The sequence below is a fragment of the Thalassophryne amazonica genome, chromosome 6, assembly GCF_902500255.1.
Source record: "Thalassophryne amazonica chromosome 6, fThaAma1.1, whole genome shotgun sequence".
NCBI classification, from domain to species: Eukaryota; Metazoa; Chordata; class Actinopteri; order Batrachoidiformes; family Batrachoididae; genus Thalassophryne; species Thalassophryne amazonica.
Window position 1 is genome coordinate 86,400,226 of NC_047108.1, and position 144,179 is coordinate 86,544,404.

The 144,179-nt window shown below is 41.1% G+C and overlaps 2 protein-coding genes across 2 annotated transcripts; both read right to left on the reverse strand.

Annotated features, from left to right (window-relative positions):
• Nucleotides 1-4,835: 4,835 nt before the first annotated feature.
• On the reverse strand, nucleotides 4,836-6,260 carry rh50 (Rh50-like protein). Its single transcript, XM_034171504.1, has one exon. The coding sequence runs from the start codon at nucleotides 6,258-6,260 to the stop codon at nucleotides 4,836-4,838; it is 1,425 nt and encodes a 474-aa protein (XP_034027395.1).
• A 15,918-nt stretch (nucleotides 6,261-22,178) lies between these two features.
• On the reverse strand, nucleotides 22,179-115,937 carry slc12a5b (solute carrier family 12 member 5b). The gene is made up of 27 exons (XM_034172700.1): nucleotides 115,898-115,937; nucleotides 115,659-115,782; nucleotides 63,004-63,101; nucleotides 62,759-62,899; nucleotides 57,730-57,876; nucleotides 51,905-51,959; nucleotides 51,697-51,827; nucleotides 50,491-50,738; nucleotides 50,185-50,396; nucleotides 43,546-43,713; nucleotides 42,105-42,203; nucleotides 41,930-41,987; nucleotides 41,559-41,733; nucleotides 39,073-39,191; nucleotides 38,765-38,863; nucleotides 38,443-38,562; nucleotides 36,733-36,837; nucleotides 36,409-36,577; nucleotides 36,100-36,295; nucleotides 28,957-29,126; nucleotides 28,741-28,872; nucleotides 28,461-28,568; nucleotides 24,999-25,115; nucleotides 24,547-24,743; nucleotides 24,228-24,242; nucleotides 24,000-24,133; nucleotides 22,179-22,424 (listed from the first exon to the last, which is right to left on the reverse strand). The coding sequence occupies exons 2-27, from the start codon at nucleotides 115,711-115,713 to the stop codon at nucleotides 22,333-22,335; spliced, it is 3,360 nt and encodes a 1,119-aa protein (XP_034028591.1). The 5' UTR covers nucleotides 115,714-115,782; nucleotides 115,898-115,937; the 3' UTR covers nucleotides 22,179-22,332.
• Between the last annotated feature and the right edge of the window lie 28,242 nt (nucleotides 115,938-144,179).

The window sequence follows — 144,179 nt, forward strand, 5'->3', positions numbered from 1 at the left end:
TAAAACAGGTACGGGGAACCGTCAGCAGGTTCAGGTTGGAGGAGCTCAGGCCCCGGGTGCACACATACTGTTGGATCAGGTCCTTGATGTATTCCGGAGCCTGCCTGTGCAGAGCTCTAAATGTAAGCACCAGGATATTATAATTTATCCTAAACGAGACAGGGAGCCAATGCAGGGACTTGAGTATTGGGCTAATATGGGCTCTCCTGTGGGTGCAGGTCAGAAGCCGTGCAGCGGAGTTTTGCACAACCTGCAAACGAGCCAGTTCTTTCTTATTAAGACACGTGAACAGGCTGTTACAATAATCCAATTGCGAAGATATAAAAGCATGTACAATCATCTCTACCTCTTCAAAAGACACCATTTTTCGAAGTTTAGAGATATTCTGTATCTGGAAAAAACAATTCTTAACTATTGTATGATGTTCCAGAGACATCCCTTCATCCAAGATAATGCCAAGATTGCGCAGGCTGCCCTTAACTGAACTATTCAGTTCACCAAGGTGCAGCCTGATAGCAGGCATGGCACTCTCCGGAGTAACAATCAATGTTTCAGTCTTATCAGAGTTCAGCTGCAAGCTGTTTTCACTGAGCCATTCCTTAACTTTGGTGAGACAATTGGTTAAAGAATTGAGTTTCTGGGTCTCAGTTGTTTTAAAGGAGCAATACAGCTGCAGGTCACCATCATAGAGATGATAGGATACGTCACAAAACTGCTGGATCAACTTACCGAGAGGGATGATGTACAAAAGAAATAAAATAGGTCCCAGAACCGAGCCCTGGGGCACACCCCACAAAAGGTCAGCAGACTCAGACATCACATTATCAACAGACACACTAAAAGTTCTACCAACCAGGTAAGAGCTAAACCACTCTAATACAGGACCCGACATCCCCACCAGATCCTATAGTCTTTTGATCAGGATGCCATGGTCAACTGTGTCAAATGCAGATGACAGATCTAACAAAACCAGGACAGTGCATTTGCCAGTGTCAGCGCCATCATAATGTCACTCGACACTTTCAACAGAGCTGTTTCAGTGGAGTGAAACACACGGTACCCAGATTGAAAAGTGTCATAAATGTTGTTAGGCTGCAAAAAGAAAGTTAGTTGGGCACAGACCAATTTTTGCAAGACTTTAGCCAGGAAAGGGGCTTTTGATATTGGCCTAAAGTGCTTCAGATCTGTAGGGTCCAGTCCAGCTTTCTTAAGCTGTGGCTCCACAACAGCATGCTTGAAAGAACTGGGGAACATACCAGTCAACAGGGACATATTAAACATTTTGGCAACATATGGCCCAATAGAGTCAAATACATTCATGAAAAGTCTAAAAGGAAGAACATCTAGTGTACTAGAGGATGGTTTTGTTTTGCTGATAATGGATAAAATGTCCTCTTTTGTAACAGGAGCAAATAATGCCCAGCATTGAGGGGGTGGTCCCATATGCTGGGGGCCTTGACAAGGTGGCACTGACTGTGGCAATCTGTCTTTTATAGCTCTGACCTTATCAATAAAGAAAGTCAGAAACTCATCACTAGTAGTTTTAGAGTGAACAGGAGTGACATAAGTAGCAGGTGCCACAATAGAGCTAATAGTTTCAAAGAGCGCCTTGGGATTTCCTCTATTAGAGGAAGTCAGCTGACTGAACTACACTCAACAAAAATATAAACGCAACACTTTTGGTTTTGCTCCCATTTTGTATGAGATGAACTCAAAGATCTAAAACTTTTTCCACATACACAATATCACCATTTCCCTCAAATATAGTTCACAAACCAGTCTAAATCTGTGATAGTGAGCACTTCTCCTTTGCTGAGATAGTCCATCCCACCTCACAGGTGTGCCATATCAAGATGCTGATTAGACACCATGATTAGTGCACAGGTGTGCCTTAGACTGTTCACAATAAAAGGCCACTCTGAAAGGTGCAGTTTTGTTTTATTGGGGGGATACCAGTCAGTATCTGGTGTGACCACCATTGGCCTCATGCAGTGCAACACATCTCCTTCGCATAGAGTTGATCAGGTTGTCAATTGTGGCCTGTGGAATGTTGGTCCACTCCTTTTCAATGGCTGTGCGAAATTGCTGGATATTGGCAGGAACTGGTACATGCTGTCGTATACGCCGGTCCAGAGCATCCCAAACATGCTCAATGGGTGACATGTCCGGTGAGTATAGCGGCCATGCAAGAACTGGGACATTTTCAGCTTCCAAGAATTGTGTACAGATCCTTGCAACATGGGGCCGTGCATTATCCTGCTGCAACATGAGGTGATGTTCTTGGATGTTGGCACAACAATGGGCCTCAGGATCTCGTCACGGTATCTCTGTGCATTCAAAATGCCATCAATAAAATGCACCTGTGTTCTTCGTCCATAACAGACGCCTGCCCATACCATAACCCCACCGCCACCATGGGCCACTCGATCCACAACATTGACATCAGAAAACCGCTCACCCACACGACGCCACACACGCTGTCTGCCATCTGCCCTGAACAGTGTGAACCGGGATTCATCCGTGAAGAGAACACCTCTCCAACGTGCCAAACGCCAGCAAATGTGAGCATTTGCCTACTCAAGTCGGTTACGACGACGAACTGGAGTCAGGTCGAGACCCCGATGAGGACGACAAGCATGCAGATGAGCTTCCCTGAGATGGTTTCTGACAGTTTGTGCAGAAATTCTTTGGTTATGCAAACCGACTGTTTCAGCAGCTGTCCGAGTGGCTGGTCTCAGACGATCTTGGAGGTGAACATGCTGGATGTGGAGGTCCTGGGCTGGTGTGGTTACACGTGGTCTGCGGTTGTGAGGCTGGTTGGATGTACTGCCAAATTCTCTGAAACGCCTTTGGAGACGGCTTATGGTAGAGAAATGAACATTCAATACACGAGTCAGCATGCCAAGTGCATGCTCCCTCAAATCTTGCGGCATCTGTGGCATTGTGCTGTGTGATAAAACTGCACCTTTCAGAGTGGCCTTTTATTGTGGGCAGTCTAAGGCACACCTGTGCACTAATCATGATGTCTAATCAGCATCTTGATATGGCACACCTGTGAGGTGGGATGGATTATCTCAGCAAAGGAGAAGTGCTCACTATCACAGATTTAGACTGGTTTGTGAACAATATTTGAGGGAAATGGTGATATTGTGTATGTGGAAAAAGTTTTAGATCTTTGAGTTCATCTCATACAAAATGGGCGCAAAACCAAAAGTGTTGCGTTTATATTTTTGTTGAGTGTAATTTGCCCTGGCCTCTTCTAACATCTTATTTAGGGAGGCTATTAGGTCTCTCAAATGCAGCCTGTGGACCTCCAGTTTTGTAGATTTCCACAAGCGTTCAATTTGACGACAAGATCTCCTTAGATTCATGATCGCATCATTAATCCAGGGGCAGAACCTTTCACGAGATGCATTCTTAGATTTAAGTGGTGCAACTTGATCCAAGATAGTTGCACAGTGACTGTTAAAGCTGTCCACAAGGCCATCAATTTCAGTGCATTCACTAAAAAGAAGAGGATCAAACTTATCACAAAAATGTGTAGATGTTGCCTCTGTGATAATCCTCCTCGCTACCTTGGAGAGCACAGGCCTTGGCTGAGACGGCACCCTCAAGTCAAAGAGAACACAGGAGTGGTCGCTCAACAGAACATCCTCTACGCACACATCAGCAACATGCAGACCCAATGTGAACACCAGATCCAAAGTATGGCCTTTACTATGGGTGGGGCCTGACACATGCTGTTTAAATTTAAATGCCTCAGTCACTGATAAAAGTTCTACAGCATGACTTGATGTGTCATTGTCAATGTGCAAATTAAAATCCCCCATAATTAAAACCCTTTCCAATCGAATTATGGATGTTAAAAGGTCTGTGAAATCCTTTAAAAAGGTCCCAGCAGGGCCTGGGGGGCAATAAATCAAAATACAATAAAAAGTATCTGAGGAACCAACTTCCATCATAAGTACCTCAAAAGAGGGGGCGTGATCTGTGTTCGTATGTCTGCATGTGAACCTGTCCTGGTACACAGCAGCCAGGCCCCCACTGCGGCGAGAGGGGCGGGGCTTTCCCACAACTAAACAGCCAGCTGGACAGAGCTCATTTAAATGTATGAACTCATTCTCCCTCTGCCACGTTTCAGTAAGGAAAAGGAAATCCAAGTTCTTCCTGACAAAAAGTTAATTAATAGAGAATGCTTTATTTGCAATGGAGCATGCATTCAATAATCCGATCCGACTCAGCGATGACGCCTCGGTCATTATAGTATTTGCTTCAAATGAACTTCTTATCTGTTTCAAATATTATGTTATTATATTTGCTTCAAATGAACTTCTTATCTGTTTCAAATATTTATATTATAGTATTTGCTTCAAATGAACTTCTGATCTGTTTCAAATATTATGTTATTATATTTGCTTCAAATGAACTTCTTATCCGTTTTGGCCCTGCCTTGCTGGCAGCTTTGCAATCACTTATCTCTTGTTGCTGTTAAAATGCAAACACTGATTGAAAATGAATGGCCCCTGATTGCTTTGCTTCTATTTCTTGTAGCATGTCCAAGAGGTGATGGTGGTACCAGCCATGCTCGTCTGCTGGACAAACTATGTAATGACACCAGTTCCAGCAACCAAAGTGATTTTCAGCATTGTTTATTCAGTAAAATATAAGTTGTCATATCAGAAAAGTAATGGCAATACCAATGTGTTGGCAGAAGGCTCATATTGACCAATACTATCTGCCAAATGATATATCGGTTGGACTGAACCTGACAGAAGTATTTCATGGGGTTTTTACAGGTATGATTATGACAAATGCTTTGCTTGCCTGCGTGCACCTCAGGCAGCGGATTCTTCTATGGCAACTATGTTATTGAGTTTAAGTGGTGAATCATAGTCTCTAGGAACATTAAAAAACAGCTCATCATCAAAACAGGAACCATCGGCTGGAGAAGCAAGGTACGGCAGTTTTAAGACAAATCCTGTCAGAACGCCTCCAAACGCGGACACTCCTATTGTGGAGAACAATGCTGCTACTTGGAAGAGAGCCTGTTCCTGGGCAGTCCTTCCTAAGCCTGGTTGTAAACCAGGGATCTGCATCTGGAGTTCAAGCAGCTTTGGGTTGCCAGCCACTGGCGCTCTGTGCGTGAAAATCTCATACATACTGGGGCCGTACACTTCTTCGCTAGCCATCAGTATGGCGCATATCCCTGCAACACATGATATAAGCCCCGTTAGCCCATGCAAGTTATGTATTCCACACTGATCCTGGATCTTGAAGCGTTGAGCCAGTAAGGGGCTTAAGTACTTGTAGCCCAGCATGCATGCAGTGGCACCCATCATACCCAGAATGTATGCAGCTGCAGGAGATATCATCATGTCCACGGATGCCCCAACTGTTACACCTCCAGCCAGGGTCACATTCTGAATATCAGCCATGGTGAGCTTCCCATTTTTGTTCAGCATCGCAGAGAGAGCAAAGGCCGTGAGTGTGGAGGAAGTGAGTCCGATGACGGTGTGGAGGATGGCCCTGTGTTGGTCGTCTCCTTTCAGTGTTAATGCTGAATTGAAGGAGGGCCAAAACACCCACAGGAACAAGGTCCCCATCACGGACAAGATATCTGATTGGTAACTGGTGTTCTCCTTTAAGTGGCCTTCATTTAGACACGGCCTGTAAAGTGCAAAGGTGACACCCAAGCCAAAATAACAGGCAAAAATGTGGATGAGAATGGAGCCACCCGCGTCATTTATCCTCAGATATTTTAACACAGCCCACTCTGTGATAGCAAACACTGGGACTTCCAGCAGAGCCATTACCAGCAGCTGCAATGGACTAGTCTTCCCCAGCACGGCCCCAAAAGATATCAGCACCACCGCACAGACGAACTCGGCATTTATGAGGTTAATCACACCAAGGTGGATCTTACCACCGTGGTTGAACTGGAAGAAACCCTGCACTAGGATGGCCCACTGGATGGCAAAAGTAGCTGTGAGAAAGTTAAAGGCTATCCCACTGAAACCATAGAGTCTGAAAAATGCCAGAAGGCACCCAAAGCCGAGGAATATCATCACGTGAATGTCCATAAAAAACGGGTAGTCCCTGTAGACTGCGTTGTCCATAGGGCTGGTCTTGTTGGTTTGCAATTTAGCATCAGCGCTGTCATTGTAGGTGACAAAAGCAGTGTACAGGCCAACGATAATCACCTCTGTGACAAACACGAATACAGGTAACCTCACTCGAAGGCTGGCTGACTGTTTCTTCATTGTGAGAGCTGTTTTGAGCAAATGACAGTCATTTCTTTTGCAGCCTGGATTATCTATGTTTAGATAAGAGACTTTCAAGGCATTGGTTCCTTTTAAATAAACAAATACAGGCCATATCACCCTCACACAAAAATACTGCCCTTTGGTCCTTGCAATAACACCGTGCAGTATCATATTTCTGTGTAACTTAAAGTACAAAGTTTGATGATGTTGCAATGAAAACATTTCAAAAGTAGCAGTGTTTGATGACGTGGATTTCTCTAACAGCTTATATTATGTAAATGTGGATCCAGTTAAACAGGTATACAGGAAAACCCTCTTCTGTAGTGTTAAAATGAAGACTGTAGTGTTGATTTATTACATATAAAAGTGTGTAAGAATCAGTGTTGTATAGTATACAGGAAAATCACACTTAAGTAAAAGTACAGATACCCATTAAAAAAATGACTTTAATAGAAGTTCAAGTAACCGATTGAAATGAAATGCTACTCAAGTAAAAGTTAAAGTATCTAGTATTTATTGTACTTAAGTATGACAAGTAATGTATAACTAAATGTACTCAAGTATTGAAAGTAAAAGTACAAGTAAATGTTAATCAAAAACGGACTGTTTTTTTTTTTTTTTTAAATAAAAGTTTATCTAGGCTTGTAAATGACTGGTAGTATTAGTCAAAATACTGAAAATTGTGCACATCACACAAACACTTCAGAAACAAGGTTTCAAAACCTAAACAAGAATAGGCTACTCACTAGGTGTTCACAGAAAAGTTATTTATTTCTATATGTATTTATTTTCATTGTTACATGATTTTATCTTTTCTGTTGTTTTGTTTCATTAGGTTCTTTTTGTCTCTTTCTCTAAAATTGTATTGTAACATTATTAGGCTATTATTATTGACTATTACTGTCTATTATGTAGACTATTATTGTTGTTGCTATATGAATAAAAATAAATTTAAAAAATTACAATTTGACTCTTTACGACAACGAACACAAATCAACACAAACGTGCTGATGCGAACAGCTTAATGCTAACTTTACACTGAAAACGCCATAGACATGCTAATGCGTTAGCATCGGTCCCGTTTTTAAGTTATAAAATACATCTGTCAACTGTTTCAGAAGACCATAACAGGTCGGTTTAACATAAAAATATTAAATATTACTCACAGACATATGCTCTTCAGGGTTTTAGCGGGAAAAAAATTAGGATAAAGCGAAATAAAATCCACAAATCTTAGATCGAAGCATTGCTTCGACCTGCGAATCACTGCTTCGATTGGTTCAAGGTTCAAAGCAAAACCGCGCTGTAGAAAAGTTGATTACAGACCCGCTGCAGGTCTGTAATTAATGTAGAGAAATGATCATTTTCCTGACAAACGCACCCCAAGTGCGCAATTGCAAAAACGCCTACCGGACATGCCTCATGACAAATCGGCCTGACTTCTTTGCAGTCACTAGTAATCAGTGGTGTCTCTGGGTGGAAACACAACTTTTTTTGTGTGTGTGTGTGTGTGTGTGTGTGCGTGTGTTTTTTTTTGTTTTTTGTTTTTTGTAACGAGTAACGGCATGGCGCATAGAGAATGTATCAGAGTGGAAGTATGCAATTAAGGTCGGAAATGTAGTGAAGTAAAAGTGAAAGTAGGCTGAATTTAAAAAAACTCAAGTAAAGTACAAAGTTTCCCAAAACATACTTAAGTACAGTAGTGAAGTATTTTTACTTCGACAACACTGGTAAGAATGTACTTTACACTGTTCATATTTAAAAGTGGAATTGTTTGGGCATTATGTAGAATACATGAGGCTAAGGCCTCAGCTTTGGTTTGAACCAACAACCTTCTGTGTCCCAAGAATTTATTTTTCTATTTGTCATTCAGTTCAAAGGCAGCATCAAAATTACTCCTTCAGAGAGTTAAACTGCACAAGTTGAAAGTCGGGTTCACACTGATATGATCAACTTCAAGAAACATCTCCAAAACTGTGCAAAGTTTAACACTGAGAGTGTTAAAATAACACTTTAAGAAATTAAATTAACTTTTAAATATTTGACCCTAAGATTATAACACTTCAATTTTTGGTTGCGTAAACTGCTGACCTACAGAATTTGGGTTTTCAATTCCAGGCATGACCTGTGCTATTAATGCTGTTTGTGAAAATTAAAGGGACTTCACCTCCATTGTCTCTGTTCAAGCACCTACAAAAGACACACTGTTTATTTAGCAGTGTTAAATTAACACTGCATCAAGTGCATGCATATGGTTCCATTCAAGAGTATTAATTCTACTGTAGTGTTGAATTAACTGTATCACGAGTACAGCAGGTCTAGGAACTGCTAGACTCCATGGCTGTCTGTCTGTATTCACTATATGGCCTCTATTGATCGCGTAAACTTCCAAAAGATTGAAAAACCCTCTGCACACCGTCATCAACAACCAGAGGAGCCTCTTCAGCCACAGACTGCTCCTTCCCAAGTGCAGCGCCAACAGACTGAAAAACTCCTTTGTCCCTCAGGCCATCAGACTGTACAACTCCTCACTCAGGGGGAGGAGGAGTAACAGGAAGACAGAGGATGGGAAGGAGAGGAACAGTAGTAGCCAGTAAATCAGTATTGATCAGTATGTCTGGTAATTATATTATGCATTTATATTTATATTTGCAAATTGTTTTTCTTTTTTACTTTTACTTTTGATACTCTGTGTGCTTCTTACCCTGTGTGCTGCGATACAATGCTGCTGGAACCTCAATTTCCCCGAGGGAATCTTCCCAAGGGTGTTATGTGTCGATGCGGGTTGAGGAGCGGACCTGCGTCAGACAGAGCCCAGCGCTAAAAATAACCAGAAGGCGGTTCCAATAACAAAAACAATTGATTTATTTCACCCGCTGGTGCACAACAAAGTGTAAAAAACCAAAATAGCGTCCTTCTGGTGGAGTGAAGGCTGGCACGCTCTCCAGCGCCCGAAAGGATCGAAGCCCGGCGCTCCTGGACCCACTACCACCGCCAAACACCCCCCATGTGGACACGACAAACCGACTCTCTGCGAAGCATAGAAGAGGTGAGGTAAGTCAGCAGTTACAACTAATATCCTTCAAAAGACACACACTATCAGCAACACATTCAGGTCTGTATTTTTAACTTTATGCAAATGAGCAGCTTCTCACAACAGGTGGAGGATCACTCGTCCGCACGCCACAGCAGTGAGAAGCGAGCTGCACAATTCTCATCTCAAATTCAAGTATACTGCGTAACAAAATACCAAGTTACTATCAACAATTAGTCAAACACTTAATCACCTTTGATGTGTGCTGACAGCATGTGTCCCTCACCCTTCCTTGCTTCACGGGCTCAATGTGTCAAACCCAGGCGCGGTCCTCAGCATCTCACAAACTAACATCACAAGGTCGAGTTCCCGGCAGTTCTGCTTGAATCACACATGGCTTAAATGCAGAACGCCATCCAATTATCTGCTTCAGCTGAAAGTCTTTAAGGTTGCATGTGAGCACCAGTCACAGGTGCTGCACATGATGTTGATGAGGGTGAAGGATTCTTCAGCCAGCACCTTCTCCACAGACAAATCAGTTCTCATGCCACCTGGAGAGCAAAGAAAAGAAAAGAACACCAAAATATCCAGCCACACCCCCCCAACACACAACAAAGGGATCAGTAAAGTTCTATCTAATCTAATCTGATCTGATCTAATCTAAAAAAAATAATACAGAAATATGAAAGAACTAGTAAACTGTGCACATGATGGAGTGGAAGTATATTGTTCTTGAAATATCCTATGATAAACTCAACTGTTATGAAAATGTGTTGTTACACCCCTAATACATATGGTATAAATAAGCAATGAAACTGTAAAATGCCCTATGACTGCTGGGATAGGTTCCATTCCCTCTTGACCCTTGACTCAAATTATTTTAAATTATTGCATTTTATGCAAGTTGGTTTAGTTCCACCATTACCTGCTTTTGTACGAGACAAAGAATTGAAGACTTGCAGTGAAGACTCATTTACGGAGCATCAGTGTTTAATTTTAGAGCACAATACACACTGCATATATCTCTAAAATCTGTAGTGAAACACACATTACATGATTTAGTACAAACATTATAATTCAAAGATGTACAGAATGTACACATTATTTTGCCATTGCATTCTGATAATGGCCTCAAGTTGAGTCCACACTGCCAGGTCCAGTCATGTGCAGTCACATACACAAGGTTTAAGGGTTTAAAGGTCGTGACAATGAACTTCGACACACCGGCAGCCACCAGGATTTTGACGTGCAGAAAGACGACATGTTCTAACACTGAATGAATTAAAAACCACACAAGCAAAACCCCAGAAGTGTTGGTAATGATTAAGAATACTCAATGTTTTATATTCTTGCTACAATTATGCACATACAGACTTAGAGAGAGACTGAGGGCTGTACAGATATTCACGAAAAACAGGGCATACTGATATATGTATGTTTAGGTCTTTAGGATGAGGTGATGGTATATGCTGGAGCAATTAAACTGTACATGACACACTGAATGTTTGTGTGTTTTAAAAAGTCTTGCAACACCCTGGCAATGCTAACACTGATGGCAAAAAAACAAAACAAAAAAAAACCCAAGGAAAGAACATATACAATATGCATGATAATTTGTTAAAACTAAAATTTGTGTATACACAGATATATTGTATTATACAGGTTCTTGTAAAGTGGTAATATACTACATTTGTGCATGTTGCTACAACAAATAATTTCTATTCATTAATTTTTTGGCAAATATGAAAGTCTATGACTAAGCAGCAGGATTACATGATCATAAGTGTAAAGTGTTGGGTATTTTCTCCTCCAAACATTCTTAAAACCTTTAACAAGACAAACAGAGTCAAAAAACACCAGTGAGACAGAAAGTCAAATTTAGCTCGCGAGGAGTGCAAACACTTATCATCTGTTCTGCAAAAGCTTGGAGTGTCCTGTTTAAAACAGTAAGCATTTGTACAGCATAAGGTCAAAATAACCTCCATCTCTTCACTCCCAGTCGTTAGTGGCTACAGAAACAAAGGTTGTGCTGTCAGTGTAATAATAACAAGTACATTCTCAGGATTACGTTAAGACAGGTGCAAAACAGCTCAATAACATTTCATCAGAACAAAGACAAAGGAACAAATGTTTAACAGTGATAAAATATATATATATAAAATCTTTAACATAAAGAAAGCTGTTTAAATAACTTATAAAATATTTAACAGACATGAACACAATAGCAAAAAATAAAAAAAATAAAAAAATTGCCATCTATGACAATCAGGGATGATAACACCCAGCTGACACACGAGCGCACACACACACACACACACACACACACACACACACACACACACACACACACACACACACACACACACACACACACACACACACACACACATATAAACATTTTGATATTCAAATAAAATATTTAACTATTATGTGTGTAGTCCATAATCTGTTTAAATGTTGTATTTAAAATGTACTTAATGTTTAATAAATATTAAGTACATTTTATGTTTAATAAAGCCATTTAATAAATAAAATAACTTTTCAGTATACAATTGTGGCAAAATGGCTGCTATCACAACCAATTTCACATTATTATTGGCACATTTTAATTGTATTCAAACAGCATATATGGACAGTATTGTCCTGCCAAAAACGTCACCATATGTTTATAATGGAATTATATTTTTTGCTTTCCAGCACTGCATGGAGTATATAGGTCCCCACAGGTCTGATGGGGTTGATCACAGGGATATTTTGTGATACAAAAACAGTTTGTTTGTCATGGTCTACCTCTGTCTGCCTGTCTCCTTTCCTTTGTTTAACCTTGTGTGTAGTTTGCTAGTTTTTCCCCCAGATGGTGCTCTGCAGAGCCGAGGATCGCCTGCTGCTCATCACCGCCACACACCTGACGTGCATGAGCGGCTCATCAGCAATGGGTTACTTAAACCCAGGCTTTCAGTTTATTCACTGCTGGATTCTTGGTTTTCCATGCCATGAAGCCAGATTCTTTCATGATCCATGATCCAAGAGCCAAGCCAGATTCTTGCCAAAACTCCCATGACCTTGACCTTGTCTTTCCTGCCGCTTCCATGTGCTCTGATGTTGGAGTTTTCCACAGCTTGTTTCAAGGTAACCTGGCCAACTCTAATTCCCATATTAGAGCTTGTTGATTTCTCTGGTGCTTCCAGACACTCTCCTGCATGGCTTCCATGTCACATATGCTCCTGGCTCACGACTGTCTGCACCATGTCACTGTGGAACACTCTGACTCTCTGCTACAGAGCGCGTAGCTCTGCCACGCTTCAGTTAAGTTCCTTCATGTTCTGTGAGATCCTGCTCTCACTCTGTTTCTGTCAGTGATTGTGCTTGACTAAGAACTGGCTCCAAGAATTGTTCCAAGAACTAGTACCAAGAACTACAACCCCAATTCCAATGAAATTGGGATGTTGTGTAAAATGCAGATAAAAACAGAATACAATGATCTGCAAATCCTCTCCAACCTATATTCAATTGAAGACACCACAAAGACAACATATTTAATATTCAAACTGATAAACGTTGTTGTTTTTGTGTAAATATTTGCTCATTTTGAAATGGATACCTGCAACACATTTCAAAAAAGTTAGGACGGGGCAACAAAAGACTGGGAAAGTTGATGAATGCTCAAAGAAAACCTAATTGGAAACAGGGGAGTGTCATGATTGGGTATAAAAGGAGCATCCTCAAAAGGCTCAGCCATTCACAAGCAAAGATGGCGCGATGATCACCACTCTGGAGACTCTGGAGAACTTTCTACACATAAGCGGCAAGGCCGAAAACCAACATTAAATCCCCGTGACCTTCGATCCCTCAGGCAGCACTGCATTAAAAACCAACATCATTGTGTAAAGGATCTTACCATGTGGGCTCAGGAACACTTCAGAAAACCATTGTCAGTTAACACAGTTCGTTGCTACATCTACAAGTGCAAATTAAAACTCTACCATGCAAAGCGAAAGCCATACTTCAACAACATCCAGAAACACCGCCGCCTTCTCTGGGCCTGAGCTCATTTGAAATGGACAGACACAAAGTGGAAAAGTGTGCTGTGGTCTGATGAGTCCACGTTTCAAATTGTCTTTGGAAATCATGGACGTCGTGTCCTCCAGACAAAAGAGGAAAAAGACCATCCAGAATGTTACCAGCGCAAAGTTCCAAAGCCAGTATCTGTGATGGTATGGGGGTGTGTTAGTGCCCATGGCATGGGCAACTTACACATCTGTGATGGCACCATCAATGCCGAAAGGTACATCCAGGTTTTGGAGCAACACATGCTGCCATCCAAGCAACGTCTTTTTCAGGGACGTCCCTGCTTATTTCAGCAAGACAATGCCAAGACACATTCTGCACATGTTACAACAGCGTGGCTTCATAGTAAAAGAGTGTGGGTACTAGACTGGTCTGCCTGCAGTCCAGACCTGTCGCCCACAATGTGTGGAACATTATGAAGCGTAAAATACGACAACGGAGACCCCGGACTGTTGAACAACTGAAGTCTTACATCAAGCAAGAATGGGAAAGAATTCCACCTACAAAGTGTCCTCAGTTCCCAAATGTGGCAGCACGATGACTTAGTGGTTAGCACTGTTGCCTCACAGCGAGAAGGTCATGGGTTCGATTCCCGCCTGTGACCTTTCTGTGTGGAGTTTGCACGTTCTCCCCGTGTTTGCGTGGGTTTTCTCCGGGTGCTCCGGTTTCCTCCCACATCCAAAGATATGCGGGTTAAGTGGATTGGAATCTTTAAATTGTTCATAGGTGTGCGAGTGGGTGTGAATGTGTTTGTTTGTCTGTTTGTGGCCCTGCGACAGATTGGCGTCCTGTCCTGGGTGTACCCTGCGTCACGCTCTATGACTGCTGGGATAGCCTCCAGCCCCCCATGACCCTTGATTGGACTAAGCAGTTGAAGATGAGTGAGTGAGTGAATGAGTTCCCAAACGCTTATTCACCCGATTGACGTATCCCATAATCCCTTGCACGCCAGAGAGTCGCTGCAGTCAAACAACATAGAGAATCCACAATGACAATTGTAAATGAATATTATACTACAAAAATGTAATTTTTTATGCTTTTCATCACGTTAATAAGAGACTGCTGCATGATACCCTGAAAACTTGCTAAAACCATTATAACAAATAATCTGTGTCTGGTACGTTTAATCTGCGTGGAATTTAATAAACGCAAACCAAATTTCAGACATATTATATATATTACTCTGGAACAAAGAGGACAAACAGTGTTGTAAAGAACAATAATCAAGACGTTAAAGAGCAAACTTCACTTTCCCACAGAACGACATGATCAGGAAGCGAGCGTAGCTCACAGCAGCTCCCATTGAAAATAACGGAGAGACAGTCTGTGATTCTCATGTTTACATAAAATAAACTCAATAACAATGTCTATAATCCCAGAGAATATATTCACGAGAGTTTTAGGCACAGTATAAAAATAGTTTTATGTTGCGATGTTAATGGTGTTGTCTGTGTGCAGCGGTTAAAGCGCAGCCCTGATCAGAGCGTCTCAATGCAGTTCTCAGTGTTACTGAGATCTTGCAGAGCGGCGACCTCTTCGAAGTTTTGCGGGATTTGAAATGTCAATAGGGTGAATTGAGTGTTGTTAGAAGGAAAGGTGATGTAACAGTGGTAAACATACCACTGTCCCAGCTTTTTTGAAACGTGTTGCAGGCATCCATTTCAAAATGAGTAAATATTTGCACAAAAACAATAAAGTTTATCAGTTTGAACATTAAATATCTTTTATTTGAGGTGTATTCAATTGAATATACGTTGAAGAGGATTTGCAAATCATTGTATTCTGTTTTATTTACATTTTACACAACGTCCCAACTTCACTGGAATTGGGATTGTATTTCCAAGAACTGTTTTCCTAGAACTGTATGAACTCTGATATTGGACCACTAAGAACTTTCCAAGTCGTTTCTAAAGTCAAGTCCTGCTTAATTGGAACTGCGTCCAGAAGCGCAGCACTTGACCTCTGAAGACACTCATGTACTGTGAACGATTCCTGAACAGCAAACCTTATTTCCTAGGCTGTGGACATTATTTCCAGAACAGTGAACACTCCTGTTTTAAGCCTACAGTGAACTGCTTGTTGTTGCTTCAGTGTTACGAGTGCAAGCCCTCACCTCTGTTCTCCTAGTTCCCATACTCGGCTCTGTGCGCCCATCTGGCTCCAGATGTTGTGTGGGCCGCTGAAGAGGAGGTACTGCTGGCCCACCACCACCAGAGGGCGCCCTGCCTGGAGTGCGGGCTCCAGGCACCAGAGGGCGCCGCCGCCTCACGGGAGCAGCCTCGGTGACAGCTGTCACCCATCACCTGAGACAGCTGACGGCAATCATCAGTGAGGTATATCAGCAGGACGGCATCTCCACCTCATTGCCGAGATATCGTTCTACCTGGAAGGTAATATTCTCAGCTGACTGCTTGACAGTAACCTTTTGTGACTTTTGTGAGTGATAACAGACCTTTTTTCCAACGAGAGGTGGAGGTAGCTTTCCTGCCGTGTGGATTACTGGGTGCAAACGCGCCCACCTTTAATTGTGTTTTTGTTCCTCGCCAGCAGTACCAGGTCCGACACGCGGAGGCAGTGGCCACCTGGGAGTTCGGGACTTGGCGGCTCCAGTATACCCGGGGTCCTGTGGCGGAGGAGGCCGTGTGGTACCGGTCTTACCTTGGAGAGGCGTCTCCTATCTTCGAGCCTGCCCACACGACACTTTTGTAAATTGACTGTTGTCCATTTCTGTGATTGGTTGTATTCGTTGTGCACATTCACAACAGTAAAGCGTTGTTATTTGACTTACTCCATTGTCCGTTCATTTGCGCCCCCTGTTGTGGGTCCGTGTTCCTACACTTTCCCAACACCAGATCCAGTTTTAATTCATTTAAAATGTGATTTTTTTTTTTTTTTTTTTACCAATATACTCACAGCCCACAAGTGGTCTGCAGACCATTGTTGTATAAAGGATGCCCTACAGTATTTCTACCAGATCTAGATTCAGTCAAAACTGTAAACAATTTGCCACATAATATGACAGTATTAGTATGACAAAGGTAATGGACAGGTACTTGTATAGTGGTGGATGAACAGATGAATACCAAAGGATTCAATAGTAGGACCTTTTAGGGTCGTGACAAATCACATTTATATACAAGTTGAATTTGTACAGTGAAAACATGTTTAGTCTTATATTTCCATGATGTATTATTTCACCCCCAAAACCCAGTGTGCCCTGATCAGCCAGCACAACTTACACATGTAGAACTGTAGAGAAAAACAAATCAACCTAGAGAGGATCAATACCTCCAGCAAGGTCCAAAGGTCCTTTGTTTATTTCTACAGTACACCCTGATCTGTAGGTGAGGCAGGTATTTAACTATCACCCTATAGACAGATGTTTAATTCCAGGTGTGTGTTACACGCAAAGAGGTTATATACACTCAACAAAAATATAAATGCAACACTTTTGGTTTTGCTCCCATTTTGTATGAGATGAACTCAAAGATCTAAAACTTTTTCCACATACACAATATCACCATTTCCCTGAAATATTGTTCACAAACGAGTCTAAATCTGTGATAGTGAGCACTTCTCCTTTGCTGAGATAATCCATCCCACCTCACAGGTGTGCCATATCAAGATGCTGATTAGACACCGTGATTAATGCACAGGTGTGCCTTAGACTGCCCACAATAAAAGGCCACTCTGAAAGGTGCAGTTTTATCACGCAGCACAATGCCACAGATGTCGCAAGATTTGAGGGAGCGTGCAATTGGCATGCTGACAGCAGGAATGTCAACCAGAGCTGTTGCTCATGTATTGAATGTTCATTTCTCTACCATAAGCCGTCTCCAAAGGCATTTCAGAGAATTTGGCAGTACATCCAACCAGCCTCACAACCGCAGACCACGTGTAAGCACACCAGCCCAGGACCTCCACATCCAGCATGTTCACCTCCAAGATCGTCTGAGACCAGCCACTCGGACAGCTGCTGAAACAATCGGTTTGCATAACCAAAGAATTTCTGCACAAACTGTCAGAATCCGTCTTAGGGAAGCTCATCTGCATGCTCGTCGTCCTCATCGGGGTCTCGACCTGACTCCAGTTCATCGCCGTAACCAACTTGAGTGGGCAAATGCTCACATTCGCTGGCGTTTGGCACGTTGGAGAGGTGTTCTCTTCACGGATGAATCCCGGTTCACACTGTCCAGGGCAGATGGCAGACAGCGTGTGTGGCGTCGTGTGGGTGAGCGGTTTTCTGATGTCAATGTTGTGGATTGAGTGGCCCATGGTGGCGGTGGGGTTATGGTATGGACAAGCGTCTGTTATGGACGAAGAACACAGGTGCATTTTATTGATGGCATTTTGAATGCACAGAGATGCCGTGACGAGATCCTGAGGCCCATTGTTGCACCAACATCCAAGAACATCACCTCATGTTGCAGCAGGATAATGCACGGCCCCATGTTGCAAGGATCTGTACACAATTCTTGGAAGCTGAAAATGTCCCAGTTCTTGCATGGCCGGCATACTCACCGGACATGTCACCCATTGAGGAGTGGACCAACATTCCACAGGCCACAACTGACAACCTGATCAACTCTATGCGAAGGAGATGTGTTGCACTGCATGAGGCAAATGGTGGTCACACCAGATACTGACTGGTATCCCCCCCAATAAAACAAAACTGCACCTTTCAGAGTGGCCTTTTATTGTGGGCAGTCTAAGGCACACCTGTGCACTAATCATGGTGTCTAATCAGCATCTTGATATGGCACACCTGTGAGGTGGGATGGATTATCTCAGCAAAGGAGAAGTGCTCACTATCACAGATTTAGACTGGTTTGTGAACAATATTTGAGGGAAATGGTGATATTGTGTATGTGGAAAAAGTTTTAGATCTTTGAGTTCATCTCGTACAAAATGGGAGCAAAACCAAAAGTGTTGCTTTTATATTTTTGTTGAGTGTATGAGAACTAGAGGCCGCAGTCGCACTGAGTCATGTCCCAGCAAGGAGGCGTGGTCGTCATTTTAATTCCAGGCAACTTAGTGAGAAGCGCCCATAGACGCTCAATTAGTCTCGTCAAGAAACAGGTGAAATATGCCGGAAAGCTGCGCATGTTGGCAGAGCCACAAACGGAGTAAGAAGGGAGACAACATTTCCTTCCATAAGTAAGTGGTTTTGGTTATAAACAGGTGTGTGTCGATAAACAGGTGTGTGTTTCCTTAGTCCGAGGACATGGATCATTATCTCTTCACTTATGTCTAGTTGATATTTTCCACTGCTAGACCGATGTCTAATTAAAATACTTGTCGTTAGTGACTAAAATTGTTCGGTAAGACGGACGAATTTTTTAATTTTGCACCTTAGAATAACCGAGCCACTGCTCTGAGATTATAATGACCCGCGCTGTGCCACTCACAGTCACAGCCTCACAGAGATGTGCACACACACACCACTGACTTCATGAAAGCAACTTGGCCAATAAAGGATAATTGTGTAAAAATATAATATGTATATAAATGTACTGTAATGGGTTTAGGAGCAGCGCTGTGCTGAACACAGCAGCAGCTCAGTTCAGCAGTGCAGCTGGAACAGATCAGATCCGTGTAACTTTCAACACCAATATTTGGGAATGTGTGTGTGTCAGAGTAAGTTTAATACTTTCCTGACATAATTTAATGTAAATTCATTTTACTGGCTCGATATCCAGGTCAGAACGACACTTTAACATGTATTTTGCGAGCGTTTTTCTGAGTGTGGTCAGTCGCAAATCCGCATTGAAAAATTCATTAACATCCGGGCACTTTGTCAATATTTTTCACGGTTAGGAGACGTCATGTCGCAGTCCATGAAGGGACATTCGCATTTAGTGGGCAGCATTGGGAGTGCAGACTATAAAACCTCTTTGGTTACAGGCTACCCGTTTGCATTCTTGTACAAAACATTTCAGTGTTAGCCCAGTCTACCCAGCTGCAAATGGATACTGTGGGGAGTAAGCTACGATGGACTGGTGTCCAATGCAGGGGAGGTGTACGCTCTCATCCGATTCACATTATGGTACCTGGAGCTAACCTCAATGGGCCTCGAGGGTCTGGGTAGGACTTACCTCTACTTCATCTTTTCTGACAACCAACCTTTGATCCCAATCACAAGTTTTGTTCCTGACTTTTGACCTTCAATCCCAAGCGCTCATCTTTGAACATCACCAAGAAGGTTACGTTTTCATTGTCTGTCTGTCTTGGTCCTATGATTGGCATCAAAGAATTCAGGATCAAGCAGCAGATCTGATCATTGATCGTCATCACTGAAATAATCACTAATCCTGATTACAGGTTCAAAGTAATCAGGATCAAAGGTCAAACTTCAAGGGAGGATTCAGGATCAAAGGAACTAAGATCAAGGCTCACACCTCAATGGCAAGATCTATCCTTTGATTTGTAATCAGACCAAAATTGAATTAATTCTTACATGAACCGAGGCAGTTCTGTGGCGTGGTGATGAGGCACTGGCGAACGCTCCCTGGCCTTGACCCAAGGCCTACCTCACCACCAAAATTCATCAGAATCCTTACATGTTTTTTTTTACATATTGTTTGTAGCCTGTTGGCGAAGCGACAGACCAACAAAAACACATCCTCCATGAGACAGATAATCTTTTATCCAACCTGCAGTATTTTATGTGCTCAAAATCCACATGATGTTATTCAGCCCCTTCAGTCTGTATGATCCCTGTCCAACTCCGATCTGGGATTGTGATAATCTTCATCAGAATCCGTATCAAATCCTTTTCTTTTCATTTTAATTTCCGTTAAACTCACTGCTGAGAGCGTGATAGGACACAGACAGATAAACAGAAAAATCCTCCCATCACGAGGACGAGCCAGTGACGACAATGTTCCTCTCATCATGTGTGACGACTGGGACACATCCTGCTTATCACGTGTGACATACTACCTGTATGACACAAAAGCAGGATAACAGTTGATTTAGGGTATCATCACGAGTGCATACTAGTTCTGTAAATCCCTTTGATCCAGTCACACATTTGTTCCAGAAATTTACATACACATTGACATCTGGCTGCAGCTGACACCATAAACTCATGTAAATAAGCTTTTTTCTCATTTAAAATAAGAGCATAAATATTGCTGTTGCAGATTTGTGAATTCTTATCCCATGTGCCTCCAAGCCTACTAAGGACAGATCACTATGGAAACAAATGGAAGTAAATACAAAAAATAATAAAAAATCAGTAATGTTTACTGGAAAATCAGAAAAAAGTGCACAGGCGATCACAGACATAAAGTCATTTAAACGCATCATGAAGGTGAATCTTCCAGTTGCTGAGATAACTGAAGATTTTCCAGATTTCCAGCCACTTGTGGGAATTGGTGCACACCCGCGGTAAACCACAAACTCGTCTGCTGCTGTCTGATGACATGCTCGTGACAAAAAGGTATATCTACGAGGGCTGTCAATAAAGTTACGGTCCTTTTTATTTTTTTCAAAAACTATATGGATTTTATTCATCTATTTTTACGTCAGACATGCTTGAACCCTCGTGCGCATGCGTGAGTTTTTCCACGCCTGTCGGTGACGTCATTCGCCTGTGAGCACTCCTTGTGGGAGGAGTCGTCCAGCCCCTCGTCGGAATTCCTTTGTCTGAGAAGTTGCTGAGAGACTGGCGCTTTGTTTGATCAACATTTTTTCTAAACCTGTGAGACACATCGAAGTGGACACGGTTCGAAAAATTAAGCTGGTTTTCGGTGAAAATTTTAACAGCTGAGAGATTTTGAGGTGATACTGTCGCTTTAAGGACTTCCCACGGAGCGAGACGTCGTGCAGCGGTCCCAGGCACCGTCATCAACCTGTTTCAAGCTGAAAACCTCCACATTTCAGGCTGTATTGATCCAGGACGTCGTGAGAGAACAGAGAAGTTTCAGAAGAAGTCGGTTTCAGCATTTTATCCGGATATTCCACTGTTAAAGGAGATTTTTTTAATGAAAGATGTGCGGACGGGTCCGCGTGTCGGGACGCAGCCGGCGCCGTGTGGCGGCACAGGAAAAACACCTCCGTGTTGATAACCATTTGTAAAATCCAGGCGGCTTTTGATGGCTTTCAGTGGAGTGAGTATATGAGAAATTGTTTAACAGCTGGACATGTTCCAACTTGTCATTAAGGCTTCCAACAGAGGTGTTTTTCCTGTGGCGGAGCATCGCGGCGGCTGCGAGCCGACGCTGCAATCCGCCCGCACGTCTTTCATTAAAAAAATCTCCTTTAACAGTGGAATATCCGGATACAATGCTGAAACCGACTTCTTCTGAAACTTCTCTGTTCTCTCGCGACGTCCTGGATCAATAGAGCCTGAAATGTGGAGGTTTTCAGCTTGAAACAGGCTGACGACGGCGCCTGGGAGCGCTGCGTGACGTCTCGCACCATGGGAAGCGACAGTATCACCTCAAAATCTCTCATCAGCCGTTAAAATTTTCACTGAAAACCAGCTTAATTTTTCGAACCGTGTCCACTTCGATGTGCCTCACAGGTTTAGAAAACATTTTGATCACACAAAGCGCCAGTCTCTCAGCAACTTCTCAGACAAAGGAATTCCGACGAGGGGCTGGACGACTCCTCCCACAAGGAGTGCTCACAGGCGAATGACGTCACCGACAGGCGTGGAAAAACTCACGCATGCGCACGAGGGTTCAAGCATGTCTGACGTAAAAACATATGAATGAAATCCATATAGTTTTTGAAAAAAATAAAAAAGACCTACACTTTATTGACAGACCTCGTATTTCACAATGACCCAGGTGCTACCAGTGTTAAACAATAACAGATGCGGCTAAATGGGTAGAGGTCACCTGAAAACAGCAGTCATGAAGACAGGCAGTGAAGGATTTATGCAGAACAGTGCAGAATTGGACGAAGGGGAGGGCGGAATCCGTCGAGACACCATGTGTCAATGTCATTAAAAGGCCTTCAGGAGTAGATGGTAATCACCTCGCGCCCACCTCCACGCACCAGGAGCACCCGATTAAGACCTTCAGTGAGGACCTCAAGGAACTCCATGTCTGAGGAAGACTCAAAGTGAAGGAAAGTCCAGATTCATTTGCTCATCAGATTTATTATTATTAATGAATTAATTCATTTTTTATAGCCACAAACTCCAATTAAGGGTCACGAGGGCTGGAGCCTGTCAGCCTGAGGGTGAGAGGTGGCGTACACCATGGACAGGACGCCAATCTATCAGAGGCCACTTATAGACAAACACACTCATTCATAATCACACCCACGGCCAATTAGAGTCACCAACTCACCTGCATGTCTTTGGAAGTGGGAAGAATCAGGACCACCCAGAGGGAACCCAAGTGAACACAAACTCAACACAGAAAGGCCTGAGTGGGAAGTGATCCCATGACTTTCTTGCTGTGAGACAACATTGTGAACCACTAAGCCACCGCGCCACCCAAGTACTATTATTATTATTATTATTCATTCATTTATTTTTTAAAATGAAAAACACCATTGCATAGACATAAATGGTAATTAGACTGCATTTATATAGCGCTTTTCCATCTGCATCAGACGCTCTACAACAGTGGTGTCCAAAGTAATCCAGAAAGGACTGAGAGGGTGCAGGTTTTCTTTGCAGCTACTGACTCCAGCAGGTGATTTCTCTGATGAACTCTTCCTACCTGCTCAAAGTGATGTTAATCAGTGAATTAATTTTTGGATGTGATCTGGATTCTGGATCAAGATTTCAGTTTATATAGGCTTTGAAGGATTATATCAAAACTACTACAGATTCTCACCAAATTTGCACCACAGAGAGACATTAGGTCATGGAAGACTCCACTGAATTTTTGAGGTGATTCAGATTGGTGGATGTGAGGAATCTCACATTGCTCTTGCTTTTGTGTGTTTGTAATTCCCAGATTTTAAGACCATTGTTAACTCTGTTTTTACCAGTTATTGTATTAAATGAAGTTAATGTGCTGTATGCATCCTGTTAATTGTGTCCTGAGTGGCAACAAACTCCCTGAGCTACATCAAGATTAAAACATTCAGTATAATCAGATAGCAGATCACTTTCAGTGATGATTTGTATGAACAATTATCCTTATATTTTCTTTGTCTAATTACTTATGGCCCCTGAAGATGGCGGAACTGTGCATAAATTGGCTGTAATTCCTATACTGTAATGTAGTGTTTTTGTTGTTGTTGTTTTTGTTTTTTGGAAGGTTAAACTACACTGGAATAAAAAAAAAAAAATGAAACTACCAGCACATCTTGATTGTTTTATTTTAAATCCATTATGATTCACATGGTTGGAGAGTGCACATTGAGGACGTACCACAAGATGTGTGCAAAAATAAAAGCAGCGCACCTGCAGTATAACTTCACCGTGGTACTTTGGGAAACTTTACCCAGGTTGTAACGCTGAGTTACAGGCCCCATGGCAATGCAGGGATTAATCTCAGGTTTTGACAGCAAAACTGTTGAAAATTCAGCCACGACTAAAACAAGATAATGGAACATCCCAGCTCAACATGGACAAGGTTACACAAGGTAGGGACAAGGTTTCAAACTGTGACCATTTGGGTTGCAGATCCGTGAAAGTGAGATAAGGGGTGAATAAAGGATACAATTTTCATCACCTATGCGATTCTTGGGTGGTCCAGGCATGTTGAGCAGCACAAGTTTTGCCTCCTTGGACTTCTTTACGATGACTTCATTGAGCCGCAAAGCTGTATGCATGCGCCTGACATCAGACTGATTCCTGATGAAAGACATAGTCATTAAAAAACCACACCAAAACAATCAGAGAGCTGCTTAGATCACAGATCCTCCACCGCAAAATACTGAACACTTACAAGTTCTCCCATTCCCTGTAGCGAGGTTTGAAGGAAAAAAAAATTATGAATGTTTGTTAATGAGCCAAGACCAACGTTTTGCTCGTCACGAGTATAACTGCAACATGTGTGTGTGGTCGACGTGCATAAACATTTACTTTTGACCTGTGCACATGTGTAGTGCCACATGTGCACAGGTGGTGCTGTGGCATACCACGCATGGTGAAATGTGTGATGATCCATACGTGGTATGCCACATGTGGAGCTGCACATATGATTGTGCAGAGCGTGTGGTTGTGCATCATGTCTGCAGCTGAAGGGAAACAGACAGACCACTCACGGCTTCATGCTGAAGAGTTCCTTGGCCACTTCCAAGTTTGCTGCTGCTTTGTGATTCTTGACCTTGTCTGTGCCCTTGTCTTCCTTCCAGCTTGCAGTGCCCCCTGCAGGCACAGTAGGTGACGTGGTACCGGCTGCTGTGGAGATGTTCTTCCTGTGGATCGACTCAACCTGTGTTGGGTTACACACAGCCTCAGACTGACAGAAGGGCACGGAGATGTTGTGACAGGGTGACATCAAAAAGAAACACAAACACATCTGTTAGTTGGTTTAAAAAATAAAAATAAAAAAATCTATGGATGGCGAAGATTCCAAAGGGGAGCAACCATGGGGAAAGGAGGTGTTGGTGGTGCTATTGTGATAATGAGATGAAGAATGTGTTCACACAGATGTTAGAGCAGAATGGAGGGTGTGAAGTGAATGTGAGATGACGAACAGTTATTTCAGCTTTACCTCCTCTTCTGGTTTTTCCGCCAAGCTGACGCTCTCCTCAGTGCTGCGCTGAGAGCGCAGTGTATTAGGGTTTTTGCGACGGATAGACCCACGGGATGAATCTGTAATACTTTGGATCTGTGATGATGGAAAAAGTATGGAAATTAGGTTTAACGTCTCACTTCCCTCTAGAATTCACTCCCTCTACTATAACATAAAGACAAGTCCAGACACAGACGACACCATCACATCATAAATTAATCTGACAGCTGATAATTGGAGACACAACACAGGCAGATTTGTTGTCACGAGAGATTTTTATGATGAACTGGCTAAAATTCCAGGTTGCACCATGTGGTGACAAAAACACATATTCCTTATGCATGTGACACAGATTCACATAAATTATTTCTTTGTGATTCATTATGTGGTTGTATGTTAAATTCAACTACATTATCATTTCTTTGATGAACACACAACCCTTATATCATGTTTAATCCATAATGGATCCAAACTGTTTGAGTTAAATTCAATTCATTTCATTTATATAGTGTCAAATCACAACAAAGTTGCCTCAAGGTGCTTCACACAAGTAAGGTCTAACCCAGGGGTTTTCAAAGTGTGGGAGAGTGAACCCCCATCAGAGAACAAATGAATAGCTGCACTCCCCCCCCCCCCCGCCCCCCACAACACACATACACACAATTTCAACATCTTTGTGTGTTTCTTTTTATTCTTTTACACATATTAAACACATTTTAAATATACGAGGTCTGTGATGAAAAAAGCGGTCCTTTTTATTTTTTTCAAAAAATAAATGGATTTGATTCATATGTTTTTACGTCAGACATGCTTGAACCCTCGTGCGCATGCGTGAGTTTTTTCACGCGTGTCGGTGACGTCATTCGCCTGTGGGCAGGCCTTGAGTGAGGCGTATTGATTCCGCTTATTGATCCGATTCCATATCGATTCCCTTATCGATACCTCTTGTGAATTTTTTGTGTACTAAAAGTAGGCTTTACAGGTTTTCTATGTCACCGGGTCAAAGAGCTTTTTCTTATCATGCACCTGCTCTGTGGAACGGTCTTCCTTCAACCGTGAGACAGTCGGAGTCCGTGGACATTTTTAAGTCAAGACTTAAAGCCTATTTTTATTCTCTTTCTTATGAATAGTTTTTATTTTTATCTGTTTTATTATTTTACTTCTGTTTTTAATTATGTATTTGAATTTTAAATTTTTTTTATTTATTTATTTAAATTTTTTTATGTTGAACTGTTCTATGTGAGGCGCCTTGAGACAGATTTTGTTGTGATTTGGCGCTTTATAAGCCAATTAAATTGAAATTGAAATTGAACAACATTTTATTAAGTCTTAAAGTAAATAAATATGAAATTGGTCACTGGATCCTTAAACTTTGGACATAATAAACTCTACATGGTGGATCCTTGATCTCTGGACATAAATAAGAATAAACAAAATCTCTAGTTATTGTCAAAAGCATTTCCTTTCAGACATTATTGGCATAAATGTCTTTCCATACATCTGAGTTGAACTGTTGCAGTCGGCTGTGCTGCATGTCAGGATGTAATTCATAAAGAATACAGCACGTCTCATTTTGAGAGGAAAAAAAAGTTTTAGTCGATTGTCATTTCTTGTCTGTATTACACAGCGTGTGTAAGAGGTGTCATTTTATTTAAAGCGGCAATTCGTTTTGAAGTTATTACTTCCGACTGGACTCTGTCTCAGCAGAGAGCTGCGCAGCATTTGGAGCTGTGCCAATGGAACAGAGGACAATTATCGTTTCTTGACTACAACAAGACAAGAGTCCCAGTTAGTGACTTTAATACACACAAAAGTGACTCATGGTATTTTAATGGCTTTGAGAGGGGTTAAGAAGCGGACTTGCCATTTCTGAAGAGCAGCGAATCAACGAACCAACAAACTAGTGGATCGAAGCATTGCTTCAATGGCAGACCAAACCCTGAATATCCGTAAGACTTTATTTGTACGTCCGTATGACTCTGAAACCCAGAAAAATCCGTATAATTTACAGACAATCCGTATAGGTTGACATGTATGACCTCAGCCAAAATCTGACCTGATATGAATTCAGTGCAACATGTCCTTGTTATTTCTACCTGGTTCTTTTATGTAAAATTCTGCCCCTTACCAAAAACCAAACCATTGTATTCCTCATTTTGAGTTTATTCAAGGTCATGTTAGAAACCAGGCCTGGGTGTTATGTGTCGACGCGGGTTGAGGAGCGGACCTGCATCCGACGGAACCCAGCGCTAAAATAACCAGAAAGCGGTTCCAATAACAAAAACAATTTATTTTTTCACCCTCTGGTGCATAATAAAGTGTAGAAACTAAAACAGCGTCATTCTGGTGGAGTGAAGGCTGGCACGCTCTCCAGCGCCCAAAAGGATCGAAGCCCGGCGCTTCTGGACTCACTTTACCGCCAAACACCCCCCAGGTGGACACGACAAACCGACTCTCTGCGAAGGATAGAAGAGGTGAGGTAAGTCAGCAGTTACAACCAATATCCTTCAAAAGACACACACCATCAGCAACACATTCAGGTCTGTATTTCAAGCTTTATGTAAATGAGCAGCTTCTCACAACAGGTGGAGGATCACCAGTCCGCACGCCACGGCAGTGAGAAGCGAGCTGCACAATTCTCATCACAATTCAAATATACTGCGTAACAAAATACCAAGTTACTATCAACAATTAGTCAAATAATTAATCACCTCTGATGTGTGCTGACAGCATGTGTCCCTCACCCTTCTTCCTTCAGAGGCACGATGTGTCAAACCCAGGCGCGGTCCTCAGCGTCTCACAAACGAACATCACAAGGTCGAGTTCCCGGCAATTCTGCTTGAATCACACATGGCTTAAATGCAGAACGCCGTCTAATTATCTGCTTCAGCTGAAAGTCTTTAAGGTTGCATGTGAGCACCATTCACAGGTGCTGCACATACTGTTGATGAGGGTGAAGGACTCTTCTGCCAGCACCTTCTCCACAGACAAATCAGTTTTCATACCACCTGGAGAGCAAAGAAAAGAAAAGAACACCAAAATGTCCAGCCACACCCCCCCAACACACAACACTGGGACCCTCACAGACAGTGTCCATCTTGTGAAAGGCCCCTAAAATGAGTCATACAACACTTTTTATACCTTGTGGGTGTTAACGTAGGTGTGGTTTAGCCTCACATTTCTAATGTTACTGGCTCTCACCAACAGGGGGAGATCTCCCTATGTCTGAGACTTGGACACATGATAAAGTAAAACCTAACTTATATTTCTCAGAACTTCCAAACAAATAACAAAAATACTTAATAGCTAACATAAAACAAAAAATTAGCACAGATATTATCTAACATCCTTTAAGGGATTTTTCTCAAATTAGAACAAAACGTTGACTTTATTTTGTTGAGATTAAAATGAAAACCCTTCAGGTGCTGCATTTTAGCTTACCTCTCTCTCCTTCTCATTCTTGGTTAGATGCATCTGTTTGAGGATCTGTGAGCGTTGTTCCATAATGAGCGTCTTCTCGTAGGTGTAGACTGAGATGTCACTGTCAAACTTTAAAGGACAATTCCACTCAATGAAACAGGAGGTCATGTACTTATTATATCTGATTATGTAAGAAAATTCTGATCTATTGATAAAAAAAAAACCAAAACAAAACAAAACATGTAAATCAACAAACAATCCCTGCTCTTTGTGGAGAAAACGTGTCCGACACGTCTCTCACCATCTCCACCACCTCCACCTCGGCATCAATGCGAAGGTGATAAAGGAAGGTGATGAGATCTTTCTTCATCTGGATGCTGTTGTCATCCATCTGCGCTACTGTGAAAATGCGCATCTTGCATTTCCTCCACACCTACGACACAAACCAGAAAAACAAGTCTGACAAATCATATATCAAACGCAAGCACAGAATGTCGCGCCGTGTTTACTTTCCCACTTTATGCTGGCGCAGCAGGAAGGGCAGAAGCATCAGCATGCCTCCGTCGTGGACGATCCACCACACGTCTATGTGGCCTTCAGTGAAGCGCTCGCCATTCGAAGGGTAGCTGGAGATGTTCTTAGGAACCAGCAAGGCCAAACTTGCAATAGTTGTCTCTCTCACCACCTCTGCAGAGGAAACGAAGATATGGCTTTGCTGAGAAAGAAACAGAGAGACAGAGACAGCTGATATACGAAAACATTCCTCTGACAGCAGGATTATTTGTCACGGGTTCTGCCAGCCGCAGAGACGGCTGTTGATACTGCTGTGGTTTTATTTAGTCTGCTTCATTTTCGTCACAGCAGCACAAATTCATTCTAATTCATTCCGTGATGGCTGCACGAAATTAAAAGTAAAGCGGGGGTCGGGGTGGTTATGGTTAGGGTTGGGGGTAGGAGTCGGGTTAGTAACAGTGAGTTAAAAAGAAACCCCGTCACGAAAATTTGACTCATTTCATCACGGGAGCATGAAAAAAAAAAAAAAGTGAGACTGGGCTGGTAGTTCACAATATCTGTTCAAGGAAGCTGGATGAATTAGCATGTAAAGGTTCAAGGCTGCAAGCCTAAGCTAAAGACCTCTGATCTCTGATCCCTCAGATGACACTGCATCAAGAACCATGATTCATCAAAAGCTGATTTAACTAAAGGGTTTCTTTGGGAAACCTTTTTTCAAGCACAACAATATGGAGTTTCATTCACAAATACCACTTCAAACTGTGCAAAACAGAAGCCACGTGTTAACCTTGTCCATTAGAGGCATAGACTTTCTGGGCTCAGAGGCATCTGGGTTGGACCATCACATAGTGGAAAAGTATTGTGGTCAGACAAACAGTATTCCAGATTATTTATTTATTTATTTATTGGAAGAAATGGACACAGTGTGCTCTGTACCAAAAGCAAAAAATGATGACCCAGACTAGTATCAGTGACATGTCCAGGGTCTGTCATGGTATGGCGTTGTGTCAGTGCACTTTTCAAACATAATTTACACTTGTGTGATGGCAGCATTAATGCAGAAAAGTTCATTAAGATTTTAGAGCAACATCTGCTGGCTTCAAGATGATATCTTTTCCAGGGACATCCAAGCATTTTTCAACAAGACAATGCAAAACCACATTCTGCACACATTACAAAGGCATGGGAGAAGGTACAGTAAGTAGACCAGCCTGCTTGCAGTCATGACCTGTCCCCAATAGAGAATGTAGGCAAAATTTTGAAATGAAAAAGAAAGAAAGAAAAAAAAAAAAAACCAACAACAAAAATGCAACAACGACTCAGTACTGTTAATACACCTTAAGACATGTTTGCAGGAAGAATGGGCCAAAAACCACCTGAAACATTTCATTACTTGCTAGCTTCAATGCCAAAATGTATTTTATGTGTTGTGAGAAAAAAAATGGCAACATTACAAAGTAGTAAATGCTTTCATTGCCAGCCACCAGTAGAGGCAAGCTTGCCTCTACTGGTGGTTGGCTCTCACTGCGGTATTGTATCACTTCCTGTTCCGGAGCACAGCGGTGTTTTGTTGTATCTGTTAGCTGTTTAATCTGCGCAGTTAGATTGATCTAGTTACCTAGATAACGATTTGTTTCACAGTGTAATCTTCACGTGCCTTAACTAAAGTACTCCCTCTGCTGAATCACCTCTAAATTATTTACACATTATTCACTTTGTGTGTTTTTAGGAATCCACTAGCTTAGCGCAGCTACTAGCTCTTAGCCAGTTTAGCATGGCGGCTTCTCCTGTCTCTCCTGCACTTTTCTGGTCTGGGTGTGAAATGTTTAGTTATTCCTCGGCCTCCTTTAGCAGTAATGGTACTTGTAATAAGTGTAGCTTATTCGTAGCTTTGGAGGCCAGGCTGGGCGAATTGGAGACTCGGCTCCGCACCGTGGAAAATTCTACAGCTAGCCAGGCCCCTGTAATCGGTGCGGACCAAGGTAGCTTAGCCGCCGTTAGTCTCCCTCTGGCAGATCCCGAGCAGCCGGGAAAGCAGGCCGACTGGGTGATTGTGAGGAGGAAGCGTAGTCCTAAACAGAAGCCCCGTGTACACCGCCAACCCGTTCACATTTCTAACCGTTTTTCCCCACTCGGCGACACACCCGCCGAGGATCAAACTCTGGTTATTGGCGACTCTGTTTTGAGAAATGTGAAGGTAGTGACACCAGCAACCATAGTCAATTGTCTTCCGGGGGCCAGAGCAGGCGACATTGAAGGAAATTTGAAACTGCTGGCTAAGGCTAAGTGTAAATTTGGTAAGATTGTAATTCACGTCGGCAGTAATGACACCCGGTTACCCCAATCGGAGGTCACTAAAATTAACATTGAATCGGTGTGTAACTTTGCAAAAACAATGTCGGACTCTGTAGTTTTCTCTGGGCCCCTCCCCAATCAGACCGGGAGTGACATGTTTAGCCGCATGTTCTCCTTGAATTGCTGGCTGTCTGAGTGGTGTCCAAAAAATGAGGTGGGCTTCATAGATAACTGGCAAAGCTTCTGGGGAAAACCTGGTCTTGTTAGGAGAGACGGCATCCATCTCACTTTGGATGGAGCAGCTCTCATTTCTAGAAATCTGGCCAATTTTCTTAAATCCTCCAAACCGTGACTATCCAGGGTTGGGACCAGGAAGCAGAGTTGTAGTCTTACACACCTCTCTGCAGCTTCTCTCCCCCTGCCATCCCCTCATTACCCCATCCCCGTAGAGACGGTGCCTGCTCCCAGACCACCAATAACCAGCAAAAATCTATTTAAGCATAAAAATTCAAAAAGAAAAAATAATATAGCACCTTCAACTGCACCACAGACTAAAACAGTTAAATGTGGTCTATTAAACATTAGGTCTCTCTCTTCTAAGTCCCTGTTAGTAAATGATATAATAATTGATCAACATATTGATTTATTCTGCCTTACAGAAACCTGGTTACAGCAGGATGAATATGTTAGTTTAAATGAGTCAACACCCCCGAGTCACACTAACTGCCAGAATGCTCGTAGCACGGGCCGAGGCGGAGGATTAGCAGCAATCTTCCATTCCAGCTTATTAATTAATCAAAAACCCAGACAGAGCTTTAATTAATTTGAAAGCTTGACTCTTAGTCTTGTCCATCCAAATTGGAAGTCCCAAAAACCAGTTTTATTTGTTGTTATCTATCGTCCTCCTGGTCGTTACTGTGAGTTTCTCTGTGAATTTTCAGAACTTTTGTCTGACTTAGTGCTTAGCTCAGATAAGATAATTATAGTGGGCGATTTTAACATCCACACAGATGCTGAGAATGACAGCCTCAACACTGCATTTAATCTATTATTAGACTCAATTGGCTTTGCTCAAAATGTAAATGAGTCCACCCACCACTTTAATCATATCTTAGATCTTGTTCTGACTTATGGTATGGAAATTGAAGACTTAACAGTATTCCCTGAAAACTCCCTTCTGTCTGATCATTTCTTAATAACATTTACATTTACTCTGATGAACTACCCAGCAGTGGGGAATAAGTTTCATTACACTAGAAGTCTTTCAGAAAGCGCTGTAACTAGGTTTAAGGATATGATTCCTTCTTTATGTTCTCTAATGCCATATACCAACACAGTGCAGAGTAGCTACCTAAACTCTGTAAGTGAGATAGAGTATCTCGTCAGTAGTTCTACATCCTCATTGAAGACAACTTTGGATGCTGTAGCTCCTCTGAAAAAAAGAGCTTTAAATCAGAAGTGCCTGACTCCGTGGTATAACTCACAAACTTGCAGCTTAAAGCAGATAACCCGTAAGTTGGAGAGGAAATGGCGTCTCACTAATTTAGAAGATCTTCACTTACCCTGGAAAAGAGTCTGTTGCTCTATGAAAAAGCCCGCCGTAAAGCTAGGACATCTTACTACTTATCACTAATTGAAGAAAATAAGAACAACCCCAGGTTTCTTTTCAGCACTGTAGCCAGGCTGACAAAGAGTCAGAGCTCTATTGAGCCGAGTATTCCTTTAACTTTAACTAGTAATGACTTCATGACTTTCTTTGTAATAAAATTTTAACTATTAGAGAAAAAATTACTCATAACCATCCCAAAGACATATCGTTATCTTTGGCTGCTTTCAGTGATGCCGGTATTTGGTTAGACTCTTTCTCTCAGATTGTTCTGTCTGAGTTATTTTCATTAGTTACTTCATCCAAACCATCAACATGTTTATTAGACCCCATTCCTACCAGGCTGCTCAAGGAAGCCCTACCATTATTTAATGCTTCGATCTTAAATATGATCAATCTATCTTTATTAGTTGGCTATGTACCACAGGCTTTTAAGTTGGCAGTAATTAAACCATTACTTAAAAAGCCATCACTTGACCCAGCTATCTAATTATAGGCCAATCTCCAACCTTCCTTTTCTCTCAAAAATTCTTGAAAGGGTAGTTGTAAAACAGCTAACTGATCACCTGCAGAGGAATGGTCTATTTTGAAGAGTTTCAGTCAGGTTTTAGAATTCATCATAGTACAGAAACAGCATTAGTGAAGGTTACAAATGATCTTCTTATGGCCTCAGACAGTGGACTCATCTCTGTGCTTGTTCTGTTAGACCTCAGTGCTGCTTTTGATACTGTTGACCATAAAATTTTATTACAGAGATTAGAGCATGCCATAGGTATTAAAGGCACTGCGCTGCGGTGGTTTGAATCATATTTATCTAATAGATTACAATTTGTTCATGTAAATGGGGAATCTTCTTCACAGACTAAGGTTAATTATGGAGTTCCACAAGATTCTGTGCTAGGACCAATTTTATTCACTTTATACATGCTTCCCTTAGGCAGTATTATTAGACAGCATTGCTTAAATTTTCATTGTTACGCAGATGATACCCAGCTTTATCTATCCATGAAGCCAGACGACACACACCAATTAGCTAAACTTCAGGATTGTCTTACAGACATAAAGACATGGATGACCTCTAATTTCCTGCTTTTAAACTCAGATAAAACTGAAGTTATTGTACTTGGCCCCACAAATCTTAGAAACATGGTGTCTAACCAGATCCTTACTCTGGATGGCATTACCCTGACCTCTTAGTAATACTGTGAGAAATCTTGGAGTCATTTTTGATCAGGATATGTCATTCAAAGCGCATATTAAACAAATATGTAGGACTGCTTTTTTGCATTTACGCAATATCTCTAAAATTAGAAAGGTCTTGTCTCAGAGTGATGCTGAAAAACTAATTCATGCATTTATTTCCTCTAGGCTGGACTATTGTAATTCATTATTATCAGGTTGTCCTAAAAGTTCCCTAAAAAGCCTTCAGTTAATTCAAAATGCTGCAGCTAGAGTACTAACGGGGACTAGAAGGAGAGAGCATATCTCACCCATATTGGCCTCTCTTCATTGGCTTCCTGTTAATTCTAGAATAGAATTTAAAATTCTTCTTCTTACTTATAAGGTTTTGAATAATCAGGTCCCATCTTATCTTAGGGACCTCATAGTACCATATAACCCCAATAGAGCCCTTCGCTCTCAGACTGCAGGCTTACTTGTAGTTCCTAGGGTTTGTAAGAGTAGAATGGGAGGCAGAGCCTTCAGCTTTCAGGCTCCTCTCCTGTGGAACCAGCTCCCAATTCAGATCAGGGAGACAGACACCCTCTCTACTTTTAAGATTAGGCTTAAAACTTTCCTTTTTGCTAAAGCTTATAGTTAGGGCTGGATCAGGTGACCCTGAACCATCCCTTAGTTATGCTGCTATAGACTTAGACTGCTGGGGGGTTCCCATGATGCACTGAGTGTTTCTTTCTCTTTTTGCTCTGTATGCACCACTCTGCATTTAATCATTAGTGATTGATCTCTGTTCCCCTCCACAGCATGTCTTTTTCCTGGTTCTCTCCCTCAGCCCCAACCAGTCCCAGCAGAAGACTGCCCCTCCCTGAGCCTGGTTCTGCTGGAGGTTTCTTCCTGTTAAAAGGGAGTTTTTCCTTCCCACTGTCGCCAAGTGCTTGCTCACAGGGGGTCGTTTTGACCATTGGGGTTTTTACGTAATTATTGTATGGCCTTGCCTTACAACATAAAGCGCCTTGGGGCAACTGTTTGTTGTGATTTGGCGCTATATAAATAAAATTGATTGATTTCATTGCCCAACTTACTTTTTTTGGATGGATGTATATTTAATGGTCAGCTCAGCCATTTGGTAGAGCACATATTGATATCTACTACATTCTACTGAAAAATGTGAGGATATTAGAGGGTTAAGAAATGAAACTGACCAAACAAAACATGGGTTCAGTTGGGTTTTTTGGGCTCACACTCTCTGCAGTGAAATAGTCAAAAGTCAAAGTAAATGTAAAAAATCACTATCTTATTTTCTTTATTCATTTTTAAATTTGCGTTATTCACATCGCCCAATTTTTTCTTATTCAAGGTAGTTAAAACTTAACTCTGCAATGGAACTTAACTTTCAACTCTGCAATCTCACAAAGCTTTACCCACTGACACATTTTAACAATGAAGACTCTGTAAGATGCTCTGTGTGGCTAATTTTGACTTTTTGGATAACACTGTTCTTTGGTGCATTACGATGAATCCTACATTTAGATTATCTTACAATACTTGACTCAATTTTAAATCCAGGTCATGTGTGAAATCATCTGCTGAGGTGACTTATGTCAAGAACAACCTGGACCATCTTAAAACCAAAAATCTTATTAACAAAAATTAGGGAATTTATGGGAAGGTTATGAGAATGGACTCCTCACTTTGAGGTGGCTTTACGCAGAAACACAGTGGGAGAATCAATGGATGTATGAAGCATCTTAGGGATAAACATCAAAATTGTAAAGACCATAAACCTCAGAGATCCTTTATATTTTTTGGTTAGAGCTTTGCTTTGTAAGAGTTCAGTTCTGAGTGGCATCAGTATTTGTACATAGAAGATATAATCAGCATTAGTGACCCATGAGGAATTAGGCTTTCAACATTAGTACAGCTGCTTTGTGAATACCACTAACACCAATCCTAAACCTTCAAATGTGTCCCAATTTGAAACCTTGGAACGAGAACAGCTTGGTATCTGCCATCCAAGAACAAAAACGAGGCTCACATTGCTCCATATGTTTCCAGAGGCTGAAGACTTACCGATAAAGTTCCTAAAGTGCTGGTGACACTCGGGCTGCTTCCAGTTGTGAGGCCAGCTGACCATCACAGTGTTGTGCTTCATGCCTCCCAGTCCTCCAACTTGGATCAGATGGGACGTACCATCCCTCAGATTCGATGAGATGACCACCTGGGAGAAACCTTTGACCTTCTCTCTCTCCATCAGCTTTTGCAGAGACTACACAGACACACAGAAGTTGTAGGTTCATACACAAGCAGGTGTTTAAACACATAAAACAGTTTGTGTGGCCTGCATCCACTGCTGATGTGTCACAGTTAATGCAAACACACCTGGTCTGCTCTTTGAGCGTCAATGTAATTGTCAAGGAAGGTTCCTGGAACTGAGGTACCGACAATCGTTAGACCCTTCCCTGCTTTTAGCTGATTGGTCAGCGAAAACAGACGAGGCTGCTCTACATTCTGCTCCACATCAACGCCAACCAGAAGCAGGATTTGAGGTCTATACAACATGCGTAGCAAGAGGATTATGAGTGTCATTCAGACAAGCTGTCTCTGCGTTAGACTGACCTGATGAAAGACATCTTGTAATAACTTCCAGCTTAAAACAAGCATCAATTTGACTTGGCTCACAAGTTGTAGATGGAGCAGACTTGCCTCCAGTTCTTGGTGTGTGGTGGGCCCTCTTCCACCCTCATAAGAGCAAACCGTGCAGCACTGAGAGAAATTCCACGTATCCCATCACCCCACTCTTTCTCAGCTCTGTCACATAGAACATTAACAGAGAATTAACAAGGTCCAGGTTGACGTTTGACATTTTTGAGAAAGATGCAATTAAAACCACCATTCTATGGTATTTTATTTTCACATTGCTTTACATTATATTATACAGAAGTTAGTTGAAATAAAGCTCTTTGAAAACTTCTCTCTCTATGTCTATATTGATACACAGGCATCATTTTGCAGACAAGCTGAAGAATTTTTTGAAAAAATCACTGTTACAAAGGTCTGTATGTAGTTTTGTTTTCTAAAAATGAAAAATAAGCTTTTGACCTCTAATGACATGACGTCTGTCCACTTTTAACCACTGAACAAAGTTTTCAGTGCTTTGAAGCTATTATAACATATATTTAATTACAAACATACAAAACACAAAGTTATAGCCAAATGATGTGTTGTTGCTCTGTTGACCTTAGATTACAGACTGATTACTTCTAAAGTTATAATTCTTTACCACCTGAACTCATTGACATGACCTTGTCTTTCTTGGTCAGCTGCCTGATTACATTCCTACACATTCTGAACATAGTGGGACCGGTTTACTAAGATCCCAGATAATGGCTGCTAAATTACATGGGCAATCCAAACCTTTACGGGTGATTCTTTAACTACGGGCACTATTGGCCTTGTAAATGTAATTTCCACCACACCATTGCCTTACAATATAAAGCGCCTTGGGGCAACTGTTTGTTGTGATTTGGCGCTATATACATGTGCTCTGATGTCACTGTTTATCTCCATAGAAACTACCCAAACAATCTTTCATACAAACTGTTTAAAGGGACATTACAGTGTTGTGGTGGAAATTACGGCAAGTGTGGGACAACTACATTTTGTTTAAAAAAATCACAACAGTTGTATGACATTGAATACCCCAATTATGTTTTGATTATTTTATTGATATTTTATTCAGAGATATTTTAAAACATTAGAAAAAACATTTCTTTACCATTCATTTTTATCATTGAAGATCAAAAGTCTGGGTGTGGGACAAGCACAAAACGGCAATATTTGCATATAATGATCTGAAAAAAGGTGAAAAAGTCATCATAGACTACTAGAACAAATTTCTTAACACACTTTCATTGTAAAGATAACTATAAAAGTGTGAAATTTCCCCTTTTTTCTGTTTTTCATACAATATGATCAAAGGACATAATAAGTGCCCGTAGTCTAAGAATCACCCTTACACATTGGGGTGGAAACAATTTTGTGGGTGTTTTACTAAGAGTTAAAGCACAATAAATAACAGCGGGTGGGAACGTGATGTAGACAGCAGTGCATAAATGAGGATTTTGTATGCGTTAATGGCTGTAAGCACAAAGTTAATCAAAACAAATCAGCATGAACTCTGCCATGTAATTGAACGTGTTCACACTTTAGCAAATAAAAAGAAAACGAAAAGAAAAAACAAATCTCCTATTACAGACATTGAATTCTTGTTCCATCCATGGTATTTTAGTAAACTGATGAATAATTATGTTGCAATCTACTGGCACACTGCAGGATATACTAATGGGTGGTCATAATGTGTAAATACAATAACACAATAACCAACTTCTGTGAGTGATTTGTGAGGCTGCTTACCCACAGAATTCAATGTATTTATAAATGCAGGTGGCAATGCCCATGGCAACTATTGCATAATACCAGGAACAGATAAACATGAGCGACAGGCACATGCTCATACCCAGGAAGGAAAGAGCCCTGTGGGGGACAAGACAACACACATTTGGTCTAACTGGGAATTGCTACCACTGGCTGGATCACAGCAAAGACTTGAAAACAGGTTCAGATTCATATATCATTTGAGCTAAAGGTAGAATTAAAACAGACATAAATCAGGAGTACACAGTACTCGGAAATAGCAACAGTTTATTTGTGTGTTTATTTTCAGATACAAACTCACCAGTGGTAGAACTTAAAGCGTGGTCTCCAGTTTGGTGTCCTCAGCAAAGTCTGCAGGGCACAAGCAAGATTGACGAACATGTAGCACATCAAGAAAAACCTAAAAGGGAAGAAAGCAGAGGGAAATGGAAAAAAAATAAATAAGAGTGAATAAATGTTTGAGACTGTTGTGATCAGTTATGTTTTCAGAAAGACCAAAAACAGAATCAGAATCAACTTTTTTCTGTCCTCTGGGTCAGGTCAAGGATTAAAATATGCAAGTGAGGTTGAGAGAAAAATCTCTGTGGACATGTGTGATAATAAACTCACATGGACAAGATGGGTGCAACTGAATCTAGGGAGGCGATGATGATGCCAATCTCACAGATGCTAGCTGTGAGCAGCAGGGCCCAGGTGGGCTCCCCGTTGGCTTTACCATGCCCAAAAACCTGCACCATCAAGCAGAACAGCACTTATCACCAAAACACCACACACACTCACAGTTTTACAGTTTACGTGTGAAAGGTCACTCTTGAAAAAGAGGTTTTAATCTCAATGAGTTTTTTTTTTTACCTGGTTAAATAAAGGTGAAGAAGAAAAATCAAAGTTTATTTATAAAGCATATTGTACTGAGCACCATGATGTACATTTTTTGTATGTGTGTGTGTGTGTGTGTGTGTGTGTGTGTGTGTGTGTGTGTGTGTGTGTGTGTGTGGGGGGGGGGGGGGTCTGAATAGAGAGTGGACTAGCAGTTGGTCCTATTTGTCCTTGAGTTTAAAAAAGTGGTAGCCACTCATTTCAATAATTTTGAAATAGTCCCATTAAGATTAGATTAGATAGAACTTTATTGATCCCTTGGGAAGACTTCCTCAGGGAAATTGAGGTTCCAGCAGCATTGTGTAGCAGCACACAGGGTAAGAAGCACACAGTATCAAAAGTGAAAGTAAAAAAACAAAAACAGCTTGCAGTATAAATACACAATATAACTATAAGCACTCAGAGATTGCAAACCTCCGCCAAGGCCATGGGTTCACTGACGCCATAACATCTACACGCCGTGGAATCATTGAACCTAAAAAAGTCTAACAATGATGTTTGTTTGCTCAGTAGTAAAAAAAAGTTTCATCTGCTGTGACTGGACAGCATGTATCCTTAGCGCTTGGCATCACAGTTTATTGCAACTTGCACCTTTCCCAGAAGCTACTGTCATCTGAGCACTGATACTGATATTGCATGTGCTTATAGACAAAAACAAATGAGACAAAATTCAATTTATTATTCAACTAAACTGCAAATATATGAATTTTTTTAACATTTATGAAACACTTCTCTAAACAAGGCCATAGGGTCACTGACCCTAAAGAGATTCCCTCCTTGGCACAGTGATCTATTTCTTTTTGTCTCTTTCTCTAAAATTGTATAAAATAATCATTAGATTATTAATGTATAAACAAAGATAAATTTAAGAAATATTACAATTTGAAAACAAATGCACCCAAACGTGATGACAGCTACAACTGCTTAACGCTAACTTTTAACATTGAAAATGCCATAGACATGCTAACGCATTAGCATCGGGATCCGGATCGTGATCCGGATCACCGCTAAAATTTAATCACTTGTTCCTCTTGTCATTTCCAACCACTCCACAAAATTTCAACAAAAATAAATTTAAGAAATATTACAATTTGAAAACAAATTAACCCGAACGTGATGACAGCTGCAACTGCTTAATGCTAACTTTTAACATTGAAAATGCCATAGATATGCTAATGCGTTAGCATCAGGATCTGGATCGTGATCCGGATCACCACTAAAATTTAATCACTTGTTCCTCATCATTTCCAACCTCTCCACAAAATTTCATCAAAATCCGTTCAAAACTTTTTGAGTTATCCTGCTGACAGACAGACAAACAAACAAACGCGACCAAAAACATAACCTCCTTGGCGGAGGTAAATATCAGACATACTGATCAATACTGGCTACTACTGTTCCTCTCATTCCTGACCTCTGTCTTCTTGTTACTCCTCCTCCACCTGAGTGAGGAGTTGTACAGTCTGATGGCCTGAAAGACAAAGGGGTTTTTCAGTCTGATTGTCCTGCACTTGGGAAGGAGTGGTCTGTGGCTGAAGAGGTTCCTCTGGTTGCTGATGACAACAACAGTTTAAATGTAATTCAAGTTTAATCTACTACAGGTTTTTGAAACCTGACATTCACCTTGTAGCCAGTCATGTTCCCCAACACACTGAGCCCCTGCTGACAGTTTTATTATTACACAGAAATACAGAAACTACAAAGACACTAAGACTGCATAGATCCATTAAGGTCCAAAACGCCCCTTAATGGACTGTTAAGAAAGTCCTGGTTCTACTGTTTCTGCAGATACACAGCATAGATTAAATAGCTTTATTCTAATTCTGGCCCATGTTTTCCTATAAGTCATAAAATTTGACCACTTTGGTTCACTTACTGAAAATCAGTTAATTCATTTTTGAATGATTTTGATCAAATAAAAATAAATCCAACCAAGCAACCAACAATACAGTAATACCTCCCCTTTGCAGTTGTGTAGACCTGACAAATACTGTATTACTAGAGTTGTGTAGGAATGGTTATTACTTCCCAAAAATAACAAGCAAACAAATTAATAAAGATTACAGTTAGTTGTAATGAAGATGGTGCCATCCATTGATTAATGTTATTCAAGTAAACACACAACTACAAATGGACAATGGGACAAAAGCCACTATGGAGACATTTCTGCAGCTCTTTCTGTATTCATTGTAAAGAATGATCCTACATGTGTCACTCACTCTAAGAAATGGAATGATGCCGTCCCGAGAGATGGCTTGTAGGAGACGTGGAGCACCAGTCAGACTTTGAAGCCCCGCCCCGCAAGTGGAGAAGAAGGAACCAAACACAATGACCCATGGCGATGGCCATGCCAGTGTACCAATCACCAAATTACCATTGACCCCCTCACCAAACCTGAGGGGAAATGTGAAGACAGATTCTGTAGGGCTGTAATAACACGCTGATGGTCCAGTAGATACTTTAAATCTATTAAGTGTTCCCATTGTGATGGTGGACACTCTACTGCAACAGTTGACTTGGCTTGGCTATAAAATTATCCTGGATAAAATGAAAAAGTGTCACTTTTGACTTTTGAAATCCCAAGACTCACTTGTCCCTTAGGACAACTCCTTCTATACAGGCACCAAACAGCACAACACAGGACATGTCTGAGAGAAACAATAACAACAAAAACTGTTAAGAAAAAAGTCTTGATAAAATACTGTATGTGCCAGCACTTTGAAAATGTCACTTCTTTTGAACAGTCATGGCTGAGTGAAGGATACACACGGTGGATGTGGTGGTGATGGCTGCAATAGTGCCAATGGGAATCGACTTCTGAGCATCACGTAGGTCTCCAGAGCGGTTTGATCCAGCCATGATACCTGTCAGAGCGGTGTGAGGAAATGACTCCAACATTCCTACTTTGACTGTTCCTTGTTGAAAACGAGTTTTAGAAAAACCAAACAGAATTATGTCTGGAACAGTGTTATGTCGACTCTCTCCCAGCCTTCTCCCCAGTTCCTTCCTCTTAATTCTATTTGCTTATGGCTAATTAACCTGGATTAAATCAAGCATTTAAGCAAGGTCTTGGCTCACTTTCATTGCCAGATCGTCTTGTCACATCATGAGTCAAGCTACCCATCATTTGTTCACTGTGTTTATCTTCCTGTTATTGGACCTCTGCCTGCTCTGGACCTGCCCTTCTGCCTCAGCCCTTGTGTTCTCGTCTGCCTGCCTGTTGCCTGACCTCTGTCTGTTTCTGACCACCATTTCAGCCTTAGCCCCTGGAACTCAGTCAGCCTGAGAGTTTGAGATCATACATCGGCCTGCCTCAACAAATTGATCACCACTATTTTAACTAACCTGTCACCTGCACCTGGACCTTTGTGAAGATATACACCAGACTCAAGTTGTGCCTCGGACATCCAGCTAAATCCCTGCCACTTGAGCATTAGAGTTTTCCCTCCTGAGCATAAACAGAAGCATGCCAAGAACTCTAGTTACCTTAAATGTTAACTCCTACCATCTGTACCACCCAACAACCTCTCAGTAAATTTACCTTCATGTTTCATGGTGAAGGTAACGGTCACTTTTACCTTCTGTGAATTGTGCTGTTGAACCATGTCCACCTAGCCTAGTACTGTTACAACAAGATTCATATCCCCCACTGGTTGACACTTTTATTCTCAGGAACCACAATAACCACCACAATGCTACCCTTACCCTACATCCAACAACTATTACTATTTATTACTACTATTTATTTATTTGTTACTTTTTCTTCAACCTTTGGCAACCTTGTCTTGGGACAATTTAATGTTGGTTATGTACTCAGTTTGAATGGCTGTTAATCTAGTCCTGATTAGTGATAAAGGCAATAACAATCATCATATAGACTGACAAATGACTTCTTTCATAATTTTTTTTTTCTCTGTTTATTTGATAGGGACAGAACAAAAAGCATTGCTACAATAACTGATGCTATGTTCATAGGTCATATAGCTAATAGCTAATTCGCAGACCTGGTCCCTAGAACATAAAAGGACACTTACACAATCATAAACAACACATGATAGTAGCAATATCACAATACAATAAAACACTATAAAATATGGCTAATGTCTACAGATTTGATTTAAGTTAAGCCATTGTCTTATCATCATATAGACTGACAAATGACTTCTTTCATCATTTTAATTTCTTTTAATTTGACCTGGTCCTAACCTGTGACTGATGGGAAGTATATCCCCACTAGTAGGGTGAAGAAACTGGTGATGTCAACCAGGACATATCGGTTGGAACTTGCAGTGGGACTGTCTGGTTCTGCGACAGATGGAACTCCACGCTCCTCCAGGATCATTCCTTTGTCAAGGTAGTTACCAAACAGGTTCTCTAAAAGACAGCAACAGTGAAAGAGACCAGATGTTGGCAAACCTGAGCACAAGACAGACCGAAGAGGAAGCTAGAGATCAAACATCACATATAAAGATGGAAAATCCCGATTTCTCAGAATGAGCTGCAGGACATCAATCAATCAATTTTTTTATATAGCGCCAAATCACAACAAACAGTTGCCCCAAGGCGCTTTATATTGTAAGGCAAGGCCATACAATAATTATGTAAAACCCCAAGGGTCAAAACGACCCCCTGTGAGCAAGCACTTGGCTACAGTGGGAAGGAAAAACTCCCTTTTAACAGGAAGAAACCTCCAGCAGAACCAGGCTCAGGGAGGGGCAGTCTTCTGCTGGGACTGGTTGGGGCTGAGGGAGAGAACCAGGAAAAAGACATGCTGTGGAGGGGAGCAGAGATCGATCACTAATGATTAAATGCAGAGTGGTGCATACAGAGCAAAAAGAGAAAGAAACAGTGCATCATGGGAACCCCCCAGCAGTCTACGTCTATAGCAGCATAACTAAGGGATGGTTCAGGGTCACCTGATCCAGCCCTAACTATAAGCTTTAGCAAAAAGGAAAGTTTTAAGCCTAATCTTAAAAGTAGAGAGGGTGTCTGTCTCCCTGATCTGAATTGGGAGCTGGTTCCACAGGAGAGGAGCCTGAAAGCTGAAGGCTCTGCCTCCCATTCTACTCTTACAAACCCTAGGAACTACAAGTAAGCCTGCAGTCTGAGAGCGAAGCGCTCTATTGGGGTGATATGGTACTACGAGGTCCCTACGATAAGATGGGCCCTGATTATTCAAAACCTTATAAGTAAGAAGAAGAATTTTAAATTCTATTCTAGAATTAACAGGAAGCCAATGAAGAGAGGCCAATATGGGTGAGATATGCTCTCTCCTTCTAGTCCCCGTCAGTACTCTAGCTGCAGCATTTTGAATTAACTGAAGGCTTTTTAGGGAACTTTTAGGACAACCTGATAATAATGAATTACAATAGTCCAGCCTAGAGGAAATAAATGCATGAATTAGTTTTTCAGCATCACTCTGAGACAAGACCTTTCTGATTTTAGAGATATTGCGTAAACGCAAAAAAGCAGTCCTACATATTTGTTTAATATGCGCTTTGAATGACATATCCTGATCAAAAATGACTCCAAGATTTCTCACAGTATTACTAGAGGTCAGGGTAATGCCATCCAGAGTAAGGATCTGGTTAGACACCATGTTTCTAAGATTTGTGGGGCCAAGTACAATAACTTCAGTTTTATCTGAGTTTAAAAGCAGGAAATTAGAGGTCATCCATGTCTTTATATCTGTAAGACAATCCTGCAGTTTAGCTAATTGGTGTGTGTCCTCTGGCTTCATGATAGATAAAGCTGGGTATCATCTGCGTAACAATGAAAATTTAAGCAATACCGTCTAATAATACTGCCTAAGGGAAGCATGTATAAAGTGAATAAAATTGGTCCTAGCACAGAACCTTGTGGAACTCCATAATTAACTTTAGTCTGTGAAGAAGATTCCCCATTTACATGAACAAATTGTAATCTATTAGACAAATATGATTCAAACCACCGCAGCGCAGTGCCTTTAATACCTATGGCATGCTCTAATCTCTGTAATAAAATTTTATGGTCAACAGTATCAAAAGCAGCACTGAGGTCTAACAGAACAAGCACAGAGATGAGTCCACTGTCCGAGGCCATAAGAAGATCATTTGTAACCTTCACTAATGCTGTTTCTGTACTATGATGAATTCTAAAACCTGACTGAAACTGTTGTGTGGGCCGCTGAAGAGGAGGTACTGCTGGCCCACCACCACCAGAGGGCGTCCTGCCTGGAGTGCGGGCTCCAGGCACCAGAGGGCGCTGCCGCCTCACAGGAGCAGCCAGGGTGACAGCTGTCGCTTATCACCGACGACAGCTGTCATCAATCATCAGATCTACAGTGGTATATCAGCAAGACGGCATCTCCACCTCATTGCCGAGATATCGTTCTACCTGAAAGGTAATATCCTCAGCCTGACTGCTTGATAGAAAGCCTTTTTTTTGTGATTTTGTGAGTGATAACAGACTTTTTCTCCAACGAGAGGTGGAGGTAGCTTCCCTGCCGTGCAGATTGCTGGGTGCAGACGCACCCACGTTTAACTGTGTTTTTGTTCCTCGCCAGCAGTACCAGGTCCGACACGCGGAGGCAGTGGCCACCTGGGAGTTCGGGACTTGGCGGCTCCAGTATTCCCGGGGTCTGGTGGTGGAGGAAATCGTGTGGTTCCGGTTCTGCTTTGGACAGGCGTCTTCTATCCTCGAGCCTGCCCACACGACACCTTGTAATTTGACCTTTGATCTATTGTGTGATCTGTTGTGTTTGTTGTGCACGTTCGCAACAGTAAAGTGTTGTTATTTGACCTATTCCATTGTCCGTTCATTTGCGCCCCCTGTTGTGGGTCCGTGTACTCACACTTTCCCAACAGAAACTCTTCAAATAGACCATTCCTCTGCAGATGATCAGTTAGCTGTTTTATAACTACCCTTTCAAGAATTTTTGAGAGAAAAGGAAGGTTGGAGATTGGCCTATAATTAGCTAAGATAGCTGGGTCAAGTGATGGCTTTTTAAGTAATGGTTTAATTACTGCCACCTTAAAAGCCTGTGGTACATAGCCAACTAACAAAGATAGATTGATCATATTTAAGATCGAAGCATTAAATAATGGTAGGGCGTCCTTGAGCAGCCTGGTAGGAATGGGGTCTAATAAACATGTTGATGGTTTGGATGAAGTAACTAATGAAAATAACTCAGACAGAACAATCGGAGAGAAAGAGTCTAACCAAATACCGGCATCACTGAAAGCAGCCAAAGATAACGGTACGTCTTTGGGATGGTTATGAGTAATTTTTTCTCTAATAGTTAAAATTTTGTTAGCAAAGAAAGTCATGAAGTCATTACTAGTTAAAGTTAATGGAATACTCAGCTCAATAGAGCTCTGACTCTTTGTCAGCCTGGCTACAGTGCTGAAAAGAAACCTGGGGTTGTTCTTATTTTCTTCAATTAGTGATGAGTAGAAAGATGTCCTAGCTTTACGGAGGGCTTTTTTTATAGAGCAACAGACTCTTTTTCCAGGCTAAGTGAAGATCTTCTAAATTAGTGAGATGCCATTTCCTCTCCAACTTACGGGTTATCTGCTTTAAGCTACGAGTTTGTGAGTTATACCACGGAGTCAGGCACTTCTGATTTAAAGCTCTCTTTTTTAGAGGAGCTACAGCATCCAAAGTTGTCTTCAATGAGGATGTAAAACTATTGACGAAATACTCTATCTCACTTACAGAGTTTAGGTAGCTACTCTGCACTGTGTTGGTATATGGCATTAGAGAACATAAAGAAGGAATCATATCCTTAAACCTAGTTACAGCGCTTTCTGAAAGACTTCTAGTGTAATGAAACTTATTCCCCACTGCTGGGTAGTCCATCATAGTAAATGTAAATGTTATTAAGAAATGATCAGACAGAAGGAAGTTTTCAGGGAATACTGTTAAGTCTTCTATTTCCATACCATAAGTCAGAACAAGATCTAAGATATGATTAAAGTGGTGGGTGGACTCATTTACTTTTTGAGCAAAGCCAATAGAGTCTAATAATAGATTAAATGCAGTGTTGAGGCTGTCATTCTCAGCATCTGTGTGGATGTTAAAATCGCCCACTATAATAATCTTATCTGAGCTAAGCACTAAGTCAGACAAAAGGTCTGAAAATTCACAGAGAAACTCACAGTAACGACCAGGTGGATGATAGATAATAACAAATAAAACTGGTTTTTGGGACTTCCAATTTGGATGGACAAGACTAAGAGTCAAGCTTTCAAATGAATTAAAGCTCTGTCTGGGTTTTTGATTAATTAATAAGCTGGAATGGAAGATTGCTGCTAATCCTCCGCCCCGACCCGTGCTACGAGCATTCTGACAGTTAGTGTGACTCGGGGGTGTTGACTCATTTAAACTAACATATTCATCCTGCTGTAACCAGGTTTCTGTAAGGCAGAATAAATCAATATGTTGATAAATTATTATATCATTTACCAACAGGGACTTAGAAGAGAGAGACCTAATGTTTAATAGACCACATTTAACTGTTTTAGTCTGTGGTGCAGTTGAAGGTGCTATATTATTTTTTCTTTTTGAATTTTTATGCTTAAATAGATTTTTGCTGGTTATTGGTAGTCTGGGAGCAGGCACCGTCTCTACGGGGATGGGGTAATGAGGGGATGGCAGGGGGAGAGAAGCTGCAGAGAGGTGTGTAAGACTACAACTCTGCTTCCTGGTCCCAACCCTGGATAGTCACGGTTTGGAGGATTTAAGAAAATTGGCCAGATTTCTAGAAATGAGAGCTGCTCCATCCAAAGTGGGATGGATGCCGTCTCTCCTAACAAGACCAGGTTTTCCCCAGAAGCTTTGCCAATTATCTATGAAGCCCACCTCATTTTTTGGACACCACTCAGACAGCCAGCAATTCAAGGAGAACATGCGGCTAAACATGTCACTCCCGGTCTGATTGGGGAGGGGCCCAGAGAAAACTACAGAGTCCGACATTGTTTTTGCAAAGTTACACACCGATTTAATGTTAATTTTAGTGACCTCCGATTGGCGTAACCGGGTGTCATTACTGCCGACGTGAATTACAATCTTACCAAATTTACACTTAGCCTTAGCCAGCAGTTTCAAATTTCCTTCAATGTTGCCTGCTCTGGCCCCCGGAAGACAATTAACTATGGTTGCTGGTGTCGCTAACTTCACATTTCGCAAAACAGAGTCGCCAATAACCAGAGTTTGATACTCGGCGGGTGTGTCGTCGAGTGGGGAAAAACGGTTAGAGATGTGAACGGGTTGGCGGTGTACACGGGGCTTCTGTTTAGGGCTACGCTTCCTCCTCACAGTCACCCAGTCAGCCTGCTTTCCCGGCTGCTCGGGATCTGCCAGGGGGTAACTAACGGCGGCTAAGCTACCTTGGTCCGCACCGACTACAGGGGCCTGGCTAGCTGTAGAATTTTCCATGGTGCGGAGCCGAGTCTCCAATTCGCCCAGCCTGGCCTCCAAAGCTACGAATAAGCTACACTTATTACAAGTACCGTTACTGCTAAAGGAGGCCGAGGAATAACTAAACATTTCACACCCAGAGCAGAAAAGTGCGGGAGAGACAGGAGAAGCCGCCATGATGTGAATGATGTGGTAGAAGTGTGTACGCTAGACCTGGAAGCATGGTGGACATGGATGGATGAATGAGTGGATCAGGTGGATGGATGGATAGAAGAACAAAGTATTTTTAGATAAGATAAGATATTAAGTTTATTTATCCTGAAGGAAATTATTTTGCCAGAGTGCAGAAACAGTAAACAATGCTTTTTTTTTTCTTTTTTTTTACAATAAGTACAACAAATTTATGGAAAATGACTGGAAGACATTTGCACAAGATGTTCAGCAATATTGCACTTAACTCTGAATAACTGTTCATTATGCATTCATCCTGCAGAAGGGGGAGGAATTATACATTCTGATTGCCACAGGTAGGAAAGACCTCCTGTGGCGTTCTGTGGTGCACCTTGGTGATTTCAGTCTATGGCTGAAGGTGTTCCGATAGGACGTCAGTGTGGCATACGGGGGTGGGGGGGTGGGAGGTGTTGTCCAGGATGCTGAGCAGTTTCCTCAGCATCCTCCTCTCTGACACCTCCACCACAGACTCCAGCTCAGCCTCCAGGACAGAGCCAGCTCTTCTGATGAGCTTGTTTAGTCTGTTCATGTCAGCTGCCTTCAGCCTGTTCTTCCAGTGCACTACAGCATAGAAGATAACGCTGGAGACCACTGAGTGACAAAACATCAGATCCAATTTTACACTATCACAAAGCAGTGTATGCCCAATGCCAACATGATTTTTAGGAAATCGACATCGTTATCTTTGTGCATAGGGATGTTAGACTTAAAATGAGGTGTGGTGAGCCAACGGTAGTGCATTGCTGTTGTGGGGCAGCAGAAAGTGATTGCACCATGGACCACCAAAATCCTGGTCAAAAGTTAAACCCAGAGTTCAGATATGCCATAGGTGGGCTCATGATTCGCGTATAACCTGCTTGCACACACAGGGATAGGCACACAAGCATCAAAATACAATGAAACTGAGTTAAAAACAAATATTTAAAGCAAAATAAAAGTAAACAGTTATAAATTAATAAAAAAAATTACTGATTCACTACTTCATCTCAGGGAGCTTTAGTAGCCTTAAATGTTCCACTCTCGTGCTTTAATGCTTTGTGCACAGATCAGCTTCCTCCTCAGAAAATCTCACTTGAATCTGCCATCTAAACAACAATGCAGTGTTCCAGCATGCCCGGCTCTAAAAGGCGACGACTGCTACATTTCTCAGGTTATTCCCAAAAACTATGCTATAGATCGTTACTATAGCGCCTGCGTTGATAAGGTGCCTCTTACTTGCCAGGATGCCGCTCGTGATCCCTGGGATGCCCTGTATCTCTGTAACATTGTTGTTGGTGAAGTATTCATCACAAGTGGCATTGAGAGACTCAGAATCGCAGAAGGTCGTCCACAGTTTGGTGGTAACGGTATCATTGTCAATTTCGATGACTTTTGCACAGACATCATACCCTTTCGATACAAGGGTTCGATTTCCCAGAAGGCAGACACTGTAAGGAAAGCCACTAAAAGTGTCAATGTTGAACTATAACAATGAGTAACAAGCAAAAGAGATGTTTATCAGTGAATGATGGAGTTGCTTACGGGAAGACAGGAGGCTCGATGGCAGTTTTTATGACTCCAACATAAACAGCCAGGATAGATAAGATGACACAAGCCAGGAAGACCAGTGCCAACTTATTGACATATTTCACACCCACAAAAACTACCAGGGCCATGAAGCACAGGACGATGGTGCCATACACCCGCATGTTGTTGAGGAGAGCCAACTCCGCCTCTGAGCCCTCCAGGCCCTCCAACTTGAAGATAGCTGCCTGAGGCACAATATAAATCTGAAGGATGGACAAACAGAGCAGCAAGAGGATTTTGAAAACAATAATACAAATTGTAGTTCATTATTGTCTTGAAACCCAACAATGCATTTTTGTCCTCTGTAAGGGACAAAAGTTTCACACTATCATGTCAAAAGAATAATTCAGTTTGCACTGAATTCTGTTGTCTGCTGCAAATGACATTCTTTAAAATATAAATCAAAATGTTTCTGAGAAAAAACAAACAAACAAACAAAATTGCAACACTTTTATTTTTTTGGGTTTTGGAATTATGATAAAGATGAAAACATTTGGAACTCATCTTCTCTTTTTGGCCCTACAAAGATGACTCAATTCAACCATTTCTGCAGTGTTGTCATAAGAAATATGTCCCAATTACACAACTACATTCTTCTCATTATGACAAGAAATATTTTTCTTTTATAAGACCTTGTCAAGATTGCACTTTCTTTCTCTCTCTTTTTTTAAACAATGGACTGTGTTTAAAACCTACTTTAAAAAAATGGGGGGAAGGGGAATCACAGCCATGATCCTTAATTTTAATGTGAAAACAAATGAATAGGAGTAAATTAAATACAAATGTCAAACTTTAAATAGTGATTTCTTTAACTGAGTACACTCACTTAAAAAATGGAAAGAGTATGCCCCAGTTTTGTAAAATTAACTTTGATGACATTGTAGAGATTTTCTTTTACTTTGATATTAAAGATTATAATTTTACAAAAGTAATCAAGATTTTTTTCTTTTAATTTGATCTCATTAAAATTGTGCTATTCTATGAATTGTATGTCAATATTTTCAAATCCACGCGATAACAAATCTTGAATTCATATTTGTTTTGCCTGGTGGAGGAGAAATTGTTGAGATTTTTACAATATCATCAAGATGTAACGATTAAAAAGAAACTAACAAACAAACAAAAACTAAAGCATGTTATATTATAATTCTGGTTTCTTACCACTAGTATTTCAATGCAGCCCAGAATGTACATAGCTCCCGCAAAAGTGGTTCCCAAGTAAAAGCAGATTCCCACAGTTCCACCGAACTCGGGTCCCAAGGAGCGAGAGATCATGTAATATGAACCTCCAGCTATGAATCACATGCAAAAAATTGAGTGGACATTCTGTCAAACACAGACACACAAATACTTTCCAATATCCACTCACCTGGTACCACTCCATTTGTTGCAATAGCACTCATGGATATCGCTGTGAGCATCGTCTAAAAAAATTAGGAGACAACAGAGTAGGTATTGGGGAGAGTGAAAGGCAGCAGGTGCACACGTTGTTTCAAGCCAAATTACAGGTACATACGGCCATCAGTGAAGTCTTAATGGGACAGAGCACAGAAGACTACTCAAGTGTGAAACAATAGGCACTGCAGGCCGTATGTTTTCAACGTCAAGGAATTTTTTCTTTGGGGTGGGGGGGGTGTTTGGTCTGGTTGCTTGCCTGGGTGACTGTCATCCAATGTGGTTCTTTAGTGTAGTGGATGTGGCAACGTGAGGCATCACTACATGCTCCTGGAGCTGATCTGAAATGACCTAGTGTCTGTGTGTATCTGTGTGTTTGTGTGTGTGTGTGGGGCAGCAGGTTCATCGATCAGAGCAGTCTGACTTCACTCCCAAGAACTCAACCATTGACAGTATCCTAACTCTGCAAGTAGAGCACAGTATTAATATCTGTAGTGCTTCTTTGCAGTCTGTGTTGATTTTCACAAAGCTATCAATGCGCCCGGCCTGATCTCTGGTACATCTTCAAAATCTGCAGGAGCCCCAGCACAGCTGCCCCCACCCCACCAGTCCTATGAGTACGGTGCTGTGAGTCTGAAACAGGAAAAAAAAAAAACACTGACTTTTTCTCAGTGACTACTGGCGTTCCTCAGGAATGTGTTCTGGCTTCTATTCTGTTCTCTACTTGCATTAACTGGGTTTTTGGTAGGATTGTGGGGAACAGTGGTTTTGTTAGCTTGGAACAATTTACTGACTTTGACTTTATGAACAATGCTGTGATCTTTGTGGAATCATTGACAACTGCAGCACTTGAGAGGTTGCGTGAGAAATTAGACTATCTGCGTTTGTGATTGCTCTGGATCAAGACATATGTCCAGGCCTTCAGTGACTTTCTGGACTTGACCAACAGAACTGTATTTGTGTGTGGTGGAAGTACTGGGGTTAAAAATTCTCTTTATTTAGCAGTAACATTCATATATTTGAATCGTCAGGCTTTGAGCTTGAGAGATGCCTGGGAAGAGCTTATGGATTATGATGTCACTGGACAGAGGTATTTAGTAAATCCTATTTCTTTACAAAGGTCCAATTCTTTAGGGCCCTGGTGCTCCCTGTCCTACTATATGGTTGCAAGACTTGGATGTGAACCAGTCCAGTGACAACTAGGTCTCTTCAGAGAATCCTTCAGTAGTACTGGAATGACTTTGTGTGAAACAAATGGCTACTTCAGGAGTATGTCAGCTATGAAAATTTGGCCATGTGATGAACTTCCCTGGTCATGATCCACAGTAACTGGAAAAGCCCAGGGCTGCTGCAGATAGATGGCTAATTTTGGGGACCTGGGGAAAGTGGTGTTTCACATGTGGTCACGTGTGGCATTGGCACATGCTCCCAGATTTGACCTGAGTTTATTTTGGCTTGGTTTCACATTCCAGTTATGCAAGAACACTACAGGAGCTACAGTAGCCTTAGGACCTGTAACTGACTGGTTTGTAGACAGGCATGCATCTGATGTAGTCTGCAGCCTTAGTTCAGTTGATTTTGTCACCACTATTAGTTGCATAATGGTGTTACTAATGGCAACAATAACAGCACATGTGACACCAAATACTACTTCCACTTTGCCAAATCAGTCATCTTGTTGAGCAAACGCTGTTTTGCTGCTATCAGAAAAGATGTTGAAAATTACAGATAATCCCATTAACAGTTGCATCAAAAAATTTGTTGTTTGGTCTGGGCTGTGGGCTGCAGCAGCTTTGGTCACACTTGGACCAAATTGAAAAGTCCAAAGTAAATCGAGTGGACATCAGAGCAACTTCAGATTAAAAATAAACCAATAATGTCATCATGAAATTGATTTTGTGTGAGTCAGTGGATTTGTTGTAGTCTTCTTGACATTGTAATGATCATAAAAGGGTAGATTAGATTAGATTAGACAGATAGAACTTTACTGATCCCTTGGGAAGACTCCCTCAGGGAAACTGAGGTTCCAGCAGCATTGTAAGCAGGACACAGGGTAAGAAAAGTGAAAAAAGAAAAGCAGTTTGCAAATATAAATATAAATACAAATACACAATATAAATACTAGTGTTGTGAAAGTGTAGTGACACGGACCCACAACAGGGGGCGTAAATGAACGGACAATGAAAGAGTCGAATATGAACACTTTACTGTTGTGAATGAGCACAACCACAACACAGAGGACTGTGAAATTTTGCAGACAGTCAATCACAAGGGTGACGTGTGGGCAGGCTCGAGGATAGAAGACGTCTGTCCTGAGATGAATCGGAACCACACGATTTCCTCCGCCACCAAATCTGGAGAATACTGGAGCCGCCAAGTCCCGAGTCCAAGTTAATACTAATCCTCAGGTATCTTAAAACCACATCTTAAACTTTGTAAACAAAACCCACACAAAGACATTGAGCTGATGCACCATGGAGACAACTAGCACTGCTCTAATAGGCCAAGGGGCACGGATTAACTCCAGCATAGTCAAGTGTTCCATCCACAGTGACAAAGAGTTCTTGTCTAAATCACCAACCAATGTTGGTTGGTGATTTAGTCCTTTGGATAACATCATCTTCTAACGCATTACTGCTGCTGTTGCTGGCAGCTGTACTGCAGCCAAAAAGCTCTGTGAGCGTTTCACATTTTCATTTCATTACATTTTAAGTTAATTCAAGGGACAAGCACGGGACTTAAAATCGGTGCAAATTATTTGTTGAGCTAATAGGATTGATAAATGTAATAGTTTTGATTGTGTTGAATGCTTGGTCTCCAAAATAAAAGTCAAACAAAGTTGACATCCATTTGATTCTACGACATATGACATACTAAGCGTAACACGTGGAGGTGATGGTCTAGTTGTTAAAGCATTGGACTTGAGATTAGACGATCCTTGATTCAAATCCCAGCCTGACTGGAAAATCACTAAGGGCCCTTGGGCAAGGTCCTTAATCCCCTATTGCTCCTGGTGTGTAGTGAGCGCCTTGTATGGCAGCACCCTGACATCGGGGTGAATGTGAGGCATTATTTGTAAAGCGCTTTGAGCGTCTGATACAGATGGAAAAGTGCTATATAAATGCAGTCCATTTTCCATTTAACATATGATGTAAACTGTTCCTGTTTAAATCCGTATTAGCTCAACCAATAATTTTATCACGTTTTACCACAAGTGGAGCGACTTTAATTTTTGACTCCTGTACAAACTGAAAATGACCATCATAGTTTTTGTTGTTGTTTTTGTTTTATTTAACCTTTATTTCACCAGGTTAGTCCCATTGAGATCAAGCAGGGGTGGTGGCCAAGTGGTTAATGCGCTTGGTTTCAGTTCGGAAGGTTCTGGGTTCAAATCCCACCCCTGTCACATTTCTCCATGTAATGTGGAGTTGCGTCAGGAAGGGCATCCGGCGTAAAACCTGTGCCAAATCAACATGCAGATCCACCTTGGATTTGCTGTGGCGACCCCGAGTGCAAACAAGGGAGCAGCCGAAGGGACTTACTTTAGTCCCATTGAGATCAAGACCTCTTTTGCAAGAGGGACGTGGCCAATTACAAAGTTTCCAATTCACCTAACCTAGTTACCCCAGAGGAAACCCATGCAAACAAGGGGAGAACATGCAGACTCCACACAGAAAGGCCACAGGTGGGAATGGAACCCATGACCTTCTTGCTGTGAGGTAACAGTGCTACCCACCAAGATACTGTGCTGCCCATAACTCCATAACATTCAGTCATAGATAGTCCAAATTATACATTTTTGGAATCTTTATGATTTTTACCTGTTTTAATGGCTGGGCCGAGGCGTGCTGAGATATGCGCAGCCTAATATCTTCTATATTCTTCTCGAAATAATCCAAGAAATCCTATGCTGAAAAGGGAGAATGACTAACAGGTGGCTGCCCGTGAATAAGAAATGCTACCGTGTCAAACAAGAACTTTGAAGAAACAAGAACAAGAACTTTTTGTATGTTTGTTTTTACTGATCAAATCAGAGTAATAGGCCCGCTTTGTGGCCAGTAGTGCATGCCTATAATCTAAAATAGCATCCTGCCACACAAGGCGGAACGCCTCTAATTTGGAACTATGCCATTTCTGTTCCAAACCTCTAGCCTTCTGCCTGAGATCACGCAAGTAACCATTGAACCAAGGTGACTGTGCCTTGGGAGGGCGTGGCCCCAAAAGAGGGGGCGCAATCTTATTAAGTGTAGTTTTAAGCGCTAAATTTAGACTATACGCAAGACTGTCTACTGATTTAGCATTCTCCAGACTCGAAGCTAAAATATCAGGTAGTCTAGCCTCAAGTTCAGTCATAGTTGAGGGTTTAATATGACACCACAGTAGTAGACGAGGTTATTGTTCCACTAAACGCGGCAGCGTAAATGTAAACCTGATAAGTGAGTGGTCTGAGACTATAGATGCGAGAGGCAAGATGTCGATATTTGTGACAGCAAACCCACGTGCAAGAACCATATCCAGGGTATTTCCACTAATATGTGTCGGGTCCTGAATGCATTGCTGGAATCCTAATGAATCCACAATTTGCATAAAGGATTTGCTAAGGGGATCAGAGGGCTTATTTATATGAATGTTAAAGTCACCAATAATCTGAGCTCCAGTTTTATGACCCTGACAGTACTTAGCATCATGGGGATAACGGAGAGTCAGATGCTCCAACAAATTATATTTGTGACCCCAACACCTAATAAAGAAAACTTTGATTTATAAAGAAACGCCACACCCCCACCTTGCTTCACACTACGAGACACGTGACTAAATGTCTACGCTGGTGGACAGGCCTCATTCAGAGGAAGGAGAGTTGTGGGTTTGAGCCAGGTTTCATATAAGCCAATCATATCTAAATGATGATCCATGATTAGATCATTAATCAACAAAGATTTCAAGGACAGTGATTTGATGGTTCAGGTTCAGGAGACCTAGGGTAAGGACCTCAGTGGGGATGACAGTCTGACTGTTCAGTATCCGGCGAAGCAAGCCCAGGTTCCAAGAATGCCACTGACGCACATCGATCTGGCGAAGACGTGGATAGCCGGGCCAACGGTCCTCAGAGCCGACCAGCGGCACCACACAGGATTTAACTGGATCCACAAGGTGCCAGGGCAGGACAGATCCCGCCAGAATTCTGTGCTGTGCACAGCTCGTCCAGACGCCAAATATTATACTGTACATTTATATATTTATATATTTATATATATATATAAACTGGGATACCAATTAAACAACTACAAATTGTAAAGAAGACAATGCTCATCATACGTCTGAGGGTATTTTAGCATTGTGTTATATTTAAATGTCGTGTCTTGTGGAAATTGTCATTGGACTCATGGACTATAAACTTTGACATGATGACAGTGCTGGCATTTTGTATTATTCAAAATAACTGCTCAAAATATTGCATGCAGTTAAAATAAGAACCAAAGTGGGGCATTTCTTTTATTGGTAGCCGGCCCAGTGCTAGGATTTAAAATGTCACCTTCACCATCTGTGCAGAGCAAATTATAATCTGACAGATTGCAGTATAATCACGTACTCTACTTATTACAGTATGTGAGATAACAGAATGGTATGATATGGTTTTCTCTGTTGAATTTAACATATTTCTGTGTCACATTTGTTTTCTGAGAACCAGGTGCATGTGAGAGATACTTCCAAGCAAACAGTAAATGTTGTATGAGACACAGCAGTCAGGATGTTATGCATTTAGTTTATTGAAGGAGGATTGGCTGAGGATTTACTCACTGTGGAGCAGCACATGAAGACAATTATGAAGGAACCAAAGACTCCACCAATGCCAACCATCCAGGTCATCCGCAGGAAGAGAATCACGCCAAAAATGTTCTGGATGCACGGCAAGTACACCCCCATCAGAGTGCCAAGCTGCGGTGCCTGGAAATCACAAACATAACATGAAATTCTGAATACAATTTAAAAATGCTCCAGTGCCACACCACCACAGAGCCACCCTGGGTCCTGGATGGCAACCAGCCAGACAAACAACTGCTTAAATGATTTATTTGTCTTAAAATCTTGATGTCTGAGTAAAAGCACTGAGTTTATTACATGGTGCATCCGGAAAATATTCACAGCGCTTCACTGTTTCCATATTTTGTTATGTTACAATACAACCTTATAAGAAAATGGAGAAAATTAATTTTGGATGAGACGTATCTTCAATATTACGTTGAGGTCTGGGACAGTGCCTAAGGAGTGGCAAACTGGGGTGGTGGTCCCCACATTTAAAAAGGGGGGCCAGAGAGTGTGTGCCAATTACAGAGGCATCACACTACTCAGCCTCCCTGGTAAAGTCTACTCCAGGGTGCTGGAAAGGAGGGTTTGGCTGATAGTTGAACCTCTGACTGAAGAGGAACCATGCTGGTTCCACCCTGGTGGTGGAACAACTGACCAGCTCTTCACTGTCACAAGGATCCTGGAGGGTGCCTGGGAGTGTGCCCATCCAGTCTACATGTGTTTTGTGGACTTGGATAAGGCATATGATCGGGTACCCCCAGAGATACTGTGGGAGGTGCTGTGGGAGTATGGCGTGAGGGGGTCCCTTCTCAGGGCCATCCGATCTCTGTACTCATAAAGCGAGAGCTGTGTTCGAGTGCTTGGCAGTAAATTGGACTCATTTCCGGTGGGGGTTGGCCTCCGCCAGGGCTGCGCCTTGTCACCAATCCTGTTTGTGATATTCGTGGACAGGATATTGAGGCATAGTGGGGGGAGAAGGGTTTCCAGTTTGGTGGGCTCAGGTCTGCTTTTTGCAGATGATGTGTTCCTGTTGGCTTCATTGGCCAGTGATCTCCAACACTCACTGGATTGGTTCGCAGCTGAGTGTGAAGCGGTCGGGATGAGGATCAGCACCTCTTGCCCCAAGTGAAGGTGTTCACTCGGGGTCTTGTTCACAAGTGAGGGGACAATGGAGCATCAGATTGGCTGGAGAATCGGTGCAGCAGGGGCGGTGTTGCATTCGCTCTACCGTGCTGTTGTGACGAAAAGGGAGCTGAGCCAAAAGGCGAAGCTCTCGATCTACTGATCAATCTTCATTCCTACTCCCACCTATGGTCATGAGGGCTGGGTCATGACTGAAAAAACTAGATCGCAGGTACGCAGGTGGGGAGCTCGGAGTAGAGCTGCTGCATCTTCGTGTTGAAAGGAGCCAGCTGAGGTGGTTCAGGCATCTGGTAAGGATGCCTCCTGGGAGCCTCCCTAGGGAGGTGTTCTAGGCACGTCCATCTGGGAGGAGACCCCGGGGAAGACCCAGGACTAGGTGGAAAATTATATCTCCACACTGGCCTGGGAACACCTCGGGATCCCCCGGTCAGATGTGGTCAGTGTGGCACCGGAAAGGGAAGTCTGGGGTCTCCTGCTAGAGCTGTACCCCCCGCAACCCGATCCCGGATAAGCGGTTGAAGATGAGTGAGTATGAGTGATGAGTGAAATTTTTGCAAATTTATTAAAAATAAAAAAACAAGAAATCACATGTACATAAGCATTCACACCCTTTGCTCAGTTCTTTGTTGATTCTCCTTTGGCAGCAATTACAGCCTCAAGTCTTCTTGAATATGATGTCACAAGCTTGGTGCACTAATCTTTGGGCAGTTTTGCCCATTGCTCTTTGTAGCACCTCTCAAGCTCTATCAGCTTGGATAGGGAATGTCGGCACACAGCCATTTTCAGAGCGTGAGGCAGGGTACACCCTGGACAGGACGCCAGTCTGTCACAGGGTCACATGTAGACAAACAAACACATTCACACCTGCACACACACCTATGGACAATTTAGTTTCCTATTCACCTAACCTGCATGTGAAAGGAAGCTGAAGCACCCAGAGGGGACCCACGCAAACACGGGGAGAACATGCAAACTCCACACAGAAAGGCCACAGGTGGTCATTGATCCCATGACTTTCTAGCTGTGAGGCAACAGTGCTGACCACTAAGCCACTAAGCTGCCCAAGTTTATTATACAGTTCATACAAATTGCTGAAATGACATTCAGAATCTGCCAGAATACACTTTGTTGGTCAGTTTGATAAATCAATCGCCCCTTTTATTTATATTTATTCTTTTCACAAACACATGATAATTCAGTCAGGAAGAAGAAGACTCTGTTGATTTGAAATGGGGCTATTCATTTCAATAGCTCAAGTGACAGATAAGGGAAGAAAAAGGTTTTCTTCCAACCCAATTCCTGCTGTCAGCAAATGTGTTTGCCACTTTAAAATGATTCAAGTGTTTTTGAGGTAGCAAACCACAACATCAACATGCCTGACTGACATTTTTCTGTGCTTTTTTTTTAAACACATATCTGTCCAGCATGAATGAGTTGGACAAAAACACCAAAGTGACAGACTTTAAAAACATTATTTTATCAGAATTCCTTATTTGTGTTTCTGTAGTCCTGCTTATGTGTTTGAGAGCCTTAATTTAAACAAGTCAGTGGAGATTGGTGTGATACAGAGGAACAGAATGTCTGATGAAAGCATTCATTACTCTTGTTGCCAACTCAGTTTGTATTTAGTGATAACCTCCTATCCATCAGACTTCAGTTCTCAGGTTGATGGCTTTATGTGATGGCTTTATGTGTTTTGGGATTACCTTTCACTGCTATGCTGATGATACTCAGTTATACATGCCGATAACTGCTGGTAATCTCATTCACATAAAATCCTTAGAAGATTGCCTTGCATCAGTGAGAAGTTGGATCTCTAGAAACGTCCTACTTTTAAACTCTAATAAGACTGAAATGATGGTTCTTGGTCCAGTGAGACATCGGGTTCAATTTGACCAGTTAACGCATAGCCTAGGCCTGTGTGTCATACATCACACTGGCAAAGTGAGGAACCTTGGGGTAATTTTTGATCCTACATTGTCCTTTGCCCTCCACATTAGAAATATTACGAGGACTGCTTTCTTCCACCTGCGAAATATAGCGAAGATTCTTCCAATCCTGTCTATGGCCGATGCTGAGACCCTGATCCATGCGTTTATCTCTTCTAGACTGGACTACTGCAATGCTCTATTTTCTGGTTTGCCGCAGTCCAGCATTAGGGCTCTCCAACTGGTTCAAAATGTTGCAGCCAGACTTTTGACACGAAGCAGAAAGTTTGACCACATTACACCCATTTTGGCATCCCTTTACTGGCTTCCTGTCCCAGTGAGTTCAGATTTTAAGGTTTTGCTACTAACCTATAAATTATTCATGGACTGGCACCTCCCTACCTAGCTGACCTAATTAAATATGTACCGGCCCGGGCTTTGAGTTCTCAGGGTGCAGGACTACTTTGTATCCCTAGGGTGAATAAGAAGTCTGCGAGTCATAGAGCTTTCTCTTATCGTGCCCCTGTTCTGTGGAATGATCTCCCTGTGTCAATAATACAGTCAGATTCTGTAGAGACTTTCAAGTCCAGGCTTAAGACACATTTATTTTCCTTTTCATATGGCTATCATTACTCTTTTAATTCATTTTATTAGGAAACGGAGCGTGCCGCGGCCTCAACTTTACCTAAATTCTGGGTCTTTTCGTGAAGCTTAGGGCTAGTGGCCGGCGATCACCTTAGTATTTCCTGTTTTTCTTGTTGTTTAATGCTGGCAAATTATACTGTATTTCTTGTCTTTCTGATGCCTGATTCTGTTTTTTCTCTCTGTTTAAGGTGCAGCTCCATCCAGAGATGGGTGTGGTAATTGTGCTGGAGACCCTCCTGTTCTGTGCACCAACAGCATTTCTTGTATGTTCGTTTTGTGAATTGTTCTGTAATTTATGTCTGTAGCATGGCCCAAGCAGAGGGTCACCCCTTTGAGTCTGGTCTGTTTGAGGTTTCTTCCTCAGAGGGAGTTTTTCCTTACCACTGCTGTTCTGGGTGTGTGAAGCACTTTTAGGCAACTCTGTTGTGATGTGGCGCTATATAAATGAAAATAAATTGAAAATTGAAAAACGTGAAGCAACATTTTTTGTTGAGCTTTTCATATTGTAAAATGTATTAACAGTCTGTGCATGATTTACTGAATTGTGCTACTTTGATGTAAATCACAAAATCATCCTTTATTGTGTTGATTGAAAAACATTTTGTTGATGCATGAAAGGAAAAATGAGCTGGACAAGCCCTTATGTATAGCATTCACACAGTTACGTGCTCTCCTGGCTGGAAGCTGCCCAGTGCAACCACAGTGTGGTCTGTTGGAAGCTGAGCAGTCTTTATGTTGGCATTTGTCAGCAGGACATCTCAAAGGCACATAAACAAACTTAGCCAATGAAGAAGATGAGTGACTAGGATCAAAGGTCAGCAATCGGGATCAAAGTAAAAGCTTTGCAATCAAAGATGAGTAATCAAGAATGAAGATCAGGCATCAAATATAAACATTTAGTATCTGAGAAAGTTATAGAAGTAATCAAAGGAATAACCATCTAACAAGGAAAACAAAAGCAGGCACACAATGAGAAATTTCAATGTTTTGGGGGGACTTGGAGTAGAGCTGTTGCTCCTTCGCATTGAAAGGTGCCAGCTGAGGTGGTTCAGGCATTTGGTGAGGATGCCTTCTGGCCATCTCCCAGACAGTGCAACAGAGAGGAGGCCACATGGAAGACAAGACACATGGGAGGTATTATATCTCCAAGCTGGGGATCCCCCAGGAAGAGTTAGAGGGACTGACCGAGGATAGGGAAGTATGAAATGAGCTGCTCAGTTGGCTGCCACTGATACCCGATCCCACATGAATGAATGAATGGATGAATGTAGATTGATACATAAGACAATAGATGTGTGCTCTACCTTGACAGGTTTTTTGGTTGGACGTGGCCCCTCCTCATTGTTTTCAGCTTCTTCATGCTCTTTGCTGCCGGTTGGCAGATTAGAATAGTTGGCCAGAGTGCTGAGCAGAGATGACACCATGGGACTGGTGTCCATCTCCTCCTGCAGCACACACCACAAACACAAACACAAACACATGGATAATAGAGGATCTGGTAATATAAAACCATTTTCCACCTCTTTGGGTTCTAGCAGACTGTTCGTACCTCAAACAGAGCCATATTTTTACCATCATAGTGCTGGCTTTTCTCTGCATCACTGGTTGCACTGCTGTTGATGAAAGGACTGCTCTCCTTCCCATCACCTGAAATACAGAATCATGAAGCAGTGGTTTTAGAGTAGATGTGTGCCACTTCTGTAGAAGTAAGTCCTGAGTAGGTCCTGGTGCACATGCTTATCCTCAGATACCATAGCATGAAAAGGATGAGAGCCTACACCCTGCCCCTGGACATGATGCTAGCCCATTGCAGGTTAGTTCCCCAGCCAAGGCCGCCCCTTACTTAGATCTGGGACGACTTGGACAATTCTGATGAACTGTCTAGTCCAAGGACACTGACAGCCTGGAGCACAGACCTGGAATTAAAAACTAGTCTATACACTGGCAATGTAGTTACACTGTCCTATCACAATGTCCAGTCTAAAACGGTCATTTTAGTCTGGACTCTCACTTATTACTATCAGCAATAATGGCTAGAAACATTATTAAGCATGGTTTGCTCCATGTAGTTAGTTAATGTTAGTTAACGTAATACATTATTTGTGATTATATAAAGCCTCTGTGTCATTTGATTGGTGGTTTGTATGTCACATGACATGGATTAGTCCTACCACTTGCCATTGTGTTCCATTTATTGTGCAATTTTGGTGCTATTTAGCATGTAATTTTGATACTATACATTTTGTACTATTGCACGCCTTAACCACCGGGCGTGCTCATACTATCAGCGACAGCGCTTAGCTTAAAAACAAACATGGCGGGGTTTGTTTTTTAACCAGATGACAATTTGAAGGAGCTTATTATTATTATTATTATTATTATTATTATTATAAGTACGCCATAAACTCTCTAGAGGCATTTGCAGTATTCGCTGAGACATCTGAAGCTGAATTACAAGCCTTGTTGGATGAAACCTCGACAGATTTCTGTTGTGATTTTTCATTGTACTGAGGAAAACAGATGGCAGGCTGTATGTGAAGAAGTCAGTGCAAGGCTTCAGATATGGACTGCATCGTCAGGATTGTTTTTGAACTATCTGACTCTTTTTGCAAGTTGATTAAGAACAATTTTGGCTTGGATCCGATAGCTATTTAAAGTTCTTGTTGGACTGTTTGGAACCTCTTGACATCAAAGGACCAGCGACACACACCAAAATCAATGTAAGTCCCTTTTCTCTTGTTTATAATTTAATAAAAATATCAAATAATAAATATCTATTTTAGGTGTGATATAAAACAAATAATGAATGTTTTTTCATTCATGCAATGGAAAGAATATTTCATGAGGTGAAAGATATGAAATATTCTTACCATTGCACTCGTAAACATTCATTATTTGCATATTAAACAGTGGAGTGTAGTTCAACACCAGTGGCAGAAAGTAATTACCGGTGAATACATTTAGTTAGTGTACTTAAGTACAAATTTAGTGTACTTAAGTACAAATTTAGTGTACTTAAGTACAAATTTGAAGTACATGTACTTTACTTAAATATTTTTAATTTATTCTGCTTTATGCATCTACTCCATTACATCATAGGGGCAAATATTGTACTTTTTACACAAATTATCTAACAACTTTACTTATCAACCCTGTAGATTGAGTTTATCAATCTAATATAATCGATCAATAAATAATTTATATTATTATCCCAGTTTGGCTTAATTAGTCCATATGTGGAAATTCACAAGCTATCCAACAGTATGTGAAATTATATATATATATATATATATATATATATATATATATATATATATATATATATATATATCAATCAATCAATCAACTTTTTTTTTATATAGCGCCAAATCACAACAAACAGTTGCCCCAAGGCGCTTTATATTGTAAGGCAAGGCCATACAATAATTAAGTAAAACCCCAACGGTCAAAACGACCCCCTGTGAGCAAGCACTTGGCTACAGTGGGAAGGAAAAATTCCCTTTTAACAGGAAGAAACCTCCAGCAGAACCAGGCTCAGGGAGGAGCAGTCTTCTGCTGGGACTGGATGGGGCTGAGGGAGAGAACCAGGAAAAAGACATGCTGTGGAGGGGAGCAGAGATCGATCACTAATGATTAAATGCAGAGTGGTGCATACAGAGCAAAAAGAGAAAGAAACAGTGCATCATGGGAACCCCCCAGCAGTCTACGTCTATAGCAGCATAACTAAGGGATGGTTCAGGGTCACCTGATCCAGCCCTAACTATAAGCTTTAGCAAAAAGGAAAGTTTTAAGCCTAATCTTAAAAGTAGAGAGGGTGTGTATATATATATATATATATATATATATATATATATATATATATATATATATATATAGTGAGGAAAATAAGTATTTGAACACCCTGCGATTTTTCAAGTTCTCCCACTTAGAAATCATGGAGGGGTCTGAAATTTTCATCTTAGGTGCATGTCCACTGTGAGAGAAATAATCTAAAAAAAAAAAAAATTCCCGAAATCACAATGTATGATTTTTTTAATAATTTATTTGTATGTTACTGCTGCAAATAAATATTTGAACACCTGTGAAAATCAATGTTAATATTTGGTACAGTAGCCTTTGTTTGCAATTACAGAGGTCAAACGTTTCCTATAGTTCTTGACCAGGTTTGCACACACTGCAGCAGGGATTTTGGTCCACTCCTCCATACAGATCTTCTCCAAATCTTTCAGGTTTGGAGTTTCAGCTCCCTCCAAAGATTTTCTATTGAGTTCAGGTCTGGAGACTGGCCAGGCCACTCCAGGACCTTGAAATGCTTCTTACGGAGCACCTCCTTAATTGTCCTGGCTGTGTGTTTGGGGTCATTGTCATGCTGGAAGACCCAGCCATGACCCATCTTCAATGCTCTTACTGAGGTAAGGAGGTTGTTTGCCAAAATCTCACAATACATGACCCCATCCATCCTCCCTTCAATACGGTGCAGTCGTCCTGTCCCCTTTGCAGAAGAGCACCACCAGAGTATGATGTTTCCACCCCCATGCTTCATGGTTAGGATGGTTTTCTTGGGGTTGTTCTCATCCTTTAAACATGGTAAGTGGAATTGATTCCAAAAAGCTCTATTCTGGTCTCATCTGATCACATGACCTTCTCCCATGCCTCCTCTGGATCATCCAGATGGTCACTGGTGAACTTCAAACAGGCCTGGACATGTGCTGGCTTCAGCAGGGGGACCTTGCTGCCCTGCAGGACTTTAAACCATGAAAGCATCATGTGTTACTAATGTAATCTTTGTGACTGTGGTCCCAGCTCTCTTCAGGTCATTGACCAGGTCCTCCCGTGTAGTTCTGAGCTTTCTCAGAATCATCCTTACCCCACAATGTGAGATCTTGCATGGAATCCCAGACCGAGGGAGACTGACAGTCATCTTGTGTTTCTTCCACTTTCTAATAAATAATCAGAACAGTTGTCTTCTACCAAGCTGCTTGCCTGTTGTCCTGTAGTCCATCCCAGCCTTGTGCAGGTCTACAGTTTTGTCCCTGGTGTCCTTAGACAGCTCTTTGGTCTTGGCTATGATGGACAGGTTGGAGTGTGATTGATTGAGTGTGTGAACAGGTGTCTTTTATACAGGTAACAAGTTCAAACAGTTGCAAATAATACAGGTAAAGAGTGCAGAATAAGAGGGCTTCTTAAAGAAAAATTAACAGGTCTGTGAGAGACAGAATTCTTGCTGGTTGGTAGGGGTTCAAATACTTATTTGCAGCAGTAACATACAAATAAATTATTAAAAAAATCATACATTGTGATTTCCAGATTTTTTTTTTAGATTACGTCTCTCACAGTGGACATGCACCTAAGACGAAAATTTCAGACCCCTCCATGATTTCTAAGTGGGAGAACTTGCAAATACTTGTTCAAATACTTATTTTCCTCACTATATATATATAAGCAAATATTATCATGTAAAAAATTCAGAGTTTTTGGAGCTGCAAGCAATGATAAATTATGTTTTAAATTCCACAATCAACATCTATTTTCATAAACAATGTCCTTGCTCTTCTGGATAATCCCCAATCTTTACTGTGGAGTATTTATATTGAATCTACATCCTTAAGGAAATAATCCATAAACTATAAACACAGATGACAACTGTCAGTTATTACAGCATTAAGTATCTGTTTCCTTTTAACTCTGAAGCATAGATAAAAACAAATTGTAATTGCTGATATACTCAGAACCATATTTCTGGAGAACTTACGGAGAATCAAATTTGTCCCAAGATGTTTCTTACACAGTATAAATTCATTTTATAAAGTGACTTAAAATAATGTGACTGATTTGACATACTGATGAAAGACACTGTCTGGTCCAGATCTGTACTCTGGATATGACATGGCTATTACAAAATGGACAGTTTATACCGGCTTTTTAAAGCTTAATAGGATGCAGGCTCAAGAGGATTATCCAGCAGCTGACGGCAGGGAGAGACAGAAATGAACTTCAGTATAGGAGAAAAAACAAAAACAAAACACCAATCACATGCATTTTCACCTCAGCTGTTCTGTGGCATTAAAACTGATTTCATCAAGTCATTTGTTTAATTTAACACTGCCGTTGATGTGTATGTGCCCACATTTTGAGTGTTCATGTTGTGTTGTCTGGATGACCCTGAAATGTGATGTATTTTGCCAAAAAAATGGATCAATTTTAGATTCTCGAACTCATCACAGTCAAATATATGTTCAAACCCTCACAGGAATTAGGACAGAATTTTGAGTTACGACACCACATATGAATTAGGATAGCAAAAGCACAATGGTTATTTGGCTTGTGTACATATACAGTATATTGTGTATATATATATATATATATATATATATATATATATATATATATATATATATATATATATATATATATATATATATATATATATATATATATATATATATACACAGAGCTGGGGTTGTTGTGAGTAGAATTTTCAATCAATTCAATAAATCAATTTTATTTATATAGTGCCAAATCACAACAAACAGTTGCCCCAAGGCGCTTTATATTGTAAGGCAAGGCCATACAATAATTACGTAAAAACCCCAATGGTCAAAACGACCCCCTGTGAGCAAGCACTTGGCGACAGTGGGAAGGAAAAACTCCCTTTTAACAGGAAGAAACCTCCAGCAGAACCAGGCTCAGGGAGGGGCAGTCTTCTGCTAGGACTGGTTGGGGCTGAGGGAGAGAACCAGGAAAAAGACATTTGAGGGAATTTTGAGGGAAAAATTATTTTACTCCATTATGGAAGAAGGCTTTAACCTAACAAAATGTGGAAAACATGAAGCGCTGTGAATACTTTTGGATTCACTGTATATTGGACAAATACTATTCTTATATAATGGGGAGTTACAGGTACTTTCATGCACTATATTTCCCATCCTGCTAAATGTCTGGGGAAATTAGTGTGCTAAATTTTGATCTTTAAAAAAAGGTCATATTGTAGTGCACATGCATGTGCACACGCAAGGAGTTGTTTGGGCATAATTCACCAAGTCCCGAGTACCCTTCTCGTCTCCTCCCTCATTGCGTATGGTGGCCATGGTTGCCGGCTAGATGTGCACAGCACTTGTCTGTTCCCCTGGGTCTCGAGGGGCTCGTCCCTCTCGACACGGCTTACGGCTTATGGCCCCGGTTCTGGCTTCCTTTTATGTTCTTCCATGATTTTGGTTTGTCAGATGTCAGACTTTGATATGTTGCTCTTAACTGTTGTTCAGCATTCTAATAAGATGTTACACTTTCACTTGTTGCTCCTGGTCCGGCCACACCCGGGTGTCATGAGAAAGCCTGACAGCCAAGCACGGCGGCTTGACAACTGTCCACAGCAAGAACGCCACCTCTTGCGATCTCAGTTGGGTCTCACCTTTGTGTTTCCTGTCTTTTATTTTTCCCCAAGAATTTATTGCATTTCTGTTGTTCTCCACCGTGCTGTTGTGTTTGTTTAATGTTCCACTTTGCTCATCAGCATGTTCTCTTTGTGCATTTTACAATCATGGTTTTCTTTTTCTGTAATGTCACTTTGTGTTTGTTCTGTCTTCCATGTGCTTGTGTTCATCCTCCCCCAGATTGCTCACACCTGTCCCTCATTACTTCTATTCTGTAATTAAGTCACACCAGGTCACTCCCTCCCTGCGGGTTGTTTAATTCTAATCCTGTCAACATAGTCTTAGTCTAGTCATCATAGTTATTTCCAGTCATGCACCTCTCGTCCCCTTTGTTAGTGATCATTGTCTTTTTTGGACAATTGCTTTTCTTTGTGTTTTTTTTTTTTATTCATTCTGTCTATCAGTTTTTTAGATTTGTCACCTTCACTATAGACACTGATTGTATTTTTGGGGTTTGGAACATTGGAGTAGTTTTTGTATCACTGCCACCTTTGGGAATAATTAAATACCTCTGTTTTTGCACTTACCTCTCGTGTCTTGGCTACCTGCATCTTGGGGTCCAGCCCTGCTCTCTGTGGTGCTATCCATAACAGATTTATTAACTTACACTGGCAGTCATCCACAATGATGCATAAAAATCACAGCAAACTGCCCACATCATTGTGCGTTCATTGAAAGGTCATTGACTAACCATGGCATTGTCTCTACCTCCTTTGAGTGACTTCTACCCTCTGCATCCCTTGTGCGCTTGTTTTGAACATGCTCAATAATTCATGTTCATAATTCATCGTCTATGCTTCCATTGAGTGTGACCTGTATGACCTAGGCATCCCCTGTACCTTCCTTGAGCGCCCAGTGGCGTCCCGCCACATTTGGTGGATGCACAAGTGACTTCATCCTGCCTAAGGGGGTTTTAGTAGCAGTGGTCTCCCTGGCACACAGATGTGCAATATTCTGTTTTCTTCTCCCTCAATTGTTTACATCGCTGCCTTCTCCAGAAAGTATAACATTACTTAACACTCCTTTCACCTGATTCAGTTATTCCCTTGAAGTTATTCAGTTTTTTAAACACTCTGGATGTTATGGATTTGTGCCAACATTTTGACAAAAACCAAAACTCTCCAAAGAAGCCAGATCTCATTTGTTTAGCGATCATGGCTGGTTCAGTCCCCCAATCTTATAAATGTTGATTTTTCAGTAATGAAAAGCATAACAGCAAAGAAAATGATTTGCATTTGGCTACAGACAGTAAGTCCCCCCACAGAAGCAAGATGGTTGTCTGTTATGTGTGTCACACCAGTGTTACACACATGTACATCCCCTTTTGCTGCTGCAGTCTGACAATTGAGAGTTCTTGTCGATCTGCTTCAGGCTGTATATGTTGTCAGTGTGGAGCTGTGTAGTTTTTGAATTTAAAAAGAAGTAAATGAAAATCATGCTTCTTCCTCTTCAAGCAAACTACACTTGTGTGACTGCTACACATTCTGTACAAACTTTTGGTCCAGAGAAAACGTTGAGATACTGGTGTAAATTAGCGTTCCCTTCATATGTCAATGACTAATTTTTTTCCTCTTGGTTCACACGTGAGTTTGCCAAGAAAGTAGAATAGTTTTAAAGCTACAATGTGTAGGATTTAGGGACAATATTTGTTGAAAATGCACCTTTACTCATGTGGACAAACTGTTTTTGGTGTTAGGAATGGGTTCACCAGTGTTTTGGCTCACAAAAAGTAGTGTAATATATTTAAGAAATTGTATATCAATGTAAATAATGAAAAATAAAACCACTCATCATTTCCAGCTCAATGTTTTCTGTCTCCCCTTTACGCAGAAATGTCCATAAATATCCACCACTGGATGAAAAGTGAAATGTCCCTCACAAAAAAATGGCTGTGTTTTCAGGTGACAGGACCATTTTGTAGCATTTATGAAGGTTTAGTGGTAGTATGAATTAATCTGACTCCTGAAAAGAGTGATGGTGCACTCTGAATGAGCCTGTTGAAGCAGGGAAGAGATTGAGAGAGAGAGAGAGAGAGAGAGAGAGAGAGAGAGAGAGAGAGAGAGAGAGAGAGAGAGAGAGAGAGACCCATGTGACCTTCTCTGGGCTCTAGGAATGGCTGCGAGGCAAAGCTTCTCTAGAACAGGGATTGAAACTAGAGGTGACACTCTGTAGTTTCAGGAAGTGGTCAAATGCAGTCTCTGGGACATTCTGTCACTGTCATCTGTTAATAGAAACATAAGTTGGATGTGCTGGCACATCCATAGACCTCAGAGTGTGAACAGAAATGGAATAAAACATTCATAACCATGTATTCATTAGTGCATAATTACCTGGAACAACAAATTGAGCTTAGACTACATGGGAGCAGGCCCCCTCAAGGAGGGTGCCATGCTGATACAGTAGTCCAAAAGGGACAAACTTACTCCACCTTTTGTATTTTGCGGGAAGATTGTAGAAAAAAGAGTAATGGGTGATAGTGCAGGCTAACACGTTTTTGTGTAATGGAGGATTTTATTGCTATTCAAAAAAGAAGGCAAGGGAGCATGAACCTCCATTACCAAAGAAGTGAAAGCATGAAGGGAAACAAAATTGTGATCAGTGACAGCATCATGGAATCTGCAACCTCACCACGAGATGACACTGAATCCTACACACATAGTTTTACGTTGTTATGGACAGCTGCAGAATGCTTTTATAATACAGTATGGAGGTACAAGAAATACAGTGGTGAACATTTTCAAAGGTGGCAATCATCTTACAGGGTGGAACAATTTTAGGGGTGTATGTTCCATTTGGTACCATTCATTGCTGCATTCACTGCTTTGCAGACCCTGTTCGGGTCCTGGATAGCAACCTCCTAGACAGACAACCGGTTCATCTCCACCTCTTGAAAATAATCATCTATATGCTGCAGACAGGTGAAAGGTGTACATAGCCTTGGCTTTTTCCAGTTTCTGTGATTCTCAACTCTGATGCATCTGTGTGCTGGATCATGTCCCAAAAGTGCACTGCATTGCCATATCAACATACATGTGGACAAATAAACTGCTTCCAACAGGGAATGCTGCTTTGCTCCAGCATTAAAATTTACAACCCTGCTCAAGAAAACCAAATTAGTGTGAACATAGTTACTAGGCTTGAGAGTAAGATACCTTACTGATATCTCCTTCATCTTAAGCCCCAAAAATCTTTACAGCTTTTTTTTTTTTTTTTTTTTTTTTTTTTTACATTGCACAGACAAACATAATACATCATCTTGGCACTTCAAAGCCCTATATGAAGCAATACATACCAACAAAGAATGAAATCCCATCAGTATTCCTTCAAGGCAGACAAAATACAATTGCTGGAGCCAGTATAGAGTTTGAAGTGAGTGAAACACAAAAGGCAACAGTCTCAAAACAAATGTAATAGCACAACAACAACGGTAGTATCTGGAATATCCTATGGGCGTAAAACATCTTTAGAAGATCTGACAGCTAAACCATATCTGCTCGTTCTGCCTCTACAAAAGGATAACAGTCTGTTGGCAGCATAAGAACCCTAACAGCGATTCACAGCCTTTCAAGATTACACAGTGTCCATGCTCTGTTTTAGAAAACCCAAAGCAGATGTGTGGCAAATGCGTTACAGCGTCCACAAGACTATGTGGAGCAAACAAAAATCAAACGACAACACTGCAGACCAACTTTGCTTCAAAAATGTCTGTGAAACTGCCATGAAATTTTGGAGGTGCATCCAAATAAGCCAAACATGGTGTGACCAAATCTACAAGACAACAGAAAAAGGAAAATACATTTTTATTCAGCTGTACCTAATACTGACAATTTGAATGAATGGATGAATGAATGATTTATTCAACACACAAAAGTCCTTATCAAAAAAAAGAAAAGATTTTACAGTAGCATATATATATATATATATATATATATATATATATATATATATATATATATATATATATATATATATATATATATATATATATATATATATACGTGGTCTGTTAGAAAAGTATCCGACCTTTTTATTTTTTTCAAAAACCTGATGGATTTGAATCATGTGTGCTTGCATGAGCCAACCTTGAACCTTCGTGCGCATGCGTGATTTTTTTCACGCCTGTCAATTGCGTCATTTGCTTGTAAGCAGCCTTTGTGTGAGGAGTCTCTCGTCGTTTTTTCTTTGCAAGAAAATGGTGGAACAACTGGAGCAGCGCGACTGCATCAAATTTTGCCAGAAACTGTGCGACAGCCAGGTGGAAACCATTCGGATTATTCAGACGGCTTTCGGTGACGATCCTATGGGCATCACACAGATTAAGGAGCAGTACAACCAGTTTAAAGATGTCCGCACAACGGTAGAGGGCGAGCCGCGCTCCTTGCGGCCATCAACATGCTGAAATAACCAGATCATTTCCAAAGTGAACGCTGTGGTGATGTGGCACCGTCGTGTGACTATCCGAGAAATTGCGGAAGAGGTGGACATCAGCACTTTTTCGGCACATTCCACTGTGACAGAAGATTTGGCCATGAAAAGATTTGCAGCGAAATTCATCGGCACGAAGCTGATGGCGCAGCAAGCGTCACAGGACATGTTGTGACATGTCCTGTCACAACACAACACACACACAACATGAAAAAAATCATGCATGCGCACGAAGGTTCAAGGTTGGCTCATGCAAGCACACGTGATTCAAATCCATCAGGTTTTTGAAAATAATAAAAAGGTTGGATACTTATATATATATATATACTCATAACAACAAATACAAAAGGAACAAAGCACAGACATTTGAGATTAATCAATGAATGGAATTTTCTCAACACAACAAAATAAATAATAGTGCACAATCCAAGAAATAATACCAAATCAATAAACTTAATTGTTCATACTGTAATGAGAGATTATATAATTTTTATAAAGCCTTTTAAAGACTAGAGTACCGCATAATTTAATATGTTCAGGACAGATGTTCCAAATCTTTATACCTTTTACAGAAACACAGTGACTTTTTACAGTAGTTCGAGTCTTTAATTGATCAAATAATAATATTCCTCTCAAATTATAACTGGAGTCCTTCATTTTAAACAGATTTTGGACATGTTGAAGAAGAAGTTTGTTTTCTGCTTTGTACATGGTTTGTATTGTAACATAATCAACAAAGTCCTTGAATTTCAGAATATTCAAACAAATAAATAGTGGGTTTGTTGGCTCACAGTAAGGTTTAATACTTATAATTCTTATGGCTTTCTTTTGCAATATAAATACTGAATTAGTGTTTTATAAGTGTTTCCCCAAACCTCAATACAATATGTCATATATAGAGCTATTAATGAATAATATAAAGTGATTAGAGAATATTGAGGGAGGACATCTTGGGCTTTATACAGAATTGCAATGGCTTTTGCCATTTTCGATTTAACATAATTTATGTGTTTTCCAGCTTAATTTATCATCAATAATAACTACAAGAAATTGTGTTTTAGTTACAATTTCAGTTATAGCATCATGTAATAATAAATTTCTTCTTCTTCTTAAATTCATGGGCTTATTTCCAAATATAATACACTTTGTTTTACCAAGATGAAGTGATAATTTATTTAAATCAAACCACTGTTTAAATTTCTGCAATTCCTTCACCATGTCCAAAAGCTGTCCCAAATGATCCCCACTACAGAACACAGTTGTATCAGGGACTTAGAAATCAAACATATATCATTAATATATACAAGAAACAGCAATGGACCAAGGACTGAACCCTGAGGCACACCACATGTAATCTTCAAAAATTCTGAGTTTATCCCACCAATACACTGATACCTGTTTTGTAGATAGCTGTCTCTCCAGTCATGTGCCAGTCCCTGATACCATACTTCTGTCATTTATCCAATAGTAAGGTATGGTCTATGGTTTCAAAAGCTTTCTGTAAATCAAAGAAAACTCTTACTGCTTATTCTTAATTGGTGGTGGAGGTTTGCACTCTCTGAGTGCTTCTAGTATGTTTTATATAATTTTATATAGTTACCTGTTGTGAAAGTGTCGTGACACGGACCCACAACAGGGGGCGTAAATGAACGGACAATGGATAAGCCAAAAGTAACAATTTAATGTTGTGAATCACACAACGACGTACAGACAATAACAATATAGTGAATGTCAATCATACACCAGGTGACGTGTGGGCAGGCTCGACGATAGAAGACGCCTGGCGAGAGAAGAGCCGGATCCACACAGCTTCCACTGCCAACGGAGCTGAAGAACACCGGAGCCGCCAAGCCCTGCGCCCCAGGTGGCCGCTGTCTTCAGCAGTCAGACCCGGTACTGCTGGCAGAGAACAGAGACAGTCCTGATGAGTGTGAGGTCGCACACTCAGTAATCCCACAGTCTGTATTCAGTAAGGAGGGAGCACCTCCACCTCCAATCACACACTCGTGCAGCTCCTGTATAACCACTTATCTGGATGGGGTGTGAAGCGAAGCCGTCGCTGATCACACCAAACGCCAATCCCACAGATAAGGACACACCACAGGAAAACGGCTGCAAAGAAGTTCAGATTATTACTCAATGTTTTGAGTCAGCAGAGAAAATTACCTGATTGGTAGTTGATTTCTCGGCGGGGAGGTGGAGTTGCAGTCCGGCCTTTAAGGTGGTGCTGATGATGTGGATGAGTGACAGCTGATGCTGATGACGAGTAACAGCTGTCACTCCCGGTTGCTATGACACCCTCTCGTGCTTGAAGCCCGCACTTCAAGCAGGGCGCCATCTGGTGGTGGTGGGCCAGCAGTACCTCCTCTTCAGCGGCCCACACAACAGTTACCTCTGCCAAGAAGGTTATGTTTTTGGTCGCATTTGTTTGTTTGTCTGTCTGTCAGCAGGATAACTCAAGTTTTGAACGGATTTTGATGAAATTTTGTGGAGTGGTTGGAAATGACAAGAGGAACAAGTGATTAAATTTTAGTGGTGATCCGGATCATGATCCGGATCCCGATGCTAACACGTTAGCATGTCTATGGCATTTTCAATGTTAAAAGTTAGCATTAAGCAATTGCAGCTGTCATCAAGTTTGGGTGCATTTGTTTTCAAATTGTAATATTTCTTACATTTATTTTTGTTTATACATTAATAATCTAATGATTATTATATACAATTTTAGAGAAAGAGACAAAAAGAAATAGATCACTGTGCCAAGGAGGGAATCTCTTTAGGGTCAGTGACCCTAAAGAGAATAATCATTGTTAGACTTTTTTAGGTTCAATGATTCCACGGGGTGTAGATGTTATGGCGTCAGTGACCCCATGGCCTTGGTGGAGGTTTGCACTCTCTGAGTGCTTCTAGTATATTTTATATAATTTTATATAGTTACCTCCGCCAAGGAGGTTATGTTTTCGGTTGCGTTTGTTTGTTTGTCTGTCAGCAGGATAACTCAAAAAGTTTTGAACGGATTTTGATGAAATTTTGTGGAGTGGTTGGAAACAAGAGGAACAAGTGATTAAATTTTAGTGGTGATCCAGATCACGATCCAGATCCCGATGCTAACGCATTAGCATGTCTATGGCATTTTCAATGTTAAAAGTTAGCATTAAGCAGTTGCAGCTGTCATCACATTTGGGTTAATTTGTTTTCAAATTGTAATATTTCTTAAATTTATTTTTGTTGAAATTTTGTGGAGTGGTTGGAAATGACAAGAGGAACAAGTGATTAAATTTTAGCGGTGATCCGGATCACGATCCGGATCCCGATGCTAACGTGTTAGCATGTCTATGGCATTTTCAATGTTAAAAGTTAGCATTATGCAGTTGCAGCTGTCATCATGTTCGGGTGCATTTGTTTTCAAATTGTAATATTTCTTAAATTTATTTTTGTTTATATATTAATAATCTAATGATTATGATATACAATTTTAGAGAAAGAGACAAAAAGAAATAGATCACTGTGCCAAGGAGGGAATCTCTTTAGGGTCAGTGACCCTATGGCCTTGTTTAGAGAAGTGTTTCATAAATGTTAAAAAATTCATATATTTGCAGTTTAGTTGAATAATAAATTGAATTTTGTCTCTTATTTGTTTTTGTCTATAAGCACATGCAATATCAATACCAGTGCTCAGATGACAGTAGCTTCTGGGAAAGGTGCAAGTTGCAATAAACTGTGATGCCAAGTGCTAAGGATACATGCTGTCCAGTCACAGCAGATGAAACTTTTTTTTACTACTGAGCAAACAAACATCGTTAGACTTTTTTAGGTTCAATGATTCCACGGCGTGTAGATGTTATGGCGTCAGTGACCCCATGGCCTTGGTGGAGGTTTGCACTCTCTGAGTGCTTATAGTTAATTTGTTTTACTTTCAACATCCTTAATTCAAAATTTTATAAATTGCTTATACAATAAATTTTTCTTTTTACATGCATTCTGTAGCCCCTTTGTGATCCATGGATTATCTACATTTCATTTGTTACCAGCTTTAGGCACAATGAGCAGTGTTTATCGTACAAACTGGATATATATATACGAGGTCTGTTAGAAAAGTATCCGACCTTTTTTTTTTTTTTTTAAAAACCACATGGATTTGAATCACGTGTGATTGCTTCAGACAAGCTTGAACCCTCGTGTGCGTGCGTGAGTTTTTTCATGCCTGTCGGTTGCGTCATTCGCCTGTGAGCAGGCTTTGAGTGAGGTGTGGTCCACCCCTCTCATCTATTTTTTTATTGCGAATAAATGTCTGAACGATTTGGAGCTTTGCTGCATCAATTTTTTTTCCAGAAACTGTGAGAGACCTCCAGGTGGACACCGTTCGGAAAATTAATATGGCTTTCAGGGACGATTTTATGGGGATTATACAGATTAAGGAGTGTTACTGCCGCTTTAAGGAAGGCCCACAACTGCTGAGAGCGCGGCGCGCTCCTAACCCCCATCGACAGGCTGACACCCCGGTGGAACAACCAGATCATTTCCAACATGAAAGCTTTGTTGATCCGGGACCTCGTCTGACTTTCACAAAAAGGCAGAAGATGTGGACATCAGCACTTTTTCCGGCACATTCCACTGTTACAGGAGTTTTTTTCATGGAAAGAAAAGCGGAGGAAGCGCCACGGCTCCGTTCATTACGCGGGACAAAACCACCTCGTTGTTGGTCTCTCAGGACAGCTTTCAGGTGGATTTCAGACGGATTCCGGTTGCTTTCCAGTCGTGTGAATATCGATTGTGATTGTGCATGAGCTGGACATGCCAGAACATGTCCCGTGAGGCTTCATCACGGCGTTGCTTTGCGCCGAGTGGCTGCACCGCGACGCGCGGTGGAGCAGCTTCTCTTTCCATGACAAAAACTCCTGTAACAGTGAAATGTGCCGTTCATTTTTAAACTGGACGCTGTCTTGATCCGGTATGTCATCTGACTAGCACAGGAATTGTGAAAAGACGTGGACATCAGCACTTTTTCCGGCACATTAAGACAGACGTGCGGAGGAGTTCCGCGTCATTCCTACTGCGCATCTCACCGCTGTCACACTATTCTTGTACATGTCCTGCACTACCCTAACATACTTCTCTGCCACTCCAGACTTCCTCATACAATACCACAGCTCTTCTCTTGGCACCCTATCATAAGCTTTTTCTAAGTCCACAAACACACAATGTAACTCTTTCTGTCCTTCTGTGTACTTCTCCAACAGTATTCTCAGAGCAAACATTGCATCTGTAGTGCTCTTTCTCGGCATGAAACCATATTGTTGCTCACAGATATTCACCTGTTTTCTAAGTCTAGCTTCTACTACTCTTTCCCATAACTTCATGCTGTGGCTGATCAGCTTTATGCCTCTGTAGTTACTGCAGCTCTGCACATCACCCTTGTTTTTGAAAATAGGAACCAGTACACTTCATCTCCACTCCTCCGACATCCTCTCACTTTCCAAGATTTTATTAAACAATCTCGTTAGAAACTCTACTGCCATCTCTCCCAGACATTTCCATGCCTCCACTGGAATGTCATCTGGACCAACTGCCTTTCCACTCTTCATCCTCTTCATAGCAGCCCTCACTTCTTCCTTGCTAATCTCTTGTACTTCCTGATTTACTCTCACCACATCATCCAGCCTTTTCTCTTGCTCATTTTCTTTATTCATCAGCTCCTCAAAATATTCCCTCCACCTTCTCAGCACACACTCCTCACTTGTCAGCACATTACCATGTGCATCTTTTGCCACCCTAAACTGCTGCACATCCTTTCCAGCTCTGTCCATTTGTCTGATCAATCGGTACAAGTCCTTTTCTCCTTCCTTACTATTCAACTTCTTGTGTAGCTCGCAATATGCCTTTTCCTTCGCTTTTGCCACTTCTCTTTTCGCCTTACGCTACATCTCCTTGTACTCCTGTCTACTTTCTTCATCTATCCGACTATCCCAAAACATTTTCGACAACCTCTTTCTCCTTATGCTTTCCTGGACCTCTTCATTCCACCACCAAGTCTCCTTGTCTTCCTTCCACTGTCCAGATGTCATACCCAGTACTCTCCTAGCTGTCTCCCTCACCACATCTGCAGTACTTTTCCAGTTGTCCAAAATTGCTTCCCCTCCAACCAGTGCTTCTCTCACCTGCTCACTAAATTTTACACAACAGTCTTCCTCCTTCAGCTTCCACCATCTGATTTTTTGTTGAGCTCTCACTCTCTTCTTCTTCTTTACCTCTAAAGTCATCCTACAAACAACCATCCTATGCTGTCTTACGACACTCTCTCCTGCCACCACCTTACAGTCTCTGATTTCTTTTAGCTTGCATCTCCTATAAAGAATGTAGTCCACCTGTGTGCAACTTCCTCCACTCTTATATGTTATCCTGTGCTCCCCCATTTTCTTAAAGCAGGTATTCACCACAGCCATTTCCATCCTTTTTGCAAAATCAACTACCATCTGTCCTTCCCCATTCCTATCCTTGATACCATATCTACCCATTACTTCCTCATCACCTCTGTTCCCTTCACCAACATGCCCATTGAAGTCCGCTCCTATCACCACTCTTTCATGCTTGGGCACACTCTCCACCACCTCATCTAACACACGCCAGGAATCTTCTTTCTCCTTCATCTCACAACCTACCTGTGGGGTATATGCACTGATGATATTCATCATCACCCCTTCAATTTCCAACTTCACACTCATCACCCTGTCAGACACTCGCTTAACCTCCAACACACTTTTAACATACTCTTCCTTTAAAATGACCCCAACACCATTTCTCTTCCTGTCCTCACCATGGTACAACAACTTGTACCCACCGCCGATGCTCCCGCTCTTACTTCCCTTCCACTTGGTCTCTTGCACACACAATATGTCTACCTTTCTCCTCTCCATCATATCAGCCAGCTCTCTCCCTTTACCAGTCATACTACCAACATTCAAAGTCCCCACTCTCATTTCCACCCTGATGTGGAATAAATAAAAAATAAAAACCAGCTGGTACCTGTGGAACCACATCGTGCCGCTGATGTGGAATAAATAAAAAATAAAAAACCAGCTGGTACTTGTGGAACCACAATATAAATGTCATTCCAGTTTTGATGCATTAAGTCCATTCTAAGGGCACCTTCGCACATAGTTGGGCACACCAGGTTGGGACCAGGAAGCAGAGTTGTAGTCTTACACACCTCTCTGCAGCTTCTCTCCCCCTGCCATCCCCTCATTACCCCATCCCCGTACAGATGGTGCCTGCTCCCAGACCACCAATAACCAGCAAAAATCTATTTAAGCATAAAAATTCAAAAAGAAAAAATAATATAGCACCTTCAACTGCACCACAGAGTAAAACAGTTAAATGTGGTCTTTTAAAAATTAGATCTCTCTCTTCTAAGTCCCTGTTAGTAAATGATATAATAATTGATCAACATATTGATTTATTCTGCCTTACAGAAACCTGGTTACAGCAGGATGAATACGAGGGCTGTCAATAAAGTATAGGTCCTTTTTATTTTTTTTCAAAAACTATATGGATTTCATTCATATATTTTTACATCAGACATGCTTGAACCCTCGTGCGCATGCGTGAGTTTTTCCACGCCTGTCGGTGACGTCATTCGCCTGTGAGCACTCCTTGTGGGAGGAGTCGTCCAGCCCCTCGTCAGAATTCCTTTGTCTGAGAAGTTGCTGAGAGACTGGCGCTTTGTTTGATCAAAATTTTTTCTAAACCTGTGAGACACATCGAAGTGGACGCGGTTCGAAACATTAAGCTGGTTTTCCGTGAAAATTTTAAAGGCTGATGAGAGATTTTGAGGTGATACTGTCGCTTTAAGGACTTCCCACGGAGTGAGACGTCGTGCAGCGCTCCGAGGCGCCGTCGTCAGCCTGTTTCAAGCTGAAAACCTCCACATTTCAGGCTCTATTGATCCAGGACGTTGTGAGAGAACAGAGAAGTTTCAGAAGAAGTCGGTTTCAGCATTTTATCCGGATATTTCACTGTTAAAGGAGATTTTTTTAATGAAAGACGTGCAGACGGGTCCGCGCGTCGGGACGCAGCCGGCGCGGTGGCACAGGAAAAACACCTCCGTGTTGATAACCATTTGTAAAATCCAGGCGGCTTTTGATGGCTTTCAGTGGAGTGAGTATATGAGAAATTGTTTAACAGCTGGACATGTTTCAACTTGTCATTAAGGCTTCCAACGGAGGTGTTTTTCCTGTGGCGTCGCGGTGGCTGCGAGCCGACGCTGCAATCCGCCCGCACGTCTTTCATTAAAAAAATCTCCTTTAACTGTGGAATATCCGGATAAAATGCTGAAACCGACTTCTTCTGAAACTTCTCTGTTCTCTCACGACGTCCTGGATCAATAGAGCCTGAAATGTGGAGGTTTTCAGCTTGAAACAGGCTGACGACGGCGCCTCGGAGCGCTGCACGACGTCTCGCTCCGTGGGAAGTCCTTAAAGCGACAGTATCACCTCAAAATCTCTCATCAGCTGTTAAAATTTTCACGGAAAACCAGCTTAATGTTTCGAACCGTGTCCACTTCGATGTGTATCACAGGTTTAGAATATATTTTGATCAAACAAAGCGCCAGTCTCTCAGCAACTTCTCAGACAAAGGAATTCTGACGAGGGGCTGGACGACTCCTCCCACAAGGAGTGCTCACAGGCGAATGACGTCACCGACAGGCGTGGAAAAACTCACGCATGCGCACGAGGGTTCAAGCATGTCTGATGTAAAAACATATGAATGAAATCCATATAGTTTTTGAAAAAATAAAAAAGACCTATACTTTATTGACAGACCTCATATGTTAGTTTAAATGAGTCAACACCCACTAGTCACACTAACTGCCAGAACGCTCGTAGCATGGGCCGAGGCGGATGATTAGCAGCAATCTTTCACTTCAGCTTATTAATTAATCAAAAACCCAGACAGAGCTTTAATTCATTTGAAAGCTTGTCTCTTAGTCTTGTCCATCCAAATTGGAAGTCCGAAAAACCAGTTTTATTTGTTATTATCTATCGTCCACCTGGTCGTTACTGTGAGTTTCTCTGTGAATTTTCGGACCTTTTGGCTGACTTAGTGCTTAGCTCAGATAAGATAATTATAGTGGGCGATTTTAACATCGACATAGATGCTGAGAATGACAGCCTCAACACTGCATTTAATCTATTGTTAGACTCGATTGGCTTTGCTCAAAATGTAAATGAGTCCACCCACCACTTTAATCATACCTTAGATCTTGTTCTGACTTATGGTATGGAAATTGAAGACTTAACAGTATTTCCTGAAAACCCCGTTCTGTCTAATCATTTCTTAATAACATTTACATTTACTCTGATGGACTACCCAGCAGTGGGGAATACGTTTCATTACAGTAGAAGTCTTTCAGAAAGCGTTGTAACTAGGTTTAAGGATATGATTCCTTCTTTATGTTCTCCAATGCCATATACCAACACAGGGCAGAGTAGCTTCCTAAACTCTGTGAGTGAGATTGATTATCTTATCAATAGTTTTATATCCTCATTGAGGACAACTTTGGATGCTGTAGCTCCTCTGAAAAAGAGAGCCTTAAATCAGAAGTGCCTGACTCTGTGGTATAACTCACAAACTCGCAGCTTAAAGCAGATAACCCGCAAGTTGGAGAGGAAATGGCGTCTCACTAATTTAGAAGATCTTCACTTAGCCTGGAAAAAGAGTCTGTTGCGCTATAAAAAAGCCCTCCGTAAAGCTAGGACATCTTACTACTCATCACTAATTGAAGAAAATAAGAACAACCCCAGGTTTCTTTTCCGCACTGTAGCCAGGCTGACAAAGAGTCAGAGCTCTATTGAGCCGAGTATTCCTTTAACTTTAACTAGTAATGACTTCATGACTTTCTTTGCTAATACATTCTTGATGTGTGAATTAGCTAATTATAGGCCAATCTCCAACCTTCCTTTTCTCTCAAAAATTCTTGAAAGGGTAGTTGTAAAACAGCTAACTGATCATCTGCAGAGGAATGGTCTATTTGAAGAGTTTCAGTCAGGTTTTAGAATTCATCATAGCACAGAAACAGCATTAGTGAAGGTTACAAATGATCTTCTTATGGCCTCAGACAGTGGACTCATCTCTGTGCTTGTTCTGTTAGACCTCAGTACTGCTTTTGATACTGTTGACCATAAAATTTTATTACAGAGATTAGAACATGCCATAGGTATTAAAGGCACTGCGCTGCAGTGGTTTGAATCATATTTATCTAATAGATTACAATTTGTTCATGTAAATGGGGAATCTTCTTCACAAACTAAGGTTAATTATGGAGTTCCACAAGGTGCTAGGACCAATTTATTCACTTTATACATACTTCCCTTAGGCAGTATTATTAGACAGCATTGCTTAAATTTTCATTGTTACGCAGATGATACTCAGTTTTATCTATCCATGAAGCCAGAGGACACACTCCAATTAGCTAAACTGCAGGAATGTCTTACAGACATAAAGACATGGATGACCTCTAATTTCCTGCTTTTAAACTCAGATAAAACTGAAGTTATTGTACTTGGCCCCACAAATCTTAGAAACATGCTGTATAACCAGATCCTTACTCTGGATGGCATTACCCTGACCTCTAGTAATACTGTGAGAAATCTTGGAGTCATTTTTGATCAGGATATGTCATTCAAAGCGCATATTAAACAAATATGTAGGACTGCTTTTTTGCATTTGCACAATATCTCTAAAATTAGAAAGGTCTTGTCTCAGAGTGATGCTGACAAACTAATTCATGCATTTATTTCCTCTAGGCTGGACTATTGTAATTCATTATTATCAGGTTGTCCTAAAAGTTCCCTGAAAAGCCTTCAGTTAATTCAAAATGCTGCAGCTAGAGTACTGACAGGGACTAGAAGGAGAGAGCATATTTCACCCATATTGGCCTCTCTTCATTGGCTTCCTGTTAATTCTAGAATAGAATTTAAAATTCTTCTTCTTACTTATAAGGTTTTGAATAATCAGGTCCCATATTATCTTAGGGACGTCATAGTACCATATCACCCCAATAGAGCGCTTCGCTCTCAGACTGCAGGCTTACTTGTAGTTCCTAGGGTTTGTAAGAGTAGAATGGGAGGCAGAGCCTTCAGCTTTCATGCTCCTCTCCTGTGGAACCAGCTCCCAATTCGGATCAGGGAGACAGACACCCTCTCTACTTTTAAGATTAGGCTTAAAATTTCCTTTTTGCTAAAGCTTATAGTTAGGGCTGGATCAGGTGACCCTGAACCATCCCTTAGTTATGCTGCTATAGACTTAGACTGCTGGGGGGTTCCCACGATGCACTGTTTCTTTCTCTTTTTGCTCTGTATGCACCACTCTGCATTTAATCATTAGTGATTGATCTCTGCTCTCTTCCACAGCATGTCTTTTTCCTGCCTCTCTCCCTCAGCCCCAACCAGTCCCAGCAGAAGACTGCCCCTCCCTGAGCCTGGTTCTGCTGGAGGTTTCTTCCTGTTAAAAGGGAGTTTTTCCTTCCCACTGTCGCCAAGTGCTTGCTCACAGGGGGTCGTTTTGACCGTTGGGGTTTTTCCGTAATTATTGTATGGCTTTGCCTTACAATATAAAGCGCCTTGGGGCAACTGTTTGTTGTGATTTGGCGCTATATAAATAAAATTGATTTGATTTGATAGTGCAAAGTTTGGTCGAAAATGGCGAATCAGCACAAAACACCACAAAAACACCACAAAACATTTTGCCGATGGGTAGGTGTGCACGATCCCGGTGTGAGGGTTTGTGCACGCAACGGTGTCTTTGGAGCAGAAATACAGGTGCAAGGTGCACCACATCACGCCACTTATGTGGAATAAATAAAAAATAAAAACCAGTTGGTACCTGTGGAACCACATCATGCTGCTTATGTGGAATAAATAAAAAATAAAAACCAGCTGGTACCTGTGGAACCAAATTGTGCCCCTTATGTGGAATTAAAAAACAAACAAACAAAAAAAAAAAAAAACAGTTGGTACCTGTAGGACCACATCGTGCTGCTCACGTGGAAAACAAAACAAAAAAGCAAAACAAAACAAAAAATACCACCCACGGGACTCAAACCCATGCCTTCCAAAAGCTCTGATTTCCATTCAGAAACTTTACCACTAAGCTACAGAGCTGTCCTTTGAATGCTGCGGGCACCTGCCTCATATCAGGAAGGACATGGAAGTATTATAAAAAAAATTAAATCACAGACCATAAAAAACACCGCAATACACATACAACCCCAATTCCAGTGAAGTTGGGACGTTGTGTAAAATGTAAATAAAAACAGAATACAGTGATTTGCAAATCCTCTTCAACCTATATTCAATTGAATACACCACAAAGACAAGATATTTAATGTTCAAACTGATAAACTTTATTGTTTTTGTCCAAATATTTGCTCTTTTTGAAATGGATGCCTGCAACATGCTTCAAAAAAGCTGGGACAGTGGTATGTTTACCACTGTGTTACATCACCTTTCCTTCTAACAACACTCAATAAGTGTTTGGGAACTGACAACACAAATTGTTGAAGCTTTGTAGGTGGAATTGTTTCCCATTCTTGCTTGATGTACGACTTCAGTTGTTCAACAGTCCGGGGTCTCTGTTGTCGTATTTTGCGCTTCATAATGCGCCACACATTTTCAATGGGCGACAGGTCTGGACTGCAGGCAGGTCAGTCTAGTACCCGCACTCTTTTTCTATGAAGCCATGCTGTTGTAACACATGCAGAATGTGGCTTGGCATTGTCTTTCTGAAATAAGCAGGGACGTCCCTGAAAAAGACGTTGCTTGGATGGCAGCACGTGTTGCTCCAAAACCTGGATGTACCTTTCAGAATTGTTGGTGCCATCACAGATGTGTAGGTTGCCCATGCCATGGGCACTAAAACACCCCCATACCATCACAGATGCTGGCTTTTGAACTTAGCGCTGGTAACAATCTGGATGGGCTTTTTCCTCTTTTGTCTGGAGGACACAACGTCCATGATTTCCAAAAACAATTTGAAACGTGGACTCATCCGACCACAGCACACTTTTGCACTTTGCGTCTGTCCATTTCAAATGAGCTTGGTCCCAGAGAAGGCTGCGGTGTTTCTGGATGCTGTTGATGTATGGCTTTCGCTTTGCATGGTAGAGTTTTAACTTGCACTTGTAGCTGTAGCAATGAACTGTGTTAACTGACAATGGTTTTCTGAAGTGTTCCTGAGCCCACGTGGTAAGATCCTTTACACAATGATGTTGGTTTTTAATGCAGTGCCACCTAAGGGATCGAAGGTCACATGCATTCAATGTTGGTTTTCGGCCTTGCCGCTTACGTGTAGAAAGTCCTCCAGATTCTCTGAATCTTCTGATTATATTATGGAATGTAGATGATGGAATCCCTAAATTCCTTGCAACTGAATGTTGAGAAACATTCTTCTTAAACTGTTGGACTACTTCTTCATGCAGTTGTTCACAAAATGGTGATCCTTGCCCCATCTTTGCTTGTGAATGGCTGAGCCTTTTGGGGATGCTCCTTTTATACCCAATCATGGCACTCACCTGTTTCCAAATAGGTGTTCTTTGAGCATTCATCAACTTTCCCAGTCTTTTGTTGCCCCGTCCCAACTTTTTTGCAATGTGTTGCAGGCATCCATTTCAAAATGAGCAAATATTTGCACAAAAACAACACAGTTTATCAATTTGAACATTAAATATCTTGTCTTTGTGGTGTATTCAATTGAATATAGGTTGAAGAGGATTTGCAAATCACTGTATTCTGCTTTTATTTACATTTTACACAACTTCCCAACTTCATTGGAATTGGGGCTGTATGATCCATCTGTTCCTCTGTAGATGACCCATGGTCACATATAGTCATGAAATGACATGAAGAAGAAGCAGTGTGCTCTGATCTTGTCCACATCTGCTGATCCGGTGCATCCAGTCGCCCTGCGTGTGTGTCCTGCCCGACACACGTCTTTTGGACAGCACGCCGCAGCACAGACACTGCATCATGTGGAACAGAGCTCACATGGGTCACGTGACAGTCAGATCACCACACCGTGTTCTGATCTGACCGTCCATCCCATTGACAGGCTACCCCCCAGGTAGCCTGTCAGTGGGCACGCGCACACTGCAGGCCGTCGCCACAGCGATATATGTTTTTATTTATGTCCACATAAGGGCAGCAAGCAGACACACGCGTGTCACAGTGGGCAGTTGTTCGTTCATGTCCATCCAAACACAGCACCTGTTGTCCAGCTGGGTTGTCCAGATCCACAGATTCTGTCTGTGGCCACACCTCCTGTCAGTTTAGTGCACACACCAAAGCCACTTAGACAAATTTCATTGCCAGCACGACAATGATTGTCTGCAGACTGTTGTCGTGTTAATGCTGCAAATGGCCACACATTTTCTAAGTGCCATGCGAGCGGTGTTAGATGTTCATGTGTGTCACCTGGAATTTGGCCGGCACCTGCTGCGAGAGGGTTTAATGGGCTCGCACAACGCACACTCTGTGTTTCAGCCGCTGGTGTGCGCAAATAGTTGTAGCAACAGGTGTTAGGAGGCGTTTGAGGCAGGGACGATTTTACACGTTTTGCACACGATTCCTGCTTCATGTGCACTTTGACCAAACTTTGCACTACGTGTGAAGGGGCCCTAAGACTTTTAATACTTACATTACTTATTTTCCTTATTAAATTAGTAGTTTCATGATCATTATTTTTATCGGTTGATGAAGTAAAGGCAGCAAAATGTGATGGTCTAGTGGTTAAGGCATTGGGCTTGAGACCAGAAGATCCTCGGTTCAAACTGGCCTGACTGGAAAATCACTAAGGGCCCTTGGACAAGGTCTTTAATCCCCTATTGCTCCCAGTGTGTAGTGAGCACCTTGTACGGCAGCACCCTCACATTAGGGTGAATGTGAGGCATTATTTGTAAAGCGCTTTGAGCGTTTGATGCACATGGAAAAGCGCTATATAAATGCAGTCCATTTTAAGCTTATTGCTTTTAATTGTGGTATACATTTTGATCAGTTTATCCTCAAAAATATTAATGTCTGTACCAGGAGCTCTATAAACACAGCTTATAATTATATTTTCAGATTTTTCACATTTAATTTCAACTGTAATACATTGCACAACAATTTCCAATGTCACAGCGGCATTGTTCACGCCTGCCTGTCGGCTTGATTTTTTCGTGGTTCGTTCATACGAGCTGTTCCTCCGTGATTCACCCTGATTTGTACTTATTCGTACTATGTGTGAAGGGGCCCTTAACCATATCTCAGTAATTGCAATAACTGAAAAATGTTTGGTGGATAGTTTTAAACAGTCCTGATGTTTTTGAATGTTCATAGAGAGACTCTTACTATTAAAGTGTATAATTGAAACTTTGTCAGTCCCTCTGCATCAGTACGTACAGATGGTCCTATCCTGCTTCAGTACAGCAACATCTGGATTACTGGGTTTTGCTGTCCTGGTAAGTGAATTTTGATTCAGAGATGAAATGTTTGTTGCCAACATATAAATTCCTTTTATTTAAATTCTAACACAAAAAATATAAACACATTTTCAAGACCCCACATAATTTTCAGTTTGCTAAAATGCAAACAAATAACAACATTAAAATCAAACCCACATAATTATTTCCCAAACTCTTAAAAATTCAAAAACCTGTTTTTCCGACTCCCCATGAATGCACCACCATGCGGGCCCACACACACACACACACACACACGCACACGCACACACACACACACACATTCATACAGTCCAGTGTTGTACTCACGCCGTTCAGGCGAGAGGAACGTATGAAGCAAAAATGACTGGCCATGCAGGCCAGTCCTAGCCTGCTGTACGGAATTCAGCAATTGTCTGCTTTGAGTGCGTCGAAACTTCTCCGGTCACCGTGTGATACATGAACGTCACAACGAACCTCTGTATCTGCTAACCGCTAATTACTGAAGCTAATGTTTTCGTTATCGGATTAGCTTTTCAGATAACTTTGAAAACAATCAGCGGACTAATTATTTAGACCGCTAACATATTTTTGCAGTCATGGTGAACAAAGCGTAACAGTTACAAACATTTATGAAGTCTGAAATCAATGATTTGAGTAGCTACCTGTTAAATGTTTTGTAGTAAATGCACAGTTCTATCCTCTGCAAAAGAGAAGAGCTGGCTCCAGAAGAAACTGCTCTATCCTCTGCAAGCAAAGGAGGACAAAAATTAAGTTATGACACAACAATAATTTAGCGTTTGCTTCTCCTCAATGAGTAAACTTGTTATTAGAAAATAAAAAACTTGCGTAGTTTTTGTAGTATTTGCTGAAGATCTAAGGGTTTAACCCTCTGGGGCCGACACTGTTGTATATGATGACTGAGACCACGCTTTACTAAATTATAAATAACTTTTTAATGATATGAGATAGAAACTTACTCTTTTTTTTTTTTTTTGCTGAAAAGTTAACTCCGCGGACTTATGAGCCACCATCCACCATCTTTGTACTCCTCATAGAAGCTGTGTGATGACGTGAGCAATGTGAGTGTCCAATCGGAATTGGTTCACCGTTACATGGTTTTCCAAAATCCAATCGTAGGGCAGATTCACCTCACGTGACACACCAAAGATTGTTTTTAGGAGTGATGTGTTACTAGTTGGCCCGTTTAAATAGCTCCCTGGCTGCTCTAGTGCACCCTGCTCCATTACTCACAGCTAAAGTGAAAGTGAGCAGACAGAGCAGACGGAGGGCCTCTCATACAATCGCACGTGCTCAAACAGTGTGTGAGTATCAGGATTGCTCGACTAGTTTTCCTGTGAATGTTACTGGATAAGCCTGTGGCAAGCTCTCTCGCTACGGCGTAAAGCACTGTTTACCATATTAATGGAGCAAGGGGGGAGGGGCCGCTCCTCAAACTGAATAAGCCTCGAAGTGTGAATGTTGCTTTCACAGCAGGAGAGAACAAACATACAGTTAACTTCATAGTAGAAGTTTGTGATGTGACCTTTGTGTAATAGCAGACAGAAATTGCTTTGAGATGAAGACAAACAAAATGCATAGACCATTTTGTATATAATGTTCAAAATGTGCATTTGTGTTTATTGTTTGAACCTTTTTATTGTACAGTCTTTCACACAAGAGCCCAAATTACCTTTATAAAGTGTCAAACCAGTTGTTTATTATAGTTTGCTGTGTATTTTGAATAAATGTGTGTGGAAAATTATTTTCCACTTTACTTTTTCCTTTCTTATTTCTGATTGTCAACCTTTATTACACTTATAAAACACAACTATAGCATATATATATTTTGAAAGTACAGGTTGTCCTGAAAAAAGAGACATAAAACTTGATTGTGGGAGGCAGGGAGAGCTGTTAACAGCAATAACAAAACATTTATGCCTGGCGAGTGAACTAAAAAATGCCCTCGGACCCCAGAAGGTTAACCACTGAATCTGAAACATGACGGTAGATGCGTGAAACGACGTGGAATAAGTCTCTTTGCCAAAGGGTATTCCATGTGACGTCAGTAACCCTATGGCCTTGGCGGAGGTTTGCGCTCTCCGAGTGCTTCTAGTTGTGTTCGTTTTACTGTATGTAAAAATACCAGAAGAAGCCCAGGTTGCATATCCATTATTTTCAATTGGAATCATTGTGAGCTGCAATCGCTTCCTGTTTACTCTTTAGAGTCCTGCTTATGGCAAACACTGTCTGTTGTCTTTGTTCCAGAGTAATATGGGGGTGATTCCACCGAATCGGTACGTTTTTGGCTTTGGAAATTTTTAAATTAAAGTCATTTTTTTTTCGCAATCTTTAAAATATCAGCCGAAAGAAGACATCTTAAAGTGACAAGAAATGACATGGGTCCATCTCAGGCAATCTATTTTATTTATGTTATGAGACATTCTCTACTTCATTATATGATTCGTTTGTCAACCCTGTTATGGACAAAATGGTTAATGTTCCATATATTTAGAAGTAATTATGTGTAACAGTTTACAAATGAATGGGTAGTAAATCTGTCCCTCTTTTCACTGTATTTTTTTCAGATCATTAATATTTTTTAAACATTAAATTTTACCTATCATATGACCATGTACATCTAGATTGTAAAAGTAGACCACATGTTAGTATAGATATATTAGTGTTTTTATGAGAATGGTATTGGATAAAAGCCATTTTCCAAACTGTTATCTAATGTTAATTGTAATGGTAATACCTGGGTTATGATTGTAATTGTAATTCTTTATATTTTTATGAAATTTATAGTGGCAACGGACTGACATGCAAGTAACAGGGTGAACAAAAATAACAGGGATGATGGGACACATTCTGCCGAACACTTCATGTGTTTACATCTTGAAATAAAATACTGCAATTATTGTTGTTTTAGTACAACAAGAGTACAAGAGTACTGACGGGGACTAGAAGGAGAGAGCATATCTCACCCATATTGGCCTCTCTTCATTGGCTTCCTGTTAATTCTAGAATAGAATTTAAAATTCTTCTTCTTACTTATAAGGTTTTGAATAATCAGGTCCCATCTTATCTTAGGGACCTCGTAGTACCATATCACCCCAATAGAGCGCTTCGCTCTCAGACTGCAGGCTTACTTGTAGTTCCTAGGGTTTGTAAGAGTAGAATGGGAGGCAGAGCCTTCAGCTTTCAGGCTCCTCTCCTGTGGAACCAGCTCCCAATTCAGATCAGGGAGACAGACACCCTCTCTACTTTTAAGATTAGGCTTAAAACTTTCCTTTTTGCTAAAGCTTATAGTTAGGGCTGGATCAGGTGACCCTGAACCATCCCTTAGTTATGCTGCTATAGACGTAGACTGCTGGGGGGTTCCCATGATGCACTGTTTCTTTCTCTTTTTGCTCTGTATGCACCACTCTGCATTTAATCATTAGTGATCGATCTCTGCTCCCCTCCACAGCATGTCTTTTTCTTGGTTCTCTCCCTCAGCCCCAACCAGTCCCAGCAGAAGACTGCCCCTCCCTGAGCCTGGTTCTGCTGGAGGTTTCTTCCTGTTAAAAGGGAGTTTTTCCTTCCCACTGTAGCCAAGTGCTTGCTCACAGGGGGTCGTTTTGACCGTTGGGGTTTTACATAATTATTGTATGGCCTTGCCTTACAATATAAAGCGCCTTGGGGCAACTGTTTGTTGTGATTTGGCGCTATATAAAAAAATTGATTGATTGATTGATTGTTTTATCATATTTTAGTAGTAACAGAACAGTTACAGAATCATTGACTTTTAAAACTTAGAAAAATGTATCACAATAAATGCTATCAAGAAACAGATCTTATTGACTAACAAAAGAAAAATGAATATGAAAATGATGATCGGAAAATGATGATGTTCTTCAGAACATTTCACATATTATGAATTTTGTAAGAACATTACTGCATTTGTTGTTTTAAAACAGTAACAGAATCATTGAAATTTAAAACTTAGAATGTAAATTATTTTAAACGAGAAACAGAACTGTTGACAAAACAGAAATGAATATGTAAACAAGAATAATAATAAGTACCGATGCTCAGGCCCTAATCATGGCACACATTCTTCAGAACACTTAACATTGTTAAAACACAACTTCGCACTATAGGCATTACTGCCATACCACCACCCAGTCAACCAACCAGCCTTAACTATCTGGAATGTGGTGTTTTCTGCACCTCAGCCCATGTACACACACATGCATGTACAGTACACGCACATGTGCGTGCGCGCACACACACACATGCACGCACAGAATTTACTTTGTAAGATCCAGCCATATATCTCTTTGGATTGCCACATGGCAACTAGTGATTGGTAGTGGGGCTGGGATGAAGCGGAGTACATCATCATAGAGGTACCAGAGTACGTCGTCATGAATGGGCCAAAAGAATTTGTTTGGACCTCCTCTGTGCATACATTTGACCTGGATGTCAGTGTCATCTGTTGCAATGACGATGCCTGGGTAGATATCCTTGTCGTATCTGACCACGCACCATTTTCCAATGATGTCTGTACTGTGCCAATCAATCTCAGTAGATGTGCTTGGAGTTGGGTCAGACAGAAAGTTGAAGATCTTTGACCCAGGGCACTGGCAATCAAGTTTCTTCATGGTAGCTGCACACATGCAACTGACATCACGGCAAATAAGGCTGCCTCTCTCCTGTGTCACAACCTGATGCAGGCGCATTGTTGAGGGAACTGATGGGATGTTCGATGGCATGGCCTTCATTGACTTGTCAACATCCTCCTCTTCCACATAAAACAGCTTGATGGAGGTGTTGGTACTGACTAGGGCTGAAAACAAAGATTTTGCGTGTGGAATGTCTGTGCCTTTGCTGACAAGGTCATCTGCAATTCTCTTTAACACCCCCAACTCCATCAGGGGCCCCCTTCCCATGGTTGGCTTCAAAAAAATTCCAAGTGCCTTTTTCAAAGCCTCTTTGAAACAGTTCTGTGCAGAAGAGGTAGAAGTTCCCACGTTGGCGGTACTGTGAGCACGGCCCATCACTCAGGAAGTGAAGCACCTTCACCATAGGGTGCTCTTCTTTTATGTAATTTAGAACTGGCCGGAGATGTTCCCACATTGCAGCAGGCCCTTTCTGTTGGGACAGGGACAGAGTGGTGAAACACATGGGGCTTGCATTTGGACCTACATACAGCACACCAGTATGTAGGGTGGCTTGTTGGTGAGATGCACCAAAGTGGGCTGCTTGAATTTCGGAACTGTACTTGCATCCATAGTTTGTTTGTGGGGAAAATCTAGTTAATTAGATTAGATTAGATTAGATAGTCTTTATTGTCATTGTTACTTTTTACAAAGTCACAACGAAATTGAAAGTGCTTCGGCTTGTGAGTTAAAAGTAATAAATATGTTGTATGGCTGGGGGGCCTGGCTGCCTTTTTGTTTCTGTCCTTTGTTTCTCCTTCCAGGTGGCTTGCATTTGGGACTGAGTGGCTGTGTTGCTGAGGTTATCAGGACCTCACCCTGATCACCTGCGGCTCGTCAGGACTCACAGCTGAGGTGCATCTATATGGATTGGAACATGGTGGCATTTAAGACTGGAGTATACAGTGTGTATTTGCCAGAGACTCGACCTTGTGACCAGACGGGTGAGATCGTCGTCTCGGGAGCCATCTCATCATCAGTGGATGCAGAGAATGTCCAGGGTTTGATGCACGGTCTGTGAAAGAGGAGGGGGTGAGGTCTCACGCTCGTCAGCACACTTCCTGAGGTACGTTAGATTTTGTGACTAACGTTTATACAGTCAGTAAATGTGGTGTCCCTCACACCTTATTATATTGAGCTGTACGTTAGTCATGTATCGGCTTCCACTGCAGTGGAGTTTTGTGAACTGGATGTTCCATGCCTGCAGGTTGGGAAGCTGATTAGTAATCAAGCCAGGAAGTGTTTGCTGTTTGTACACCTTTAAGTGTTCTCTCTGTGTGTAGAGTGTGGACTCACATAATGGTTCCTTCTTTCACAGACTCGGTTTGTTGCGGCCACCTGGGGGGTGTCGGCGGGGTCCTTGGGTCCGAACAGCTTCTGGCTCCGGACCGTTAGCGCTGCTGGGAGCGCACCACGCCAGCCCGCACTTTCTTTTGTATATTTTGTATCACTGTTATGTATTAAATTCAGTTATCCTTTGTACCGTGCTCTGCTTATTTCATACTGGGTCCTTCAAACGCTGGTCGGTTCTCCGAGCTGCGTCCGACACATAACAAAATAATTTAAAAACATAAAAACATATTGCACTGACTACGAACAGGAATGAAACATCTAAAATATATATATATATATCAATCAATCAATCACTTTTATTTATATAGCGCCAAATCACAGCAAACAGTTGCCCCAAGGCGCTTTATATTGTAAGGCAAGGCCATACAATAATTACGTAAAAAACCCCAACGGTCAAAACGACCCCCTGTGAGCAAGCACTTGGCGACAGTGGGAAGGAAAAACTCCCTTTTAACAGGAAGAAACCTCCAGCAGAACCAGGCTCAGGGAGGGGCAGTCTTCTGCTGGGACTGCTTGGGGCTGAGGGAGCGAACCAGGAAAAAGACATGCTGTGGAGGGGAGCAGAGATCAATCACTAATGATTAAATGCAGAGTGGTGCATACAGAGCAAAAAGAGAAAGAAACACTCAGTGCATCATGGGAACCCCCCAGCAGTCTAAGTCTATAGCAGCATAACTAAGGGATGGTTCAGGGTCACCTGATCCAGCCCTAACTATAAGCTTTAGCAAAAAGGAAAGTTTTAAGCCTAATCTTAAAAGTAGAGAGGGTGTCTGTCTCCCTGATCTGAATTGGGAGCTGGTTCCACAGGAGAGGAGCCTGAAAGCTGAAGGCTCTGCCTCCCATTCTACTCTTACAAACCCTAGGAACTACAAGTAAGCCTGCAGTCTGACAGCGAAGCGCTCTATTGGGGTGATATGGTACTATGAGGTCCCTAAGATAAGATGGGACCTGATTATTCAAAACCTTATAAGTAAGAAGAATAATTTCAAATTCTATTCTAGAATTAACAGGAAGCCAATGAAGAGAGGCCAATATGGGTGAGATATGCTCTCTCCTTCTAGTCCCCGTTAGTACTCTAGCTGCAGCATTTTGAATTAACTGAAGGCTTTTCAGGGAACTTTTAGGACAACCTGATAATAATGAATTACAATAGTCCAGCCTAGAGGAAATAAATGCATGAATTAGTTTTTCAGCATCACTCTGAGACAAGACCTTTCTAATTTTAGAGATATTGCGTAAATGCAAAAAAGCAGTCCTACATATTTGTTTAATATGCGCATTGAATGACATATCCTGATCAAAAATGACTCCAAGATTTCTCACAGTATTACTAGAGGTCAGGGTAATGCCATCCAGAGTAAGTATCTGGTTATACACCATGTTTCTAAGATTTGTGGGGCCAAGTACAATAACTACAATAACTGAGTTTAAGTTAAGTTAAAATTTTATTAGCAAAGAAAGTCATGAAGTCATTACTAGTTAAAGTTAAAGGAATACTCGGCTCAATAGAGCTCTGACTCTTTGTCAGCCTGGCTACAGTGCTAAAAAGAAACCTGGGGTTGTTCTTATTTTCTTCAATTAGTGATGAGTAATAAGATGTCCTAGCTTTACAGAGGGCTTTTTTATAGAGCAACAGACTCTTTTTCCAGGCTAAGTGAAGATCTTCTAAATTAGTGAGACGCCATTTCCTCTCCAAGTTACCGGTTATCTGCTTTAAGCTGCGAGTTTGTGAGTTATACCACAGAGTCAGGCACTTCTGATTTAAAGCTCTCTTTTCAGAGGAGCTACAGCATCCAAAGTTGTCTTCAATGAGGATGTAAACTATTGACGAGATACCCTATCTCACTTACAGAGTTTAGGTAGCTACTCTGCACTGTGTTGTATATGGCATTAGAGAACATAAAGAAGGAATCATATCCTTAAACCTAGTTACAGTGCTTTCTGAAAGACTTCTAGTGTAATGAAACTTATTCCCCACTGCTGGGTAGTCCATCAGAGTAAATGTAAATGTTATTAAGAAATGATCAGACAGAAGGGAGTTTTCAGGGAATACTGTTAAGTCTTCAATTTCCATACCATAAGTCAGAACAAGATCTAAGATATGATTAAAGTGGTGGGTGGACTCATTTACATTTTGAGCAAAGCCAATTGAGTCTAATAATAGATTAAATGCAGTGTTGAGGCTGTCATTCTCAGCATCTGTGTGGATGTTAAAATCACCCACTATAATTATCTTATCTGAGCTAAGCACTAAGTCAGACAAAAGGTCTAAAAATTCACAGAGAAACTCACAGTAACGACCAGGTGGACAATAGATAATAACAAATAAAACTGGTTTTTGGGACTTCCAATTTGGATGGACAAGACTAAGAGTCAAGCTTTCAAGTGAATTAAAGCTCTGTCTGGGTTTTTGATTAATTAATAAGCTGGAATGGAAGATTGCTGCTAATCCTCCGCCTCGGCCCGTGCTACGAGCATTCTGACAGTTAGTGTGACTCGGGGGTGTTGACTCATTTAAACTAACATATTCATCCTGCTGTAACCAGGTTTCTGTAAGGCAGAATAAATCAATATGTTGATCAATTATTATATAATTTACTAACAGGGACTTAGAAGAGAGAGAGCTAATGTTTAATAGACCACATTTAACTGTTTTAGTCTGTGGTGCAGTTGAAGGTGCTATATTATTTTTTCTTTTTGAATTTTTATGCTTAAATAGATTTTTACTGGTTGTTGGTGGTCTGGGAGCAGGCACCGTCTCTACGGGGATGGGGTAATGAGGGGATGGCAGGGGGAGAGAAGCTGCAGAGAGGTGTGTAAGACTACAACTCTGCTTCCTGGTCCCAACCCTGGATAGTCACGGTTTGGAGGATTTAAGAAATTGGCCAGATTTCTAGAAATGAGAGCTGCTCCATCCAAAGTGGGATGGATGCCGTCTCTCCTAACAAGACCAGGTTTTCCCCAGAAGCTTTGCCAATTATCTATGAAGCCCACCTCATTTTTTGGACACCACTCAGACAGCCAGCAATTCAAGGAGAACATGCGGCTAAACATGTCACTCCCGGTCCGATTGGGGACGGGCCCAGAGAAAACTACAGAGTCTGACATTGTTTTTGCAAAGTTACACACCGATTCAGTGTTAATTTTAGTGACCTCCGATTGGCGTAACCGGGTGTCATTACTGCCGACGTGAATTACAATCTTACCAAATTTACGCTTAGCCTTAGCCAGCAGTTTCAAATTTCCTTCAATGTCGCCTGCTCTGGCCCCCGGAAGACAATTGACTATGGTTGCTGGTGTCGCTAACTTCACATTTCTCAAAACAGAGTCGCCAATAACCAGAGTTATTATATAAAACAATATATATAATTAATATATAAAACAAATTGCACTGTTTATGGACAGAAATGGTACGGTCACAGGTTGCACTGGTTGAAAAAGACTGCCACCAGATGTATTGCATACTGAACATACTATTTCACCTTGAAGAGTTAAGTGCCATGATTGCCTTTGGATAAAAACTATTTTTTAGACGGTTTGTTCTGGTTTGTAATATTCTGTATCTCCTGCCTGATGGCATGAGCTGAAACTGACAATGTCCAGAAAAATGTCACCCTTGTTACTGCAGAATCACTCTGGGACAGTAACAGGAATGACAGCAACAGGGTTGATGATTTCAGGATAATTTGCCCCTAGCTAGCTAATGTTCAAGGTCACAAGAGCAGACATAATACAGTTTAAAAGAATATTACTTGTAATTTGGTAAATATCAATATATAAAGCATATCTTTTTAAGTAATGGGTTAAAAAGTGGTAACAGTAATGATGCTGCATGATGTAACCATCCCCAACAGTCCTATAAAATAACAAAATTTCACACTTCTGTTTCATGTGGTGAAAATCCTCTTCCTGTGAGTGATATAACTTCCTGGAAATGATGTAACTGGTGGAATGAACCATTATTTTACAGGGTTTTTTTTTATGTCAGTCACAGGGTTGACTTGAAATCAGGGGACACTGATAAAATTCTTACGTTTTATAGAGATTACATGTATGCATGTTGAAAACATTGCTTAACTACTAAATTACTTCTAGAACAACATAAAAATGTGAAAATTATATAATTATCTCAATAATTACCAATTAAAAAGATCCCTTGAAATATAACTTTTACTGTGAGGGACAGGCCAAAATCCCCCGCCTTGTCAACAAAAAATGCAAATTTAAAATGGGAAAATAATAATCAATTGCCTTATTTTTAAGATCAGTTTGGTGACAAAAGATATGTTAATGTTGTGCTTTAAAAGTATGCATGTATTTGTTATTGCAATGATTTTATGGCCATTTATTTCTCTGGGACACAATATGTACCGATTCCGTGGAATGACCCATATATAAGATGTCTGAAATTCAGTTTGCGTTTATTAAATTCCACGCAGCTTAAACGTAGCAGACACGGATTTATCTAGAATGTTTGTCTTGGCAGGTTTTCACAGTCTCTACTGTCATCTACTGGCCAGTAGTGTTCATGGCAGTATAGGCGTCTGGACGCCAGTAGATGACAGTGTTCTATTTATTTTTGACCCCAGTTATATCAGACGGTTGTCTATAATCACAACTTGACAACTTTTAGCTATTACAAATTTTTATTTTTTTTTTTACAAATAAAAAAGGCATATTTTACAAAAGCACATTTATATGTAAACACCAACACACACACCTCACATTAACGTGTTAGTTTTTACATAGAATGAATGAGTCAACCAATCAGTGTTAGCGGAGGCTCATTTACCCATAATCCCTTTGGCATCTGTCTGTGTTTGTTACAAAACTTCAGAATTACTGCATTATTTAAAATTAAAAGATATGTGTTATATTTTAACTTGTACAAATGACAGAATTGACATTAATGGAGTCATTCTTTCTGGATTAATTTGATGATTTTTAAATCAAAAACCATAAGTCAAACTGCTTCATTTTCCAAGACATCTGCCTTACTGTGGCACTGCTGTATTGTGTTAAGGAATAATGGCTTGCTGTGTGTGTGTGTGTGTGTGTGTGTTGTGTGTGTGTGTGGTGTGTGTGTGTGTGTGTGTGTGTTGTGTGTGTGTGTGTGTGTGTGTTGTGTGAGCGAGCTCAGCTCTTCTCTTCTCAATCGCTTCATTGCTGCAAAATAGGAGCAGTGCACCACAAAGACAGAAGTGCTGACTCATTGTTTGCGTCTGTGGTCGTCTTTGATGCTACTAGAAGTAATTGTGGTGTTAAAACTCAAAATCAGCTTGTTAGTAGTTGCAAGTGTACCGGAAGCAATACTGAAAGTTATCGGTTAGCTATAGCTTCTGATAAATTTTTGGGTGGTTTATCGGTTTAGCTTTATAAAAGATAACTTTTCAGTTCGCTGATTAGCTGTTATTAAAGCTAATTTTTTGGTTAGCTGTGCCCACCACTGATTGTAGCAAACCTCGGCACAGAGTACACAAACAATGTGTAGATTGTAAAACACAGTCCACGGCCAGCTCGTGGAAACAGGCAACCTGACTGATGTCTTGGAATCTGCTGTACCTCTCATCAACACGCCCCCATCCTCGAGGCTCACATGCGCCTCCAGCTGCTCGGAATGTGTCTCTCTCTCTCTCTCCTGTCTCCCTGTCTTGTGTTGCAGACCAAACGATTGACCCCAAAAAATCGGTCCGCCTCTTGTATCTGCGCATGTGTTATTTCAGACCACAGCAGCACATCTGAGACAGAGTCTCTTCCCCAAAGAAATCAAATGGTTTAATGGGATTATTAACCATCAGATGATAAAGGTAAAACCTCTTACATCATTCTAAAGTCAGTCAGTTTTAAGCAGAAAAGAGGCTGTTTTAAGCAGAACTCGCCGAAATTCCGTGACGCTTTGAAATGACCGACGAGCAGAGAACGCATCAGCTAGCAGCTTGTTTAGCCGCAGCGCTCTGATCGCTTCCACCTCCTTTTATGCTGAATTTATGTGGAAATGATTGTTGTACAAAAGCTCAGCTATCTGTCGCTGAGATAGATGATGATTGGAGTGCAGTTTGAAGCAGAAACGAGGTGTTAATCCATGAACTGCGTCAACAGGGGACCGATTTCAGAGGGACCGTACGGTTGGCGACAATGACACTCCTACCCGCTCTCAGCTGCTGTGACTCAGCGTCTCCTCCGTCTGTCCGACCACTGCTGCGTTCATGTCGGGGGTAAACATTCTCTGTCCGGAGTCTAAACTCCTCTCTGTCAGCTCAGTCAGATGCTGACTCAACAGAGCATCCGCTGTCGTTGAAGCGCATCATCGAAGTGCGTCCTCTCCACTTTCAGTCCAACATAAACACTGAAAGCCCGCCTCACTCATACACTCCACCAAACACTCCACGCCACACTCAAACCAGCCAATCAAAACCCAGCAGTGTAGCTTGTGCCTATTTTCCGACCGTATATCCCAGCATGAACATCCGACACATCATCTGACACAACAGGGTTATTCTCTAATAATAATAATATATCCTGCTGCGAGAGGGTTAATGGGCTCGCACAACGCACACTCTGTGTTTCAGCCGGCTGGTGCGCAAATAGTTGTAGCAACAGGTGTTAGGAGGCGTTTGAGGCAGGGACGATTTTACACGTTTTGCACACTTCCTGCTTCATGTGCACTTTGACCAAACTTTGCACTACGTGTGAAGGGGCCCTAAGACTTTTAATACTTACATTACTTATTTTCCTTTTAAAATTAGTAGTTTCATGATCATTATTTTTCGGTTGATGAAGTAAAGGCAGCAAAATGTGATGGTCTAGTGGTTAAGGCATTGGGCTTGAGACCAGAAGATCCTCGGTTCAAACTGGCCTGACTGGAAAATCACTAAGGGCCCTTGGACAAGGTCTTTAATCCCCTATTGCTCCCAGTGTGTAGTGAGCACCTTGTACGGCAGCACCCTCACATTAGGGTGAATGTGAGGCATTATTGTAAGCGCTTTGAGCGTTTGATGCACATAGGAAAAGCGCTATATAAATGCAGTCCATTTTAAGCTTATTGCTTTAATTGTGGTATACATTTTGATCAGTTTATCCTCAAAATATTTAAGGTCTGTACAGGAGCTCTATAAACACAGCTTATAATTATATTTTCAGATTTCACATTTAATTTCAACTGTAATACCTTGCACAAACAATTTCCAATGTCACAGCGGCATTGTTCACGCCTGCCTGTCGGCTTGATTTTTTTCGTGGTTCGTTCATACGAGCTGTTCCTCCGTGATTCACCCTGATTTGTACTTATTCGTACTATGTGTGAAGGGGCCCTTAACCATATCTCAGTAATTGCAATAACTGAAAATGTTTGGTGGATAGTTTTAAACAGTCCTGATGTTTTTGAATGTTCATAGAGAGACTCTTACTATTAAGTGTATAATTGAAACTTTGTCAGTCCCTCTGCATCAGTACGTACAGATGGTCCTATCCTGCTTCAGTACAGCAACATCTGGATTACTGGGTTTTGCTGTCCTGGTAAGTGAATTTTTGATCAGAGATGAAATGTTTGTTGCCAACATATAAATTCCTTTTATTTAAATTCTAACACAAAAAATATAAACACATTTTCAAGACCCCACATAATTTTCAGTTTGCTAAAATGCAAACAAATAACAACATTAAAATCAAACCCACATAATTATTTCCCAACTCTTAAAAATTCAAAAACCTGTTTTTCCGACTCCCCATGAATGCACCACCATGCGGGCCCACACACACACACACACACACACGCACACGCACACACACACACACACATTCATACAGTCCAGTGTTGTACTCACGCCGTTCAGGCGAGAGGAACGTATGAAGCAAAAATGACTGGCCATGCAGGCCAGTCCTAGCCTGCTGTACGGAATTCAGCAATTGTCTGCTTTGAGTGCGTCGAAACTTCTCCGGTCACCGTGTGATACATGAACGTCACAACGAACCTCTGTATCTGCTAACCGCTAATTACTGAAGCTAATGTTTTCGTTATCGGATTAGCTTTTCAGATAACTTTGAAAACAATCAGCGGACTAATTATTTAGACCGCTAACATATTTTTGCAGTCATGGTGAACAAAGCGTAACAGTTACAAACATTTATGAAGTCTGAAATCAATGATTTGAGTAGCTACCTGTTAAATGTTTTGTAGTAAATGCACAGTTCTATCCTCTGCAAAAGAGAAGAGCTGGCTCCAGAAGAAACTGCTCTATCCTCTGCAAGCAAAGGAGGACAAAAATTAAGTTATGACACAACAATAATTTAGCGTTTGCTTCTCCTCATGAGTAAACTTGTTATTAGAAAATAAAAAACTTGCGTAGTTTTTGTAGTATTTGCTGAAGATCTAAGGGTTTAACCCTCTGGGGCCGACACTGTTGTATATGATGACTGAGACCACGCTTTACTAAATTATAAATAACTTTTTAATGATATGAGATAGAAACTTACTCTTTTTTTTTTTTTTTGCTGAAAAGTTAACTCCGCGGACTTATGAGCCACCATCCACCATCTTTGTACTCCTCATAGAAGCTGTGTGATGACGTGAGCAATGTGAGTGTCCATCGGAATTGGTTCACCGTTACATGGTTTTCCAAAATCCAATCGTAGGGCAGATTCACCTCACGTGACACCCAAAGATTGTTTTTAGGAGTGATGTGTTACTAGTTGGCCCGTTTAAATAGCTCCCTGGCTGCTCTAGTGCACCCTGCTCCATTACTCACAGCTAAGTGAAAGTGAGCAGACAGAGCAGACGGAGGGCCTCTCATACAATCGCACGTGCTCAAACAGTGTGTGAGTATCAGGATTGCTCGACTAGTTTTCCTGTGAATGTTACTGGATAAGCCTGTGGCAAGCTCTCTCGCTACGGCGTAAAGCACTGTTTACCATATAATGGAGCAAGGGGGGAGGGGCCGCTCCTCAAACTGAATAAGCCTCGAAGTGTGAATGTTGCTTTCACAGCAGGATAGAACAAACATACAGTTAACTTCATAGTAGAAGTTTGTGATGTGACCTTTGTGTAATAGCAGACAGAAATTGCTTTGAGATGAAGACAAACAAAATGCATAGACCATTTTGTATATAATGTTCAAAATGTGCATTTGTGTTTATTGTTGAACCTTTTTATTGTACAGTCTTTCACACAAGAGCCCAAATTACCTTTATAAAGTGTCAAACCAGTTGTTTATTATAGTTTGCTGTGTATTTTGAATAAATGTGTGTGGAAATTATTTTCCACTTTACTTTTTCCTTTCTTATTTCTGATTGTCAACCTTTATTACACTTATAAAACACAACTATAGCATATATATATTTTGAAAGTACAGGTTGTCCTGAAAAAAGAGACATAAAACTTGATTGTGGGAGGCAGGGAGAGCTGTTAACAGCAATAACAAAACATTTATGCCTGGCGAGTGAACTAAAAAATGCCCTCGGACCCCAGAAGGTTAACCACTGAATCTGAAACATGACGGTAGATGCGTGAAACGACGTGGAATAAGTCTCTTTGCCAAAGGGTATTCCATGTGACGTCAGTAACCCTATGGCCTTGGCGGAGGTTTGCGCTCTCCGAGTGCTTCTAGTTGTGTTCGTTTTACTGTATGTAAAAATACCAGAAGAAGCCCAGGTTGCATATCCATTATTTTCAATTGGAATCATTGTGAGCTGCAATCGCTTCCTGTTTACTCTTTAGAGTCCTGCTTATGGCAAACACTGTCTGTTGTCTTTGTTCCAGAGTAATATGGGGGTGATTCCACCGAATCGGTACGTTTTTGGCTTTGGAAATTTTTAAATTAAAGTCATTTTTTTTTCGCAATCTTTAAAATATCAGCCGAAAGAAGACATCTTAAAGTGACAAGAAATGACATGGGTCCATCTCAGGCAATCTATTTTATTTATGTTATGAGACATTCTCTACTTCATTATATGATTCGTTGTCAACCCTGTTATGGACAAAATGGTTAATGTTCCATATATTTAGAAGTAATTATGTGTAACAGTTTACAAATGAATGGGTAGTAAATCTGTCCCTCTTTTCACTGTATTTTTTCAGATCATTAATATTTTTTAAACATTAAATTTTACCTATCATATGACCATGTACATCTAGATTGTAAAGTAGACCACATGTTAGTATAGATATATTAGTGTTTTTATGAGAATGGTATTGGATAAAGCCATTTTCCAAACTGTTATCTAATGTTAATTGTAATGGTAATACCTGGGTTATGATTGTAATTGTAATTCTTTATATTTTTATGAAATTTATAGTGGCAACGGACTGACATGCAAGTAACAGGGTGAACAAAAATAACAGGGATGATGGGACACATTCTGCCGAACACTTCATGTGTTTACATCTTGAAATAAAATACTGCAATTATTGTTGTTTTAGTACAACAAGAGTACAAGAGTACTGACGGGGACTAGAAGGAGAGAGCATATCTCACCACATATTGGCCTCTCTTCATTGGCTTCCTGTTAATTCTAGAATAGAATTTAAAATTCTTCTTCTACTTATAAGGTTTTGAATAATCAGGTCCCATCTTATCTTAGGGACCTCGTAGTACCATATCACCCCAATAGAGCGCTTCGCTCTCAGACTGCAGGCTTACTTGTAGTTCCTAGGGTTTGTAAGAGTAGAATGGGAGGCAGAGCCTTCAGCTTTCAGGCTCCTCTCCTGTGGAACCAGCTCCCAATTCAGATCAGGGAGACAGACACCCTCTCTACTTTTAAGATTAGGCTTAAAACTTTCCTTTTTGCTAAAGCTTATAGTTAGGGCTGGATCAGGTGACCCTGAACCATCCCTTAGTTATGCTGCTATAGACGTAGACTGCTGGGGGGTTCCCATGATGCACTGTTTCTTTCTCTTTTTGCTCTGTATGCACCACTCTGCATTTAATCATTAGTGATCGATCTCTGCTCCCCCTCCACAGCATGTCTTTTTCTTGGTTCTCTCCCTCAGCCCCAACCAGTCCCAGCAGAAGACTGCCCCTCCCTGAGCCTGGTTCTGCTGGAGGTTTCTTTCCTGTTAAAAGGGAGTTTTTCCTTCCCACTGTAGCCAAGTGCTTGCTCACAGGGGGTCGTTTGACCGTTGGGGTTTTACATAATTATTGTATGGCCTTGCCTTACAATATAAAGCGCCTTGGGGCAACTGTTTGTTGTGATTTGGCGCTATATAAAAAAATTGATTGATTGATTGATTGTTTTATCATATTTTAGTAGTAACAGAACAGTTACAGAATCATTGACTTTTAAAACTTAGAAAAATGTATCACAATAAATGCTATCAAGAAACAGATCTTATTGACTAACAAAAGAAAATGAATATGAAATGATGATCGGAAAATGATGATGTTCTTCAGAACATTTCACATATTATGAATTTTGTAAGAACATTACTGCATTTGTTGTTTTAAAACAGTAACAGAATCATTGAAATTTAAAACTTAGAATGTAAATTATTTTAAACGAGAAACAGAACTGTTGACAAACAGAAATGAATATGTAAACAAGAATAATAATAAGTACCGATGCTCAGGCCCTAATCATGGCACACATTCTTCAGAACACTTAACATTGTTAAAACACAACTTCGCACTATAGGCATTACTGCCATACCACCACCCAGTCAACCAACCAGCCTTAACTATCTGGAATGTGGTGTTTTCTGCACCTCAGCCCATGTACACACACATGCATGTACAGTACACGCACATGTGCGTGCGCGCACACACACACATGCACGCACAGAATTTACTTTGTAAGATCCAGCCATATATCTCTTTGGATTGCCACATGGCAACTAGTGATTGGTAGTGGGGCTGGGATGAAGCGGAGTACATCATCATAGAGGTACCAGAGTACGTCGTCATGAATGGGCCAAAAGAATTTGTTTGGACCTCCTCTGTGCATACATTTGACCTGGATGTCAGTGTCATCTGTTGCAATGACGATGCCTGGGTAGATATCCTTGTCGTATCTGACCACGCACCATTTTCCAATGATGTCTGTACTGTGCCAATCAATCTCAGTAGATGTGCTTGGAGTTGGGTCAGACAGAAAGTTGAAGATCTTTGACCCAGGGCACTGGCAATCAAGTTTCTTCATGGTAGCTGCACACATGCAACTGACATCACGGCAAATAAGGCTGCCTCTCTCCTGTGTCACAACCTGATGCAGGCGCATTGTTGAGGGAACTGATGGGATGTTCGATGGCATGGCCTTCATTGACTTGTCAACATCCTCCTCTTCCACATAAAACAGCTTGATGGAGGTGTTGGTACTGACTAGGGCTGAAAACAAAGATTTTGCGTGTGGAATGTCTGTGCCTTTGCTGACAAGGTCATCTGCAATTCTCTTTAACACCCCCAACTCCATCAGGGGCCCCCTTCCCATGGTTGGCTTCAAAAAAATTCCAAGTGCCTTTTTCAAAGCCTCTTTGAAACAGTTCTGTGCAGAAGAGGTAGAAGTTCCCACGTTGGCGGTACTGTGAGCACGGCCCATCACTCAGGAAGTGAAGCACCTTCACCATAGGGTGCTCTTCTTTATGTAATTTAGAACTGGCCGGAGATGTTCCCACATTGCAGCAGGCCCTTTCTGTTGGGGACAGGGACAGAGTGGTGAAACACATGGGGCTTGCATTTGGACCTACATACAGCACACCAGTATGTAGGGTGGCTTGTTGGTGAGATGCACCAAAGTGGGCTGCTTGAATTTCGGAACTGTACTTGCATCCATAGTTTGTTTGTGGGGAAAATCTAGTTAATTAGATTAGATTAGATTAGATAGTCTTTATTGTCATTGTTACTTTTTACAAAGTCACAACGAATTGAAAGTGCTTCGGCTTGTGAGTTAAAAGTAATAAATATGTTGTATGGCTGGGGGGCCTGGCTGCCTTTTTGTTTCTGTCCTTTGTTTCTCCTTCCAGGTGGCTTGCATTTGGGACTGAGTGGCTGTGTTGCTGAGGTTATCAGGACCTCACCCTGATCACCTGCGGCTCGTCAGGACTCACAGCTGAGGTGCATCTATATGGATTGGAACATGGTGGCATTTAAGACTGGAGTATACAGTGTGTATTTGCCAGAGACTCGACCTTGTGACCAGACGGGTGAGATCGTCGTCTCGGGAGCCATCTCATCATCAGTGGATGCAGAGAATGTCCAGGGTTTGATGCACGGTCTGTGAAAGAGGAGGGGGTGAGGTCTCACGCTCGTCAGCACACTTCCTGAGGTACGTTAGATTTTGTGACTAACGTTTATACAGTCAGTAAATGTGGTGTCCCTCACACCTTATTATATTGAGCTGTACGTTAGTCATGTATCGGCTTCCACTGCAGTGGAGTTTTGTGAACTGGATGTTCCATGCCTGCAGGTTGGGAAGCTGATTAGTAATCAAGCCAGGAAGTGTTTGCTGTTTGTACACCTTTAAGTGTTCTCTCTGTGTGTAGAGTGTGGACTCACATAATGGTTCCTTCTTTCACAGACTCGGTTTGTTGCGGCCACCTGGGGGGTGTCGGCGGGGTCCTTGGGTCCGAACAGCTTCTGGCTCCGGACCGTTAGCGCTGCTGGGAGCGCACCACGCCAGCCCGCACTTTCTTTTGTATATTTTGTATCACTGTTATGTATTAAATTCAGTTATCCTTTGTACCGTGCTCTGCTTATTTCATACTGGGTCCTTCAAACGCTGGTCGGTTCTCCGAGCTGCGTCCGACACATAACAAAATAATTTAAAAACATAAAAACATATTGCACTGACTACGAACAGGAATGAAACATCTAAAATATATATATATATATCAATCAATCAATCACTTTTATTTATATAGCGCCAAATCACAGCAAACAGTTGCCCCAAGGCGCTTTATATTGTAAGGCAAGGCCATACAATAATTACGTAAAAAACCCCAACGGTCAAAACGACCCCCTGTGAGCAAGCACTTGGCGACAGTGGGAAGGAAAAACTCCCTTTTAACAGGAAGAAACCTCCAGCAGAACCAGGCTCAGGGAGGGGCAGTCTTCTGCTGGGACTGCTTGGGGCTGAGGGAGCGAACCAGGAAAAAGACATGCTGTGGAGGGGAGCAGAGATCAATCACTAATGATTAAATGCAGAGTGGTGCATACAGAGCAAAAAGAGAAAGAAACACTCAGTGCATCATGGGAACCCCCCAGCAGTCTAAGTCTATAGCAGCATAACTAAGGGATGGTTCAGGGTCACCTGATCCAGCCCTAACTATAAGCTTTAGCAAAAAGGAAAGTTTTAAGCCTAATCTTAAAAGTAGAGAGGGTGTCTGTCTCCCTGATCTGAATTGGGAGCTGGTTCCACAGGAGAGGAGCCTGAAAGCTGAAGGCTCTGCCTCCCATTCTACTCTTACAAACCCTAGGAACTACAAGTAAGCCTGCAGTCTGACAGCGAAGCGCTCTATTGGGGTGATATGGTACTATGAGGTCCCTAAGATAAGATGGGACCTGATTATTCAAAACCTTATAAGTAAGAAGAATAATTTCAAATTCTATTCTAGAATTAACAGGAAGCCAATGAAGAGAGGCCAATATGGGTGAGATATGCTCTCTCCTTCTAGTCCCCGTTAGTACTCTAGCTGCAGCATTTTGAATTAACTGAAGGCTTTTCAGGGAACTTTTAGGACAACCTGATAATAATGAATTACAATAGTCCAGCCTAGAGGAAATAAATGCATGAATTAGTTTTTCAGCATCACTCTGAGACAAGACCTTTCTAATTTTAGAGATATTGCGTAAATGCAAAAAAGCAGTCCTACATATTTGTTTAATATGCGCATTGAATGACATATCCTGATCAAAAATGACTCCAAGATTTCTCACAGTATTACTAGAGGTCAGGGTAATGCCATCCAGAGTAAGTATCTGGTTATACACCATGTTTCTAAGATTTGTGGGGCCAAGTACAATAACTACAATAACTGAGTTTAAGTTAAGTTAAAATTTTATTAGCAAAGAAAGTCATGAAGTCATTACTAGTTAAAGTTAAAGGAATACTCGGCTCAATAGAGCTCTGACTCTTTGTCAGCCTGGCTACAGTGCTAAAAAGAAACCTGGGGTTGTTCTTATTTTCTTCAATTAGTGATGAGTAATAAGATGTCCTAGCTTTACAGAGGGCTTTTTTTATAGAGCAACAGACTCTTTTTCCAGGCTAAGTGAAGATCTTCTAAATTAGTGAGACGCCATTTCCTCTCCAAGTTACCGGTTATCTGCTTTAAGCTGCGAGTTTGTGAGTTATACCACAGAGTCAGGCACTTCTGATTTAAAGCTCTCTTTTTCAGAGGAGCTACAGCATCCAAAGTTGTCTTCAATGAGGATGTAAAACTATTGACGAGATACCCTATCTCACTTACAGAGTTTAGGTAGCTACTCTGCACTGTGTTGTATATGGCATTAGAGAACATAAAGAAGGAATCATATCCTTAAACCTAGTTACAGTGCTTTCTGAAAGACTTCTAGTGTAATGAAACTTATTCCCCACTGCTGGGTAGTCCATCAGAGTAAATGTAAATGTTATTAAGAAATGATCAGACAGAAGGGAGTTTTCAGGGAATACTGTTAAGTCTTCAATTTCCATACCATAAGTCAGAACAAGATCTAAGATATGATTAAAGTGGTGGGTGGACTCATTTACATTTTGAGCAAAGCCAATTGAGTCTAATAATAGATTAAATGCAGTGTTGAGGCTGTCATTCTCAGCATCTGTGTGGATGTTAAAATCACCCACTATAATTATCTTATCTGAGCTAAGCACTAAGTCAGACAAAAGGTCTAAAAATTCACAGAGAAACTCACAGTAACGACCAGGTGGACAATAGATAATAACAAATAAAACTGGTTTTTGGGACTTCCAATTTGGATGGACAAGACTAAGAGTCAAGCTTTCAAGTGAATTAAAGCTCTGTCTGGGTTTTTGATTAATTAATAAGCTGGAATGGAAGATTGCTGCTAATCCTCCGCCTCGGCCCGTGCTACGAGCATTCTGACAGTTAGTGTGACTCGGGGGTGTTGACTCATTTAAACTAACATATTCATCCTGCTGTAACCAGGTTTCTGTAAGGCAGAATAAATCAATATGTTGATCAATTATTATATAATTTACTAACAGGGACTTAGAAGAGAGAGAGCTAATGTTTAATAGACCACATTTAACTGTTTTAGTCTGTGGTGCAGTTGAAGGTGCTATATTATTTTTTCTTTTTGAATTTTTATGCTTAAATAGATTTTTACTGGTTGTTGGTGGTCTGGGAGCAGGCACCGTCTCTACGGGGATGGGGTAATGAGGGGATGGCAGGGGGAGAGAAGCTGCAGAGAGGTGTGTAAGACTACAACTCTGCTTCCTGGTCCCAACCCTGGATAGTCACGGTTTGGAGGATTTAAGAAAATTGGCCAGATTTCTAGAAATGAGAGCTGCTCCATCCAAAGTGGGATGGATGCCGTCTCTCCTAACAAGACCAGGTTTTCCCCAGAAGCTTTGCCAATTATCTATGAAGCCCACCTCATTTTTTGGACACCACTCAGACAGCCAGCAATTCAAGGAGAACATGCGGCTAAACATGTCACTCCCGGTCCGATTGGGGACGGGCCCAGAGAAAACTACAGAGTCTGACATTGTTTTTGCAAAGTTACACACCGATTCAGTGTTAATTTTAGTGACCTCCGATTGGCGTAACCGGGTGTCATTACTGCCGACGTGAATTACAATCTTACCAAATTTACGCTTAGCCTTAGCCAGCAGTTTCAAATTTCCTTCAATGTCGCCTGCTCTGGCCCCCGGAAGACAATTGACTATGGTTGCTGGTGTCGCTAACTTCACATTTCTCAAAACAGAGTCGCCAATAACCAGAGTTATTATATAAAACAATATATATAATTAATATATAAAACAAATTGCACTGTTTATGGACAGAAATGGTACGGTCACAGGTTGCACTGGTTGAAAAAGACTGCCACCAGATGTATTGCATACTGAACATACTATTTCACCTTGAAGAGTTAAGTGCCATGATTGCCTTTGGATAAAAACTATTTTTTAGACGGTTTGTTCTGGTTTGTAATATTCTGTATCTCCTGCCTGATGGCATGAGCTGAAACTGACAATGTCCAGAAAAATGTCACCCTTGTTACTGCAGAATCACTCTGGGACAGTAACAGGAATGACAGCAACAGGGTTGATGATTTCAGGATAATTTGCCCCTAGCTAGCTAATGTTCAAGGTCACAAGAGCAGACATAATACAGTTTAAAAGAATATTACTTGTAAATTTGGTAAATATCAATATATAAAGCATATCTTTTTAAGTAATGGGTTAAAAAGTGGTAACAGTAATGATGCTGCATGATGTAACCATCCCCAACAGTCCTATAAAATAACAAAATTTCACACTTCTGTTTCATGTGGTGAAAATCCTCTTCCTGTGAGTGATATAACTTCCTGGAAATGATGTAACTGGTGGAATGAACCATTATTTTACAGGGTTTTTTTTTTATGTCAGTCACAGGGTTGACTTGAAATCAGGGGACACTGATAAAATTCTTTACGTTTTATAGAGATTACATGTATGCATGTTGAAAACATTGCTTAACTACTAAATTACTTCTAGAACAACATAAAAATGTGAAAATTATATAATTATCTCAATAATTACCAATTAAAAAGATCCCTTGAAATATAACTTTTACTGTGAGGGACAGGCCAAAATCCCCGCCTTGTCAACAAAAAATGCAAATTTAAAATGGGAAAATAATAATCAATTGCCTTATTTTTAAGATCAGTTTGGTGACAAAAGATATGTTAATGTTGTGCTTTAAAAGTATGCATGTATTTGTTATTGCAATGATTTTATGGCCATTTATTTCTCTGGGACACAATATGTACCGATTCCGTGGAATGACCCATATATAAGATGTCTGAAATTCAGTTTGCGTTTATTAAATTCCACGCAGCTTAAACGTAGCAGACACGGATTATCTAGAATGTTTGTCTTGGCAGGTTTTCACAGTCTCTACTGTCATCTACTGGCCAGTAGTGTTCATGGCAGTATAGGCGTCTGGACGCCAGTAGATGACAGTGTTCTATTTATTTTGACCCCAGTTATATCAGACGGTTGTCTATAATCACAACTTGACAACTTTTAGCTATTACAAATTTTTATTTTTTTTTTTACAAATAAAAAAGGCATATTTTACAAAAGCACATTTATATGTAAACACCAACACACACACCTCACATTAACGTGTTAGTTTTTACATAGAATGAATGAGTCAACCAATCAGTGTTAGCGGAGGCTCATTTACCCATAATCCCTTTGGCATCTGTCTGTGTTTGTTACAAAACTTCAGAATTACTGCATTATTTAAAATTAAAAGATATGTGTTATATTTTAACTTTGTACAAATGACAGAATTGACATTAATGGAGTCATTCTTTCTGGATTAATTTGATGATTTTTAAATCAAAACCATAAGTCAAAACTGCTTCATTTTCCAAGACATCTGCCTTACTGTGGCACTGCTGTATTGTGTTAAGGAATAATGGCTTGCTGTGTGTGTGTGTGTGTGTGTGTGTGTGTGTGTGTGTGTGTGTGTGTGTGTGTGTGTGTGTGTGTGTGTGTGTGTGTGTGTGTGAGCGAGCTCAGCTCTTCTCTTCTCAATCGCTTCATTGCTGCAAAATAGGAGCAGTGCACACAAAGACAGAAGTGCTGACTCATTGTTTGCGTCTGTGGTCGTCTTTGATGCTACTAGAAGTAATTGTGGTGTTAAAACTCAAAATCAGCTTGTTAGTAGTTGCAAGTGTACCGGAAGCAATACTGAAAGTTATCGGTTAGCTATAGCTTCTGATAAATTTTTGGGTGGTTTATCGGTTTAGCTTTATAAAAGATAACTTTTCAGTTCGCTGATTAGCTGTTATTAAAGCTAATTTTTTGGTTAGCTGTGCCCACCACTGATTGTAGCAAACCTCGGCACAGAGTACACAAACAATGTGTAGATTGTAAAACACAGTCCACGGCCAGCTCGTGGAAACAGGCAACCTGACTGATGTCTTGGAATCTGCTGTACCTCTCATCAACACGCCCCCATCCTCGAGGCTCACATGCGCCTCCAGCTGCTCGGAATGTGTCTCTCTCTCTCTCTCCTGTCTCCCTGTCTTGTGTTGCAGACCAAACGATTGACCCCAAAAAATCGGTCCGCCTCTTGTATCTGCGCATGTGTTATTTCAGACCACAGCAGCACATCTGAGACAGAGTCTCTTCCCCAAAGAAATCAAATGGTTTAATGGGATTATTAACCATCAGATGATAAAGGTAAAACCTCTTACATCATTCTAAAGTCAGTCAGTTTTAAGCAGAAAAGAGGCTGTTTTAAGCAGAAACTCGCCGAAATTCCGTGACGCTTTGAAATGACCGACGAGCAGAGAACGCATCAGCTAGCAGCTTGTTTAGCCGCAGCGCTCTGATCGCTTCCACCTCCTTTTATGCTGAATTTATGTGGAAATGATTGTTGTACAAAAGCTTCAGCTATCTGTCGCTGAGATAGATGATGATTGGAGTGCAGTTTGAAGCAGAAACGAGGTGTTAATCCATGAACTGCGTCAACAGGGGGACCGATTTTCAGAGGGACCGTACGGTTGGCGACAATGACACTCCTACCCGCTCTCAGCTGCTGTGACTCAGCGTCTCCTCCGTCTGTCCGACCACTGCTGCGTTCATGTCCGGGGTAAACATTCTCTGTCCGGAGTCTAAACTCCTCTCTGTCAGCTCAGTCAGATGCTGACTCAACAGAGCATCCGCTGTCGTTGAAGCGCATCATCGAAGTGCGTCCTCTCCACTTTCAGTCCACATAAACACTGAAAGCCCGCCTCACTCATACACTCCACCAAACACTCCACGCCACACTCAAACCAGCCAATCAAAACCCAGCAGTGTAGCTTGTGCCTATTTTCGACCGTATATCCCAGCATGAACATCCGACACATCATCTGACACAACAGGGTTATTCTCTAATAATAATAATATAATAATAATAATAATAATAATTATTATTATTATTATTATTGTGAATATTATTATTTATGACTTATTATTTATGCCTCCAAATGTCAAAGTCTCTACCCCAGAGCCAATGGGCACCCCTGTGGGCACCCCCCCCCCCCACACATACATCCATTGGTGCCATTCACATACTGACTCCAGCTTAACTGGAGGGGATCCACACCACCCAGAGCTCAGAGGAGGCCCCTGACAGCACCACTGCGCACAGTCTCCAACACCACCCAAATCACAGATAAACTTTGTATACTTTGGACAAAAAAGATCTTGATTCTTAACCTGCTAAAAGTGTTTTTATTAATTAATTAATTCAATTATTGATTTTTGTGTCTGCCTTTATCACCAAAATGGCTTCTTTAATGCACATTTGACCCAAGGAAGATAATTTTACTTGCTAAAACCTAATATTGTATCTAAAAATGTACTTTAAACAACATTAAAAAACTGATTCAGATTAAAAATGTCTTTTTCAACAGTATCCTGGAGGAGACAGACAATGGGATGAATTAGAACTTAGTCCAAACATGACACAGCGGAGACAAAGTGGGGGCAGAATGATGCCGTAAACTGTACACACATCTAGAGGTCATTCATGGCTTAACTGAACTCAAACTGACAACAAGGAGTCAGAGCAGCACTGTGACAGAGCCTTGACTTCACAAGGACTAAATGTGTTTTCATTCATCACTCAGTGTTACACACACTGACACGCTCTGTCGGTCCTTTTCTCACTCACCCTGACTGTTGGGTCCCCCGTCTCCCTCCTCACAGGCTGTCTTCTTTGTCATCATCCCGTCCTCTCCTCGGGCTGTGCACGCCAAAGACGACTCCTGATCTTGTAGCTTCTGAGTGGACTGGAACTGCAAGAGGGGAAAAAACAAACAAAAAAGCCAACAAGCTGTGCTTTACTTCTTCTTCTGTTAGTTCAGTAAAACAAACTGCACAAGTAAGAAAGCAACAATTACTCTGTTATACTTGTCTGGTGAGTGATTTGCCCCTTTTCTCTCTCTTTTTCTCTACATCTCTCTCTCTTCAGGAGGATGGAGAGAGTGGATGATGGTGCTCCTTCCATTTCATTCCTGTGTATTCATCCTTCTTTAGCCTCCAACACACAGACACTTTTTGTGTTCATATTGTTCTCCGTCTGGCCATGGCCCCATATCTGAAGAGGCTGCAGGCTGTACTTGCATCCCTGAATGCTATGAAAGCATCTCAGTTATAAAACAGCAGCTTTGGTGTGCTGCTCGTGCACTTTTGGACTCCAAAGCCATATTTTCCAAGTTTATTTATGTTTTACTCTCAAGTTCACAACCTGCATACCAAGTCAACTAATTCAGTGACCCAGCTAAAAGCGATCAGACTAAAAGACAAGAAGTGCATTATGTTCTACTCATCCTTTCTGAGAGCAATTTTGTATACACGGTCATATCAGACCAGTTTTAAATAAATAAAATAATAATAGTAACAAATAAAACCAGTTTTATTTGTTATTATCTATCGTCCACCTGGTCGTTACTGTGAGTTTCTCTGTGAATTTTCAGACCTTTTGTCTGACTTAGTGCTTAGCTCAGATAAGATAATTATAGTGGGCGATTTTAACATCCACACAGATGCTGAGAATGACAGCCTCAACACTGCATTTAATCTATTATTAGACTCTATTGGCTTTGCTCAAAAAGTAAATGAGTCCACCCACCACTTTAATCATATCTTAGATCTTGTTCTGACTTATGGTATGGAAATAGAAGACTTAACAGTATTCCCTGAAAACTCCCTTCTGTCTGATCATTTCTTAATAACATTTACATTTACTCTGATGGACTACCCAGCAGTGAGGAATAAGTTTCATTACACTAGAAGTCTTTCAGAAAGCGCTGTAACTAGGTTTAAGGATATGATTCCTTCTTTATATTCTCTAATGCCATATACCAACACAGTGCAGAGTAGCTACCTAAACTCTGTAAGTGAGATAGGGTATCTCGTCAATAGTTTTACATCCTCATTGAAGACAACTTTGGATGCTGTAGCTCCTCTAAAAAAGAGAGCTTTAAATCAGAAGTGCCTGACTCCGTGGTATAACTCACAAACTCGTAGCTTAAAGCAGATAACCCGTAAGTTGGAGAGGAAATGGCGTCTCACTAATTTAGAAGATCTTCACTTAGCCTGGAAAAAGAGTCTGTTGCTCTATAAAAAAGCCCTCCGTAAAGCTAGGACATCTTTCTACTCATCACTAATTGAAGAAAATAAGAACAACCCCAGGTTTCTTTTCAGCACTGTAGCCAGGCTGACAAAGAGTCAGAGCTCTATTGAGCTGAGTATTCCATTAACTTTAACTAGTAATGACTTCATGACTTTCTTTGCTAACAAAATTTTAACTATTAGAGAAAAAATTACTCATAACCATCCCAAAGACGTATCGTTATCTTTGGCTGCTTTCAGTGATGCCGGTATTTGGTTAGACTCTTTCTCTCCGATTGTTCTGTCTGAGTTATTTTCATTAGTTACTTCATCCAAACCATCAACATGTTTATTAGACCCCATTCCTACCAGGCTGCTCAAGGAAGCCCTACCATTATTTAATGCTTCGATCTTAAATATGATCAATCTATCTTGTTAGTTGGCTATGTACCACAGGCTTTTAAGGTGGCAGTAATTAAACCATTACTTAAAAAGCCATCACTTGACCCAGCTATCTTAGCTAATTATAGGCCAATCTCCAACCTTCCTTTTCTCTCAAAAATTCTTGAAAGGGTAGTTGTAAAACAGCTAACTGATCATCTGCAGAGGAATGGTCTATTTGAAGAGTTTGTCAGGTTTTAGAATTCATCATAGTACAGAAACAGCATTAGTGAAGGTTACAAATGATCTTCTTATGGCCTCGGACAGTGGACTCATCTCTGTGCTTGTTCTGTTAGACCTCAGTGCTGCTTTTGATACTGTTGACCATAAAATTTTATTACAGAGATTAGAGCATGCCATAGGTATTAAAGGCACTGCGCTGCGGTGGTTTGAATCATATTTGTCTAATAGATTACAATTTGTTCATGTAAATGGGGAATCTTCTTCACAGACTAAAGTTAATTATGGAGTTCCACAAGGTTCTGTGCTATGACCAATTTTATTCACTTTATACATGCTTCCCTTAGGCAGTATTATTAGAGGGTATTGCTTAAATGTTCATTGTTACGCAGATGATACCCAGCTTTATCTATCCATGAAGCCAGAGGACACACACCAATTAGCTAAACTGCAGGATTGTCTTACAGACATAAAGACATGGATGACCTCTAATTTCCTGCTTTTAAACTCAGATAAAACTGAAGTTATTGTACTTGGCCCCACAAATCTTAGAAACATGGTGTCTAACCAGATCCTTACTCTGGATGGCATTACCCTGACCTCTAGTAATACTGTGAGAAATCTTGGAGTCATTTTTGATCAGGATATGTCATTCAAAGTGCATATTAAACAAATATGTAGGACTGCTTTTTTGCATTTACGCAATATCTCTAAAATCAGAAAGGTCTTGTCTCAGAGTGATGCTGAAAAACTAATTCATGCATTTATTTCCTCTAGGCTGGACTATTGTAATTCATTATTATCAGGTTGTCCTAAAAGTTCCCTAAAAAGCCTTCAGTTAATTCAAAATGCTGCAGCTAGAGTACTGATGGGGACTAGAAGGAGAGAGCATATCTCACCCATATTGGCCTCTCTTCATTGGCTTTCTGTTAATTCTAGAATAGAATTTAAAATTCTTCTTCTTACTTATAAGGTTTTGAATAATCAGGTCCCATATTATCTTAGGGACCTCGTAGTACCATATCACCCCAATAGAGCGCTTCGCTCTCAGACTGCAGGCTTACTTGTAGTTCCTAGGGTTTGTAAGAGTAGAATGGGAGGCAGAGCCTTCAGCTTTCAGGCTCCTCTCCTGTGGAACCAGCTCCCAATTCAGATCAGGGAGACAGACACCCTCTCTACTTTTAAGATTAGCCTTAAAACTTTCCTTTTTGCTAAAGCTTATAGTTAGGGCTGGATCAGGTGACCCTGAACCATCCCTTAGTTATGCTGCTATAGACGTAGACTGCTGGGGGGTTCCCATGATGCACTGTTTCTTTCTCTTTTTGCTCTGTATGCACCACTCTGCATTTAATCATTAGTGATTGATCTCTGCTCCCCTCCACAGCATGTCTTTTTCTTGGTTCTCTCCCTCAGCCCCAACCAGTCCCAGCAGAAGACTGCCCCTCCCTGAGCCTGGTTCTGCTGGAGGTTTCTTCCTGTTAAAAGGGAGTTTTTCCTTCCCACTGTAGCCAAGTGCTTGCTCACAGGGGGTCGTTTTGACCGTTGGGGTTTTACATAATTATTGTATGGCCTTGCCTTACAATATAAAGCGCCTTGGGGCAACTGTTTGTTGTGATTTGGCGCTATATAAATAAAATTGATTGATTGATTGATATCTCAGGAATTTTGGTTCATACACATGTAGCGGGATGAAAGTCCCGGGTCCCAATTGAAAAGATGTTCCCGCTAGCTTGGCTAACGGGGAGTTCCCCTTTGGCTGACCTGGTAGAGGAACGGTCTTTTGTGCGAGCCGCGTGGGTTCGATCCCCACCGTCGTCCCGGCCACAAAGGTCCTGCTGCTTCAATCTGGCGTCACGAACAAGATGTGGGTCACAGAGTATGCTAACATGCACCTGTGACTTCGGGACGAAGTCAAAAATGGTGGGGAGATGTGTAGCGGGATGAAAGTCCCGGGTCCCAATTGAAAAGACGTTCCCGCTAGCTTGGCTAATGGGAAGTTCCCCTTTGGCTGACCTGCTAGAGGAACGGTCTTTTGTGCGAGCCGCGTGGGTTCGATCCCCACCGTCGTCCCGGCCATGAAGGTCCTGCTGCTTCACACACTTAGCTTTTTTTTTAAATCAAATTATTTACAAGATGCAGGTTTTTGTAAGATCTAATGCAACACTTGGTGAGAAACTGAAGCATTATCATGGTAACTGCCAAACCCCTGAGGCTGGACATAAAACTTTGGTCTTAATTCCCAGTGAACCCAACATTGTGTTTTCTCTTCGGTTATACATTTTTGTCAAAATGACCGTCTAGTTTCACCTTTGACCCTAATGAAATGTCCATATCTCAGCAATGGGTCAGAAAAGAGGTATACTTAACAGAATATAAAGAATCACAGTTGAAATCTTTCATCCAGTGGTGCCATACTGCAGAAGTAGTGTTTTTGTTTATTTGGAATAATTTGATACCAAACTCAAGACAGTATAACTCCACTCAAGATGGGCTTGTGATGTAGCAGAATTTACCCTGTTGGAAAAATGCACCTGCTTTATTCCTCCACTGACATAAAAGTTAGACTTACAAGCAGAGCTATCCGTCTTTACTCGAAGAATAGTTACCAACTTCTAAGTGTTTTTTTTTTTTTTTTGAAAAAATGAGGATGTAAACACAGTGTTGGAATCAGGCCACCAACGCAATAGTTTTATGCTATAAACAAGAGCAATCAGAGATTTCTATCTGTGGTACAAATTTGGTGAGAATCCGTGAAGTACTTTTGACATATTCCTTCAAAGCCTATATAAAGTGAATCTTGATCCAGAATCCAGATCCAGATCTGGATCACCTCCAAAATTCAGTGCAGTCTTCCATGCCCTAATATCTAGCTGTGGTGGAAATTTGGTGAGAATCCATGAAATAGTTTTGACATTATCCTTCAAGGCGTATATAAAGGGAAATCTTGATTCAGAATCTGGATTCGGAAAAAAGATCACCTCCAACATTTAATGGAGTCTTCCATGGTCTAATATGTATCCATGGTCAAACTTTGGTGAGAATCCGTGAAGTACTTTTGATGTAATCTTTAAAGCCTATAGGAAGTGAAACTTTATCCAGAATTCGGATCCGGATGCAGATCATCTCTACAATTTAATGGTCTCTTCCATGGCCTACTATGTTATGTATCTGTGTTGAAAATGTCATCAAAATCCATGCAGTAGTTTTGACGTAATCCTGCTGACAGTAATCCTTCAAAGCCTATATAAAGTGAAACTTGATCCAGAATCCGGATCCAGATGCAGATCACCTCCAAAATTGAAAGAGTTCTTCCATGGCCTAATATCGATCTATGATGAAAATTTCATTAAACTCCTTGCAGTAGTTTTGATGTAATCCTGCTCACAGACAGACAGGCAGACAAATAAATAAACGTTGATGATTTTATTACATCCTTGCCCGATGTAATAAACCACAGCACTCAGAGTGCTTTTTTCCAGTTCATTCTTTTTACAAATTTGTGCTGTTTCCTAATATTGTCAAAGTATTTGCTGTTTATAGTTTCACTTTCTGTATTGTATCGACTTAGAAAAATGAATGACGTTATTCCACACACTCCGATACAGTAGGTGGCAGTATGCACCTCTAAAGCTGGTTTGCAATCGACTGATATAACACAAAGAAGAACTTTTATTTTCATTTATTTGTAAGTGTTAAGTTTATTACCTCCACCAAGGAGGTTATGTTTTCAGCAATAATAAAACATTTATGCCAGGCGAGTGAACTGTCCAAAAAATGCCCTCGGACCCCAGAGGGTTAACCACTGAATCTGAAACATGATGGTAGATGCGTGAAAGGACGTGGAATAAGTCTCTTTGCCAAAGGGTATTCCATGTGACGTCAGTGACCCTATAGTCTTGGCGGAGGAATGCGCTTTCCGAGTGCTTCTAGTTTTTAGACTGTGGCTGAAGGCAAACGGCTTAAAACAGTGATTGATGATGAATTTAATCATTAATGTCTTGAAAATGATGTCATGTTTTAGAAAATGCTAGTATGACATAGTGATGCTAACAGCTCACATTAGCGTGGCCAAATAGGCCATATTGTGAGCATTTCATTACAAACTAGTGTGTTGACTACCCATCTTATATGATGGTAAATACTACTGTTGATCATAACTATTAAAAAGAGAAAGAGAACTAATATTTTCATGTTAAAGCCTCTTTATATATAATAATATTTTTGTTACAGAGTCTTTCACATAAAGGTTGTCAGCAGCTCTTTGTATAGTAATTCTTGTATTATCTTTTCTTTCCTCAGCTTGGATGCCCTTTCTCTTTTATCCTGCAGGAGCTGTTCTTTTTCTTCATCAGTTTTTGAATGATATGTGACTTTTTCATTCTTTCCCTTTGCTTTGCCAGTTGTTCTGTTTGAGCTAACATTTTCCTCCCTTTAGCTCCCTGCAAAGTTTCCTTGATTTTCCTATTAATGTCTGTGTACAACTTACCGCCATTTACACCAAGAATTTCATCTCCTCCTGAAGTCAGGATTATCTCACCAAAACGCTGCTTGTTTGAGGGTTTTCCTTGAGTTGTGCTGAACATCAAGTGCATCCCGTGGCTTTGCCCCAATGAGCTCCCAGAGCAAAAGCTGCAGGGCGCACAGTTTGTACGATACATTACAATACACAAAGGAGAGGTGCGTTTCACAGCTCCAGGTACATCCAGTTTGAATTCAGCCTAGGAGGATTGGACAAATAAATAAATAAATTAAATAACATTAAACATTCAGGTGGTTCTGCAGCATCATGCATTGTACACTCGTGTCAAATATTTAACCTATTTTGACAGTGAAAGAGTTTGTTTTTTAACCATGAATTTGTGTGTGTATTTTTTTTTTTATTTTTTTTTACTGTTTCTCATAAAGAGAAAGCAGTATGTTTTTCACTTGAAGCTGTCAGACCTGACATTTTGAGTTACTCTGTACAACTGGACCATTACTGAGATACTCATAGCATATTATATAAAAGATGGAAAGATGGTGCTTATAATTGTAGCAATAAATGATCTAAATTATATAAATTCCTGCACTCTATAAAAGGAACTGCTGTCTCAACGAGAAACATTGATGTAACAATTTGCATAGATTTTAAGTTATTTCAACTTTCAACTGAATTAATGCCACAAGACTTCTCTAGTTAAGTTGAAATAACTTTAAAAAATCTATACAAATTGTTACATCGCTTTTTCTTGTTGAGACAGCGGTTCATTTATTAGAGCATAAATTCTGCCTTAATAGTCAAAGCCTTGAGATCTTGGAGTGCTCTGATCAGAAATGTGCTTTCTGCTCCCCCTTCACACGTCCTGTACAGCACAGCAAATCAGTGCACGCCCTTAAATAGCCTTGGTCATTGATATATTTCCAAGACAACACATTTCACAATAAATCTCCACAGTGAATTGAGGTGGGCTTCATAGATAATTGGCAAAGCTTCTGGGGAAAACCTGGTCTTGTTAGGTGAGACGGCATCCATCCCACTTTGGATGGAGCAGCTCTCATTTCTAGAAATCTGGCCAATTTTCTTAAATCCTCCAAACCATGACTATCCAGGGTTGGGACCAGGAAGCAGAGTTGTAGTCTTACACACCTCTCTGCAGCTTCTCTCCCCCTGCCATCCCCTCATTACCCCATCCCCGTAGAGACGGTGCCTGCTCCCAGACCACCAATAACCAGCAAAAATCTATTTAAGCATAAAAATTCAAAAAGAAAAAATAATATGGCACCTTCAACTGCACCACAGACTAAAACAGTTAAATGTGGTCTATTAAACATTAGGTCTCTCTCTTCTAAGTGCCTGTTGGTAAATGATATAATAATTGATCAACATATTGATTTATTCTGCCTAACAGAAACCTGGTTACAGCAGGATGAATATGTTAGTTTAAATGAGTCAACACCCCCGAGTCACACTAACTGTCAGAATGCTCGTAGCACGGGCCGAGGCGGAGGATTAGCAGCAATCTTCCATTCCAGCTTATTAATTAATCAAAAACCCAGACAGAGCTTTAATTCATTTGAAAGCTTGACTCTTAGTCTTGTCCATCCAAATTGGAAGTCCCAAAACCAGTTTTATTTGTTATTATCTATCGTCCACCTGGTCGTTACTGTGAGTTTCTCTGTGAATTTTCAGACCTTTGTCTGACTTAGTGCTTAGCTCAGATAAGATAATTATAGTGGGCGATTTTAACATCCACACAGATGCTGAGAATGACAGCCTCAACACTGCATTTAATCTATTATTAGACTCTATTGGCTTTGCTCAAATGTAAATGAGTCCACCCACCACTTTAATCATATCTTAGATCTTGTTCTGACTTATGGTATGGAAATAGAAGACTTAACAGTATTCCCTGAAAACTCCCTTCTGTCTGATCATTTCTTAATAACATTTACATTTACTCTGATGGACTACCCAGCAGTGGGGAATAAGTTTCATTACACTAGAAGTCTTTCAGAAAGCGCTGTAACTAGGTTTAAGGATATGATTCCTTCTTTATGTTCTCTAATGCCATATACCAACACAGTGCAGAGTAGCTACCTAAACTCTGTAAGTGAGATAGAGTATCTCGTCAATAGTTTTACATCCTCATTGAAAACAACTTTGGATGCTGTAGCTCCTCTGAAAAAGAGAGCTTTAAATCAGAAGTGCCTGACTCCGTGGTATAACTCACAAACTCGTAGCTTAAAGCAGATAACCCGTAAGTTGGAGAGGAAATGGCGTCTCACTAATTTAGAAGATCTTCACTTAGCCTGGAAAAAGAGTCTGTTGCTCTATAAAAAAGCCCTCCGTAAAGCTAGGACATCTTTCTACTCATCACTAATTGAAGAAAATAAGAACAACCCCAGGTTTCTTTTCAGCACTGTAGCCAGGCTGACAAAGAGTCAGAGCTCTATTGAGCTGAGTATTCCATTAACTTTAACTAGTAATGACTTCATGACTTTCTTTGCTAACAAAATTTTAACTATTAGAGAAAAAATTACTCATAACCATCCCAAAGACGTATCGTTATCTTTGGCTGCTTTCAGTGATGCCGGTATTTGGTTAGACTCTTTCTCTCCAATTGTTCTGTCTGAGTTATTTTCATTAGTTACTTCATCCAAACCATCAACATGTCTATTAGACCCCATTCCTACCAGGCTGCTCAAGGAAGCCCTACCATTATTTAATGCTTCGATCTTAAATATGATCAATCTATCTTTGTTAGTTGGCTATGTACCACAGGCTTTTAAGGTGGCAGTAATTAAACCATTACTTAAAAAGCCATCACTTGACCCAGCTATCTTAGCTAATTATAGGCCAATCTCCAACCTTCCTTTTCTCTCAAAAATTCTTGAAAGGGTAGTTGTAAAACAGCTAACTGATCATCTGCAGAGGAATGGTCTATTTGAAGAGTTTCAGTCAGGTTTTAGAATTCATCATAGTACAGAAACAGCATTAGTGAAGGTTACAAATGATCTTCTTATGGCCTCGGACAGTGGACTCATCTCTGTGCTTGTTCTGTTAGACCGTAGTGCTGCTTTTGATACTGTTGACCATAAAATTTTATTACAGAGATTAGAGCATGCCATAGGTATTAAAGGCACTGCGCTGCGGTGGTTTGAATCATATTTGTCTAATAGATTACAATTTGTTCATGTAAATGGGGAATCTTCTTCACAGACTAAAGTTAATTATGGAGTTCCACAAGGTTCTGTGCTAGGACCAATTTTATTCACTTTATACATGCTTCCCTTAGGCAGTATTATTAGACGGTATTGCTTAAATTTTCATTGTTACGCAGATGATACCCAGCTTTATCTATCCATGAAGCCAGAGGGGACACACCAATTAGCTAAACTGCAGGATTGTCTTACAGACATAAAGACATGGATGACCTCTAATTTCCTGCTTTTAAACTCAGATAAAACTGAAGTTATTGTACTTGGCCCCACAAATCTTAGAAACATGGTGTCTAACCAGATCCTTACTCTGGATGGCATTACCCTGACCTCTAGTAATACTGTGAGAAATCTTGGAGTAATTTTTGATCAGGATATGTCATTCAAAGCGCATATTAAACAAATATGTAGGACTGCTTTTTTGCATTTATGCAATATCTCTAAAATTAGAAAGGTCTTGTCTCAGAGTGATGCTGAAAAACTAATTCATGCATTTATTTCCTCTAGGCTGGACTATTGTAATTCATTATTATCAGGTTGTCCTAAAAGTTCCCTAAAAAGCCTTCAGTTAATTCAAAATGCTGCAGCTAGAGTACTAACGGGGACTAGAAGGAGAGAACATATCTCACCCATATTGGCCTCTCTTCATTGGCTTTCTGTTAATTCTAGAATAGAATTTAAAATTCTCCTTCTTACTTATAAGGTTTTGAATAATCAGGTCCCATCTTATCTTAGGGACCTCGTAGTACCATATCACTCCAATAGAGCGCTTCGCTCTCAGACTGCAGGCTTACTTGTAGTTCCTAGGGTTTGTAAGAGTAGAATGGGAGGCAGAGCCTTTAGCTTTCAAGCTCCTCTCCTGTGGAACCAGCTCCCAATTCAGATCAGGGAGACAGACACCCTCTCTACTTTTAAGATTAGGCTTAAAACTTTCCTTTTTGCTAAAGCTTATAGTTAGGGCTGGATCAGGTGACCCTGAACCATCCCTTAGTTATGCTGCTATAGACGTAGACTGCTGGGGGGTTCCCATGATGCACTGTTTCTTTCTCTTTTTGCTCTGTATGCACCACTCTGCATTTAATCATTAGTGATCGATCTCTGCTCCCCTCCACAGCATGTCTTTTTCCTGGTTCTCTCCCTCAGCCCCAACCAGTCCCAGCAGAAGACTGCCCCTCCCTGAGCCTGGTTCTGCTGGAGGTTTCTTCCTGTTAAAAGGGAGTTTTTCCTTCCCACTGTAGCCAAGTGCTTGCTCACAGGGGGTCGTTTTGACCGTTGGGGTTTTACATAATTATTGTATGGCCTTGCCTTACAATATAAAGCGCCTTGGGGCAACTGTTTGTTGTGATTTGGCGCTATATAAAAAAAAATTGATTGATTGATTGATTGATTGATTGAATTGGTGCAAACTGGATGAAAGGATACTGAGGATTGTAAACAAACTTGTTTCTGCCAAATCTCAGCTATTAAAATTTGACACTTCTTAAATGCTCTGGGTGCAGATTGTTTTTATTTATCCAGTTCATTCCATTATATAGAGGCCAAAATAAACCCTATTCAAACCCAGCTTTTACTGGTGTGCTTTATTAAATGCAGAGCGTGTAACAGTTACTGAATGATGCAGAGGCATTTACAGCACAGTGGGGATTAAAGGATGAAATCTCTATCCTGAGAAAATAAAAACCCACCCACACAGCAACAGGGTGACACATCTGGGCAGTGGAAATGCCTGAATTCTGAATCATGTGTTGTGTACCTTATGTTAAATATTGTCCCCAACATTATTTGCAAGTCAACAGATACAGTCAGATTCATAAGTATAGAAGTGTGATAGTGCCGCATCAGTTTAATATAATTTATTTATTTTTATCAGTATCACGTTTTCTTGTTATAACGAAACCTTTTCACATTACAGTGAGATACAAACTCATCACAGTAAAACATGAGATTGATTATATGATACCTATCAAAAGTGCTGGAGATGCTCCACTCGTAAATAATTTGAATATAAATTTTTATGATTCAGCGACCCATGGATACAATATGATAATCCTGTAATATTAACACAGCTCTCACTCAAGCAGAAAAAGTATTCCATCTGTAGTCTTTCCAGCTGATAAAGCTGGCAGATCCCACCGTGATTAGTTGCTACTGTCATTAAAAAAAAAAATCCTCTGCCCCCCCACATGACAGCAACATGTTTCATAAGTATTGGATTGAGGTCAGGTGACTGACAGCCATTGAAGAATATTCTACTTCATTGCCTTGAGAAGCTTTTGGGCTGTTTTGGTGATATGTTTTGGGTCATTACCCATCTCCAATATCCATCCGTCAGAGAGTATCTGGCAGCCTTATATACTTCAGAATTCATTATGCCACTTCCAGCAGCAGTCACGTCATCAGTAAACCTCACTGACCCAGTTCCACCGGTAGCTGTACATGCCAGGTGGATAGTTTACTTTAAAAGATGCTAGTATGAGCAAGTGAAATAAATTAAGATTGTATTCAAAGGCATGCAATCTAAGGGCCCCTTCGCACATAGTGCAAATATGTGCAACTCAGGGTGACTCCCATCGGAACAGCTTGTATGAGCGAACCACGTAAACATCGTGCCGACAGGCAGGCGTGCATGATGCCGCTGCGACAGTTCATGCATGTGAGAACACAGTGCGAGCAGCTGCGCGACGTTTGCACGATGTGTAACCACATCGCACACACATCACGCAGCTGCTGTGAAAATAACAAAATAAAAATTACATGACACCCATGGGAATCGAACCCACACTTTCCAAAAGCTCTGATTGCCAGTTAGAAACTTTACCACTGGGCTACCATCACTGTCGTGTGAAAAGTGCGGGAAACTGCTTGATATCAGGAAGGACATGGATGTATTTAAAAAATAAATAAAACCACACACCATATAAAAACACCACATTGTATTGAATCCCTCTTATCAAGCAGACAATACAAATAGATCCATCTGTTCCTCTGTAGATGACCCATGGTCACAGACATGAAATGACAAGAATGAGAACCAGTTCACCCTTCTCATGGCCACATCTACTGGTGGCATGTGCAGCCGGCCCCACGTGCGCATCTTTTGGATGGTGCACCGCAAGACAGCCGTCCCTATCCATGACATTCTGGACGTCCCCATCCACAGTTCCCCACAGCTGCTCCTGTTGGCGGTCACACCTCCTGTCAGTTCAATGCACACACCAACGTGCCAATGTGTCTGTTTGCAAAGCCACACTCGTGGGGAATTTAGGGCCCTGTCCCACTGGGGAGAGGATTAATTGTGCATGAATTGAGTACACAAATTACGGGCGCTCGTTGTCGTCCGCAACAAAAATGGCCAAAAATGACAAATGTCCCAGTATGAATTACGGATATATTAATAATATATAGCAAATATATGATGAACAATCACGGTTATATAACGCATGTAGTGAGGAAACTGATCCGACACATTGAGATTATCACGGCAGTATTACGGGTGTATTATGAATGCATTGCGCACATGTTGCGCGTGCACGGCATCTGCATTGCGGTGATAAAATAAGTGCACTCGGGCCGTCGGCATCACTATTCACACCAACAATACAGTCTCTGGAGCATGCTGGACTTGGACAAAGTTGATCACAGTGTTGTTATGCGAGGGTTAACTGTTCATGAGTTTGGGGAGCGGAAGGGGAGAAGCCACTTGGGGTGTGAGATGGTTTTTTTTCAGAGTTGTGAGTAAACAGCAACTCTTCCTTTTGTTGGTGTTAAATAAAAGTCCTGGATTGCAGCAACTATTACGTCTTTGTGGATTTACACAGCCGGACCGGCACTGACTGGCAGGTATGTCGCTTTCTGCCACATATAGTATTTTGGGTTTACGTGACATGTTTGTTATGCATTCACACATTGTCTGCAAATCAGCTGCAAAGCAGATGTAATAAAAACGCTTTATTCGTGGCCAATCTGTATGCATTCGCTACATCATATTTTAGTTTGTGATGTGGACGTGATTGGCACGATATATGTCTGTTTTACACACTGTCTCTGTCCGCTGTCAAGCTGCAAATCCCCGTCAGTTGTGGATATCAGCGGTTAACGGCAGATATACAGTGCATAGAGAGAGTATGTATTGTGTATGAATTGAGTATATGGAGTATGTAAGGCGGATGTTATCCGCATCCAGATTTTTGAACAGCTCAAAAATCCTGGCTGCGGACATGCGTGCCTCTGCGGATGATCACGGGCGTGTTCAGATGACGGCCGACTCATACAGGTATGTTACATGGATATTGCGGATGTTTGGCGAATATGGGCCAATTGTTATGTGTCGACGCGGGTTGAGGAGCGGACCTGCGTCAGACGGAACCCAGCGCTAAAAATAACCAGAAAGCGGTTCCAATAACAAAAACAATTTATTTATTTCACCCGCTGGTGCACAACAAAGTGTAAAAACCAAAATAGCGTCCTTCTGGTGGAGTGAAGGCTGGCACGCTCTCCAGCGCCCAAAAGGATCGAAGCCCGGCGCTCCTGGACCCACTACCACTGCCAAACACCCCCCAGGTGGACACGACAAACCGACTCTCTGTGAAGCATAGAAGAGGTGAGGTAAGTCAGCAGTTACAACTAATATCCTTCAAAAGACACACACTATCAGCAACACATTCAGGTCTGTATTTTAAGCTTTATGCAAATGAGCAGCTTCTCACAACAGGTGGAGGATCACTTGTCCGCACGCCACAGCAGTGAGAAGCAAGCTGCACAATTCTCATCACAATTCAAGTATTCTGCGTAACAAAATACCAAGTTACTATCAACAATTAGTCAAACACTTAATCACCTCTGATGTGTGCTGACAGCATGTGTCCCTCACCCTTCCTGCTTCACGGGCTCGATGTGTCAAACCCAGGCGCGGTCCTCAGCGTCTCACAAACGAACATCACAAGGTCGAGTTCCCGGCAGTTCTGCTTGAATCACACATGACTTAAATGCAGAACGCCACATCCAATTATCTGCTTCAGCTGAAAGTCTTTAAGGCTGCACGTGAGCACCCTTCACAGGTGCTGCACATGATGTTGATGAGGGTGAAGAACTCTTCAGCCAGCACCTTCTCCACAGACAAATCAGTTTTCATGCCACCTGGAGAGCAAAGAAAAGAAAAGAACACCAAAATGTCCAGCCACACCCCCCAACACACAACACCAATTTTGTGCGCAATCCATACGCAAATCCTCCTAAACGCCAGTGGGACAGGGCCCTTAGATAAATTTCACATCCACCTTGACAGTGATTGTCTGCTGACTGATTTCGTGATGACAGTGTGAATGGCTACACATTTTCTAAGTGCCACATGAGCGGTGTTAGATGTTCATGTGCGTCACCTGGAATTTGGCCGACACCTGCCACGAGAGGGCTCAATGGGCTCTCACAGCGCACACTTTGTCTTTCAGCCGCTTGTGTGTGCAAATAGTTGTAGCAACAGGTGTACGAGGCGTTGGATGGAGCTATGATTTTACACGTTTTGTACACGATTCCTGCTTCATGCACACTTTATGCACAAATCGTGTGAAGGGGCCCTAAGGCACACATATAGGATTGCATGGCTTAGATTTCCATATTCTCATGAAGATTTGGTACTTTGGTTGTTTGGTTGGTTGTTGGACTATTAGTTTAGTAACATTTAATTTTACCCTTTATGCTTCTTATTTTACTCGGCACAAGCATGCATATCCTATGTATATGACCAACCCAAGCTAGGAAAATCTCTCTCTCTCTGAATTTCATGAGTTTGATCGATGACTTTTGGGGAGGTTTAGCAACTTCAAATCAGTATTAGCTCTGTCAAATGAGGCAGAATGTTATAATTCTACATTAAAGATCACATTTATGGCAAATAAAATAAAATAAGCTTATAGTGACTTGGATGTTAAAATTACTCTTCAACTAAATAAGATAATTTCAGCAAACTATGACCCCCAACTAGGCACAATAACAAAAGCACTGAATTTCTGCTTCAGATTGCCTTTCTATGGTCAGATGAATGAATATAATAAAAAAATAATATTCTATCAATTATGCTACTTCCAAACACTCCCACTGCCACTTCCAAATACATTTTACAACAAACTTGGCAAGATGTTCCGCTGAGTCATCTAGAACAGTAAGAAAGCCAGACTCCACCTTAATGATGATGAAATTAAAATTGAGAGAATCACAATAAGCATATTGGGGCAATTAAAGCTTAATTAAAGTATGACATGAAATGAACAGATCAAAATCATGATTATTTTGATTATTTGACAGCTTTTCTTAAGATGATGTCTGTCCAAAATGCAGTCCAACATTAACCAGTTGTACTTGTGATGTCAACATGCAACGGAAGTCAAGAGCTAAGACCAAACAAAGCGTTCCTGGCAGTGCAGGTCATGACACTGTGTTCTCTAACGCTGATATTAGAAAAACCCAAGTATTGTTAAACATTTAAAATAAAAGCAAATCCCTAAATGCACAATGTGGTTCCTGTACTGAAAGGCAACTTGATCCTCTTTTGAGTGCACGTACACATATGTAGTGTGTATGTGGTCTTACTCATCGCTTCGTCTGGCCCGTCAGCGAGAATGTGCCGCTGGCTCGGCTTTGATTGGCCAAGAGCCTGAGAGCATCTTCATCTGGGCCAAGCAGCTTTAGCTCTTAGCACACAGGCGCCTCCCATCCACTCGGATGGTGCACTAAACAAGTCTTTGGATCCAACACTGCACGCTGTCATTCACATCTAAATTCATTTGCAAAAACCCTGCAAAATAATGCAGTAGCTTCACAAGTTACCAACAGACATGTATATCACACAACACAAAAGCATATGCACGGACATAATCACACCACAGTGAACTTTCTGATGTCTTAATCCTGCAGATTAAGGCCATGGAGGACTATAACAAAATCCACTTTATTATTTCCTGTTCAGACTTTCAGGCTCATGATCTTTATTCAGTGCCTCTTACAGCTGACAAGTAACTGTGATCACATCTCTCCTATTAAACAACTTTCACCTGACCACATTCAGAACAAATATTTAGAGCCTTTGTTCAATAGTTATTCCGAAATGGTTTAAAGTGTCCTGAATAAAATTAATCCGAGCTCATGCTGTAAAGTACGGAATAAATATCTGTTTTATATAATGCCCCCATTTCTATTTAGATTTCAAATGCCTGTGGTGAACACCTACTTTTAGAAAAGGGAGGAGCACAGGGTGACATATAAAAGTGGAGGAAGGTGCACACAGGTGGACTACATTCTTTATAGGAGATGCAAGCTAAAAGAAATTGGAGACTGTATGGTGGTGGCATGAGAGAGTGAAGCTAGACAGCATAGGATGGTGGTTTGTAGGATGACTTAAAGAAGAAGAGAGTGAGAGCTCAACAAAGGATCAGATGGTGGGAGCTGAAGGAGGAAGACTGATGGGTGAAATACAGTGAGCAGAGAGGCACTGGATGAGGTGAAGCAATTTTGGAAAACTGGAAAAATACTGCAGATATGGTGAGGGAGACAGCTAGGAAGGTACTGGGATCGGAACAGTGGAAGGAAGACAAGGAGACTTGGTAGAATGAAGATGTCCAGGAAAGCATAAGGAGAAAGAGGTTGGTGAAAAAGAATTGGGATTGCGATGAAGAAAGTAGACAGGAGTACAAGGAAATGCGGTATAAGGTGAAACAAAAAGTGGCAAAAGCTAAGGAAAAGGCATATAGCGAGCTGTACAAGAATAGTAAGGAAGGAGAAAAGGACTTGTACTGATTGGCCAGACAAAGGGACCAAGCTGGAGAGAATGTTGAGAAGGTGGGGGAATATTTTGAGGTGCTGATGTATGAAGAAAATGAGAGAGAGAAAAGGCTGAATGATGTGGAGAAAGTACAACCCCAATTCCAATGCAGTTGGGACATTGTGTAAAATGTAAATAAAAACGGAATACAATGATTTGCAAATCCTCTTCAACCTATATTCAATTGAATACACCACAAAGAAAAGATATTTAATGTTCAAACTGATAAACTTTATTGTTTTTGTGCAAATATTTGCTCATTTTGAAATGGATGCCTGCAACACATTTCAAAAGCTGGGACAGTGGTATGTTTACCACTGTGTTACATCACCTTTCCTTCTAACAACACTCAATAAGCATTTGGGAACTGAGGACACTAATTGTTGAAGCTTTGTAGGTGGAATTCTTTCCCATCCTCCTTGATGTACGACTTCAGTTGTTCAACAGTCCGGGGTCTCCGTTGCCGTTCATAATGCTCCACACATTTTCAATGGGTGACAGGTCTGGACTGCAGGCAGGCCAGTCTAGTACCCGCACTCTTTTACTACGAAGCCACGCTGTTGTAACACGTGCAGAATGTGGCTTGGCATTGTCTTGCTGAAATAAGCAGGGACGTTCCTGAAAAAGACGTTACTTGGATGGCAGCATGTGTTGCTCCAAAACCTGGATGTACCTTTCAGTATTGTTGGTACCATCACAGATGTGTAAGTTGCCCATGCCATGGGCGCTAACACACCCCCATACCATCACAGATGCTGGCTTTTGAACTTTGCGCTGGTGACAATCTGGATGGTCTTTTTCCTCTTTTGTGTGGAGGACACAACGTCCATGATTTCCAAAAACAATTTGAAATGTGGACTCATCAGACTACAGCACACTTTTCCACTTTGTGTCTGTCCATTTCAAATGAGCTCGGGCCCAGAGAGGCAGCGGCGTTTCTGGATGTTGTTGATGTATGGCTTTCGCTTTGCATGGTAGAGTTTTAACTTGCACTTGTAGATGTAGCGACGAACTGTGTTAACTGACAATGGTTTTCTAAGTGTTCCTGATCCCACGTGGTAAGATCCTTTACACAATGATGTTGGTTTTTAATGCAGTGCCGCCTAAGGGATCGAAGGTCACGGACATTCAATGTTGGTTTTCGGCCTTGCCGCTTACATGTAGAAAGTTCTCCAGGTTCTCTGAATCTTCTGATTATATTATGGACTGTAGATGATGAAATCCCTGAATTACTTTCAACTGAACATTGAGAAACATTGTTCTTAAACTGCTGGACTATTTTCTTCCACACAGTTCACTAAGTGATGACCCTCACCCCATCTTTGCTTGTGAATGGCTGAGCCTTTTGGGGATGCTCCTTTTATACCCTCACCTGTTTCCAATTAAGCTGTTCACCTGTGGAACGTTCCAAACAGGTGTTCTTTGAGCAGTCATCAACTTTCTCAGTCTTTTGTTGCCCCGTCGTCCCAGCTTTTTTGAAATGTGTTGCAGGCATCCATTTCAAAATGAGCAAATATTTGCACAAAAACAATAAAGTCTATCAGTTTGAACACTAAATATCTTGTCTTTGAGGTGTAATCAATTGAATATAGGTTTAAGAGGATTTGACTATCATTGTATTCTGTTTTTATTTACATTTTACACAACGTCCCAGCTTCATTGGAATTGGGGTTGTAAATCAGGAAATTCAAGAGATTAGTAAGGATTTCCATTGGAGGCATGGAAATGTGTAGGAGAGATGGCAGTGGAACTTCTAACCAGATTGCTTAATACAATCTTGGAAAGTGAGAGGATGCCTGAGGAGTGAAGACGAAGTGTGTTGGTTCCTAATTTTAAGAACAAGGTTGATGTGCAGAGCTGCAGTAACTACAGGGGCATAAAGTTCATCAGCCACAGCATGAAGTTATGGAAAAGAGTAGTAGAAACTAGGCTTTAAAAACAGGTGAAGATTTGTGAGCAGCAATATGGTTTCATGCTGAGAAAGAGCACTATAGATGCACCCTCTTGGTCCCAAGGGGGTGCTTGGAACCAATTCTACCCAAGGTCCCTAATGGAGACAATCACCAGGGAGGTGATGTCTAGTGGTGTGGAGGTGATGGTCTAGTGGTTAAGCATTGGGCTTGAGACCAGAGGATCCTCAGTTCAAATCCCAGCCTGACTGGAAAATCACTAAGGGCCCTTGGGCAAAGTCCTTAATCCCCTAGTTGCTCCCGGTGTGTAGCGAGAGCCTTGCATGGCAGCAGCCTGACATTGGGGTGAATGTGAGGCATTATTGTGAAGTGCTTTGAGCGCCTGATGCAGATGGAAAAGCGCTATATAAATACAGTCTATTTACCATTTATTCACAGCGTTGGCAAACACCTCAGTCTAGTGACCTCATGACTCCATAAGTTCTAACCAAGGCATCTCCTCGTTTCAAAAGCTGAGGGCCCAAAGGCATGAATGTCACTGCTGAGGTAAGTGAACACCTCTACAAGTTCAACGCTCACTGTGACTGTCATTTGTTGTTTGCCATTTTTGTATTTTGTCTGGAAGTTTTCCCAAAGTTTGGAAATTTGTATTTGTGTCCCTGTCAGAAGAGTAACAATAACAAGTTTTAAACAGCTGCTTGGTCTAGCAACATGCATGCAGTAGGCACTTCCAATTTCATACACATCCTGTCACCTGACCACTAAATAATTACACACCCACCAACAAAAAGTCGTGTGGAGCTGGAGGGAGCCTCCACTGAGTTTAGAGCTTCAACAAATAGCCACAGTCACATGTATGACAGCGGCAGATACAACAAACAGTTTAACCTTTCAAAGTTTTATTTAAGCACGATGATTCCATTAAACCATAACAGCTTTTAAAAATGAATCACTCATGCACTTTGTTGCATCACAAACTACTACTCCTGTTGTGCCGCCTTGTGGCCACTAGGGGGCACCATAGATTGTGTGTTGCTGTGCAGCCTTATGACGTGTTTGTAAATTATGTTTTGTCAAACTGTTTTTCTTTTTACCATGTGCCTCTTGTTTCTACTTTCCTACAGCTAAAGTTTAATCCACACCTTTTTTTGTTTCCAGGAGTAATTTGATTCACAGTTCTTTTGTTGGGAGTACATTTTTCAAACTTCCAGCACCAAGTGGCTGAGGCTGGAGTCATCTTAAAGTGTCCCTGCCACGCTATGACGTTTTTACATATTCTTGAAGAATAAAAAAAGCTTTTTTTCTGCATGTTGTCTTTGTTTTTTGTTTTTTTTTAACCATAAAATTACACTGAACAAGTATTTAGATGTTTCGTTACTCATCTGAGAATTTGAATTTACCGCCTCTGAGTTGACCTACTTTTTCGAGATTCTAAATAAGATTTCTAAATAAAAGAAAATTTTACTTCTATATCTGTTGTCAAATTTTATCAGGCATAATACTGTAGAAAAATGTTTATGCTAAATGAAGACTTTCCTGTCTAAAATACACATGCAGAATATCTGTAATCAGAAATTGTATCACATCTAATCTACTTTGAATGAACAGAAGTCTGAACACAAAACAGGCTGTTCAGTTTACATGCATATGTATATTTGGAAAACACAAAAATGTCAATGTTCTGTTTTTTTCAGGTGCTCATGTGAACACAGTCAGCCGATGCCACTCGTGATCGAGTCTCCTTCTCATATCAGGGTCAGCTTTGCAGGTAAGTTGTCTATGTTATCTCAATAACACCCTAACTTTCAAACAGCATTTTTTAATGTATATAAGCAATGTTTTTATTAATGTTTTAACTTCTGTTTTAGGACTTTGGTGGTAACCCTTCATTTTAATGAAAATGCAGGGAGACAACAAAAGCAGACAAAGCAAGAGAGACCAAGTTTCGGAATATACTTAGTGGAAAAGAGGAGGATTCACAGTGAGAAAGTTAGCCACAGATCCAAATGAAAAAACAAACAAAAGCAAAACAAAACAGATTGTTATTTGTATATTTTTATATAGCATGATAAAATGAATAAAAATACAATTTCACATAAGTTTCACAGTTTCATTCAAATGAGAAGTGTTTTACAATTTGTTAAAAAACATTTTATTCAGACTATATGAGTGACATAGCAAAAGAGGTTCTTCAGATCTGCAAAAGCTGAGGCTGATGCTGCCAAGTGGACCAGGTACCACCGATGAGCCCAACCCCTCACTCCAGAGGAGGAAACTGGAAGCCAGTGTAGTCGGATGATGGTGATGGAAAAGTACTCCTTATTTTGAATACAACACAAGCTGGTAGTGGCAACCTTCTTGCCTTCCCAAGTGTCCCCAGCACAACCGCACAAATTGCCAATATGTGATATGATGATACTTTCTGCAACAAAAAACTAGCATGGATTTATGTTCAAAACAACAGTTCATTCTTTTTGTATTTGAATATTTTTTACTTTTTTCTATAAACCATGTAAATGAAACTTTCTATTTCATGTGCTGTCTCGTACTGTGGAGCATCATGTAGACATAGTGTGCCACTCTGAGGACATCTGCATCCAAACACACAATCGAGAAACTCGCCAGCTGTGTGGCACTCTGAGGATTTTCACCACCACGTTGCATCTCTGCCAAGACTGCAGAAATTTCCCTGCAACAGCGAGACTCGATCACGAGTGGCATCGGCTGACTGTGTTCACATGAGCACCTGAAAAAAACAGAACATTGACATTTTTGTGTTTTCCAAATATACATATGCATGTAAACTGAACAGCCTGTTTTTTGTTCAGACGTCTCTTCATTCAAAGTAGATTAGATGTGATACAATTTATGATTACAGATATTCTGTATGTGTATTTTATCATTTATAAGAAAGTGGTGAGTGAACAAACCATTCAGCAGCTTATATCGTCCTCAACACTGCTGCTGTCAGCTGCACTTCATCCTCTTTCTGTCACGTTAAGCTGGAACATACACGGTTTGGAGCCGCCCATTATTTTTACTGTGGCTTCCTTTCATCAGAAACTTCCTCATCTTCTTCAAAAACAATCGATATGTCACTTAAATCTTTGCTATAATCACGCACTATGCCTTCGCTGTCCGTATCTGCCGTGTTGCTAAACAGAGCCGCGCTGCGAGACATCTACTCGAATGACATCACATCCATCGCAGCGAAAAAGTAGGTCAACTCAGAGGCGGAAAATTAAAATTCTCGGATAACGAAACGTCTAAATACTTGTTCAGTGTAATTTTATGGTAAAAAAAAAAAACCCAAAGACAACATGTGGAAAAAACTTTTTTATTCTTCAAGAATATGTAAAAACGTCATAGCGTGGCAGGGACCCTTTAAGGCATATGTGAACATACAAACTTTCAACTGCTTTGATGGACAAACCATGAAAGCGAAAATTAATTCTGGAAGAAGATTGTGACTAATAACCACATTAGAAAAATCAAACACTTAAATACGAACACTTCGGCTTCTGAGGACAGATGAAAAACAGATGAACATTACACTGAACTACTTCAAACTCTCAGCCTATAAATCACACTGATATTTTAATCCATGATGATCACACCTGATGCTGAAACATATGAAGAAGTGAGATGACCAGCCCATTTGTTATAGAATCACAATCTGCTCTCTAAACTGAAACAGACAGAAACCGTGCTTGAAAAGACTTGTGGAAATGTTACTTTTATCTAAAATGAAAACTCAAAATGAATTTTTCTTCACATTATGTTAGGGAGAAACCCCACGGGACGGTAGTTGGACCCAAAATGCAGAAAACAGGCCTAAGTACAAAAAAATAATGATTTATTGAGAAGTATTGTAGATAATTTAAACCGGGAAGCCAGGCGCTGGAGAAAGGAGAGACCGCTGGAGCACACAGGAGGCAGGAACGTCACACCCCAACACTGTTCGTCTGGAACCAGCTCAGAACAGGATCAGGTGGCAACGGAACCACACACCCGGAAGCGAACATTTGCGAACATCAAACAAACTGTTTACTGCTCAGCAAGTTTGTGAATATTCATGTAATGTTTGTCTCATGTTTGCATGGAAGTGAAAATTTGCGAACATCAACTAAATGTTCATAGAATGTTCATTTACTGTTCAGCAAATTTGCAAACGTTTAATGTTTGTGATATTTGTGTAATGTTTGCATGGAAGCAAACATTAGACAAACATGTAAGCAAATGTTTGCAAAAATCAATCAAATGTTCATAGAATGCATGCTTAATGTTCAGTGTGTTTGCGAACATTCACATAATGTTCATGTTGTATGTGTAAAGCTTGCCTCTAAATAAAAGTGTGTGTGTGTATGTATATATGTATATATATATACACTCAACAAAAATATAAACGCAACACTTTTGGTTTTGCTCCCATTTTGTATGAGATGAACTCAAAGATCTAAAACTTTTTCCACATACACAATATCACCATTTCCCTCAAATATTGTTCACAAACCAGTCTAAATCTGTGATAGTGAGCACTTCTCCTTTGCTGAGATAATCCATCCCATCTCACAGGTGTGCCATACCAAGATGCTGATTAGACACCATGATTAGTGCACAGGTGTGCCTTAGACTGCCCACAATAAAAGGCCACTCTGAAAGGTACAGTTTTGTTTTATTGGGGGGGGATACCAGTCAGTATCTGGTGTGACCACCATTTGCCTCATGCAGTGCAACACCTCTCCTTCGCATCATCCATGAAGAGAACACCTCTCCAACGTGCCAAATGCCAGCGAGTGTGAGCATTTGCCCACTCAAGTCGGTTACGACGACGAACTGGAGTCAGGTCGAGACCCCGATGAGGACGACGAGCATGCAGATGAGCTTCCCTGAGACAGTTTCTGACAGTTTGTGCAGAAATTCTTTGGTTATGCAAACCGATTGTTTCAGCAGCTGTCCGAGTGGCTGGTCTCAGACGATCTTGGAGGTGAACATGCTGGATGTGGAGGTCCTGGGCTGGTGTGGTTACATGTGGTCTGCGGTTGTGAGGCTGGTTGGATGTACTGCCAAATTCTCTGAAACGCCTTTGGAGACGGCTTATGGTAGAGAAATGAACATTCAATACACGAGCAATAGCTCTGGTTGACATTCCTGCTGTCAGCATGCCAACTGCACACTCCCTCAAATCTTGCGACATCTGTGGCATTGTGCTGTGTGATAAAACTGCACCTTTCAGAGTGGCCTTTTATTGTGGGCAGTCTAAGGCACACCTGTGCACTAATCATGGTGTCTAATCAGCATCTTGGTATGGCACACCTGTGAGGTGGGATGGATTATCTCAGCAAAGGAGAAGTGCTCACTATCACAGATTTAGACTGGTTTGTGAACAATATTTGAGGAAAATGGTGATATTGTGTATGTGGAAAAAGTTTTAGATCTTTGAGTTCATCTCATACAAAATGGGAGCAAAACCAAAATTGTTGCGTTTATATTTTTGTTGAGTGTATATATATGTGTGTGTGTGTAAAATTTCACATTACAGGAAAACATTAAATATCATTTACTGCATACAGAAAGTTAATGTTGGACTCTATTTAAATTATGTGTGCAAACATAGGTAGAATGAACAATAGGAAATAATTTAAACACTCTACCATGGTAACCAAGAATTTGTTGATTTATGATTTATTCAGGCATACTTAATATAGAATTTCAAGATTACTGTAATAAACTGACAGAGCTAACTCAGAAACATGTCTTGGTGCAACTTGCATAAACATGCACTCTGTTAATTGGAATATTAATTTTTGCAAAATAATTTACGTCACTACAGACTGTGGTTGTCAGCTACCAGAAATATGTTTTTATGGAAACAGATTGCAATGGCAGCTTATAATCCAGACATCCCACAGACCTGAGTTACTTACATTTTGCCAAATTTTATAAAAGCATAATATCTTTAACATTTTTGTAAATAAGGAAAAATACATTAAATTTATTAAAAATTGATTTATGTTTTCAACATACATGAGCAGGAAGCATTGACATTTAAATAAAACAGCTCACAGACAAATAATATTTTTTACTGGTCACTTCACAACTTGCAGTTCAAACATGTTTTTAAACAAACATGCTGAACATGAGATGAATATAGCAGGCACACACATTACAGTAGCAGAAATCAACTAGATTTCACATTTGCAGAATGAACATTTGTCCAGGGTTTAGTGTTTCGCTCAGGCCTCATTTGAGAATGACTTCATGTCACAGTCGAACAATGTTTGGTGGGAATTGTTACCATAACAACATATTTCTTGCTTTCTGATTCCTTTAATATCAGCTGCTTAATTCATGTTTGCAGTGAGGCATGATATTATAATTATCCAGGGTAAAACATGTACATTAACACAATATATTTGTAACACCTGGATACAATCATTTCTGTGCATAAAATGCAACATTCTCATTCTGGTAAAAAAAAAAAAAAGCAAGCATCAGTGGTCATTGTGTATAATTTCCTGTAATCACATTATACGAGGTCTATTAGAAAAGCCGAGCGGAGGCTTCGCGTGTCACGATGGATTCGCTACTGGAGCGAGACAAAACCACCTCCATTTTGGTCTCACAGGACGGCTTTGAGATGGCGTTCAGACAGCTGTCGGTGGTTTTTCCATCGAGTGATTATCTGAGAAATTGTGGATGTGCCTGGACATGCCAGAACATGTCCTGTGAGGCTTCATCACGGCGTTGCTGTGCGCCATGTGGCACCGACGCGACACGCGAAGCCTCCTCTCCTCTTTCCATGACAAAAACTCCTGTAACAGTGGAATGTGCCGTTCATTTCCAAACTGGACGCTGTGTTTTATCCGGGACGTCGTCTGACTAGCACAGGAATTGTGAAAAGACGTGGACATCTGCACTTTTTCGGCACATTGAGACAGACGTGCGGAGGAATTCCGCGCGTCGCGGCAGTGCTGCATGGCGCAAAGCAACGCCGTGATGAAGGCTCATGGGACATGTTCTGGCATGTCCAGGCACATCCACAATTTCTCGGATAATCACTCGATGGATAAACCACCGACAGCTGTCTGAACGCCATCTCAAAGCCGTCCTGTGAGACCAAAACAGAGGTGGCTTTGTCTCGCTCCAGTAGCGAATCCATCGTGATGTGCAAAGCCTCCGCTCGGCTTTCCATGACAAAATCTCTTGTTAAAAGTGAAATCTGCCAGAAAATGGTTGATGTCCAGCTCTTGTGATAACCAGAGAAATGGCACACGATGGTCACGGATCCAGACAGCCATCCGTATAGAAATTAAATGGTCGTTCAGCCTGTCGATGGCGGCTTCGGAGTGCGGCGCGCCCCACAGCCGCTGGGGGCTGTCCTTAAAGCGACAGTAACAGTCCTTATTCTCTACCAAGCCCGTAACATTTTCACCGAAAGCCAGATAAATTTTTCTAATGGTTTCCAGCTGCCAGTCTCTAACAGTTTCTGAAAACATTCTGATGGAAAAAAAAGCCCAAATCATTCCGTCATTTCCTGGCAATGAAACAAGGATGAGGGGGCTGGACCACGCCTCACTCAAAGCTTGATCACAGGCAAATGACGCAACCGACAGGCGTGGAAAAACTCACGCATGCGCGCGAGGGTTCATCCATATGGTTTTTGAAAAAAATAATAAGGACGGATACTTTTCTAATAGACCTCGTACATTCAAGTATTGCCAATTAAGTTAACAAATTTCTAGCATAAGTGTTTGGTTCGTTCGTGGTTAAAGGTAAAGCCAGAGCAGGTTTATCAGCTGAGAGAAATGCTGTCTCACAAAACTACTGTAATAATTGGGTCAGAACGTCTGAAGCATTGTAGTGCTTTATTTTAAAAAAGTTTGACCAACATTATCAGAGGATACAATTCAAATTAATTCATTTTATTTAAAGTGGTCTGTGTACATAGATCTATTTACTATTAAATTATTTTGTTAACAAGCCAACCCAACTATGCAGACTCAGAATCGAATTCCCATACCGGATCGGTCGGTGATGATGAATATCATCAGTGCATAAGCCCCACAGGTAGGTTGTGAGAGATTTCTGGAGTGTGTTAGATGAGAGTGTGCCCAAGCATGAAAGAGTGGTGATAAGAGCAGACTTCAATGGGCATGTTGGTGAAGGGAACAGAGGTGATGAGGAAGTAATGGGTAGATATGGTATCAAGGATAGGAATGGGGAAGGACAGATGGTAGTTGATTTTGCAAAAAGGATGGAAATGGCTGTGGTGAATACCTACTTTAAGAAAAGGGAGGAGCACAGGATAACATATAAGAGTGGAGGAAGGTGCACACAGGTGGACTACATTCTTTATAGGAGATGCAAGCTAAAAGAAATCACAGACTGTAAGGTGGTAGCAGGAGAGAGTGTCACTAGACAGCATAGGATGGTTGTTTGTAGGATGACTTTAGAGGTAAAGAAGAAGAAGAGAGTGAGAGCTCAACAAAGGATCAGATGGTGGAAGCTGAAGGAGGAAGACTGTTGTGTGAAATTTAGCAAGCAGGTGAGAGAAGCACTGGTTGGAGGGGAAGCAATTTTGGACAACTGGAAGAGTACTGCAGATGTGGTGAGGGAGACAGCTAGGACAGTACTGGGTATGACATCTGGACAGTGGAAGGAAGACAAGGAGACTTGGTGGTGGAATGAAGAGGTCCAGGAAAGCATAAGGAGAAAGGTTGGCGAAAAAGTTTTGGGATAGTCGGATAGATGAAGAAAGTAGACAGGAGTACAAGGAGATGCAGCGTAAGGCGAGAAGAGAAGTGGCAAAAGCAAAGGAAAAGGCATATTGCGAGCTGTACAAGAAGCTGAATAGTAAGGAAGGAGAAAAGGACTTGTACCGATTGGCCAGACAAAGGGACAGAGCTGGTGTGCGGATTAATTTGTAATTAAAAGTGGCTTGCAGAACAATATACAAAACAAAAAAAAAGTCTACTTGTTCAGTAAATTCGCACCATGTTTAACATATCAGTCCATTTATTGAAATTTCAAAATA

What these genes read in the sequence shown, in the direction of transcription:
- rh50 (XM_034171504.1), bottom strand. Translation starts at nt 6,260, where the DNA reads ATGAAGAAACAGTCAGCCAGCCTTCGAGTGAGGTTACCTGTATTCGTG.
- slc12a5b (XM_034172700.1), bottom strand. Translation starts at nt 115,713, where the DNA reads ATGATGACAAAGAAGACAGCCTGTGAGGAGGGAGACGGGGGACCCAAC. An exon ending in CCACACACCAAGAACTGGAG is followed by an intron (nt 36,578 to 36,732) that starts GCAAGTCTGCTC and finishes CATGTTGTATAG; the next exon opens with ACCTCAAATCCTGCTTCTGG. An exon ending in GCACTTTAGGAACTTTATCG is followed by an intron (nt 29,127 to 36,099) that starts GTAAGTCTTCAG and finishes TTTCCTCTGCAG; the next exon opens with AGGTGGTGAGAGAGACAACT.